Source organism: Platalea leucorodia (assembly GCF_965183815.1).
Source record: "Platalea leucorodia genome assembly, chromosome: 5".
Taxonomy (NCBI): Eukaryota; Metazoa; Chordata; class Aves; order Pelecaniformes; family Threskiornithidae; genus Platalea; species Platalea leucorodia.
In genome coordinates, this window is record NC_138827.1 from 81,337,096 (window position 1) to 81,470,931 (window position 133,836).

General features: G+C 36.5%; 2 protein-coding genes across 2 annotated transcripts; both read left to right on the forward strand.

The window, feature by feature from the left end:
- Positions 1-4,510: 4,510 nt before the first annotated feature.
- Positions 4,511-74,981, forward strand: LOC309590421 (sodium channel protein type 1 subunit alpha; the record flags this gene model as incomplete). Its single annotated transcript, XM_082311578.1, has 26 exons — positions 4,511-4,774; positions 13,355-13,465; positions 18,017-18,114; positions 18,907-19,035; positions 19,554-19,645; positions 20,752-21,024; positions 26,533-26,596; positions 27,216-27,357; positions 27,513-27,719; positions 28,289-28,594; positions 29,328-29,708; positions 30,897-31,029; positions 31,890-32,128; positions 34,430-34,603; positions 35,227-35,583; positions 36,291-36,773; positions 39,974-40,091; positions 41,578-41,732; positions 44,405-44,578; positions 47,115-47,237; positions 62,950-63,231; positions 70,470-70,523; positions 70,865-71,006; positions 72,711-72,808; positions 73,184-73,454; positions 73,813-74,981. The coding sequence occupies 26 exons, from the start codon at positions 4,511-4,513 to the stop codon at positions 74,979-74,981; spliced, it is 6,039 nt and encodes a 2,012-aa protein (XP_082167704.1).
- Positions 74,982-79,313: 4,332 nt separating this feature from the next.
- On the forward strand, positions 79,314-121,621 carry TTC21B (tetratricopeptide repeat domain 21B). The gene is made up of 29 exons (XM_082314696.1): positions 79,314-79,366; positions 79,581-79,710; positions 80,788-80,898; positions 82,622-82,788; positions 85,029-85,151; positions 86,354-86,511; positions 86,907-86,991; positions 88,547-88,645; positions 89,241-89,433; positions 90,468-90,565; positions 91,071-91,271; positions 93,155-93,284; positions 93,742-93,899; positions 95,237-95,461; positions 96,225-96,463; positions 96,772-96,844; positions 97,883-97,993; positions 101,027-101,165; positions 102,903-103,009; positions 105,408-105,596; positions 108,664-108,774; positions 109,880-109,961; positions 110,716-110,866; positions 111,392-111,553; positions 111,954-112,149; positions 114,088-114,312; positions 117,559-117,679; positions 120,009-120,076; positions 121,038-121,621. The coding sequence occupies exons 1-29, from the start codon at positions 79,346-79,348 to the stop codon at positions 121,113-121,115; spliced, it is 3,951 nt and encodes a 1,316-aa protein (XP_082170822.1). The 5' UTR covers positions 79,314-79,345; the 3' UTR covers positions 121,116-121,621.
- The last annotated feature ends 12,215 nt before the right edge of the window (positions 121,622-133,836 follow it).

A 133,836-nucleotide genomic window follows, 5' to 3' on the forward strand; every position in this document is an offset into this window, starting at 1 on the left:
TCTGTGGCAAATGGAAGTTAATTTTAATTCATGGGTGTTGTCACAGAAGATCAAACTTCAAAGCATGTTACAGTTTTAGATTTAAGCGTATGGATAATACAAAGAAATTAGCTTCCTAAAGTTTAGGTATTTGCAGTACTGTAGTTCTACATGTATGCTAAGGTCCTCCTGACCAAACTGTCCAGAAAACCTTGTCGCTAGTTGTTATGAAAGCATGATGAATATGAAAGCTAACAGTAAACCAGATGCTTATCAGGTTAGGAAATAATCTTCTTGTTCAAACCTGTCTTTTTTTCAGAGAGTTATGCATCATCTAATTGACTTCTTCAAAGGCTAGTGTGCAACTGGTTTTGAATCACTGCTAGACAAGGCACCATCTCTCCATCTATTTGCCAACATGGCCCTTTATTTTGCCTAGAAAATTTATTTAGGTGAAATTTGAAGACTCTAGAAATTTGCAGAAACTCTGTGGGTGTTTGACAGCCTGAGTTATTCTCTAAGTATGTGTGGATCTACAACTACACAAGGTGTACAGTAGATCACATCCGTCAGGGAAGTGCTGAACCAAATGCATGCGTATTGCCCAGATGGTCAGTGTGTGCATAGCTAATCCAGCGTAGTTCTGGATGCTTAGACTTAATATGCATGAGAAGATCAACTGTGCATTGTGCAATTACACAGATGCAGCTGAACAGCTTCAGACTTATTCTGCATGTGGTTTACGGATGGTCCATGCACACAGAGTATATTGAGTGTGCTCTGGAATTACCTGACTTACAACAATGTATACTACAAAGTATATATGAATATATTTTGCCTGGGAAATTTCAGAAGAAACAGAATGATTCTCTTCTCAAATGTTCTGAGTACCTTATTCTCCAAAATTTGAAATGTTTTGCCTACTGATACACTGCTCATAAGAAAGTCACTCAAACACAATTGGAGTTGAAGAAGGGAAAAAAATCTCGTTCACTCCAGGAGAGTAGGAAAGAACTGCTACACAAAACACATTTTGTGTATTCTTATATTCTTTCCTCTGTTGAATTACCAGTGCTATGCTAAAGAAAAAAAAGAAGTCCATTTGCATCGTGTAAGCAATCTGTAGTTATTCAATTAATATTTAATAAATCACTTGATAGAAATCAGAAGGATATCCGTTGATTAACTGGCCTGGTATCAATTGTTATCCATCCCCTATGCAGATAAGAGAGAATAAATTCACCGACTATAATAAAAGAAATACAAACCTTTCAGTTAACCACTGTGATATTACAGATGAAAGTGTTTTGGGATTAAGAGTGTATTGAATTCTGTATGTATTTAATGTTGACTTTTAAATTTGTAGAAGACTTCTATTTGCAATTCTGAAGACTTATGGAAATGCATGAAGAAGAGGAAAATGTATCTGGAATATCATCCTCTAATCTGTTAAGTAGAGGATAAAAAGTATTTAATTGTCATAAATTCTCCTGAAACATTTTGTTAGGTACTGCCTACATATGTTTAGACACATCTAAAGGTATATATCTGGCTAGCTGCGTGTACATTTGACAGACCTGAGAACATTCTAGGATTAGTTATAGAAAAATAATGTAATGTTCCTTTCCACAGAAAAAATACAGGTGGTATTAGAAAATCCCACAGCATTTGCTGCTTTTAAACTCAGTATGTAAACACAGTAGCTGAATCAAATGTTTTTGCAACGTAACTAATGGCTATGAAGTAGCTTGTTTCTGTGCACCTGCATGCAAATCTTGCAGGTTTACCTCCTTGTTCTGCGTGCCAGTTCAGGACACTCAGCTGAACTAAAAGATGATCCTGACAGAGCACCACAGGGTTTCAGAGCTCATCTTTGCTGACTGCTTGCTGGCTGTCCATTTCCTTCCTCTTCAAAACATGAGATTGTACTTGCTACTGTCCAGCACCTCCCCCCGCACTGCACCACGACTTGTTTGGCTTGCTGTGCCCTCGCTGGCCACCACGGCAGGGAACACCAAGTGCTGTGTACAGTGGGACTTTTGGGCAATGAAGAGAATTTTCAAAGGAAAAACAGCAAAGAGAAAAACCAGCCTCCTGGGTCTCACGGGGAGGAGGAGAGGGAAAGGTAGACATGGCTGTGTAGCCTCATTTGCTGGTGCCCATGGGGATTATATCTATGCTGAGAGAAGAGAAGAGGCCTTTATCCCTTCCTTTGTCAAATAAGCTGAGCAGAGAAGAGAGACCACCTCTCTCTCTTGAGTCTCTGCATCTCCCTGAAGCCCACAGCGCAAGTAGTATCTACCTACAGCTGTGGCTCCCATAATATTTGAATAGTGGCTTAGTATGAGATTTCTTTCCCACATTATGTTGCCACTTATGGGGATCAGTTTGGGAATCAGCAAGGACAGTGTTGTGGCTAGTATTTTTTTTTTCTTCTTTCCCAAGAAGGAATCACAAGGGATTCACAAGGTGTGATTGAACATTAAGAAATAATGTCAGAGTGTACAAACTGTGATTTTATAACTGTTCAGTAGTTAAGAGACTGAAGAGTCAATTCCCAGAAGTAAACAGAACCACAAAATAGGGAGCTGGGGGATGTCTGGAGGGTGATCTCTGTGTGGAGGAAGAGATTTAAAATCCTTGTTGGTTGAGGTACTTTCTTATATCCTTTTGCCCCCTAATGGAGAGAGAACAGGATGATTCCAACTCCTTTCAGGATTAGGAAGAAGGGAAAGCTTTAGAGAACTGTTTTTGGCATGAGTCTACACTCTGCATGGATCAATACTTTGTGTTTTGGTAGGTAGGAGATTAGCTCCCTTTAATTCTTTACAGTGACAAATCTGCCACCTCAATTCTTTAGAAGTCATTCCTCTGACTGTGGGTGATGATTCTATACATTCAGGTGAAATATGGTTTTTTAATTTTTCTGAGAAATCAAGAAAATTGGGGTTATAGACCCCATAAGCACTTTGACCCCTCTTTCTTATTTTATCCACTATATACCACTACTCAATACATACGTGTGATTAAGATGTTCGTGCTCACCCTGGCATTAATGATCTAGAGGATTTGGGGTTTATTACTTAATATATTTTAGTGACCTTCTCTTTCATTTCCCAGCTATGTTTTTCTTTCTTCTCCCTTTGTTTCTTATCTAATTTCTTATTCTCCTTATTGACTTTTCCTTAATAGAAAGTTTAACCCTCTCTATGTTTGCTTCCCTTCCTACTCCTTTCCCAGTATTCTGTTCTTCCACCTACTTTTCTATTTTTCTTTGTTTTCATCTCTGCATTTTTATACTGCTAATCTTCCAGTCTTTCTATTTTTTCTTTTCACATTCTTCACTTTCTCCCCTAATTCTTTCTACATTCATTTATGGTCTCCTCTTGTTTCCAATTTTTGCTCTATTTTCCTTATCTTTTTCAGCTTTCCATAATTCCTGGTTTCGTTTGTCACTTTTTCATTTGTTTTAACATGATGATTCCTCCCAACCATCTCTTGTATTCTTACTTCTCTGTAATTCCATATCTCTAGCTTATTTCATTGAGTACTGACTGGCATTGACCCTTAAATCTCCTGAAAGGCTGACTGATCATTTCCAAAGCAATGGGTGGAGACTGCAAATATCTCTTTACATTTAGGCATGAAGGATATATGTGCCATTGTGTGCCCAAATACACATTTCATCTGTATGTCTGATGTCATCAGAAAATTATTCAGCAGCATAGAAGATGCCAGATCCATAGTTTTAACAAGTCGTCTTTTTTTTTTTTTTTTTTTTTTTTGTCGGGTTTATTTTCTCAGTTGCGATATATACTTAAATATGTTATTAGAAGACTTTCAAAATTATCCAGTTACAGCTATTGAATAAAGAACCAGATATATAGTAACAGTTAAATTGAAATAAAAATAGGCAATTGTTCTTCTTATTTTCTAGAATAACTACCTATACAAAAACTTACTTGGAATCACAACTTTACTACCTCATAACATGCAGAGTTGATTTTTATTTGTTTAATAGAAATTCTGATTCTACAGTGCTCGTTTTCTGATACTCTTGCTGAACTCAGTGGAAATTTCTGCATTAGGTCTGATGAACTGTGCTATTTATAGTTACCAATATAATCCTGACTGATTCCAGAGGAATGTGAGGTGATTTTAAGATAATTAGAGTTATAAGGAAAGAATGTATCTGATTGTTCTTAAGTATCATGCTTTTGCTTATTTGGAGTAAAACACCATTATAGTCCTAGAGTTGAGAAATTATTGCAGTTTATATAACTGGCATAAGAACCATGCAAGTGCCTCTTACAAAGGTCAAATCACCAGCTAAACTTCTTACTTTATTTTATATATTTTTCAATATTTGTATTTGAACATCCCAACAGCATAAACAAAAGGATTTAAAAATAAATGTTATATCTTTCTTACTTGATGATTTTAACGTTTGTTTGAATTTTATTTTCTTCTTTCTTTTAGTATTTTCCTATGCAGAAGAATAAATGGTAATTAAAATGTGCAGGATGAAAAGATGGAGCAGTCAGTGCTTGTACCACCAGGACCAGACAGCTTCCAATACTTCACTAGAGAGTCTCTCGCAGCTATTGAACAACGCATTGCTGCAGAAAAAGCTAAGAATTCTAAACAAGATCGTAAAGATGATGATGAAAATGGGCCAAAGCCAAACAGTGATTTGGAGGCAGGAAAAACTCTTCCGTTTATATACGGCGACATACCTCCAGGAATGGTGTCTGAGCCCTTGGAAGACATGGACCCATATTACATCAATAAAAAAGTAAGTCTAATATCAATCCTGTTCATATGCCAGTGTTTGGCATGCTTTATCATGTTCATTTCACTTCTGTGCAGTGGGTAATATAGCATGTTACTTCAGTCTGTTAATTGGTAACTGAGTAGGAAAATGTCATTCTAATAATGTGGAAATGGTTGAGCATTGCTAAAAGGTCTAGGTATACAACAAGAGCAGAAAACATTTGATGCCAGTGATACATATACATTCTACCTTCCAGAAAGTTAATAAATAAATATTTAATATCTTCTACTTATAAAAAGTTAATTTAGCTAATGTTTGTTTTTAGAACACATTTACCCTTGTGTGCAATTGGCACACTGGTCCTCCTGCTTTACATATGGAGGAATTTTGCAGTAATATTATTTTTAACATTAAATTAATCAAATTGGCAATAAATGTAACATTATGACTGATTGTATAATACGGTTGTACAATGGATGTAGCAGGGTATAAATAGTGTGAAAATCTTGGCTTCTATTCACTGCTCTCTAAATCATTAGCAAAGTGCCCACTGTCCTCTATGGTACAGGACAGAATCCATCATCCTTAGTGGTTACTAACCTTTCATCCTTTTCTTTTAACTTACATCAACATTTATTCCTTTGATTGAATTTATTGAATTTATATCAAAGCAACATTTATATCAAAGCTGAAACATAGTATGTTGTCTTTGATTATAAGCAATATATAATCTCTATACAAATGTGTGTATACATAATAGATTACATACTTTGCAAACTTTAAAAAAGTGAAGATACATTGAATCTGAGTACACCACCACACCACGCTTTTTCAAAGGTTCTTCAGATTTAAAACTGACAGCACGAACCAATGCATATCACATTTTGTTCCCAGAAATCTGCTTTGATAGCAAATTCTTAGGAAATTTATGGAATCAATAGATGAACACATGGATAAGAAGAAAATATCATAAAGAGAGTGTAAAACTGATTTTAAATTTTCTGGTGGAACTGGCCTTGAACAGCTCTGCAATACTTTCAGGATGATTCTGTTCACAACCCATACAAAGCAGAAAAGGTTCACAGTTTATAGCTAGCTTGGGTGATACTTTAATTATTAGATACTGTGATTATGAAAACTCTATAAATATCAAGACAGGAGTTATTTTGATTCACACAAAGTGCAAATCATGTGATTTATGAGTCCTATTTTGACAAGAGAGAAAATACTATGTGAAAGAACAATATTTTTAGGTTTATTATTTGATGCCTCTGAAGGAGCCTTTATCTGCCATTCACAGTGTATGAAGATTTATCTTTAAATCACAGTTCTACTTTTACAAAGATAAAAGATGTGTTTCTATAAAAGCAGGCCTTGTAGAGTTCTGTACTAATTGTGTCTGTTTATCATACAAAATCACATGTAATTATACCCCTACCTGCCCACAGCTCATCCTGGACCTTTATAGTCAAATCAGTTGATCTTGTGTGTCTTACAATGAAAACAGATACATGCTAGGTATGACCCACAGGTACGCTTCTAGGGTCCTTAGAAATGGAAGATCCTTTCAGTCCCTTCACAGGTGGAGCTGAAAACTTACTCCATCAGCCAGGTCTGATGATAGAGTTGCAAGAAATGGAGTGAAACCAGCTGAACTATTCAACCAAGATTCTGTAGTATTTGAAAGAAAGAATCTTTTTATTTGCACACTAAATAACTTCTACAGGTGAGTGACATATCCGCTGGGATTCTCTTCTTTGTGCTGAAGTCCACACATCCTCTCTATGCACGTGCTTTAATCTTCTTAGCAAATGTGACACCCATCTACAAGAAGGGCCAGAAGGAGGATCTGGGAAACTACAGGCCTGTCAGCCTGACCTCGGTGCCAGGGAAGGTTATGGAGCAGATCATCCTGAGTGCCATCACACAGCATGTATGGGACAACCAGGGGATCAGGCCCAGTCAGCATGGGTTTATGAAAGGCAGATCCTGCTTTCCTAACCTGATCTCCTTCTATGACAAGGTGACCCGCTTAGTGGATGAGGGAAAGGCTGTGCATGTTGTCTACCTAGACTTTAGTAAGGCCTTTGACACTGTTTCCCACAGCATTCTCCTGGAGAAACTGGCTGCTCATGGCTTGGACAAGTATACTCTTTGCTGGGTAAAAAAGTGGCTGGACGGCCAGGCCCAAAGCGGGATGGTGAATGGAGTTAAATCCAGTTGGCAGCCGGTCACAAGTGATGTCCCCCAGGGCTCAGTACTGGGGCCAGGCCTGTTCCAATATCTTTATCAATGACCTGGACGAGGGGATCGAGTGCACTCTCTAGTAAGTTTGCAGATGACACCAAGTTGGGCAGGAGTGTTGATCTGCTGGAGGGTAGGAAGGCTCTACAGAGGGATCTGGACAGGCTGGATCTTTGGGCCAGGGCCAACTGTATGAAGTTCAACAAAGCTAAAGTGCCGGGTCCTGCACTTGGGTCACAACAACCCCATGCAATGCTACAGGCTTGGGGAGGAGTGGCTGGAGAGCTGCCTGGTGGAAAAGGACCTGGGGGTGTTGGTTGACAGCTGCCTGAACATGAGCCAGCAGTGTGCCCAGGTGGCCAAGAAGGCCAATGGCATCCTGGCTTGTGTCAGGAATAGTGTGGCCAGCAGGACCAGGGAGGTGATAGTGCCCCTGTACTCGGCACTGGTGAGGCCGCACCTCGAGCACTGTGTTCAGTTTTGGGCCCCTCCCTACAAGAAGGACATTGAGATGCTGGAGCGTGTCCAAAGAAGGGCAACGAAGTTGGTGAAGGGTCTAGAGCACAAGTTTTACGAGGAGCAGCTGAGGGAGCTGGGGTTGTTTAGCCTGGAGAAGAGGAGGCTGAGGGCAGACACTATTGCTCTCTACAACTACCTGAAAGGAGGTTGTAGCGAGGTGGGGGTCGGTCTCTTCTCCCAAATAACAAGCGATAAGATGAGAGGAAACGGCCTCAAGTTGCGCCAGGGCAGGTTTAGGTTGGATATTAGGAAAATTCCTTCATCAAAAGGGTTGACAAGCATTGGAACAGGCTGCCCAGGGAAGTGGTTGAGTCCCCACCCCTGGAGGTATTTAAAAGATGTGTAGATGTGGCGCTTAGGGACGTGGTTTAGTGGTGGACTTGGCAGTGCTAGGTTAATGGTTGGACTTGATGATCTTGAAGGTCTTTTCCAACCTAGACAATTCTATGATTCTATGATTCTACAGGACAGGAATAGAAACAGCCATGTCAGTCAAAGACAAGAAAAATTTCTCATCCACTACAGTTCTCTCCATTTTTTCTTCCTACAGTAGGATGAAAATAGACTTTCCTAACAGAAATCCAACATCTATTTCAATTTTACATCAGTAATTTGACTTTAAAATATCTAATTCCTAGATTTTCTTATGTAGCTGTATGTGAATTCTGGAAAGACTTCTATCTTATTTCACTTGTCTTTTGAGAATATTGGTAGCAGTTGATGCTCCTGCAAGTGTCAGAAAGAGAAACAGTTTGAGAAAAGCCTGAAGCAAAGTGAACATCTCCAGGAAGATGTGGAGGATTCTTAATGCTCAATGGATTTACCTCTGTACCATTTAACATTTTGGCTTTCTCTTTCTCCCTCTCTGAATTCTACCTTGTAAAGCCAAGGAGTCAATCAGCACACCCTATCCCAATGTCTGACATTCTGACAACTGCTGCACAATGGCTAGAGATTTTATATTTCTGCCTGGGGAAGCATCTATCTGAGATTGCTGCATACCTGATTTATCGACAGAAACTATATCAGTTTGGCTTACAAACTTTCAAATAGGGAATAGAAATGGTTACTTACAGCACTGATCAAACAATACTAATGAATGTGGTCACAGTGTTTATTCAGAAAACCTGTACAAGAATTTTAGGAATATCTTTTTTATTCCAAATTTGAGTCATGAATGAAATCATGCATCATTTGCCTCATATGCAAGTATTGCATTTCAGTTGCTGAGGCTTTTCTTCCTATTTTTGTAGCAAGATTGAACAAGTTCACTGTATTTTTGCATGCATTGAATGTTGAAACATCATGTAGAGTGTTTTACATTTCATCTTTGGGACTTTTTTTTGAAGCCATAAGTTTGTGCCTGCCATGATTTGATACAGTTTAATACAGAATAAGTTAGGAATAAATAAATTTGTAGAGCTGGTGTGAGAGCCTTAGCTTGTGGATAAGGTAGTCCTGAGATGAAAAGCTAAAAATGGGGAAAACCTGTTAAGAGAAACAAAACCAGAGAGGTGTGCTAGTTTTATGGTTTTGTAACTGGGCTTCTATGCAAAAGCTACACCCAAAGAGGACATATTCATGCCCAATATTAATCTGAAGTTGAAAGGAAAAGGGAAAAAATTGACAACCACTGTTTGACAAGAGAACAGCCCATTATGGCAAATTTACAGACCTAATAGTATTATTGATTTACACTGTATCACAGATAGCCTGAATACTAGCAACTGTACCCTTGGAACATAATTATTTTATTATAATATAATACAATATCTGTTTTTATATGCTTATGATTTTATTATAATACAATGCTGCTGACTGTGGTGGTCAATAATGCCGGTCTTTAGAACAGTGAAGTTTAGCATCCTAAATGGTTGCAATGCTCCTTTTTTTTTAATCCAAAATTGAGTAAAAATGAACTTGGACTTTACCCAGTTTTTGCGTTCCGCTTCTGTGTAAGTGCAAATCTGTGTGTTCCCAGTATAATAGTGACTGCCTGTTCGTGCTCAAGCTGCCATCACAAAGGATCAAGGAGGTTCACATCACTGTCTATAGAGAAAGGATCAGCTGGAATCCCGTAAGATCCTGACCTGCAGGCATGCATCAAAATCTGGTCCACTTGGTTTCATACTTTAAGGGCTGGCTATTTTCTCTTGAACCTAGGCTGTTACATTAAAGAGGAGGGAAAGAATAAGTGGAACTAAATGGGTCTTACTTCACTTTCCTCCTGCTATAATACAGATAAAGCATTGCTGGTTGCCACTCCATGCCCTGTCTCTTGCCAGAAGGATGTTGAACAGTGTCTGTCAGAAAAGGTGCCTCTTTTTGTCCTGGCACTTGGTAATATCAGTCCCTAATCTGATCAAACCACTAGCTCCTGGGATTTCCAGACTTGTCTTGGGTTGCAGAAACGAAAAGATTCTGTAAAATTGCTCTACTTAACTTCATTACATCAGAAAAGGTGAATGAACTAGTGATATTAGACATTTCTGATAGTTGTAAGTTAAAGAATTTTTAAGTGAAAAGTTCTAGCAAAGCAAAAAATTAAGGCCTTGCTAGAAAACATGGTTTCAAAAGATAACCACAAAAACAAGAGATGCCAACTTCCAATATGCCATGCGTCTCTTGTTCTAGCTGCCCAGGGGCTTTTGCCAAGAAGCTAAGGACCCAGCTCAACAATATGTCACCTCTTGCCTTTCAGAAGATCCTATGAGGTTGTAGATGGTGTTTATTTAACTGTAAGAAGTGGAAATGCAATGGAGTAGCAGTCAGCCTGCTAAATGTAGCCTTCCAGAAGCTATGTTTAAAGCTAACTGGGAGGAAGGAGGGGAGAAAAAAGGTTTTGGGAACTCTTTGTCCCAAGAGGTTCTTGGGAAAAAAAGAAACAGAAAATCTCTGTTTGGTGTGGACTCTTCTTCCCTCTTAGCTGCATCGTCTCAAAAAACTCCTTCTCCTTCTTTGCCCTGCTAAGAATGCAGCTTCTGGGTTTATATCAAATATGGCAGAAATTACAGAACTGGGATCCAGGTTACAGATGCAAAAGCGGCAAATCAGGGACTTCTTTTTAGGGATTTCTTTGTATTTATATTCACACTCAAATACTTTGGTTTCCTGCCTTTATAAAACAATTAAAGCACTTTATAACACCTAAGCCCTAAAAAGTATACAGAATCCTTCATATATGAACATTAATCTTACAATTTGTTTAGAATTTATTTAGCTTTTCTCAGTGTATGTCTTTGTCCTGACAGCTTTGGGTACAATACTTCATGTTCATCCACACTGCCTACACATTGGCTTGCATCTGGGTTGAGACTGGAGTGAGATATAGCAGGCTTACCAGGGAGGGAAGCTTACACAGGGATTGGATATCAGCTGTTATCTGTATTTTTTTATGAAAATTCTTCTTCAGAGATGAGATACAATTTTAGTTCATGTTTAAGGCAAGAAGTCAGAGGACCAACGAAGTCATTCTGAAGGCTCCAATCACAAAGAGGTTTGAGTGAAAAATTAAAACTGAGGTAGGGAATTTATGTCTTGTTGGTTCTGCTTATGCAGGGCAGCAGAAAGTAGAACAGCTAAAATAGCAGCAGCTTCCAACTGAAACTGGAGCTCTGCCAGCATGCTGTTATTTTCCATAAGGCATGTTAGAAAAGAGATGTATGTTTAATATGCTTGTATTCAAAGATTTTTAAAAAAATGTAGGTTGACTAAACATAGGTGGTGTAGACTTAGATACAAAGTTAGTAGGGAGTGATTTTTAATATATTTTTTCAACTACTTCATAGCTACAAAAGCCAAGAGGGTGAACTGGAGGCTTCTGAGCTGAGTCCTGGGAGCTGGGGACAGGCCTGGGAGGGGAAACTCACCTTCCCTCTTGTGGAGTGAGGCTTTAAAACATTGTGCCAAAAAATCATTCATCTGCTTGGTTGCTTCAGTATTTAAAATGAAATCTTCATTTAAGGTCAGGTTACCTGCAGTTACACTTTGAAGGTTGTTGCTATCTGTAATCCATAACTGGAAGTGTAATTTGGAAACATTAGCTCACGCTTTCTCCCACTGTCCTCAGTTTAATATGCAGTTTCTCCATTTCTGTGCAGAAGCAGGAAAATCAAATATGTATCTTATAGCATTCCTACACATCTTGAGTTTGTACTCAAGACAATATAAAGTCTCACTGTTATGTCCCTTACCCTTATGGGCTTTGGTCTGTATAGGAAGGTGTGCCATGCAGAGCTATGACAGAGAGACAGCTCAGGGAAGAAGCTAGCCAGTGAGCTGGGATTGGGACAGCTTTTCCTCAGGGCTTAATCCCCACTTCTCCTCTGCCTTCAGTACTTGGTATCTGTCGCAGACCGGTGGAAACCCTCATCTCCACATCTCTCTCCACCTCCTGGGTGCTCGTAGAGATTTGTATCTGTACTTCCTGGTCCATACATACTAAGCTTCCCATATCTAAGACGACTGAAGAATCGTCCTTCTTGAACCTTCTTGGCATATTTTCTCTGTCTGCCAGCCTTCCCAGAAATAGCCTTGTAGTCCACTTGCTTACAGTCTTGAAGCGGTGCTCGATGTCATGGACACCAGAAGAGACCAACATACCCTTTCCCACACTTCCACTGGCATTCTAGTTTACAGCTCACTTTGTCAGCAATGTAATGAAAACCAAGGAGGTTTTATCATAGCTTATTTACGAAATAGACAACTCTGACAAAGCAAAACAAAAAAAAAAAGCAATTTTGGACATTTCTCTTGGGCAGATTCTTCAATACCTTTAATTGAGTTTGAATTTAGGCTATAATCCTTGCATCATCCCTTCCACTGCATGCAGCTTTCTTCTGAATTACTGAGCCTTCCTTCTGCAGTGTTTTTCGGATTGATCTTGCAGCTGAAGAGCACCTTAGTGCCACAAAGAAATCTGACAGTCCACATTTCCCGTGCGCTGTTACAGCTATGATGGCCTAAGGTGGAAGCAAAGCAATGTTTGTATGGTTTGCTCTCATAACATTTATATTTGGCTTACAGATTTATTTGAGAAAAATAGACAAGCTTTCAGCCTACAGAGCTTTCTACAATTCTCTGAAGTAAGGTTTGCATGCCTTTAAGTTTCTCTAAATTTGCTAGGCTCTTTAGCTGTTAAAATTTAAATTTAACAAGTATGTATGTTCTGGGAAAGTTTCACACCTGCAAACCACATTTGTGCAGGGAGGTCATCTGGGATGTATCTCTTGTTCTCCTCTGTCAGATGCCCACAGTCCTCAGAGATCTACCTAATCATGGCTATATGTGTTACTGCTATTTCCCTCCCTCCTAAGCGCAAAGACCAAGAAACAGACTAGAACAAAAAAAAAAAAGAACAAATGGGTAGTCTATTAAATCAGTTTCTATAAGGTTTTCTCTTACTAACACATCATTAACATCCACAGGTAAGGTTTCCCTGCTTATGGTATTTCAACAGGAAGAGAGAGTTTTCTATGGGAAAACATAAATGAAATTATAATTTTAGTTAATCATTTCTGCACCTTCTTTTACAAGAAATGCATCATGTAAATGTACCATTACAATACTGAGGTTGTTTTATGAAGAAGTATTATAAAAACATTAATGAATTGAATGTTCTATATTTAAAATTATATTTTCATATGTCAAGTACATCAGGTAAGTACTGGAAGTAAGTTTTATTTCAAAAACTGAGTCATGTTTTTTGAGTATTAACTATTTAAAAAGCTAAAATTTGGTGATTGGTCACCAGGAACAGTTTAACGAAACAGTAAAGTTTAAAATGAGCATCCACAGTGAATACATACTTATAAAATGTCTTTTCTTTCTCTTTTTCAGACCTTTATAGTATTGAATAAAGGGAAGGCAATCTTCCGATTCAGTGCCACCTCTGCCCTGTACATTTTAACTCCCTTCAATCCTCTTAGAAAAATAGCTATTAAAATTTTGGTACATTCATATCCTTTTTCAATGGTGGTTCAAAGTGTTACACACTGAAATTAAGAAAACTCATAACTCTTTCTGTTTCATTGCAAATAAAGATTTTTGTAGGCTGTTAATTTTATTTTTATTTTACAGTGGAAGACTTATGGTAAGGTTTTATAAATACTAGAAAATATGTATATATCATATAGATGCATTTTAGCTATTCTGTTGAATTTCAATACTTCTGCTGTACAAATCTGCAGATGGATTTAAGAATCCATCTTGACCAATTTTCAGAAAAGTGTCTTCAGATTTATTTTAACATTGAAAGTTTTTGTGCCCCAGATTCTTTTTTTGTGCTATGAAGCCTATTCATAAAGTAATTACATCTTTTTAAAAAAAAAAAAAAAAAAAAAAAAAAAAAAGTAGTTTGCGCTCACAAATTCCAGAAGAGCTCTCAGTTTTGCAAACAATTAGGCAGATATGCAACTGCTCAGGAACAGCTAGCTCGAGGGTATATTGATATTGCCTTTTAGGGCTCCTTCTGAGGCCAGCTTCAAGACCAGCTTTATAGTCTGTTGCAGCAGTGTGCCTGGAAGCCTTGTTCACACATGCTGAATCTCACATTCCCAAACCTGCCCAGTTGCACCATAAGCCTCTGCCAAATTTAATATATTGCCAGAAAGCACAGGCAGCAGTCCTGCAGGCAGTTTGCAAAGCATCTGTATATGCAGATGGTGGACAGATTGGGGGACCATAGCTGATGGGATGGTGCACAAGGTAAAGTTTTAGACTGGCATGTGGGATTGGCGCCTGATGTTCATAACAGGTTGATGGGAATTTCTAGCTGGTGAGGTTTTGGTGCACTTTTCTTGCAAAACCCCAAGACTGGGAAAAGTAGTCACCAAATGAAAACTTCAGTGTGACATTAAGACCTTTAAAATTGAACAGTTAGTCAAAGGCAGAAGCCTTATTATTAGAGACTGTAGGCAGAATCTTCTAGGTCTTTGGAAAAAGGAAGAAACAAGACTGATTGCTGCTGACTGAGACGACCTTTTCCTCTGAGCTCCCTGGAAGTTAAAGCAGTGAGAGAAGGGGAGGAAGGCATCTGGAGAGGAGTCAGGGAGCATATGGGGACAGTAGCTAAGGGACCCGACAGAGACCTACAGACATGGTGGTGGTGATGGTGAGAAAATACAGCCAAATACTGTCAGATTGAAGCCTCTAATGAATGCTCATCCATTCAAGTTATAGACTGATTTACAATACCTTCCAACCCTGCATCTGTGCTAGCTGTGGGTAATGTTTTTTATTGGCATACTGATTACTGAGTTTGGTTTTGGTTTTAAGTTCCTCCTAATTGTGTTCAAAGAGTATCCAGCTGGTCTTGATGGCAGTCAGAACAAAAGCAATTCTAATAAACAATATGCAATTCCAATCTTTTTCCTTCTATCTATTAACTGATTATGTGATCATGTAATTTAGCTCTATTACAGGAAGAGGTTTCCTTTCACTATATGGACTGATTTCTTTTCCAACCAGCCAACTATGGGATGGGCTATTTTTATTTTAGATATAGACATAGGGTTTTTTATTTTTTTATCTTAAATGTAAGAATAGATGCATAGGTTCTTTTTTTCTTTTTTTTTTTTTTTTTAAATTCAGTATAGTACAAACACTGCAAATATGAATGTGCTTAACTAAGAACCATGTAATATGTTCCATAATGCAGTTTAGATTTCCGCTGCTTATACAAGGTTAGCCACCTATAGGAAAAAGATTAGGGATAATGTTGCTTATTATTTTTAATAATCTTCTGACTTTTATCAATAAGCTCTACTGTCCTCCTGTTTTGAGGTGGGTGTTTGGCATTTTGGCCTTTGAAACAGAATTGTGCCTTTCACTTTCATTGTGAATGATGTGCGTTGAGCACAATGAAATCGGCCCATTGGCTTGAAAACCTTCATCTGTACGTCCTCCAAATTCTCTGAACCTCTGCATAGAGCGCTCTGATCACATGTGCCCAGGCACGTGGTCAGATGTTTCTCCCCCTGCAAAGAAACAGAGTGCGTCTCTTCCCAGTGCTCAGAGACTTGCCCTGCAATTATTCTTCCTCGCTGCCAGTACCTACTGTAACACCAGATACAGGAGCTGGTAACAGCATGAATTACTATTCATACTGTTACTCTATATTACTCTATAGTAATTATATATTATATATATTATATTATTATATATAATATATATATTATATTATTAATTATATATTAAATATTATATATTACTCTATAGTGCCCCTAATCCTACCGCTTGCCTATATGGGAACAGCATGAAAAAGACAGTACATTTCCATGAAGAAGAAGTCATCATGTATCAGAATTGTTTACCTATGTGTATAGCCGAATTATTATAGAACATAAAACATTAAAAATTAAGGGAACATCAAGGTTGTAAATCAAATACTCAAAATGTGGGAGAAGGAAGAGAGGCACAGATGTTGAATGTGTCAGTTATGTTTGAGATTCCCATAAGGGAAAGCATGGCCAGAGTGTAGATTTCAAAGTATGTTAGCCCTTATTGAGCATCTGCTCCCCTTGAAAGTGAACAGCACTTTGGCCATCCAGCCCACAGATGTGGCAAGTTACGTACAGATTGAGCAGTGTGCAAGGATCCACCTGAGATCTTTGTTATGAATGATACCTAGCTGTAAACACATAATACACTGCATAGGGATAAAACCTCAGCTCTCCTAAGAGGATATTCCACTCCCCTAACTGTTTTATGAGACTACTGAAACTGCGGCCAGGCATCTCCAAGTTCTTCAACTCCCAAAATGGATTCTCTTTATTTAAAGGAATTTCCCCATTATATTAAGTCAGACCCTTTAGAGCTGTCTGTGGACTGAGAAGACAAGCATTGTAAGGCATTCCAATAATTTATTCTAAGCCACTGAACAACGATTTTTACTGTACAGATCTGGTATGACAACATGATCTTCAAAACGAGTTAAGTCACTTAATAAAAGGCATCACAATATTCACTACTTGGCCAGTCATTTAGACAAAGGTCACCCACCCATCTATGGGAATCAGGCAGATAAATCCTTCCCTGTGATTTGAATGTTTACTTGAAAAGATATGCTCAAGTTCTAATTGTTCAGCAGCTGTAAGCGATGATCTTTTAATGTTTGCACTAATTTTCTGCCAAGCTTAGGCTGAGATGTTACTTCTTCTATTCCTCCTTCACCTAGAGTGAAGGGTTGTTTTTTAGGGTTGGTTTTTTTTTTTTTTTTTTGTCCATGGCATAAAAATATACCCCCAAACCAAAATGCTATCTATCTACTTGATTAAAAAAAAAAAATTAAAAATCTTGGGCTCTTATATACAAGTTTATCTGTAAACGGATTTCTTCGGTTTAAGCTAGCTTGTTTGCCAGTTATGTTGATGCGACTAGAGGAAAGATTAGAGTTGAGTTAACCATTTCGCATGAAGGTGTAGTGGTTCTTATTTTTTACTGCCATCATGTGGCCATTGGGAGTCAGGTTTTGGTATAGTTTGGTTACTTCAGTATTTCCAAATCGAGTTTACTTGCTTGCCACGAAAAGGGAAGGACCACACTGTTTGTAGAGCCAGTGATCTTGTAAACCAAGAACATCGCATTGGGTGTAATGAAGCTGCAGTGGACAGTACCACCTCCCTACCACAAACCCCTTTGAGCTGTTAGTCTGTGTTTCATAGTCCCAGAATACCTAATTGTTCCTTGCTGGAACTCTAAAAAAAAATTATTTTTCATTCTAATCTTCCCCAGTTTTCCATGTTTTTCAAGCAATTGACCACAAGTTACTATTGAACCATTTTCAAATTACAGCATTGGTAGAACAAGAGATGCTTCTTTTGCTGCTAACGTGTTTTGAGAGAGCCCAAAAATAATACTGGAAAATTATTCACCTTAATCTGTGAGCTCTCTGTGGATTTCTATTTCACTGACTGAAGAATGTACTGCTAAGCTAGTGATACGGAAACATGGAATACAATCATTTCAGCAATTAGAAACAGTATTCTGTTTTGTTCTGTGTTCTTGACAGACTGGCTGTGCTGGGTGCTGGGGTGGTGTGTGCTTTCTCTACAGCTCTGACTCATGGTAAACAGCATAAACTTTTTTTACCTTGCATATGCCAGCTGTTGAGTTTAATACCAAAACTGTAGAAGTGAAAGACTAATGCTTATTCAGTCATGTCATGTATTTAAGTAAAACAGTATTCTTCTGCAAGTTATTTCAATTTTGGCTGTACTCAGCTCACATTACCTCCCAGGCATGTGAGAGCTGTTTCCTTCACCTTTCAGTATCAGCTGAAAACAAAACATGAGGACATCAGCAAATCAACATCAGAACATCAGCAAATCAAGACTAGTATTAAAGTTTAATGTGCTAAAGTGAAAACTACCAGGTTAATCAAAATTTATGTGCAATGGTTACCAAAGTCTAAAAGATTTGTGTAAGGGGCACTATTTTACTGTACTTAAGATATATGGCTGATGTGATATTGTATGAATTACTATTGTGTTTTCCTTAACTATATCTACATTATTCAGCATGCTTATCATGTGCACTATTTTGACCAACTGTGTATTTATGACCATGAGTAACCCTCCGGACTGGACAAAGAATGTAGAGTAAGTTGCGTATGTTACTTAAAGATATCTTTGACTGTTCCTCTAGGAGTCAGCATGCCGGTAACTGCAGTCACGTGTGCTGGCAGGAACTACCATGAGACACTACTACTATTTCCTCTCTAAACTATGTAGAAACATTGAATAATTATTTAAATCTCCTTCTAGTAGAATGGTCGGGTAGAAAAAATGAAAGTTATTTACAGATAGTATTCTACTGAGATTCCACTAGTTTTCTCTCATCTTCATGGCTTAGCATGTACTCAATGTTTCTACGCCCCCTTTACACCACTGCATTAATAGCAGAAGCATGGCCATCTATTTGTACACATCAGCTAAGGACAGCATATAAGCAAAAGTATTCCTAAAATGAGAATTCAGTGCATGCTTGCATTCTTTCCTTTTTAGCATCAATGCTAGATGTTTTAGATGTTAGTGATTAGACAGTATCCAGTAACTTATGCTCACAACTTTCTTCGTTAATAGTAATGGATCTTTTAAACTGAGTGTCACCAATAAATTTTTAATATATGTCATTTATTTGATGGATTTATCTATTTTGATTTATGTACAAGATAAGGACTACTGTACTTCAACAGCATGTCACAACTAATGCATGTAAGTACACAAGTATATATGATGAGTATAATGCATTTTAGAAGAAATTGTGTATTTACTGTATTTCTTTTCCAGTTTCAAAATAAAAAACTCTTTCATTTGATTATCGGGTTTCTATCAGAATACCAATGTAAAATGTTGCTACTTATTTTGATTAAATTTTCCTATATTTCCCAGGTATACGTTCACGGGAATTTACACATTTGAGTCACTCATAAAAATCATTGCAAGGGGCTTTTGCTTAGAAGATTTTACTTTTCTTCGAGATCCATGGAACTGGCTTGATTTCACTGTCATTACCTTTGCGTAAGTTTTTGTTTTTTGATTTTTCTTTGAAAGTGAAGGGCAAAAAGGGCATGAAATTAGTATCGATACATATCAATTTTGTTAAATGGAAATTCTCTTACAGATTTACTTTTGTCTAAAACAATTTTCACATTCTAATATGCATATTTTGATGTAAACATAAATACTGCAGAAGCCATTAGTACAGCTAGTATTAGAGAGGCTAATTTCATGTCCTGCATTTTTTTCTCTGAGCAGAAAAGGAGCATCCCTTTGACTTCATTCTCCAAACTTACCGATCTAGTCTAGATAAATTTTAGGCTTTCAAAGTTAAATCACTGCGATTCACTTCAGAGACATTTAATGTAACTGAAGGCTCTGAAAGCATATTAATGCAAGGCAAACTGCAGTGAAAGGTAAACCTCTGACTGTTGCTATTTAATTTTTTGCTAAAAACGCCAAAGCGGTCTTGATGAAAGACCCAAGTAAGTAGCATAAACTTTGCCTAAATTCTGAATAACTGTGATTTAATCCTACAGGTATGTAACAGAATTTGTAAACCTAGGCAATGTTTCAGCTCTTCGAACTTTCAGAGTATTGAGAGCTTTGAAAACTATTTCTGTAATCCCAGGTAAGAAGTAACTGGTGTAAGGTGTTAGGCCCCTTGTACCTCCCAACTGTTCCTTTTTATCCTGTCATTGTGTTTGTGTGTGAACTCCCCTATTACAGATATGTGACAGAGTTTGTGGACCTGGGCAATGTCTCAGCGTTGAGAACATTCAGAGTTCTCCGAGCTTTGAAAACAATATCAGTCATTCCAGGTGAGAGCTAGGTTAAACACTGAGGCTGACTTTAATTCACTGAAACAGAATTCATATTTTTTAAACATAAGTCTTATTTCTTTCCACAAAAAAGCAGGAATCAGAAGATATTAGAATTCTCTGAAATCTCTGATTCATTGCTTTTTAACATGAACTCTTTCCTTTTGAAATCAGCCTTTGAGTTTAACAGATTCTTGCATGAGACATTGCAGTACACAGCGTGTGTGGTTTGCATCGTATGATGTCAAGCTTTCTTCTCCACATTCAACGAGTATCAGTAACCCTGAAGTTTTCCTACCCATGTGTATCTTACCTACATGACGTTATGTGGTATTTGTTGTGAATATTTGTGTCTAAAAAATAGAACTGTTTGAAATGTTGACTTAAGAAGAAGATGAAGGAATAAGATAATAAAGAATAGCATGGGCATTGCATGGGGGATTTATTATCTTAAAATTCTACGATTTTCCAAACCATTTCCAGTTTTATAGCATTAAATTTTAATCCTATTTATTGTTGAACAGGCTTTTTACTACTGTCTTTTAAATCTAGTATGTTATAAAACTGATAGTAGCAAAGGTTTGGGGCAAGAGGTATTGACAAATAAAAAGAAAGAAGACTTTTATGTGAGATTCATGTACAGCATGAATTTAAAAAGTCACTTGTTTTAGCATTAAAACAAGTGTTTGGAAATATATGCAACTCATTCCATTCACAGTCTCAAATGAACATAAATTTCAGCTATTTATTCATTTTCACAAGTGAAAAAGCTCTTCACAAAAATGTTATTTCACAGACATTACAATCATTTATTTGGGCTTCTGCATGAAATCTATAACTTTACTGGGACACACTGTTAGTTTTATGCTTTAAAAAAGTTTTGAACATCAGAATAAAAATTCCTTTGCATTTGCAGGCTTGAAGACTATCGTGGGAGCCCTAATTCAATCTGTGAAGAAGCTCTCGGATGTTATGATCCTGACTGTGTTTTGTCTGAGTGTATTTGCACTAATAGGGCTGCAGCTGTTCATGGGCAACTTGAGGAATAAATGCCTGCAGTGGCCTCCAGAAAATTTTACTCTGGAAACAAATATTACTTCCCAGCTAAACAGCACCATAGGTGAAAATGGTACATTGGTTAATTCAACAGTGGCTCCATTTGACTGGAAGGGATACATTGAAGATGAAAGTAAGTATCATCAGCATAATTATTATTGAAGTGATTTGTGTCCAGTTCCCACAAATAAGAAGGGGAAAGGATGATACATTTAGTTAAGATGGAGCAGGAGAAGTGTTTTCTCTCTCTCATAGATCTGCTCCAAAGGTAGGCATGGAAGAGGGAACAAGGAATATGGACTCTCTACTTGATACAGCTCCTTTTCTCAGCTCCCTCTGCCAAATCCACATCTCCCCTGAGACAGAAAGAGGTCCAAAGGAGTTCTTAAAATTACTTACCAGTCTTAAACATTTTCCATTCCCATACTCCAAAGCAAGATCAGCAACAGACTGCTATGTCATTTCTGACAGATGTCAGAGACTTCTGACATTCAGTGAGGACTCCAGTGATGGAGTCCTCAGGATTTTCACCATCTACCCATTCCTGTCTTTCACTATCCTTATTATTAGACAGGGTTTTTTTAAGGTCTAACAAAATTTCCTGCTGCAATTTAAGCTCATTGTTCTTACCAACTTCACCCCAAGTGTCAAAACCAAATTATTCCCTATTATTAATCACTGTCTCTGAGGTATTTAGAGACTGTTCTTATGTTGCCATGCCCTGTCGTCTCCTCTTTCAGTCTTCTTTTTGTACGTTAAGCAACCCAGATCATTGAACATTTTCTCCTACAATTTATTTTCTAGATCTTGATCTCTCATCTGGATCCTTTCTTGTTCGTAAACATCCTTCTTAAAGTGCAGTACCCACATCTAGGCATTTCTCCTCCACATGAGGCATACTAAGGAGAGAAGGATTATGTGGTAGCATAGCAACTTATACTTCTGTTTTATATATCCTAGGCTCGAACTTGTTGTTGTTTACAATTGTAACATCGTTAAAGCCTGTTCAGCTTGTGGCCTATCTGCCTCCTGAACCTTTTACAGAATTTTACCTCATTGAGTTCCCACTTTGTATTTGCCCAGTTCATTGTTTCAGCCTGAACAGCACCCTACTTTTTCAGAGCATCTCTCCAACTGTCCTGGATCTTTTAAATTGTAATTGGTTCCTCAAACTCACCACCACCCTTATCAGATCAATATCATTTGCAAATTTGATAAGCGTTCTTCCATCATCTGGATTAATTAAAACCTTGAATAGCAGCAATCTCAGAGAAACCTCTTCAGAAATTGTTTTGATGCATCTTTCCATTTTGATAATTTCCTGAAGTATGATTTTCCAAACAGTTTTGCTGATACAGAGCAGTCTGGCAAACTGAAAATAGATAAAGAAATGTATTTCAGTACAGTTAAATGTGAGGTTACAAACCTAAGCTCCCTATCCTAAAAATCAATGCTGTACAATTCATGTTAAGACAGGTTAACAGGCATAAAGACTGTAGTTGATGGCATACATCATCTCTAACAGTGACAGTTACTTTTGGAGAAAAATAAGAACTAAAGCGGAGAGAGAGAAAGAATAGGGAAGGGGAAAGGGAAAACTGATCACAGTAGCCAGCTGTGAAGAGAAGTGGTGGGGTCCTCAGGTGACTTTCCTCCCCTGGGTATCCTTTCCAGTGCAGCAGTGATCACTGCATAATACTTTTCCCATAGCAACCATGTATTTTTCATTAGCATCTCCTCAAACTCCCTACAGGTTGTTCCTGCTTACAGTGCTACTAGCACTAATTGGAACGTGCTTTGATCAGGGTGGGTGCTGCATGGCTCGTTGGTTTTTAAGCTCATACATGCAAGTTATTAGGTTACCTAATATAAACCAAAAGCTACAAGCAAAGGGGGGAAAAGGGGGAGAAAGAGGGGTGAATCTCACACCAGAGACAATTGCTTCCCATGAGTACCTGCTGCAACGATAATGTGTTTGCAGGTGTAATGTCATGAGAATAACAGCAACATAAAAAACAGCATGAGAACAAAGGAAAAACAGTGCCACAGAGGCTCTGGAAAACACTGCCACAGCAGCTTATGTGAAAGGTTGCAGAGCTGCAACTGAGAGGCAGGACATAGAAATGCGATTGGAAAGCCCTTAGCAATAGAGAGGCTAAGGCACCTAAGGCACTGTGGAGCAGCTAGGAATCTGACAAATTAAGGCTAAAACTCTGCAGCCAAAAAGCTAAATAGTATCCTGTTCATATAAATAAATTATTGACCAGGAAGGCAGTGTTACCCCTGTATTTAGCACTACTGCAGTTGTTACTGGCATACTATATGAAGTTCAATTTAGACAGAATGTTGAAAAATTGGAGGATGTTCAGAAAAGAACAGAATGATTAAAGGGTTGGAAAACATGCTTTTTCCAAGATAGACCAGGCACTCAAGCTACTTAGCATATCAAAGAGAAGGATTAAGGGATGATTTGATCACAGTTGAGAAAAACCTCATGGGAACAGAAATTTCATCATAGACATATCTTTGATCTAGCAGGGAAAGGTTCAAAAGCTGCAAGTCAAAGCCAGACAAATTTCAAACAGAAGACAGCTTCTAACTGTGATCACACAGTTGATCAATGACTGTGATGGATTTCCATCTGAATTTCTTAAATCAAGATGCAATCTTTTTGTGAAACCCACTTTACTTGAACATGTGAATTCATGAAGATCCCATGTCACAGGGTATACAAAGTCTAAGCAAAGTCTCCTAATGAAGACCTAAACTTCAAGGTCAAACTTAATTTTCTGTCTTTTTAACTAAGAATCTATAAACTCAAGCTCTGATTTTATTTGATTTAAAGAAGATCTGAAGCCCCTTGAAAAACAAAGCTGAATTGAATTAGTTACAGAAAATACTTTATTGAATGGCTACTTGACCCTTTGGTATATTTACACAGGATTTTGTATGTATTATGAAATTTATAATGAAATTATGAGTCTTATTATGAAGTTAATAAGCTTGTCCTTGCTTACCAGCAGTTTCAAAGAGAAAAATTATCTTCTCACAGCTTCCTGCTCTCTTCTTCCAGGTGGGCAGACAGGATACAGAAATGGTTTTAAACCAGCTGTGTCACAGGGCAATAAGAAGGGACTTACCTGGAGCTCAGAGCAGTGCAATGGCACTGTCTTTTGTAGGGATTAAAAAAGTTTTAATGCCAACAGTTGTGTATACTATGCAAAAAAGGCATGTAAGCCCTAATTTTGCCACTGAGTTCATTTTTGGAAATACCATTTAGAGAAACTTTATGTAAGCACTCCTGGCATTAATGAGTCAAGCACTCTTTTTTTTCCTTTTTCTTTTTCCAACGTAGCAAATCGGATAAAATTAATGCTAGATAAATTTAAGTTTATCTTGGCAAGCTTGCCATAAGCAAATTTTTCTGGGAAATAACATCTCACAATCTATTTTGTGAAATAACAATTACTCTCAGTCATTACCCTAGGTTTACCTAGTTGTTTACCCAAACAACTGTAAATTCTTTGAAGTGCTCACCTACCAGGGATTTTTTCCCATTTCCCAATCAAATAAAGGGGAGCCAAACATATACCTTTGATGTAGTGAGAGTCTTTTCACATTACTTTGGTGAAATACAATTCAGAGTTTTGCATCTACTTAGGGTCACACGCTTATACCACTCAGTTTGTGTTGTTATAAAAATTTTCCTATCATGATAATATTTTGAGCATTTGTCATGGTTGTGTCAGTGCACTCAGAGAAAGCCTGGGTGGCTATTATTGCCTGTGGAGCTAGCAAGTACAGCGTGCTTACAGAGCACATCTTGTCTGAACCACAGAACTTGAATACAGACTCTATTTTAGCGGTTCAGCTCAGCTGATGCAGTACTGATCGTGACTGACTGCTCCATGTAAACTATATCAAGTCAGGTTTGCATTCTTCCCAACCAGCTGCTATGTTCCAGCATGTTTTAATCGTGATTAGCTGACATAATGCAAAATAAAATTTGCCTCACAGGGGTCAGCTGTGGTCAGCATCATGTCAGCTAACTTTACTATTTACTGCTGTGTTTCAGCACAGTGCAGTTCTGCAATGCATACCAGCCCAGAATGACAGCAGCCGCACACAGGGTTGTGCACTTACTCTGTAAGACGTAGGTATATCATTAGACACTGAAACTGAGTCCTTCACAGAGTGTCAGAACAAGGTCTACATACAGCTTAAAACCTAACTTTTCCAAATGGTGAATTTCGCTCACAGGATGGAGAGATGCAGCTGGCCGGGGTACCATGTCCCTCCTGCAGCAAATCAATGTGCTGAGCCAGTAGCTTGTGACACCTCCTCAGGCTCAGAATTCATTAGTTTCTGTAGTAACCCAGCTTGGGCAGCACAGCCGGCATAGCCACAGTCAAGTTTAAACTCAGCTGCGCTGGTAGCATTTCAAATGAGATCATTTTAAGGGAATCTAACAGGACAGTTCAATGGAAAAGAAATCCAATGGGGGGTTTAAATCTTCTCAGGAAGCAAAAAAGGTACCACCTTAACTCCGATGCTGCTGTGCTTCAGAAGTATTGGAAGCTGGGGAGGTGCTTAGGGAAGTGTCATCATGTCCCTGCCCTGTCCTTACACACATCCTGAGGCAACACTTTTGGTCTCCATCAGAAATAGGATCCTGGGCTACGTGGTCTGACCGTGTGTAAATTGTGCCCTTAAGCCTATGACCAAATGGGAGACGGTTACTACAGGAGGAAGCTCCTCCTGTGATAATTCTTCCAAAACCAAGAGCTTAGCAACTGTAGGCGTCTGCTTTGAGGGGAAGAAGAAAAGCACTTAAGGATATGGTCAAATTGAATCTTAATAAGCACATTTTGCGCATCATCTCTTTATTCTTCTAAGAATAGACAGGTCAATGTCTTTGTTGTTTAAACTGTCTAAAATGTCCTTTAAATACAGGATTACTATACAGATTATGGGATGGTTGGCTACAGGGCAATTTGGTGGAACTTACCCAATTTCTCTTTCCTAAGGTGATCAATAATTTCATCATATACTCTTAAAATCCTACCTACACAAGTCAGTGACTGTTGCAGTAATTCTGCCTGAGTTAAATTTAGATGTATACCAGGGCCTTCATACCAATCAGCGGGCTAATTGCAGTGTGCATGCACCTGTAACAGTTAGAGCCATTGGCAGCTGGGTGTTTTTTTGCAGAGCTCCCATATTAGTTAACTGTTGCTAGTGTTTGTAAAAGACAAACTGGAACCCTTGGCAATACTGATCAGAAAGTTTGAAATAAATTATCGGTGTATTTTTTTCAGATACAATTTAATTATTATAATAAATAACTGTACAATGTAATTTCACAAAGTGTGATTTAGTTCAGTGATCAGACTGAAGGGAGAGTTGTACATTTCATCTACATCCAGCAGCATTTGACAGGATTTTTAGTACATTTTGGCATTTTAATAGTAAGTGCTGTGAGTGATAGCATTTACTGCAATTCATAGTGTCATCTAGTCTAAAGTTATGGCATCTGAAATCACCATAACACTTTTAGAATGGGACTATTTATTTCATAGAGCTGTAAGAAAACTTTCATATTCAGAATTTTATAATTTTTTAAAAATTCTTTTCTAAACAGGTCATTTTTATTTTCTGGAAGGGCAAAATGATGCTCTGCTTTGCGGAAATAGTTCTGATGCTGGGTAAGACCAAATTTCATCATATTATTGCACCCTGTACAAATTAGATCCACGTTCTTTAGATGTACAGTTGGAGGGGGGGCTATATTTTGAGTGACCACTTTCTTTCACATAAGAAATACTAGGATTTTACACTGGACTGATGATTTGGGTTCCTGGTCAGAGCTCAGTGGATCAGTTAGATGAGCTTAGTCTTTGCATGAATGAATGAGTAATTTAGTATTAGTGTAGCTCCTGCCTGGATGAGAAGTAACAGACATAGCAGCTGGAAAATGCATGTTATTCTGCATTTGCAGCTGCACATCTGAGTACTAACAGGCTCAGACAGTAGAAAACACTGACATTGATGTTAATGTTACAACATTAATAATTAAAGAAATTATTTGGAATATTATGTTTTAGAAGCTTAGATTAAACTTTTGACACTAATTTTTATGTGCCTTTCCTGCTTAATTTTTCTAGTGTCCTTTAAAATAATTTTGTATTAGAAATCGCAACTGCTATTATTTCTAGTCTGATTAACTAAACAAATATCCATTTTTTAATCCTAATCTTCTCCTGGACATTCCAGGTGATATTACTAAAATAGCTATATGAGGTAACACCCAGTTTGTCTTTGTAGGCAGTGCCCAGAAGGATATACATGCGTGAAAGCTGGTAGAAACCCCAACTATGGCTACACAAGTTTTGATACCTTCAGCTGGGCTTTCTTGTCACTATTTCGCTTGATGACTCAAGACTTCTGGGAAAACCTTTATCAGTTGGTGAGAATTTTTTAATGCTAAATAGACTAAATATGTTTGTACCAATAATGCAAGAGGCCTACAATAAATTTTCTTATGTTATCTTAATCTTAACAATATGAAAAACAGAACTTTTGTTAACCCATTCTTGCTTATAAATGTATTCTTATTTCCAGACACTGCGTGCTGCTGGGAAAACATACATGATATTTTTTGTTCTGGTGATTTTTCTGGGTTCTTTCTACCTGATCAACTTGATCTTGGCTGTGGTTGCCATGGCCTATGAAGAACAGAATCAAGCGACCATAGAAGAAGCAGAACAGAAAGAGGCAGAATTTCAACAGATGCTGGAACAACTGAAGAAGCAACAAGAAGCAGCTCAGGTATGATTTATGCTGTAGTAATGCAGAAGGGTATGGAAGTAATTTTACTAGAGATAGTAGAATCATAGAATCATTAAGGTTGGAGAAGACCTCTGAGATCATCAGGTCCAACCATTAGGTCATCGAGTCCAACCGTTATATTCACCCTATGCTTTCTGAATTTGGAGTTATAAAACATCTGGTTGGGCTTTCAACAATTGAGCTACCTCAGAGATTTTCTATTCTGCACTAAAGACATTGTACTTTGAACCATCCAGCCATAATCAAGAAGGAATATTCAAAACTAGGTATACATTATTCATTATGTTTTTCTTAGTCTAGTGTCATTAATACAGTCTGTTAGACTTCTGCATTTAAAAACTACTCATGAAAGATGGAAGAAGGCTATGATCAACACATTTCTTGAGTCAACTGAGTAATAAAAATGAGAAAAAAACTAGGAAGAGGATAACCTATGGAAAGTGTTAAGATCCACGGCATTTGGACTAAAAATTCTGTATGAGTAAATTTAAAAAACCCACAATGTTGTGATTTGCTCAGTGACACAAATTCGTTCTGCAACATGGCAGGCAGCAGCGGTGGCAGCAGCAGCGGTAACAGCATCCGCGGAGTCCAGGGAGCCCAGTGCTGCGGGAGAAGCAGGAGGGGTCTCAGAAAGTTCCTCAGAGGCATCGAAATTGAGCTCAAAGAGTGCAAAAGAGAGGAGAAATAGAAGGAAAAAAAGAAAACAGAAAGAACAGTCTGGAGGAGAGGAAAAAGATGAAGAGGAATTTCACAAGTCTGAATCAGAAGAAAGCATCAGAAGGAAAGGTTTCCGATTATCTATTGAAGGCAACAGATTGACATATGAAAAGAAGTATTCTTCTCCACATCAGGTATTGCATATAGTTATTTTCAGCAGAAGCATACATTTAAAGCATCATAGGCTGTTACAAAACTACTTTAATCTTCCTGGTACTGTAATAAGACCCTACGGCCTAAAGAAAGGAAACACTGAGATTTTCATTAAACTATTGTTGCTAGCGCTTGAGAGAAAGTGCTGTAGCTGCTAGATTGTCTTGTATAAAAACACAGAAAATGAAATGTAACCTCATATCTCTATTCTTGTAACAGGATTGTTTAAAAATAATATTAAGATATTCTCTGATTGATTCTGTGGGGGTTTTTTAGAGTGATTATATATTATCTAGACTTATTAAAATACTACAGTATTTTTCCACTATGATAGCCTCATATTTTCCTCCTGCTTCAATGACGTTTGGATGTTGGTGCAAAATGTGCGGGATGCTGCACTCATGAAAGAATGCGCATGTATAGCCTCTCTTTTTTGCTTGATGGATATTGTGTAACTACTCTACTCAGCAACTCTAACTGACATTATGAGAAAGGTGTGCTCAACATTGGTTTTGTCTTAAGAATCCGTGAAGAGTGGTATTTCTATCTGTAAAATATAAATATAACGAAGTACATACAAAAAATTTCACAGCAGCATTTAGCTTCTGGGAAAAATGGTTACTCTCATATAAGAAAAAAACCCCTATGCTATCCTAATAAAAATGCTAAGTTTGAAGGTTTCAGCTAATAATTACGAATTTTGTTTACCTGCAGTCTTTGCTGAGCATTCGAGGCTCCCTGTTTTCTCCAAGACGCAACAGCAGAACAAGTCTTTTCAGCTTCAGAGGTAGAGCAAAGGATATAGGATCAGAAAATGACTTTGCTGATGATGAGCACAGCACTTTTGAAGACAATGATAGCAGAAGAGATTCTCTCTTTGTGCCGCGCAGACATGGTGAACGGCGCAACAGTAACATTAGTCAGGCCAGTAGGTCATCCAGGATGCTGGCAGTGTTTCCAGTGAATGGGAAGATGCACAGCACTGTGGATTGCAATGGGGTGGTTTCCCTGGTTGGTGGACCATCTGTTCCTACATCGCCTGTTGGACAGCTTCTGCCAGAGGTGATAATAGATAAACCAGCTACTGATGACAATGTAAGAAAGTTTTAAATAGCTTAGGCATCGTGGCCTTTTCTTACTGCACCAGCCAGTGTTTTCTACAGAATGGAACCCTTGGCAATGCTTCCTGGTTGGTCAAGCTGTGAATGCTCCTGCATCTTGTAAAATCTTTAATAAATAAAACAGCTAAGATAGGTTTGCAACCTAAGCATTTACTTACAAATATTCTCATAACTAACAACTGCAATTTGCAGTTTCCAAATAATAAAATATTAACTTACTTACACATTCGTAAAAGCACTATGCTTTACTGTATTATTGTGCTGTACTTTACTTTTGCTGATCTAAAGGTCTGGCTGGCTATGGGCTGCAAAATTGTAGTTACTATACAACTGAAAAGAGTATACAAAAATGTTATCATATAACTGCAATCAATATGACACTGCTATTACCACTTTATCAAAATTAGCGTTATTAGTTAATTTTGATAACATTCTTCTTTATCAGGCCCATTAAAAACATAAGGAAGTTGTCAACTTTTTATTGTCATTTATTTCTCATTCCTATATATTTTCCATCCGTTGCTGGTGGAGTTCTGTAGTGTAGATAACAAATAATTCATTGGAAGATCACATTTCAATACATACTTCCAAAAATACAAATGTCTGTATGAACATATGCGCAGCAAATATTGCTGCCATTCTCTTACCATATACAATGTAAGAGAAGATGCCTCAAAAAAATTTCTTGCTTAATTCAAAGTTGTCTACTCACATTACTAAAAAAATACTAGCATGAGGAAGCATGAGGAAGTCAGACTTTTCTTACTTGCTACAGTTCGCCTAGGGGAAAAGACTATTATGTTACAAAACCCAGAATATTCTGTCAGCAGGAGCAAGGAAAAAAATTACAGTTTGCCAAAATTTTATACAATATTTTGAACTCAATCCTTTTCCATTTGTTTAAATTATTTTTCATAGCTTGAAGGAAAAAAATGCAAAAGTTAAGTAAATAAACTCTCTCTCAGTCTTGAATAGTAGGTAACTATTGCCTATCTTTTAAAAATTATTTAAAAGATACTAAGAAGTAATAAAAGTCTGACATGATAAAAACTGAAGTGCACGAAGCACGTGTCTGAGCTAAGACATTAATAACAGGGTTCTATATAGTATTTGCTTATGTTATTACTCCAACATGGTCTCACCTATTCTTGTTCTCTTATAGGGCACCACTACAGAAACAGAAATGAGGAAGAGAATATCAAGCTCTTTCCACGTTTCTATGGACTTCCTAGAAGATCCAGCTTTAAGGGAAAGAGCCATGAGTATTGCTAGCATCCTCACAAACACTGTGGAAGGTGTGTGCTACACATAGCTTAATATTTAATACCTGATTTTTCAACGGACTTCTGAAAATTTGAGTTGAAACTTTAAAAATGATTTAAAATATCCTAATTAATAGATACCATCCCACAAACCAACACATATTTATCAGTAAAATCAAAGCTTTTTATTCATTAAGGCTATTACACAAGTAAGAATTAAAGTTACTACATAAGTAAGCATTTCTATCTCATTGTTTTGCCACCATCGACCTCATGTGGTCATCAGGACAACAGAGTTATGTTTGATGGTCATAACTGAGTGAATGCTTATGCATATTAATTAAAAATATATTATTTGGCACAAAAAGGCCACTGAACATTTTTCAATATATGCAACCATTGTTAAAATATATATGTGTTTTTAGCAGTTATATTTATTCAGTTAGTCTTTAAAGAAGTGTTATTCTAGGTGATAAAAATGTTCTTTCTTGAACTAGGAATGAAATTATATTGAAAATTTTTACCTAAACACCACAAATTTCAAAATAAAATTATTTACATAATAGAACAGTAAGTGGGAGGAACAGGTTGAAGTGTAATCAAGGAAAAATAAAAAACAATACAAATCAATGCATAAATTGATACTGATTGGAATAGTGATTGTAATACAAAGAAGTTGTGCTTGATAGATAAGCTTTGAACAAAATAAATACATTTGATAGCAATTTTTAAAAACTTTCTTGAAAAGCCCTGTGAAAAAGTATAAAGGGCATGCTTATAGGAGGTTAATCAGTACCAGTTTAGATTGACAACTTGGGTGGTACACTTCGTATAGGATTGAGGAACGTTAGAGCAATCACATAGTTACCTGTATGAACTTTCTTTTCCCGCAGAACTTGAAGAATCAAGACAGAAATGCCCACCATGTTGGTATAAATTTGCAAATATTTTCTTGATCTGGGACTGCAGTCCGCATTGGTTAAAAGTAAAACATATCGTCAACTTAGTGGTAATGGACCCGTTTGTTGACCTGGCTATTACAATTTGCATTGTTTTAAATACACTCTTTATGGCTATGGAACATTATCCAATGACTGATGAATTCAATAACGTACTTTCGGTTGGAAATCTGGTAAGTCTGTTGGGTTTTTATGTTCATGATTTGGAAGGAAGTATATCTGAAATATAGCTGAAAAAAGGAGTTTTAATGGCTTTTTTTAAATTATTCTTTAGAAAATAGATTTATTGGACATTTATTGGCCTACAGATATGACTCTATCAGAACATTTTTGGAAATTTCACTATCAACCCTGGCTCCTGTAACTTTGGATACTGTAAAATCAATATATTGCAGTGTTCAGCTAAGCCAAATTAAAAATTTAAAAAACGGCTCCAATGTTACATTAAGTAAAGTCCATCTTAAACAGAAGTTGATTTGTCTAACTACTAAACCAGGAAATGCATTACTTCCATAAAAAAGACACTATGCAAATAAGCGTAGTGTTATTTTTTCAATCAATACAATACATATCTTTAAATTATGAATGTGTCTTTAATTGCTCTGTTTCCTGAGCACAGGTTTACAGTACCTAAAAGAGACATCTAAACGCATTTCTAGAACTTTCTTCTGTAAAAGACTTTTTATGTGGATATGTGGATTATTTTCTTTATATACTTATGTAAAACTATGAAAAATATCCTGCAGTAGTTTTTCCTCTTATAGTTTTTATATTTTTTTATCATCAGGTAATTAGTAAGATATCTTTTCCTCGTGTTGTCAACTATATTTTCTCCCTTCTACTTCAAAAAGATAAATTATTAAAGAATTCAGGAGTTAATTTTTTGGAGTTCTGAAGCTTTTGAACTGACAGGTTTGATCACATAGAAGTATCTGCAGCTGCAGTCCTACTTTGTCTCTTATTTTAAGAATTGATTTCTTATAATGGGATTTTTAATAATCCTTGTTTTGTAATGAGGAAAAAATATCTCAGATCATGTAAATAACTACAGGATTTAAAAGGGAGAATTAATACATAAATGCATTGCTGGTTTTCATACACTTAAGAGAAACTATGAATCTGAGATTCCTAGTAAAATGTAAAATCTTGCACTGTAGCATTTTATAGGTTTGTTTTCCAACCAAGAAAATGCCATATAAAACTTGGTGTACATCAGACTACAAAGGGAGTGTGAGAGAACCTGGCTATAAGCACCATGCTCTTCCAGTCTTAGGCTCCCTGGCATAAATCCCTTCTGCAATACAGAGGCTTTCAGGGTTCGCCTGCTCCAGTAGTTCCACTTTAAAGCTCCTTGAGAACCTCATCATCCCGATCATTAGGAAACAAGTCAGTGTTTCAAACTGTACTTATTCATTCCTACCTCTTCCTCAGTTGTTCCAATCCTGTAGCTTAAAAAATAGTAACCTTTCCCTCTCCGGTGTTTATATCTAGATTGTATTTAAAGACTGTAATAAAATCTATCATCTTGAGCATTGGTGTTCCTAGGCAGAGCAAGTCAGACTCTTCTTGTCCGTCTCCTGATTATCCCAGTTATATTATTCTCTTTAGCTGTCCCATTTTCTGTTCAGCTTGCTTGAAAATGGGTTATCAAAACCAAAACAGAAAGCGTTTAAGACCAGGGCTCAGGCAGCCTTTAATGGTGGCTTTAGTACATTCATATCATACAGGAAATTCTTCTAAGACTTCTCAAAGCTACTCAGGGTCACTACCTTGGTGGCTCCTAAATATGATTCCTATGTCATTCAGCATAACATCCCATGATCATGTTTAAAATGCATTCTTAAATGCTCTTTCATTCCTGACATTAAAGTGATTGAGCCAATCAACTTCACTAAACTTACTGGCAGCACCCAGGTAGAAGTTCCTCAGCTTAAGCAAATTGTTGTATCTCAGTAGATCCCCATCTGCTATAAATAATCGTATCTCTGTTGAACTGAATGGGATTATGGCAGGTTATACCAGCAAAGGAGCTGTGCCTCTGGAGTCTTAGATTTGGCCTCATTCATGCTGCTGTATAATGTAATTAGTATACCAAGAAAGATGTTATACCATGTAATTTCTTGGAAAGCATTCTGGTTTATGTTGTGAAAATCAAATTTGGGTTATTGTTTGTACAGTACATGAGAAAGTCCATATCCTGATAGAGTTGAAATTGGATTATAAATGTTATAAAACAGAAGTTTATGTAATTTGTTTGGTATAAAATTTAATTAATTGAAAAAATTACTTGATTTGTATGGCACTTGTTAAGGGAAGGTGGGCATAATAAATCACTACAGTACACTGAACTATTTTTAAGTATCAGTTTTGGATAAGACATTGCATATATGTAGCTTGAATTAAAAACCTAGACAACAGCTAAATCTGTAATATTGTATTTAACAATGAAATAACAAACTGCCTTTTGAATTCAGGTCTTCACTGGAATCTTCACAGCAGAAATGTTTCTCAAGATAATTGCAATGGATCCTTACTATTATTTCCAGGAAGGCTGGAATATTTTTGATGGTTTTATTGTAACCCTTAGCTTGGTTGAGCTTGGTCTTGCAGATGTGGAAGGACTCTCAGTTCTTCGATCATTCAGATTGGTAAATACACATCAATTGCACTGATTTTTCAATGGGACTTCATTAAAATAATATTTTTTGCCTTAAAAATTTGCTTGATGTTTGACAGGATACTGATCCTGATGTCTCTTTCGTACGAATCCTTGTTACTTGTGGTACCTTCCTGTCTTCAATGGGACTTGATAGAGATCCAGACAAATAGATAGCAATGGGTGCCCTGGGCCTATTTTCAATGTATTTATTGTATATACACACTTTAAACATCCTGCTATGCAGCAACAAATCAACTCACTAGGTGTATTGTGCTCTGATTGGCATCACAGGAATAGATCTGCTCTACAAATACCAGCACAGAAGTAGCCCAGGTGACTTTAACAGATGAACCCTAGATTTTAAATTCCATCTAATATGACCATTAGCTTCTTTGGCCTTCAGTAAAAATTATGCTTTGAGGATATCAAGCTCTAACTTCACAAAATTTTTTTGACTGAACCTTCCATCTTCATGCTTTTAGACAAGAGGATACCCTCTGAAGAGTCATACTCAGGGCATATTTTGCAGTAATATCCTTACACAAATTAACTTTAAAATATCTTAGTGTCTTTCTTGCTGGTTGTCCTAACAATATTTTTCTTTTTTTCCAGTTACGAGTTTTCAAATTGGCAAAATCTTGGCCAACTCTAAATATGCTGATAAAAATTATTGGCAACTCAGTGGGAGCTCTGGGAAATCTGACCCTGGTGCTGGCCATCATTGTGTTCATTTTCGCTGTGGTTGGGATGCAGCTTTTTGGGAAAAACTACAAGGAATGTGTCTGCAAAATCGCAAGTGACTGTGTACTTCCACGCTGGCACATGCAAGATTTCTTTCACTCTTTCTTGATTGTGTTTCGAGTGTTGTGTGGAGAATGGATAGAAACGATGTGGGACTGCATGGAGGTTGCTGGCCAAGCCATGTGCCTTACTGTCTTCATGATGGTCATGGTGATTGGAAATCTAGTGGTATGTAATCAAAGCATTAGCAAAAAATTATTTGGCAATAGAGTGGGCTCAATCCTGAAGCAACTAAGTGCTCTGGCTCTGCTTCAACAAAGCACTTACGCAGGTGGTTTCAAGCGATGCTTAAAGTTAAGCTTAAGAGCTTTTTTGGATTGAGAACAAAGTATTCTGCAATAGCAAAATCCTAAGAATGTTAGAGTGAGCACTTAGTCACATTCTTAATTTGTCTTTTGGTTCTTCGTAAATATTTTGTGCTTCAAATAATTTTAGTTTATGGGCTCTTTATAAACCATTTGCTGTGGATTTTTTTATTATTTATCCCATATGATTAGTCACATAAATAATATAATTTCTGCTGTGTGATGGGATAAGTTAAACTTTTAAATGATGCTGAATAGCAAATCTGTTATCTCCATTTTTAGATTATAAGATTTTGTCCCAAAATATTTATATACTGTGGGGATTTAAAAATACATTTACATATATTAGTCAGTTGTAGGAATATTTTTGCATAGTGAACAGCACCTAAGCAAAATTAAAAAAGCTCAGGTTTTTATGGAGCAGAGAAAAAGTTTTGAGGGTGCTTTACTTTGGTTATGGTGAATTATTGGAATTTCAGTCTTCAATGTCACTAATATGACAATTTTTAATAAAATAAATGTTCTTTTTTGGGATAAAGTCTAGAATGTCCTTTTTTAATCTTTCTGCAGGTCCTGAACCTATTTTTGGCCTTGCTCTTGAGCTCATTTAGTGCAGACAACCTTGCTGTGACAGATGATGACAATGAAATGAATAATCTCCAAATTGCTGTAGCAAGAATGCAGAAGGGCATAGATTACATGAAAAGAAAAGCACGTGAATTCATCCAAAAAGCTTTTGTTAAAAAACAAAAAGCTTTAGACGAAATCAAACCACTTGAAGATTTGAACAACAAAAATAGCTGTATTTCTAACCATACAACTGTGGAACTAAGCAAGGACCATGACTATATTAAAGATGCAAATGGAACAACTAGTGGCATAGGCACAGGTAGCAGTGTGGAAAAATACATAATTGACGAAAGTGATTACATGTCATTCATAAACAACCCAAGCCTCACTGTGACAGTGCCCATTGCTGTGGGTGAATCCGACTTTGAAAATCTAAACACGGAGGAATTTAGTAGTGAATCAGACCTGGAAGAAAGCAAAGAGGTATTTAGATATTTTGTGCATGTCTCTCTGATCTTTTAAGTATTTTTTCTTTTTTTCAGCATAAGCCTGTGTATTCAGCTCTTGATCATTTATTTTGACACTTCTTTGTACATGGGCATAAAAGAGTGTATAAAGGAGGGTTTAATTCTTGATGAACAAAAGTGTGAGAAAGGGTTAAAAAATTACAGTCTCCAAGAGGAGATAAGAGGCCAGGCAATGGGAGACCAAACTAATCCGTAAGAACTGTTTATGGTCCATATTGTAGTTGCAAAAACTGGTAGAGCAGGGCAGTGCCTTAGCTACAGCCTTATTCCACCAGAAACTTTTTTTTGCCTCCTGTAACAAGGATCCCCTGAGAAGTGTCACACATCTCTTTGCCACTCAAGAAATCCCCCTCTACAGGATTTTTTTGTGAGCAGGTATAAACCAGAAAATATAGAGGTAGTTTATGTATTTCCTTTAGACACTGGAATTCTTTCGGATTTTAAAATTGTCAGCTCTTCTAGACCTAGATTCCCATAAAAAGAAGTTTTAACCATAGACTCTTCCATATACTTCAAATTCACTTAGTTGTTAAAACTGAAAAATAGTATCAACAGATAAAAATATCTCATGTTGCTAAGGGAATGCCAAAGCAGGCTATATATACAAAGTCTTTGTTGAGAACTGTATTTTAAAAAAACATATTAAGGCTATAACTGTTCCTTTACATTATGTTTTGCCTGTGCCTATTTTAACAAAATTATTTAAATTGATTTGATAACATAATTTGCAAAACAACTACATCCTCAGTGACTTTGTTGACATTTTAGTCAAATCAGAAAATTAGCTTTCCAGACACTTAACAAAATTAATTTTCTGACTTGAGGAACCCTCAACCTTAAACTAGCTAGTTTCCATTCCAGTAGCAATCCAGTTTCTTTGTGAGATAGCTCATCTTCCCCCGCCACTGTTGTATTGCTAACAGTACTTCAGACACCTAATTTTAGGCTAGCTGAATTCTGTACTGCCCTCACTTCAGTGTGCATAAGCCCTCTAGTGTTCTCAACAAAAACCCCGTGTTAAGCTAAGTGCAATCTTTGGATCCTCCCCCGAGAAAGGAGACCTGCACAAAACAGCCTCTCCCCATGGCAACCTATTTCAGAGACAGTGTTGTTCCCGTTTCCCAATTAATATCTGAAGCATTCATATGTCTTTTCCTGTTAAATATTAGCCAAAATGTCTTATAATTTGGCTTTGACTCAAGCTTCTGAACGCTGCCACAATAAAGGTTACAAGAATGTATTTGACCACATGATGAACTTACCCCAGCATGAAGAATTTCTAAATAAAACAACACTTAAATGAAGATCCATTGGAGAAAATCAATAACTGGTCATCTGCTCTCCCTACAACCACCCTAATGCTGGCCAGTCCAGTCCGTCTTCTAACGCATCATAGAGCAGGCAGGCAAATGGAGTGACTCAAGCTGGTTTATGACTGACCAAGGGGGAACAGATTCGGTTTAGGAAAGCTTTCTGTAAAGGTGTTGCTACCTGTAGGACCAGGGTATCCTTTTGTCCCATTGAGAAAGTACTACGACATTTCTGACTTCCTGCAGAAGCTTATGAAAGAACAGCTCTGTTATTGTATAGTTTTCCATGGAAAATCCATCCAGCAGTGCTGTTTTGGATTTGAGTCCAACTCCATATTTTATATTGACTGTAAGTATGATGGGACTGTAGAAAAGAAAACTATAAACACTAGAACAGCAGAGCCTTTGAATTAGCTGAGTTTTTGATGAGAGCCCACTTAGACAAGACCGTATGGATTCTCTGCTTCACAGTAGAAGTAACAAGAAGAAACAAGCGAGTAGAAACAAGCGAGTTCCAGCTGGCTCCAGACCATACTGAGTTTTTCAGCACCATTCCTGGAGTTTTACAGTGCTGGCCAGGATCCTTTTTTGCTGATTTGGTCAGCTCTAAAAGTGGGGGGTTTCATTGGGGCGTTTGTTTGTTCGCTTGGCTTGTTTGGTTTTGTTTTTCAGCTGAGTACTCTTTTCTCCCTTAGCAAAGTAAAAAATTAATCATCTTAAAATTATAAATTACACTGTTAATTTCAAAGTCCTTAATTTTAGTGTGCAAAAAGTAGCTGACAGTAATGTTACAGAAAATCTGCTTCTTAGAAGAAAATAGAGAAATAGAATTAAAAGGTTTTTTTCCAAAAATGAAAAAGCTTTGGAAAAGTTTTGAAAAGTATTTTCAAAATTATTTTGAAAAGAGGTAAATCATACTGCAAAGGATGACTTGTGAAAATTGGATTACTAGAAGTATACAATATTTTTGTAAAAACATCAGAGAGCCAACTCTGTCATGTAATTTGGAAAAAAAAACTCTATAAATTGGTTCTTGTGACAAATAATAACAGAGCCCGAAACTAGATACATCAACCCTTTTTCCTGATAAAGCTGAAACATTGTTCTTCCGATCTCTATAGTCACCACAAGATGAAATTAACTAAAAACTGGCTACTTAAAATATTACAAATTTTATTAAGCGCTATGCAACTCAATGTCAATGAGTCCTGGAATTGTTACTGAAAAATGAACTGGCTACTGCTTTAGTAAGAGTTTTGCTGTTAGGGTTTGGGGATTTTTTTTGTCCTCAATATCAAGCCTTATTGTATGCAGCTTCTACTTCACTCTGAGCTAGACTTTCAGCAATTTTAATCTGGACTTGCTGACCTCTAAAGTATAACCTTCTCTGCTGATCAGTGTTTTTTTCCCCTCATTCCTCTGAGCTCCCACCTCATTTATATAGTTATATTTAGGCTTTTACCTGCTTTTCAGTAGACACTACAGATTCCTGCATATATTTAAGTTTCATTATTTCTATGTAGGTCAAGAGATCATTGCCGCTTATGGCTAATGTGGTCATAAATCTTTGCAGGCTTAGAATCATCATTCGTATTTTTCAGTTTAAAAAATAATTTTGTTTAAAGCCTTATCTATCACTGATACACTCTCTAGTTAATTGATCCATACAATGGAAACCCAAAGATTGTACAAATTTCACATATGTTTATCAGCAATTTACTTATGTTGAATACTACAACATTCAAAAACATGGCAGAATTATTTACTTATTCTGAAAACAACTAATATTTGCCTAAAAAATATTTACTGTGCATGTGATGCTTTTTTTTTTTTTTTCCCTTTACAGAAGTTAAATTTGTCTAGTTCATCCGAAGGTAGCACAGTTGATATTGGACTTCCTGCAGAAGAGCAACCAGAAGCTGAACCTGAAGAAGCCCAGGAGCCAGAGGCCTGCTTCACAGAAGGTGTTTGGAACAAAAATACTAATAATACTTAGTCATGAGATATGGAATAATTATCTATTTAAACTAAGTATTAATATTTATGTATTGAATTATGCTTTTGTTAATATTTAAACTATGATTATTAGCGGTAGTACTTTTAGACCATCATTTACCATATGGATACTGATGCCACAAATATACTATGTATCAGATATAAACAATTAAGAAAACATTTTATCAGAAATTTATCATTATTTTTATAATAAGAAAAATTACTGAAAGCTTTATTTTAGTATGAACTGCTGTACTGAGTTTAGTTACAGTTTCCTAGATAATAAAATAACACACTATTTTCATACCACTCTTCATAGATACCTATCAAAGTGCTTTATAAAGTATACATTACTGAAACAGCTGTTGAGTGGTGAACAAAAACTGCACCTGGATGATTTTGTCCAAAATGTTAAATGAACCTTCTACAAATTGGCAAAAAGAGAAGGAAGAGCCTTTGTGTGCCACCTGGGGCAAGAACAGTCTCACCTGGTGGACTCATTCATCTTTCATTCTTCCTTCTATTGGCCCTTTTACACAACTCAATAAAACAAGAAACTGGTCATAAACTTTATTTGCAAAGGCATTTCCTTGTGAGAAACCTTATGGATGTGTGCATGTAAAGGAGGTGGAGAAAGGAATAGGTTTAAAACAGTAAGATAAGGATACAAATGCCATTTTTGGTATCTGTAAGCAAAAGTTAGATTTAGAGTTTGGAAAATAAATGCTACTGTCAGTGCTGAGGTTGGGTTATTTCTGGACATGATAACAGACATTTCTTTAGAAATTTACACTGAACTAGTAAGAAGTAGTACTGTAACAGACTTGGATTTGGCAAAGAAAATACCATTGCTGATTACTCGTATTTTTCTACCTAAATGAAAGAAGAAACAAAATCAAGTCAGCAGCTAAATCATAAAAGCTAAAATAAATTAAGGGCACAAGTTAGAGAAGTTAGCTTGTACTGAAAAGCTCAGAACTCAGATAGGAGGCTTAGAATTTTTTCATACAATAAATACAACATATTGTCTGAATTTAGTATCCCAAACAAAAGAAAGTACAATTTAATAACATTTGCCCATATCTTACTACATAAACCTACTATGCATTTGGATGAGTTTGTATATTTTTACTCAGGCTTTGTATTTTGTAATTTGGCTTCATGTTCCATGGACTTTCATCCTTTTGTGTGCACTGTACTGAGCACTTAGTTCTGGATAACTGAGAAATACTTTTTCTCACTTGTTCATTTAATTGTAAATTCCAGTTGTCCCAGTGTTAAATTTTTTCCTTCTTTGGAGAAAAAGGAGGTCATCTAGGTGAAAATCTGTTGGGTTTTTACTAAATAGCACAGCTTCTGGAAAGCTAGCATTGTATCATTAACAGAATGCATAACCAAAATTAATGCAATTCAACAAAATGTCTTCCCCCCCCCAATACATACACTGTTTTAAAGGCTGTGTACGAAGGTTCAAGTGCTGCCAAGTAAGTATAGAAGAAGGGAGAGGAAAGCAGTGGTGGAACCTTAGAAAAACCTGCTTCAAGATTGTCGAACACAACTGGTTTGAGACTTTCATTGTCTTTATGATTCTCCTCAGTAGTGGAGCTCTGGTAAGTAAAACATGAACAGAGTGTCACAATGTTGTCAAGAAACTTCTTAAAAGTTGGCTCTTCAAACATTGTTTTAACTTAGTTTTCTCCACCAGAAAGAACACATAATTCAAATGACAGGACTAAATTTTAGTCAGGCCTTTGAAAGAATGGTAGAAAAAGTCCCTTCTCAACAATGTGTCGGAAAAAAACCAGACATAATTGATTAGAGAGAGCTTAACTCCTTTGCTGAAAGTGGTAGTGATACACCTGAAGCAGGGAGAGGGACAACATGTGAAGAAGAGAACATATTTAACTTTGTTATTTGAGTTTGCTCTCTAGTTTTAGTGCTGTTTACTAATATAACTCAGGGAAAGGAACTGTAACTGATGAAAAAAAGAGTTTGGAAGTAACTGTAATGGCATAAACAGCTCACAATACCTTGCAAGATCCAGAAATGGCTTATACAGTCTTATAAATGCTACGTGCTAGAACAGCAAGAAAAATTAAGACTGTGTGTTTGTAATTATTCACTTCTACGAATAAGAATTTATTATTTATGCTTTTAATTCGGCTTCTACTGACTTACTTACACTCATGTAGACTAAAGGGATATCTGTAAAAACATGAATTTGCTTTAAGGTTAACAAGTATGTGAGGGCAGAATAAAAAGAAGCCAACCATAATATAAATCTCTAATAATAAAAGAAACAAAACATACCAATAATACTTTATTTCACAAATACAAATAATGACAAAGAATAAAGAAATTGGAGAGGAATTCTTAAATAAAGGTGAGCCTGGATACATACTGAGCTGAAGTTTCTTAGGCAAACTACTTGCCTTGAGATAATGTAGAGTATATCTAGCATCTGCTGCGGTAGATGCAATTATCCTTTGGTAAATTACTGAAGTTCCTATATCATAAAACAAAATTGTGTTGCAAAATTGTATTACAAACTCTTTAGACCACTCCCAACACTTTAAAATACTGTTAATGGTTAGGAGTTTATGATGATACCTATCATTAGTTTTGGTTAAATCTTTAAGAATCATTCTGCTTTTTTTTGGTCTAATAATAACATAACCATCAAATAAGCAGCTCTTACTCAACACCATGTGATACCTTCCCAATGATTTAAAACCCTCGAAATAACAAAAGACTCACATCTACACTATTGAATTTTGGTTCATGCTACCAAGTGGAGAAAACTGGCAAGAGATCTGATAAAGGTGAATTTCCATTGTATTTAGAGGAAGTTTGAGATGAGATCCAACAGTGTTAGCATCTCACGCTTGTGAAACTAAGGTGTGTGTCATCCACAGAACATTTATTTTGTGAAAACGTTTCAGAGACCAGGGATTAGCCCAAGCCTCTGGAGATGTGAGATTCTGCTCTGCCTTCATTTGCCTTTGCGATAGTGAAAAGGCCTCTTTGGACCTGCCAGTACTGTATCCCAATGTTCACCCCAAGGCCACGCTCCAGGCGGCGAGTCTCACTGCCCTTACAGCCAGGAAATCTGGCAGGCACAGGCACACTGCAGGCTGCCTGCAAACCCCCGCCCTGGGGGCAGCAGGCAGGGAGCAGACACACTTCTAGCTGCCAAGAGCATTGCTAGCTTAGCCTCTGGCATACTCCCACCTATAAAGAGGAAATTATATGTGTTAGCTCTTCCCAGTTTTGTGAGCTAAAGTTGTTAGTGATTACATATGAGTGTCAGGTACCATAGTGCCTGATCTAAGTATCCAAAATTACTGATACGCAGATGTTAATTCAATGATTGATAGACAAACACTAATCATTTGAACTGACAGATGTGAAGTGATTCAAAAGCAGGCTGAGTAAAAATGAATGTTAGTATCAATAAATATCCAAATCTTTGCAAGCTAGCAGATCATTCCAGTTCTTTCAATCCAATAAAATCAAGTGTTCTCAGCAAGAAATAATAGCATAATTAAAATTTAAAAGCAGTTAAAGGGAAAATTTCTTGGAGGACAGGAAGAATTTCTGAAAAGCATAAGCTATACTTTTTTCAAATGTCTAAAAATGAAAACACACAAAAAGTGTAAATAACATTGCAAGGATCTCAGAAATTTTATGCATCTCATAAAATGTGAATAATACAGTAAAGCAGGTATTTGATTTAGATAAATAAATATTTTTTTCAAGAAAGGAAGAACTTGTTTTATGATTTATTACTTAAAATTTTCAAAAAGCAACAGGACTTAAAAACATAAGATCAATTGTATTGTCATTGTCCTGAAAACTTTACAGCTATGGCTCTGGATTCTGAAAATGGATCTACCTACATGCAAACCAAATGATCTCAGTAGAATTCAGTTCAGGCACACCACTCTGCAGAATCAGTGCTCTTTGTGAGCACCGAAAATTATCTGAGAAGAATAATTCACCATCAGCAATAAACAAATAAATAAAAATCTCTGACCAATGAAGTGGTTGCTGTATAATATCTGTTTCTCCCTCCTGTGAGCTGGAAAATATAGTTCCATAGGGGAAAACTAGGTATATACCGTGTTAGCAGAAAAGGAGACATCTGATAGAAGTGATGCTCCCATACCTTTTCTTGAAGAAAGATTGTTTCCTTTTTTTGTTGCCTTTTTTTTGTTACAACATGAAGTATACACAGTAACAAAAGGGAACAACAAATGTCTTTGAATGTATTTATCCATAGGCTTTTGAAGACATATATATTGAACAGCGCAAAACTATCAAGACCATGCTGGAATATGCTGACAAGGTCTTCACTTACATCTTCATTCTGGAAATGCTGCTGAAGTGGGTGGCCTATGGCTATCAAACATACTTTACTAACGCCTGGTGCTGGCTGGACTTCCTGATTGTCGATGTATGTAGTATATTTCCTAGGTGCTACTTTTATATTTATCTGATTTTTTTAATTACTTGCTCTAGTTTTCAATTTAAAAAGTAAGGTAGATGGAAAAATTCCATATTTCTCTGTCTTTCACTTTACACTTAAAACACTGCTTTCCCATACCACAGAGTTAAGAAAGACTGGATGTTCTTCTGCTAACAAAAGAACCTCACATGGCAGCCCTGCAAGCACTCAAAGGGTTTATCCCAGCACTGTTGTTGAAAGAGGTAGTGCTGTCCTCTGTTCTGCCCCTGACAGCTCATTCCCACCTTCAGACCCGCTTCTCCCTCTGCTCTGGTCTAAGTTGAATGCAGCAGTTAGATAGGTGTCTGGTCCACCAGACATCAGACGCTCATCTGGATTAAAACTCCTCTGGCAAGAAAATTAACATCATGTCCACAAATTTCAGTATATGGCTGAATTAGGGTTCTACAAGGAATGCAAGATGTATCTGTAGCATTGGTGGTGTGGCTTACTTAGTATTAAAAGTCTAATGAATATTACTGAACTTGCAATCTTCACAGCTGTGTTTGAAATCAGGCTCAATCATCCTCCCTAATCTAATAGTTATAACTCTACTGTGCTGTGCTGTGAAATGGGGAAGACCGTTTCTTGATGTATTCATGCAATTATGAAGAATTTAAAGTAATGTCCTAAGTATGCCCCCTTGAGAAAACCTCCAGTGTGCAGAAACACATACTGTTTCTGCAGTCTATGAAATTCTGTGTGTGAAACTAAAATACTATGTTTTACATAGTTAGAAAACCACAACCAGTCACTACATTTTTAAGATAGAAATTTCTGGTAAAGCTTATACAAACCCCAAATATTAAACAAGCTCAGTTTTAAAATTAAGATGCATTTTGTCTTGGTTTCAATGACTTAGAAACAGACACTGAATAGGTAAAAGGTGAACTTCATAAGCAGTTATTGACGCAAAGAATTGCTAAAAATCCAACAGTTTCTGAATGCAGGCATACAAGGGCTAATCGAAGCAGTTCACCTTCTCGAGCTTTGTTTTGGAACTGGTGCCTACAACCGTGTTGATTGGTGTATCTTATGGATTAAATATATCTAGGATTCAACTTCACAGTTTCAGATAACCACATTCAAACACAGTACTCATACAAAGTACCCTCTCTTTGAAAAACACTTGTTCTTTACTATCTAAATTCTTCTCAAAATGGGTAGCCAAGTGGCACCTACAACAAAAAAGCTTGAAGAAGCATGCAAGCAGAAGCACTGGTTCCTTTTCTAAACTCATTTTCACTAATATTTGACCTTATTTAAATCATAATATCCCAAACAGCCATCTTCTGAATGTGAAAATTTGAATATTTCTTTGTGTGAAGCTATATTGCATATTCAAGTGTCTGAATAAGCTCATGAATAAATCCTGGATTTACACACCTGGATACTTTCTGTAATTTGTCATTAGATTATGGCAGCTGGCAAGCTTGAAAGTTTTCAGTAGTATGATGAATGTGCTGAAGAAAGAAATTCAGGTTTCAGAAGAACCTAGTTTTGCGGGTTGCTAGAGCTCAGGATTGACACTTACAGAAAAGCTATTAACTTTTAAAAGCTAAAAATTTCACATATAATGCTTGTTTTTAAATATGGTTCATAAAGAGCACTGTCCTAGAGTTCTCTTTACCTGATGCATTATTCTTTATAATGAAAGAGTACATCAGATCATTGTGCTATTTTTGGCCCAAAAAACAGGTAAGAAATTAGAACACAGTAATGAAGGAGAATTTAGGGGAAATGGGAAGAAAACAAAAGGTATTATTTTGGACAGGAGCCATAGCAAATGTAGAGAATATGGTATTTCTCACTGAGGTAATGTAGGGACACAGAATACATAAAGGCCTGTGGATATGAGACTTTATTATACCTGCTGCCTATGGAACTGTTCTTATAAGGTCTTTAAGAAACAGCATAATCCAGGTTAATGTCAACCTGTAGAGCATATAAATTCAGCAGTCAGGCAAAAGAATTAGTCAGTGTAACTGTATATAGAAAAAATAATCCTTTCTACCAATTTCCAGATGAGCAATGTTGCTCTGTGACCCATCTCTTAATTCAAAACAGGCTTCAATCATTTCCCTTTCAGTTGCGGGCAATCAAATGGGCATTATCAGCTATAATTACTGATCCCAACAGCATTGTAAAACAAAGAAAAGTGAGCGCAATACCTAAATTGGTAAAAAGGAGAGATTAATTTAATTTGTTTTTTGTAGTTTTAAATGCCCTCAAATCACTAGCAAAATACGAAATTCAGAAGTATTAATGTTTCCAGATATTGTTACCTTACGATATTTTTATTTGTTTATTCACCTATCCTACTCTTCTTTCATGTTACTACTTTTTTTTTTTATTTAAAAGATTTCCTATTCCTGAAGAAAGTGGTCCAAAATTAGATTCTTCCAAAGAAGCTTATATCTCACATCTATGGTATGTAAATTAGTATGTACGATATAATAATTCTTACTTTCCTGTTTTCATATAGGTCTCTTTGGTTAGCTTAACAGCAAATGCATTGGGTTACTCTGAACTTGGTGCCATTAAGTCCCTTAGGACACTAAGAGCTTTGAGACCTCTAAGAGCTTTGTCACGATTTGAAGGCATGAGGGTAAGACAACATGAAAGAATCTGAAACTATGCATGCATAGAAAGAATCCATGCATGCAGAATAAGGAATGACAAGTCCATGCAGAAAGGCTGCACTATCTTTTTATCTATTGCATATCTTTTACTAACAGATAAGCAAAAAGCTTCATCAATTCACCTAAACCCATATGCAGTATCACATAGAAATTACATTCATTAAGGTTACTTTACTTTCTAGCCAATCTCAGGAGTTTTCCCTATAAGGCTTTGAAATAACCAACTATGAACTCTCTTAACAGATGCTTAATAATGAATAAGATGTAACAAGTTTTTATTAATTTTTTACTGATAAATGTATCACAATATTTATACAGGAATCTAATTGAACATTAGTTAATAAAGATATTTTCTGTTACCAGTTGAAATCCTTCATTTTTCTTCATATTTGATAAACCACCTTTGGTCTAAACCCACTGAATTTTACTAGATGGTACTAGAGACATATTCATACCCGCTAGTGGTTTAAATCTAATGCTGAGTTTGGCTGACTTTAAAAACAAATCAAGTTATTTGTTTTCTTTATGAAATTATTCTTTTTGTAAGGTAAATGCTTTTCTTATTTCAACAAATCTCTAGTCAATATTCAATACAATGTATATAAGGTTATTTCTTACTTATTCTGAGTAACTTAGAGGCCCTGCTTACTATTCATCTCACTCAAGACAGCATTTTAACTTATTTTTTCCTTTGTTTATACCTTCCGTTCCTTAAAGCCACTGAATACAAACTAACTCTATATGCATGTCATTGAAATATGTTTTAAGAGAATGCTTTTTGCTACTTCATGGAAACATAAGAGGAAACAATGTGCTAATGAATTTCAAGTCAATTACAAACCAGTGGAATAGCCTGGAATATACTGTCTGAACAACCTTTAGATACAAATCTAAGCTTAATCAAGTCAAATTGAGGCTTAGAATTCTGTTCCTTAAATTGTATTCATCAGGCTACATATCTCTATTTCAGAATGCATCAGAAAAAAATATTGCTAACCAATGCTTACTAGATTAATAAATGTCAGTTTTACATAGCAAACTGACTTCACAGTTTTCTCTTCATTTGAAATTCATCAATTTATATTCAGCAGGGTAAGAGCTGGTCAAGTACTACAGAATGTACGAATTTTCATTTAAGTTTGGAATGACTATTTGATTTAGCCATTTTCTCTTTGTCTTTCTTTGTACTTACTGTTCATGAACATTCAGATAAATGTGGTTTTGTGCAGAGAAATGTTGGGAAATTGCTGTCAGCTTTACTTTTTAAATAATGTTCTGGTCAGCTGCAGGAGGACTGGGAGACCAGTCTAGAAGTTGCACAGGGACAAGAAATGCAGCTTTTTAGGTGACATTGGAAAAAACAGATAATTTCTAGAAAGATAATGTCAAAATTGATTGCCAAATGTTTTATTCCATTTTTCTGTATCCTTACATGATTGCCTTAGTAAATTTTCCACTTAAAAGATTTAGGATATTCATGCTTACAGAAAAGTACCTGTTATTTGAAATCTATTTACTGCTTTCCCTTATTTCTCAGTGAATAACTATGAAACTATGCCAGAAGCCCAATCATATGATAGAATTTGATACACAACATGAATAACTCATGAGCAACTGTGTAGGAATCACAGACAAGCCTGGGAAAGCAAAAAAGGTTTCAGCTCTGTCCTCCAATATTAATGACAATCAATGAAGTACCTGATTCCAGTCACTTAGCAAATTTGACTGGCCAACTGTACAGGCCTTTACTATTAGTTACATGTACTTCTGAAAACATTTTTTCAAAGAACTTGGCAAGTATTCACAACGGCTCACTGACAGATAGTAGCATTGCTTTATGAATGACTCACGAACAGTAAAAAGATTCAAATAACAAATAACTGACCAGCTCATGATAAGACTATAGTCAAATTACAGTCTTCTCAGAAACTGAGTTCATCTCATAAAAATCCATAAAAACAGATTGTTTTATCTGCCAACAGAAAGTAAAAATAAATCAACCCTCTTTGTTTTCTTATAATGCTTATACCTACACTGAGCTGTGACAAAACAAGCTGAGTTTTTATTCGGCATGTATTTGTAATTGTAATGATTACCCCCATGTTCAAAACTGTACAAATTTTGCCTTGAAAATATAAGAGATCATATGTATTCCACAGAAGTCTCTGCATGTAAAAAGCTCTGCATCATTTTGTAAAATAATCTGCTAAGTTCTCAGCTACTTTAAATCAACCTTTTTCTTAAGTAAGTTTACCATTCTGGTGAATTGGAAGAATACGTCATTTTACATAGTCAGTAAATACTAATAACTATTCTGTTATCCCTAAATATGAAACATACTTAACTTTTTAAGTGATATTCTTATAAGTCTACAGTTATACTCTGTAGTTAGAACTTAATTTTGTAATTACACTGTTTCATAAATGGGATAAATTCTCTTTCTAAAGTGAATATAAGATATATGAATCACCAAAATAGGGTACAAGTGGTCCATAGCCTATGCTTGCCTTGAGCAGAGAAGTGAGTTTTGCCATATTAAAGGCATTTAAAATATGCTAGTATACTGAATTCTGAGAAATTTTAATACTTTTTATAGTGAATCTGAAACCAACTCCACACTGTTGCTGGAAGGCAAAGTAAACAATTGCTTTAATTTAATTTAAATTTCTGTCTTAGGGTTTATATTCTCATCTCAATTAGTGTACATACTAAGCAGAAGTATCTGCAAACTGAGATTTGAATATACCCATTGCTTTTTGTTTAGCTTTTCAGTACTTGCAATATAATGCTTTTGCGCTAGTCCTGAATTGGTATGCTACTTGTAAATGTAGAATACTGAGTAGACATTGCTTTGCTGAGTTAGAGAATTAAGTGACAATAAAGCATGCATTTGTGTCTAATTTCACAAAATAAAGCATGTCATGCCGTGCTTGATTTATTTATTAGAGAAATAGTAGAAGGCAGCAAACAATCTGAAATCCACTTGCACTTTCAGTTTTGCATGCCTTATGCATATTTCTGGCTGATGGCTTTAAACATTTACTGTATTTCAAATTTCCAGTCCAATTTCATAACTTGTAAAACTAAATTAGAGTATTTGATGTCTTAAATATCCTCTAAAATTCAATGGCTATTCCTTAGATTCCCTTACCAGGAAAGCGATAATGAGGCATTTTCAAGAATGCGCCAAACTTCATTAGTAGGAAAGAAACATTTCTCATATGATTGAGCTATAAAATATAACATCAAGTGTCTGTCATTACAGATTCACAACTAATAACAGGCTATGTATTTCTATTTCATATAGGATAACCTTTCTTCAGATTGGATGGGGTGGACCACTGGTTCCTCCCCTTATCTGTATTATGGGTACAGTATTTCCCCCTTTTCTACCCTTAATGATTACAGTGTGACTAATCACTACATTGTGTGTTTAGGGTTAGAAGGAGAGACAATCTTATTTAAGAATCCCACTAGGAGCAAAAGTAGGTTATATGTATTCACCCTACACCCCCTTCTTAATTGCTTTAAATCTCTGGAAATAATCCTTTGACATTTCTGATGTTACAGAAATAACATGAAAACTTTTGAGAAAATCAGTATTGTTATTTAGAGTTATCTGAGGTTTTTTGCAGGAGAAAGGTACCTCAGCTATTTTTAGATTTTTGGATGCTTATTTAACTGAGATAAAAAATGGCTTTCTTTAAAAATTTGAATCGGGCTTTTGCATTGTTTTGCAAAGATCTGTGCTTTACTCTGTTACTCAGTTTATAGGTACATACATTCAAAAATATCCCATAGATAGTTTTGAACATTACTTGTAATACACTAAGCACACACCAAAACACTATGATCTAAATAGTCACAACTATAGATATTTATATAATTGCAGTTTAAATTTTTGCATAATTTTTAAACCCCTATATGTTACATTAAGTAAATCTCTCCAAGTGTATATAGATAACATGAGACACCATATAACATACATAATCCTTTCCTGGAATCTGAATTCAGTCTTCTTTGGCCTGTGTTGAAAACTAGCTTTTTCAATTTTTATAAAATGCCAATACCAGTATTATTTTTGTAGTATCTTTCTTGGAGTTTAGAAATGTCCTGCAGGAGACACGTCAGTGATATAAAAAAATTTTCATTCACTGTCAGATCCTTAGAAAAATCCAGTTCTTAGACTACAACCCTTGCAAGGGTTGTAGGAAGGTATCATTAGTGCAGGGTTTTTTATAGCTTCAGTGTAAATGATGTATCAACATAAACAGCATTCACTGTAAATTTAGCATCTTATCTCACAGTTAAGAATTATGTATTTGCTCTCAAGAAACAGTATTCATTACCTTCTACCACTTTCTCTTAAATATAGAGGAATATATTTTGTTGATCAAAAGATTATGCACTTTGAAGGATTTTTTGAAGACTGTGATCTTATTCATTACCTTTGAGTTTTAAGGAAAGTCTATTAGAAGTGTTATGTCTCCTGAAAGACAAATAAAAATTTACAAACTTCGATGTAAGAAGACTCTCTGTACACATGTTCATAAATCATACAGGAAATATCTTAGTGTTTTGAGATTTTTCTTAGACTGTAATTCCACAATTAGAAGAGAATTTTTGAAGGAATTTCTCATATAATTGAAATGGATATGATTTTTGTCTGGACTTGTGTTTCTTGTATCTGGAAGAAAATCCTTACTTTTAGGATCAAAATTTAATTAAATTTGAATGAGAGACATAATACAATTTACATTTTAATTAAAAATGTCAAAGAACACATGAAGGTCAATAACATTTCATTTACACAACAGGAAGAGCAAAAAGTTTTTTTATTTTCACTGCATCCAGTGAAATTCGAAGATATTGTTTCCATAGCAAATAATTACTCTGTATTCATTCTCTTGTGTATTTACAAACAAATGCATTAATTGCTTGGCAGATAACTATTTTATTTCATCACACACTATGTTAAATTATGTCTTTTCTTCTATGTTGTCTTCAAAAGTAGTTTGTCGTATTCTTGATTTCTTGATTTCTCCTGAGAAACAGAGTCAAAGCTGCTCCAGGAACTCCAATGTTTTGTTAAATCCAGCAGTGTAGCTTGCTTTTAATAGACTGTTATGTGAATAAGAAATGCTTCTGTTGCTACTTTAACCAAGTTAAATTTTCTTATAAAAGCTAGGACAGAACTGCAGAATCATGGAGGTTAGAAGGGACCTCCTGAGATCATCCAGTCGAACGTCCCTGCTAACAATTCTAGCATTCCAAGATATAAACTCACCACCCAATAGCATGAAATTTTTCCAGCACAAAGTGTTATAAAAACAGTTTGCGTGTTAAGTGTTTGAGGAAGTATTTTGCTTTCTTTGAAGATAAAATTCTCTATTGGAAGCATTCTTCAGTCAGCTGTACTTGTACAGTAACAATTAAGGAAAAGTTGAAAAGACTGCAATTGTTAAGGGAATGATTTTCTTTTCCTCTGAGATCTTTTATGTCTTGCTTCAACTTTAGTTGTTCATTACTGTTAAGATTAAGGTTTAGTTGTACCTCCTTGTCAGGTCTCTCTGATTCTTTCCATCTGCCTGTCTTCTCTTTGCATACTCTCAGTTAAATCCAAATTTTTCTTTACAATTGCTGCTTTAAATGGTAGTTTTCTAATAAGCTTCATCCTGTATTCCCAATACAGTCTTCATTTTACTCGAAAATTGAAAACCTTGTCATAAATCTTGTCATAAATACTCAAATTTTTTCAGTTGTTTCACATGAGGTGCTTCTCATGCCAGTTCTAACACTCTGACAAAATGCATTCATTTCTTTCATGAAATAACCTTTTGTGCTTTTTTCTTTATTTAAATAATATTCTCACTTTCATCATTTACTTTTACATACTTCCTATTTGCTACTTTGTAGTGATCCTGAATTAAGGATAAGCATTAGTTTGCTAGAATAAGATTTCACTTTTATTTTTTCCTCTCCTTCTAACTTTTCTAAACATTTTCTAAATGTTATTTAATTCTGGGCTTACATAATCTTAGGTCACGTAGTTAAGAATAAATTGTATCGTACATGGCATTAAAGCAAACTGTGTAGCAAAGGCGGCAATATTCTAGTTCTTTTACTATGCACTTCTTAATAGCAAAATCCATAAGGTACCTCTAATTTTGGTTGGAGGATAGAGAAAAGACAAAGCCAGACTCTTCTCAGATGTGCACAGTGATAACAAGAGACAACGGACACAAGCTGGGTTATGGGAAATTCTTATTTGATATAAGGGTTTTGGGGAGGTTTGTGGTTTTTCTTTTTGAGGTTTTTTGGGGGGAGGTGGGGGTATTTGATTTTTTTGTTTGTTTGTCTGTTTGTTTGGGTTGTTTTTTTTTTTTACAGTGAGGTAAATACTGGAACAGTGGAACATAATTAGTGGATTACAGATCACACATGCACATTAACATGGTGCAGCACCGTGATTTCTCTTTGTGGGACAAAGTTATGAGAGTTTCTCACAAGAAGTCCATTAAGATAAAATAGAGAGGAGTAATTAATTGAAAGTGAGGAGTTTTGAATAACTTGGATGAATCTGCATTTTTAGATTCACCATAGTTCCTCCCTGGAATCATTATTTGGATCATGACAAGTAGGTTGCACTTTCTCTCAGAGAAATATTTAATTCTCATCCTCTGTTGTCTCTAAAGCCAGTTCATAGCTGATCATCAAGCATATGCAGCATGCTTCTTCCCAGTGTACCCATTCCAAGCTACTCAATGAGAAAATATGTAGTTTTGAGGTGTACTGTTAAAGTATGTATTGGCAAGTAAAACTATTATCGCAATCTCTCTCTCTCCGTCTTCCTCCTCTGCCTTTCTCCCTCCCCCATTCTGTCGTCATCTGCTAGGTTGCATTGTTAGACGTTTTACTACCTGATATAAACATTGGAAAAATGTGATAAATTTTTTGTATTATCTTTGAATAAAAGTTCCCATTTACACTACTGCTATGGGAATGTACATATACTTTATCCCTTCAACATAAAGAATATAATAATAATAATATAATCTGTATAATATATATATTATCATAATAATAATATAATCCTTATATATCCTTATATATTCTTATATATCCATACCTGACATCCCTCTTCCATCAAACTCCATGGATACACTCAGATGAGACAGGGTATCTTGTGTGGGAATCACAAAATCATAGAATCATAGAAAGCTTTGGGATGGAAAGGACTTTTAAAGGTCATCTAGTCCATCCCCCCTGCAATTGGCAGGGACATCTACAACTAGATCAGGTTGCTCAGAACCCCATCTAGCCTGTCCTTGAATGTTTCCAAGGATGGGGCATCTATCACCCATCTCTGGGCAACCCATTCCAGTGTTTCACTACCCTCATTGTAAAAAATTTCTTCCTTATATCTAGTCTGAATCTACCCTCTTGTAGTTTAAAACCACTATCCCTTGTCCTATCACTATTGGCCCTGCTAAAATGTCTGTCCCCATCTTTCTTATAAGCCCCCTTTAAGTATTGAAAGGCTGCAATAAGGTCTCCCCGCAGCCTTCTCTTCTCCAGGCTGAACAGCCCCAGCTCTTTCAGCCTTTCCTCATAAGAGACGTGTTCCATCCCTCTAATCATTTTTGTGGCCCTCCTCTGGACCCGCTTCAACAGGTCCATGTCCTTCTTGTACTGAGGACCCCAGAGCTGGACGCAGGACTCCAGGTGGGGTCTCACCAGAGCAGAGTAGAGGGGCAGAATCACCTCCCTCGACCTGCTGGCCATGCTGCTTCTCATGCAGCCCAGGATACAGTCGGCTTTCTGGGCTGCGAGAGCACACTGCCAGCTTGAGTCCAGCTTTTCATCTATCAGTACTCCCAAGTCCTTCTCCTCAGGGCTGCTCTCAATCCCTTCATCCCCCAGCCTGTATTGATACCGGTGATTGCCCCGACCCATGTGCAGGACCTTGCACTTGTATTTTTCCTGTCCCGCATCATCAGTTATCTTCCTTCATGGGCACCTCCAAACCTCACACTAAGCAACTGCAGCAAAGATCCCAAAGCCGCCACTGAGGATCAGTCTTAATCCTCTGCACTGGGCAGTGTTTGTATACTGTCTGCTGGCCCACAGGTCTGGTACCTCCGTTGCCTTTGTGAGAGGAACATTTCCAACTGACGTAGCTTTTCCTAATTTAAGCCCCATACCAATTCCTCCGATCCCATTGACTTTCTGCTGTGTTATGACTTGTAGAAGTGGCTCCTCTAACTTCAGAGAAAGGCAGTTTTCATCATCTGTTTTTTAGTACCAGGGAGAACAGGAAGCCATTATTACAGCATTTTTGTTATTATTTTGTATGTTTGTCAGAACAAAGGGACTGCCCCAACCACTTCTGTCACACTGAGCCTCCTGCTGCCTTACAAACACTCGCAGGTCGCATGCGGGAAGGGACGACAGGACTGAAGGCGCTGGTCTCACATGACATTGCAGAAACAAAATGGTGCCTACTTTCCAGCAGGGACTGTAAACACACAGAGTGTGTACTACACTACTGGTACAAGATGTTTATATTACATGTATACTATGCCTTGAAAAAATCAGTGATTATTGATAAATTATTTCTCAGTGATTTTTTTTTTTTATTATTTCTTTTTCTATTTTAGGAAAACAAGTTGCTCCCAAGTGTCATGTTTACTGAGTAAGAAAATAATACTTTGAATTTTCAGGCTTTGGGGAATTTTAAAACAGCAGAAATTCAGATGAAATCCCTGTTTTGCCATTGAAGTGCTGGTCCCTTCAACTTTATAACTTGTTCTAAACCATTTAGGATGAAAAGGAATTACATGAGGTTTGATTTTTAGATGGTAGCTCATAGGTTTAAAAAGGGAAAAAAAAAATTTTCTTGTACATGCATGTGTATACTTATGTATAAATCATTGTATTTGGAGTAAAATATCAGCAGAAATCTTGACTTGATTTTAACAGCTATAATTCACTGTTTCACAAGTTCAAACCCATCTCCTACCCAGTTAAAAACCTCTGCCTATGAGAAAGAATTAGACTTATTTTGTTATAGATTGTTTACACTTTACTTAGGGATACCACATGGCTGATCATGATCTCGGTGATGTCTGTCACAAGATGCTCTCACGATGAAAATTAACTCAAATAGTTATCATCAGCTGGGCATCTTCCAACTGAATTATTTTAAGGATTTCACAATTTTAATCTGAATTATTTAAATGTTTAAGCTCACCTTCACCCTTGTTAATCTTTGCACAAACCCGGATAGTAGCAAATTTCATCACTGCACTGGTGGATGTTCTCATAATTGATGAAAATTGTATTTGCTGAGATTTTTTTCTGTTGATTTTGTTTGTTGATTAAGAGTTTATCACCACTGATTACCCTGCAGGTCCACGCATTTCCTCTTTTTACCTGACAAACCAAATGAGAAAATTGAAGGAATTGCACGTTTCTTAAGGTACTTCTCTTCTAGAAATCTAGTGCCATGTTTTACATCACACTGCATATCTACAAGGTTCCAGATTATCTTTATGTACACAGTTTTAGTAGTGAAATGCCAGAAACTGCCATCTCATAAACTCAAAGCCACCTATGATCCCCAAAGTGTGAAAAGCTCACCAAGAGATACTGTGCAATAATTTCCCCATTCTTCATAGCTACAATTATGAGATTAATTTCATCCCTGGGGACTGAGGAGCCATTCAAGTATTTTTTGGGGAAGGTACTCTAAAGAATTCTTGGGAACCTTTTGCTCTATACTACCTACCTTTGTATTTATAATTACCTTTCAAAAGGGTTTGTCAATAGGGCAGTTGATATTTTGGATTTGGTTTTGCTGTGCAATTAGCAAAATTCAGGGGTTTGGGGGGTTTGGGGTTGGTTTCTTTTTTTTTTTTTTTCTTTTTACTTCTTTGATGTACGGGTCTTCCTTCCTATCACATGGACATAAAAGAGCAGAATGGGTGCATATCTCTCTTAAATTTGGTTTGCATAACAAATTTTTTGATTGCATGTCACCTTATGAGCACCTGTCTATTTTTGTAAGCACCAGTCTTTGGAAAACACCATTATTTGCATATAGAGAAGTTCCTATTATATATTTCTGACTTGTCTGATAGGAACATGTGCCCATGCCTCATGATGGGTAAACTAGAAAATTCATAGTGTACCTACGATATAGAATCCAGTGATAGCGGAAAAGCTATCAGTTAAAAGTACGTGAAGGAGAGCCATACATTGAATTCAAGCTGCTGGACAGCTGATCTCACTGTGTTGGTGCTTGGCCTGTGAAGGTCCAGTGGTATGCTTATGCTGCCATAACACAAATAAATCAGCCGATGCACTGGTTCTCTTATAGCTGTTGATTCATGAATGCAAAGAGCAAGGGATGATAATTCTCAAGACAGAGGTTTGTTCCAATGATTCCTTGCCTTGGACTATCAGATAGTGCTAATCTTTTTGATTCAGGTATGGGCTTTCTTCATGGTCTCCCTCAGATGCTCTTTTGATCCCCTGACTGGGAAAGTTACCGTATTCCTTATGTCTTTTCCTTCCTTGCCTCAACTTGTCCACAATTTAAGAGAGAATACACCTGTCTGTTACCTGATATCCACCACCTGCTCAAGTCAGTGTGGTTTCAGCATCTTCTAGCCTTCCTTGTGTGATGTCCTCAAAGTCCTTCACTATGAGAAAATGCTAAACTCGGATCATGTGTGTCACCTGAGCCTCCATTCCTGTCCACTTATGGCATACCTACCTGCTCATTCCAGTAATCTTAGCTCTGTGGGGGACCAAGAATCTAAACCAATGGCTACTTGTTCACTTCTTCATCTTTCAGTGCAAATGCTCTCTCTGATCTTATAGCAGATGTTCTTAGCTCATACTTGTTCAAGACAAGGCAATAGTCATAGCTTACTCTCAAATCCTGCCCAAGGCAGTGTCAGTGTTTCATTTGAGTCAAGAACGAATTTTCCTGTTTTGCTCTAATGTGGCTTATGCTACGTATGTTATTGTCAAACTCCCTCTGCATGCTACTGTCTTTGAACAACTGGCTCTTCAATCTTTGTACTGCTAAGAGAGAGGCGAATGGCTTTTTGTAACAAGCACCATCTGAAGGCTACGACTGTGTGACTAGACAGATAGTCACTTAAAGAGAAAGAAACTATTCATTTTTTTGGACATATGTATTCAAGCCCACAATTTGTTCTTCTTCCTTGGAGTTCCTGAAGGCTTTCTCAGGCTTTCCCACCTATCAAGGAATAGAGTATAGGAGCAATATATCTTATGATTGTTACGGCCATATAGCATGCATAGAAGATAAGGTTTGATTTAACCCATAAAGGTCCTGGTGAAGTAAAAATTATTTGGCTTTCTGTGCTTGTGTACATGAATCTTACGTGAGCATGTACATGCAGAAAAAATTATGAGGTAACAGTTAAATAACCTCTATATCCTTTGATTGACTCCTTCAAAGGACTCTGATACGAGGTCTAGCACATGAAATCTTTGGGAAACTCTTCCTGTTTATGCCTAAAATTTTGAAGTTGACAACTTCCGAAGTGGAGACAAATAAAGTACTTTGTCATTTTAAGTAGGAAGAATGTTCCAGACATAATCCTATAATCTTCCTTTCCATCCCAAAGATGGTAACTTCCTCCTCATTTACACTAGGGACAGAGTTTGGAACTTCTTCACAGAAGCTGAAAAAGTTATGGAAAAAATGGATAAGTACTACTGAAGATCGTTCCTGGTTTGTTTACAGATTTCAGGAGGCCCTGAAATATCCATTAGTCAGGTCCAATGTAGGAACTCCTGGAAAGCCTGTGGCTGCTCAGGTGCCAGGATCTATTGAAACTATTTTGCTGTGGGAACTATAATACATTTATATCTCACTATGTGTTTCAGGTATGTGTCCCACAGCAAGACTGAATCTAGTAAAGCTTCCTTGTAATCTACTCATACAGCAGGAATAAGCTGGTATTTTGCACAATCCTCATTCTATACATATGCACAGCTCTGGTAGCAAAACTGATTTTTTTTTTTTTTTCAGTTCCATTTTGCTGTCTTCTTTGAACAGTTGTTCAAAAAAAGATATAAACAGCAACAACAAAAATAAGCTGGACTACTAATTTGTATTGACATAATGTCATGTCAGCCAGAAGATAAGACAATTAACATTGCAGTAATTCTTTTATCTTATATATATGATGTTGGAAGATAAATGTTATGAAAAGGTAAACTTGAAAAAATTGTGTATGTATATGAAATACTGCTTTCTTCTAGAGGAGACATTGTTTCCCACAATGATTTTTTCTTTCCTGGATGAATATCAACTAAGATATAAAATAGTCTAGAGCCCATTTGTCTATAGGTGTCAGGTGTTGCTTCTCACTTGCACTTATTGCTATTCCACCTACCTGAAGATATAGGAAGGTGAACAGGCAGAATCAGCTTGGGCTTTTGCAGCTTGCTCACCAGAGTCAGCCTGACCAACAACATCCCAACCTTGAGGAAACACATAGGTAATTTAAACAAGCAAACAACTCTGCAAACATCTTTTTCCAATTTATTGGCATTATATTCTGTATCAAGGAACAACAGAAAATAGGTCCAAAAGAACAGCCCCTTTTAAAATAAAAAATACATTTAGAATCACATACATCTGATCTAGATTTGAAGAACAAGGAAAAATAAGAGCTGTAGTTGCCAACATTCTTTTAACCCACTACAGACTCTTTTCAACAATACGAGATTGACAATTTTACTTTCTGCATTCAGTTCACTTTTCAATTGGTTCTCACTTTTTTTCTGTCCGTTTGCTGTAACTTATGTGCGTAGGTGTCATGTGTGTATGTATGAGTGCTATCTTGGATACATATTATGTAAAATAATGTCCTGGTTATCCTGATATACCTCAGCTATTCCCAAAGCAAATACGAAAAAAAGTAAATGGAAAAAACCACTGATAAAACAATTGCCTCCAACTATATGTGTTGAAGAAATTAAAGGCTTCCTCCTAAGGTGGACTTTAAAGTCAGCTGAGCATCTGACCACCATGTAAAAATGCAGTTTTACATTTTAAATATGATAGGGCAAAGGCTCAACACTGGTGGGGGAAAAAAAAAAATCAAAAATCAAACAAAAACAAAATGCAAACAGAAAACAACTTCTAAAAGTTTTAATTTTCTTTTCTTCTTTTCTTAAAAAACCTTCCAGGGGGACTGGATAGCTCAAGGGGTTGGTAATAGGATACAGAGCCTTTCATCTCTAGGTCACCAGTTCGCATCCAGGCCAGGTCAGTAGTGACCAAAAATTGTTACCATTTGATGGATTTTCAGTGACCTATATGAAATAAGTTGTTGGAACCGTTGTGGGAACAGTTGCTGGAAGCTGTTCACTTCTTATTCAAGAAGATGTGGCTGATCTTTTGGCAGTCTCAGTAGCAAGACTGCATTACCTGTTCATCTAAAGATGCGAGACATGCTGATGGCATTTTGTAGAAATCTTTCTTTCTACAACTATTATCAATTCATAATTGTTGTAACAATTACTGTAGCTGTTAGTATTCTGCTGCCTGTTCTGGATCTGTGCTGTGGTCCAATGGATCTCAGGGTTGTTAAAAAGGTAACTGCTACAGGCACTCAATTCATACAAAACCATTCTTCGTGTGAGCACCGGTAACCTTCATTTATTTAAGTTGCAGGACTAAATCCCCATCTTTCTTTCTTGACATCTTTATTTTCAGGTTTTTCACCAAGATTAAACAGAGGAATTCAATCACTATAACACATCCAGAACATTTTTATGGGTGAAGAAAAAAAAAAAAAGAAAAAGATAAGGCAAGCACTAGCTGGCCCAGAATTTCAAAGCAGCAATAGCATAATAGAGTGTCATAGATCAGGTCAGACTTGGAATAAATTCCAGAATCATTGCATTCCTAATTTTTATGTTATTCTCAGTTCCATCAAGCTAAGTAGCAATAGATTTCTTCTCCCCACAGGATAGTAAAAAAACATTTTCCTCACTCCTTTGAAAATGGTTTCTTATGTTCAGAATATTACTGGGACCTTGTTAGACTTTTTAAACTTTTTTTTTTAAATGGCTGGCTTATGCATACATCAGCTAGATACTTCACATTTTCTATAATAGAAATCTCAAGAAGCAGGCATGCTTCCTTTAAAGTTATCACCAAAAATAGAAGCCACCAAGAAAAGCTAAATTTGAAAAAAATCATGGTTTTATAAAAGATAGGGATAATTCTCAGTTACAAAAAGGTCCTGTTTCTACTGTCTGGCAATGGAGGAGGCCCTTAAAACGAGAAGAAAATATGCCCTGAAAATAACATTTCTACCTAAGATCTCTAAACAGGTCCTAATTCCTGGCCATAACATTTGGGAGGAGGAGGGTGCTGAGTGACGAGTAACACAACCACAATACTCCGCTTCCAAAGGCCTTCAAGAGGCTGTGAAATACAGGTAGTAAGATTGAGCAGCTCTAAGCTTGCTCAGAATCATATTGGTAGTGGGGAAGATCCCTCTAAGTTGCAGAAAGCAGGGAACAAAGATGGGCTAAGATACCTTAATACACCCCAAGTATCCATGCCAATCCTCTCCTGTCTTACCACAGGAATTGGATTACTGAGAATCAGAGCCCTACTATAAATTTTATTTTACTTTCCTACAAGGTCCTAAAAGTTTTACAGAGAAAAAAAGTAAAATTTAAAATAAAATATGCTTGTAAATAAGATCTGGTATTGGATACTTAAGGAGAAATGATTGCTCAGCTATTAGCCAAACAAATATCACAAAAGTTTTGATAGCTCTGACAGACACATGCGATTAATTGCTGTATATATCAGAAGAATACACTTTTTATCTACATAAGTAATTATTGACATTTTGCTGCAAGGGGCTGTGAAGGCAACTGGCCAAAAGTAATTTAAAATGCAAAATCAAAACCCCTAAATATGTGCTTGATATATGTCCTTCTTTAGATAAACGAAGGGTATTACTGACTTAAACTCAATACATGAAACAATAAGACTGGAGCTTGAAATAAATTATGTTGATTCAAGTAGACACATATTGCAAATTTGTCTTGCTTTTCTATACAAAGAAATTAATCTTTGTTATAATCTTGCATGGAACAATAAGGCAACAAAGATACGTATTTAATTCCTGCATAATCCTTTTAATGTAGAGCTTAGTTTCTAGATTCATGGCATTTGTGTTTTCAGCTTAAATTTCAAAGCTATGTTGATCAAAACTACAAGTTGTCATTTTTCTTTAAACATTTTTAAGCTATAATTTGATGCATTTTTAGAATTTTATTATGTCTGTATTTATATTTAACACGTTTGTCTTTTTTATGTAGAACACATCAGTGTCAGGCTTCATCTTACTACCACCAGGTCTTCTCTTTTGTTTTTCTTTTAATTATTTTAATTTTGTCACTTATTTTCCTTTCATTACATGTTCTAATGTTAAGTATTTAAAAGAACAATGCAATGCTACAGTTATTAATGTACTGCTTTAACATTCATAGTACTAGTTTCTGAACAAGCATTTCTTAAGCATTGGTAAAACGGTATACAAACCTTTATCGCTGTAAATATTCTTACACTCTTTTCTTTTTTCCCCTGTATTTGTGTACTAGGTGGTTGTGAATGCCCTTTTAGGAGCAATTCCATCCATCATGAACGTGCTTCTCGTTTGTCTTATATTCTGGCTAATTTTCAGCATCATGGGAGTAAATCTGTTTGCTGGGAAGTTCTACTACTGTGTTAACACCACAACTGATGAAAGGTTTGAAGTCGACCAAATCAACAATTTTAGTCAGTGCGAGGAACTCATAAAAAACAATCAAAGTGCCCGATGGAAAAACGTGAAAGTAAACTTTGATAATGTAGGATTTGGGTATCTATCTTTACTTCAAGTAGTAAGTGATCACTCTTTATATACCTCTTACTGTTTATATGTAATAGTGAAAAGCAATTCTAGCAACAAAGACAGAAAACATATTTACCTGATGATTTTTATCTGTGACTTAGTAATACCGCTAGCAACAAAGACAGAAAACATATTTACCTGATGATTTTTATCTGTGACTTAGTAATACCGCTGCACTGATTACGCTTTTCATAGTAAGCAGCAAGTAGAGCCTACTAAGATGAATAAAGAATTTTTACGACATCTGACAGAACAAGTGCTATTCTTCCTATCTATAACTCCCTGAGTCCTCCAACCCCTTCTGACTTTAAAAGTTTCTAGAAGTACCTAGGAATGGTATTCAGCTATCTGAATACTTGAAGTTTTACTGTTGCTGAAAAACCAAAATCTGCATTGGTGTGATTAAGTCACAGAGAAGAACTCCAGGTAGGAAATCCCATCTCAGTGATGTGGCTGCCACCAGTGCAGACTTATGTGATCTAAGAAGTAATTTCCCATTCAGAAGAGAAATAGGAAAAGAAAAATATCATTAGATACTATAATATCTGAAAAATTTTCCCTGCTATTTCTGTGCATAAGCACCTACTGGAGTTTATTTAGCAAAAACTGAGGGAAGAAAAGAAGGAAGAAAATATATGCAGAAAGATACTATAAGGTTATGCCTTCACTATCAAAAATTGTGTCCTCACAACACTCACTATCTTTGTATTTTGGAGTAACTAACAATCTGACACAGCTTTAGTCAAGAAAATGCTGGACTCTAACCTATATTGTGTGCATTCAGCAACCTCTATGTTTTTTTGAGGTTACTGTCTAATTCTGCAGAATCTTAGTTTTCATTTTTACAGTTTTTAAATAAGTTTCTAAATTTTATGTTGGCGTAAGAAATCTCAATAATACAAATCATTAACATGATGCTGTGGTATTGACATGGTCCTGTACAGGGTCTAAAAGAATAGCTCTGAGCATTGTGAACTGCCTCTCCCAGCTAATATAGTGTCTCACCTGTGTGACTGATAACTCTGACAATTTAAATTTCACTATGATTAATTATTTACTTTACTGTCACATCAGGAAAGAGCAGAGAGGAACCAGCAGTATAAACGAAACAAACTACTGAATACAATTCGATTTTAATAACAAAATTGGATTATAATAGAAAGACCTCAAATATTTATTTTCTCTGTCTTATTTTTGAAATCCACTGGCCTAGAGTCCCCTTTGGGGTCGGGGGGGCAGAATGCTTTATTAAAAATGTTCAGGAGAAACAAGACATCAACAAAACTCTTTCCAAGTGGTTTGCAACTCTTCTTCCAGTCGTAACCTAGTCTATTCTGGGACAGGGATAACACCAGGTACATTTTTTCCTGGCTTTGTGGCCACAGTAACCACCCCTCAGCTACTTGCTACATATTTCAGTGTCCCGGCTATGCGTAGCTTATTCCATATTCTCCTCATTGAAAAGCAACAAATATTTTTTACATGAAGACCTAGATTTTTAAATTATTGGATTGTTCTGGGAGGCAAATTGGGAGAAATTTTCCAGTTGTTCCCACGCTTCCAAAGGAAAAATTAATCTAGACCTACCACAGCAGGACCCAGGTCTCATGGGAGGACAAGCCAGTGGTTTTTGCAGTATCTACCGTATAGAGATTTTGCACTGATATCAAAGGCTTGCCTAATGGATGGATTTTTTCTGTGTGAGTAGAATGTCAGTGATGACACCACTTATTTTTTTCTGTATTACTAAAACGCTTGTAAAAGCATGAAGAGATTTTTTTGTTTGACATGCCAGAAAAAAATGGGGCACTTCTGTCATTCCGCAAAACAGACACTTGGCCCTGCGTCTTTTAGGGTTTGGTAGGTAAGCTGCTAGTAGTGATTTTGGAGTCATGGAACGATAAAAGCCCTAGGGCAGAGAAAGCAAAATATTGGCTTGATTTTCAGCTAATGCTTTAAAATATGCAGAATTTATGGGTTTTTTCACCTTCAAGAACACAAGAAAGGCCACAATTTATAAATGTTTGAGATTCTTACATCACTTTCTCAATCAAAGAAGATATTTATAAAGTGATTTTCTATTTGATATATAAAGTACTTCTGATGAGAATCTAGAACAGGATTCTAAAGCCATCGTGTTCAGAAGAAACATGAGAAGTGAATAGGTATGTCATAATCCTAGATTTCCCTACCCTTCCTAATCGGCTTGTAGTAATAGTAAAGATGAGTAACTACTAAGAATTAGAGTTATCCATTACTATGTTAGAAACAAAGATAAAGTTATTGAAACTTGAGTATTTGGCCCAAAATAAGGTATTAAGCCTGAAAAATTGGAATAAAAAATCATGGTGTAAGTGGATATGCTTTCTGTGCACCCAATGTGAACATTAATGGCCTTTTTAACATCTTAAAGATGAGTTGAAAAGTCTGCTGAAGTCATTTCGTTCTTCACTTTAACAACCTCAGGCACAGACTTTTGCTTAGGTTGTAATGGATCTGAGAAAATAACTCCATGGAGGTCAATGTCATTTTTCTAACGACAACCTCAGTGATAAGTACCAATGCATGAATTACAGATACAAGGTCCCTTTTTCAGGAAGCTAGAAACTAACTACAGAAAGCTGCCTCTTACAATCCAGTATTATTTCCATTCTCCATTCTACCCTCTGACTCCTGCCCTTTAAGCCAGTCAAAGAAGAATATTGTAAATCGCTTCAGCCTTTCTGGGTTATAGGTAATACAACATAAATCTTTATTTTCTGCATCACTGAAGTTTTCTGACTGGAGTGAATACTACTGGAAGTAGTACTATTTCCATGCCCCAAAAAATCCAAATGAAAACAAGCCAAAAGAACTCCAGACCCTGGCACTGAGGACCAGGAAATTCCCATTACTCTGGGAAAGACATAAATGAGTACCATGAACAATTTTTGTTTTGAAACATGAAAGGCCTTTTCTTGTAGTATATGAGTCTGTTCATTGCAGAAAAATACCCTCTTTTTTAAGAGTAATAAAGAAAAGAAACATAGATATTTCACACATAAATACTCAAAAGAAGTGGGATAATTTCAGAAAGAAATATTCTAGGCTCAAAAAATAGATTGGAAATGTGTGGCAGTGGCTCTTTAAGCAAAAAGAACTCTCTGAGAAGCTCTTTCTTGAGTTTCCTTGGTGGTGATGAGGAATGAATTTCTGGAATGAGGGACCTAAGAAAAGGACATAAACTAATTTTTGGTTTGCATATAGTATTTTTTTTATTTTGAGGGAGGGGTGTATGTGGAAAATCTTTAGTAGTGATAGCAACGTTATAATCCTTGCTGCCCAAAAAGCCAGGCTAACAATACGTGCCGTTGATATAACCAAGTTTTATAGACTTTGTTGATCAGAGACTATTTTCCGAAATTCTTACATAATTTGAAGTTGGAGTGTAAATATTCATGCTATCAGTCATATAAGTACACATTCTCTCTATAAGATTTTTTTTCTTCTATGATCCAGCGTAGCTCATGTTTGTCTATGTGGATCTGCGAACTTCTTTTTTCATTTCTCAGTCTGAACTTGTTTGAGTATTTCTCTGTCCCTAAAGAAAAGCATCAAAGCAGAGACAGATCTGCTGGAGAAATTCCTTTCACAATTTTCATGCATCAGTGAGTGAAGAGGAAGAGGTTGGTGTACACAAAGAGATATGGCATCTGCCCTGATAATTTTATGGCTTTATGCCTTTTTAGCTTGAACCTAGTGTTTGGATTCTTTGGTAAGTAAATCTCCTGAAGGCCTGGTTTTATCCTGCTGGTAAGCGTATACCCTGCTTACCAGGATAAAATGTGGCAAAGCAGTGGGTCTCAAAGCACAATGTTATGTTATTCTGCTGTTACTAATATAAATAAGAAAACACATCTTGTTACGTGTAGGGTAAAACACTCAGAAGCTGAATTCTAGGCCTGTAAGATTAGGATGGCTTCAAAGTTCCAGCAGATTAGTATTTTAAAAGCAAGATGCTATTGTATCTCCAAAAGGGAATGTGAATCTTCCTGGTGGTTATTTCTGGTAAAGAAATGGAGTGGTGAAATTCCAGCATTACTTATAACGTCATTAGACATTATTCATCAGGGAAAAAAGTCTACGTAGTTTTAACAATAGTAAAGTAGATTAGAGGATTTTTGGTTTGTTGTTTTTTCTAACTACATTTGAATCTGCATTTGAATATATGTCTTTCAGATTTCCTTGGGGAAAAAAACATTTGGAACAGATGCTCATTTCAGTTACACTGCTGTAATCTTTGAAATCAATGAATTACTCCTGATTTAGTGTCACTGGGAATATACAACATACTTTTATATTTGAATATACAAAAAGGAAACTAAGAATTTGATCTCTTAGTCATATTTCTGTGTTATTTTCTATTCAGTATGCACAAATGCCCCAATAATACCTTATTTCTATTACAGAAAATGTGTTGCAGATTAATTTAAGCCTAACCTAAGCAGGCCTAAGCTTCTAGTGAATGCAGTAAAATAACTCTTTTTCACTAAATGTGATGTCTTGAAGTAAACCTCCAGTTCCATTATTTGCTATTGTTCAGGCAACGTATTCAAAAATTACAAGTTCTCCTACTGACCTGATGCTTCTGCTTTGAGCATTAAGAATCCGTTTTCTAACAGCTAAGTTCTCAACTAGTGTAAATGGTTTTGCATAATGATGATTATATTCACTGATTCCTACTGATTTTCAGGAGGGATTTGGAATAAAACAAATAGTATGATGAGGGAGCATATTTTACTATTAAAATTACTTAATTTTAATTAGGTTTTTAGGGTTTTTTTTTTCCTTCATTTCTTCAATAATGGTAATATCTTATGGTTTTGTGAAACTCATTGTGGAAAATATACATTTTACTTCTGATATTTTGAACTGCAAGATAGTAATCTGTTATATTTATATTTTTCCACCCCCACACTCTTTTCAAGTTGCCTTTTTAATAATAGTAATAAGCATACAACTGCTCAGTTCTTCAGATCTTTTTCCTAGCACTAGCTGAAAGGTACTGTCCATTTACAATGGAGTACTTTACTGATGAGGGTGAAGCTTAATATTTTAAAATTAGTCTTTTTTTTTCCATTCACTCTAGTTAGTCTAGGCTACACCAATAAATTTACAAAAACCAGTAATTCCACTTTGCTTGGAGGATGATATGCAAGGATCATCATGTGTCTGAATCTGAGGCAACAGCACACACCGTAGAAGAGCCACTCCATAATTTGCATCATCTTTCTGATGTAAAAGTATGCTCATTATTTGCATTTAGTGCTTCAGGTTGAAGTGCTGATTTCAACCTAAGTTATGACATTCCAAAAAATGCAAATCATGTACCACGACAGAAACAAAAGTAGTGCCTGTATGGCGTGAAGTAATCATCCTGCCCTATTTAGGCCTTGTAAGACCTCAGCTGAAATACTGAGTCCAGTTTTGGTTACCATTTCAAGAGATGAAATGGTGGAAGAGAGCTCAGAGGAAAATAATGAGAATGATCAGAGTTCTGGAAAACAAGATCTACATTGAAACACTGAAGGAACAGTGATCACAGCCTAAAGAAGAAAGGCAGCACAAACAGTTTGCAAATAAGTAAAAGGTGCTGCACAAAGGATGATTAGTACTCTGTTCTCCAGATATGTAATGATTATGACAAGTGACGGTCTTAAATGGCAACAGAAGGATTTAGATATTAGGAAGCAATAAAGACAAGTGCCAGAATAAATGTTTTTTATGAGGTTGTGGAATGTCCATCATTAAAAGTCTTTGAGAACAAATTAAACATATATTAGGAATTAAATAAATACAGCTGATCCTACATGTCCTCATCCCTTGCAGTCCAAATATTCCACAATGACTTTAAATTCTTCAGCTGAGACTTCTCCTTGTTTCACATTTATTGTTGTTTTATTGGTCCTCTGATACTACATTTTGATTTCACCATCGTACTGTAAGTTACTTGAACTTCATATTTCCTGTGTTGGCCCCGAGACGTGAAAGTTGTTGCATAGTGGATTTGCATCTCAGGATAATCATGGTCTTTTTAGTATTGCACTGTTTCAAAAGTGTAAGGGACCTCTTTTCCTTTAAGGAAATAATTCCTTCTCATTTTAAGTTCACTTCAGGATGATGCCAGCTGCTTTGTATGCTGCATAAGCAAAGCCTTTTTGAAACCTCCACTAGAAATAAAACCTCAAGATGATGGAGACACAGCAATAACCATGGATGAAGAGTGTTCCACTCCTGACTTGTTTCTGCAACTGGTCTCTATGGCAAGGAATATGAAGGAACCGATGATCTGCAGCCTTGTTTAGCAAAATTATAACAGGGATTAAATGACAGAGAACTATCTAACTTCTTTGTTTTATTCTGGGCACAACTGGATTAAAAACCAAGTTATTTCTACTTGGAGATGTTGCTTAGTCAAAAGAGAAGTAATTGCTGCAACAGTAAAAATTACTTTCTGTTTTGAACGTTTGCATGAAGCATTCTACACCTCACTGTCAAATATAAAAATTTACAGATTTTGGGCTGAGGAAACAGCTATAAGAGTTCACTACAATGCTGCCATCTATGAGGCATATTAAATCTTCGATGCACATAAAACACATCCTCTTCTTACCAGTTTATCTGAGACCATATCTGAGGTATTTAGCCTCTGTAAAACACAATACAATATCTTTTAAGTGAAAATAGAATTACTAAATCAGGTAAAGTCTTTCAAAGTAGAGAAAAATCAAAATTCTGCTTGATAGGAAAATACCTTTTCCGAGCTGACCATATTTTTGGTTCCCTTTGGTTGCCACCTTTCTGACTGATTTGAGAGGGAGGGACTACACATCAGTCTTCATTGGTGGCAACTCAGGTACATAAGGCTATTTCTCAGCTGTACATAGCCTTTGCAGTTGACATGATTTGATGAACATTTGGTCCACTAAAATGATACTGCATTCTATCATTTGTGATAATTAGTTAGAAATCAGTTAATTAAGCTTACTGCTTAAAATGTTCATATAGAGACAAAATAGGGGGATACTCTGCAATGTATCCGACGAGCAGCTGTGAAGAAAGCTGAGACAAAATTATCTAGAAATCTTATGGTATACTAATTATTCCTCATGCTGTACTCAGTTGCTGGAAATAATTATATGAATTGTCTTCAAGCTTTATGCTTAAACAGGTGTGTACTGTTTACAGGCTACATTTAAAGGCTGGATGGATATTATGTATGCAGCTATTGACTCAAGAGATGTAAGTACTGCAAATATTTTAAATTATCTTTTTTCTTGAGGTCTGTCTATCACCAAGTGTGTATTTATATATCTTCCAAAAGCAATTAATACCCAAACAATAGAATGAAACAAAATTAAATTAACTAATATGAGATTCTGCTGAAACAAATTGTGGAAAACTGAATGCAAACTGCCAGATGCTGTCAGTAATAGATGGAATGGACAAAATACATTCATGTAAGTGACAGGAGTATTGTCCAAACACAAAATATTAAGGACATTTAGCCTAAGGTTGCCACTTGTTCAGTTGAAATTTTCACAAGAAATCTTAGGAATGATATTTCACATTTTTTTCCCTAGGTATTACAGCAACCCAAGTATGAAGACAACCTGTACATGTATTTGTATTTTGTCATCTTTATCATTTTTGGGTCTTTTTTCACCCTGAACCTGTTCATTGGTGTCATTATTGATAACTTCAATCAGCAAAAAAAGAAGATAAGTATTGTCTCATTTCTCCTCTAAATATGTTCTAAAATATTGGTTTTTTGCACGTGCATGATATATGGAATGTACACCCAAGGTTTGTTCAGAATTGAAGAAGCCGAAGTATATTAGGATATAAAATCTTACCAAGATGTAGTATGCATTGAGGTCATAAGATTTTACATTGTAGCGAATGGGACAGACCCTTCTGTTTTCAATGTCCAGTTTAGTATTCCTTAAGTCATCTGCTTTTCCATACCTAACCTTCATGAAATCTCCTTACATGATCAAACCCCTGATTTAGGCCTCTACATTAAAGCACTCATAATTTCTTGATTTTGTTCTTCTTGATTTGTAGTGCTTCTATCAGCACAAAAAAGAATAGCTACCTGGTTATGAAAAATAAAGCATTATTTCATCACACTACTACAGATGCTGTTTTAATGATCCCAAGTATTCAAGTTCTATGTTGTGGCACTGCACGATCTGAAACTATACAGAACAGGAGTGGTTTGTAACTATCTCAGGGCCTTTTTTTGTTGTTTCATAGTGCAGATGTAGGTAATCTCACTGATATAGATGGTCTGAGTATCAGATGCCCATCTTTAAAATTATTTTCTGTAAATAGATAAGGTAATGAAAGCTAAAGGACAAAAGCAGCTATGAATTACTAGTTTAATTTTTACCTTACTGGACTTAATCACTTTCTTTGGGTTTATGTTACTAATGAGAGAACGCTAAGTAAGATTTTTGGAAGCTGTAAATGCTAGGGGCCTGGAGGTATATGGTTAGGCAGCCTGTCCAGCATACAGTGCATGCATTCCCATGTTTTCAAGCTTCCCAAACACTTATCCACAAAAGGGCTGCATCCAGTCCTATGTGCTCATAGACATTCCTGGAATTAGATGTCTGCAAGTATCTTTTATCCAGGAAAAATTTACTTCAAGAGGTATGTGGAGTCTGATGGGTTTTCATTCAAGCTGTCTCTACAGGAAAGTTACTATGGGCAGTGGATTTTGGTTAGGTTGCCATGAAAGACCCATAATTCTCTCTTTGTCTTCACTGTCAGACTCCAAAGGTCAGTTCTGGCTTTTGCTAATCAGAACTTCATTGAACATGGAAGCTAATCAAGATAAAAGACTTAAAAGAGAGCATTTTGCTGTTAACAGCATCAAGAGTGCTTCAGCTCAGTTTCTCCAAAGTCTGATAATCCATCTTCTCAAAAACCTTGAAGACTTTGAGTCCCAATGCTAATGTTGTGATTGCTAAACTGGAGATATGTAAGGCACTAATACATTCATGTACTGAAAACCTGACTTTGTGTGCTTCCTTTGTTTCACTAAAGTTGCAGTTCAGAAGTGACAATACTGAGCAGCCCAGCCTACTTCAGCTTATCTCACATGCTGTTTACTGTATGTCTTCCTATAGAAGAAAAGAGGCACTGAAAAGGATTTCTTGGAGTGCAAGGAAAGTAACTGTAGAAAAATGCTGCAGTACCATTTCTTGTGAGATGCAGTACTGGATGTCCAGACAACATCTAGACTAAATACTTAGATTGCAGACAGCTGCATTTGATAACTAAGAGACCTTTCCCAATTCAGTCTTCTTGATTTTCATTAAATAAATAAATAAATAAATAAAATTTCTCTTTAAGAGTTTTTTCAACACTGCATATAAATGTGATTATAACCAATTTTGATTTCATGTTTTTACTTTGGAGGTCAAGACATATTTATGACAGAAGAGCAGAAGAAATACTACAATGCAATGAAAAAGCTGGGATCCAAAAAACCACAAAAACCTATACCAAGACCAGGGGTAAAATTATTTATATGCATCAGACCAATAGCTATTGCCAAACAGCTCAGTTTTAATTGATACATAGAGAGCAGAAATATGCCCATGTGAAAATTATCATTAACTAGTGTATCAGTCAGCAAAAATGGAAAATCAAAACACAGTAAAAAAAAATATTTTTCCCTTGCAACCATTTTATGTATGAATATACAAACAAAGGAGACTGAACTAAGCTGTTGCATTCACTTTAATTTGACTACATAAGATCACTAGTTACATTTTTATTGAAGTCTCATAGGCCTTACTGCATGTATTTTTCTACTTTCTTCTAACAGGAAAAGAAAAAAACCCCACCGTTTATATTGGATGTTTGTTTTTTCCTTTTTTTCTCCTCAGAACAAATTCCAAGGCATGGTCTTTGATTTTGTGACACAGCAAGTATTTGACATCAGCATCATGATTCTTATTTGTCTTAACATGGTTACCATGATGGTAGAAACTGATGACCAGAGTAAAGAAATGGAAAATATTTTATACTGGATAAACCTGGTGTTCATTGTCCTTTTCACTGGAGAATGTGTCCTGAAATTAATTTCACTTCGCCATTACTATTTCACTATAGGCTGGAACATTTTTGATTTTGTAGTTGTCATTCTCTCAATAGTAGGTAAGGCTCATTTATTAAACTAAAAAGAGGGTAAAATGATTATGAGGTGAACTTTTACTCGAATAGAGCTATATGGTTGGCTTTTGCCATTGCAAGGTTTACAAATAAGACATGCAACTTTTCATTTTATCTAGTAATTTACCTAATCCAACCATCAAAACTGTTATAATCATTCAACACATATTGCACCTGCAAATATTAAGTATAACTGGTATAACAGAAATTATGCAAGTGGAATCTACAGAATATCTTTAATTGTTACATGGAACCACCAATTTTAAAACTGCTTTTCTAAATTTTTACTATGATATGGAGATTAAGTGGTAATGTATCTTGGTTTTATTGTTTTCTGTTTTAGGCATGTTTTTAGCCGAGATGATTGAAAAGTATTTTGTGTCCCCCACACTATTCAGAGTCATCCGACTTGCCAGAATCGGTCGAATCCTGCGTCTCATTAAAGGCGCTAAGGGAATCCGCACTCTGCTTTTTGCGTTGATGATGTCTCTTCCGGCTTTGTTCAACATTGGCCTGCTGCTCTTCCTGGTCATGTTTATCTATGCGATATTTGGCATGTCCAACTTTGCCTACGTTAAGAGGGAAGCTGGTATAGACGACATGTTCAACTTTGAAACGTTTGGCAACAGCATGATCTGCCTGTTTCAAATTACCACATCTGCTGGCTGGGATGGTTTGCTAGCCCCAATTCTTAACAGTGGGGAGCCAGACTGTGACCCTAACAAAGCTCATCCGGGGAGCTCTGTGAAAGGCGACTGCGGCAACCCTTCCGTTGGGATTTTCTTCTTTGTCAGCTACATTATCATATCATTTCTGGTAGTGGTGAACATGTACATTGCTGTGATTTTGGAGAACTTTGGTGTTGCTACTGAAGAAAGCGCTGAACCCTTGAGTGAGGATGACTTTGAGATGTTCTATGAGGTTTGGGAGAAGTTTGATCCCGATGCAACACAATTCATGGAATTTGAGAAATTGTCTGATTTTGCAGCAGCACTTGAGCCTCCTCTTCATCTACCCAAACCGAACAAAGTCCAGCTTATTGCAATGGATCTGCCCATGGTAAGCGGTGACAGAATTCACTGCCTTGACATCTTGTTTGCTTTCACAAAGCGTGTTTTGGGGGAAAGTGGGGAGATGGATGCCCTCAGAATACAGATGGAAGATCGGTTTATGGCATCCAATCCTTCAAAAGCTTCCTATGAACCAATTACAACCACACTAAAAAGAAAACAGGAGGAAGTATCTGCTGTTATTATTCAACGGGCTTATAGACGTCATCTTTTAAAACGAACAGTAAAACAAGCTTCCTTTATCTATAACAAAAACAAAATCGAAGGAGGGGCTGGTCAGGGTATGAAAGACGAAATCCTTATTGACAAGTTAAATGAAAACTCATTTACAGAGAAAACCGATATAACCGCATCAACAGCAGTTTGTCCACCTTCTTATGATCGTGTAACAAGGCCAGTCAAAGAAAAGCATGAAAAGGAAGATAAAGATGTTCAGAAATAAAAGCAAATAGCAAGCAAAATCATCTATGTGCAAGATAGTTCATAGACTGTAAGGATCATGTGTTTGTGTCAACAGGACTCCTGCTGGAGGTCTATGCCAAACTGACAATTTTTACAAATATACTGTAAATTAAAGGTCAGTGCCTATTAAAAGACAGTGACCCCTCGTCAGTGACTCTGTCTGTGACATGGGGAAACAACCTTGACAGGAGGTTACTGTTCTCACTACCAGCTGACACTGCTGAAGAGGAGAGGAAAAATGGCTACTCAGACTGTAGGGACCAGTTAAAGGGGTGCAAACCAAGTATTTGTGTGTTTAGCATAAAACAATACAGTAACTGTATCCACTGTTTGCATTTCAACTGCCACATACGTCATATTTTTACAAAATCTGTGTTGGTGGATTCATCTTATTTTTATTCATATGTTGTTTATTATATGTGACTATTTTTGTAAATGGGGCTTCTGTTGGGGAAGGGGATGAAGTATACCTTTACAGGTACAAGGGCCAGGTGTTCTATTATACAACTACTATACACACAGAAATGATTTGCATGAAGGCATGCTGCACTTATAGATCATGCATGAAAATAACATTAAGTCACAAAGAACAACAGATTTTTTTAGCGCTGTGCTTCTGGAAAGGAATAACAGATTTTGAGGTGCTTAATTGATGTATTCATGTGGTATCACATCCAAACAAGTCTTGGTATGCCTGTAAAGTCCCCTATAACTCACAAGAACAGTAGAGATGGATTATTTTTTGCACAGACCATTAAGTTTCAGAAAGCGCAAACTTCTTTCTAGGTCTGGAGTCACAGAAGTTGTCTGTCAAATGTCTTTCTGCATACAAATACAAAATGAATCTGCCTCAGCCCTCCAAACTGATCAAAAAGAGCCCTTTATGAAGTTGTTCTGCTTTATCCTGCAGTATTGTTTAGCCATCTTCAGCTCTCAGTAAGGCTGATGTTGTTGTACATGTTAATGAAAAGCCCTCTGTGGTGTAAATAGTAATTTTTAACCTGTGGTGCATGTTTGAGCAAACAGATAATGACCTAAGCACATTTATTGCATCAAATATGTACCACAATAAGTGTAGTGTGCAAGCGTTCAACAGGTAAAATTACGTATTATCTACCATTATAGATAGTTTGGATGCTATCAGTGCATGTTTATATTGCCTATGCTGCTGTTCCTTTGACTGTCTGGGATTGTTAAATATGGGAAGCCATACATCAGAGCTAAATGAAATAAACTACTCAACAAGACCTCATTCCTCCATACCATTAAGCAATACTTTGCAGCTATTTAGGAGCTTGTTTTATGTTTTTGAATTTTCAGTGAAAAGCATATAGTGTATATCCAAACTGTACAGACATGTTGAAAACTACTAAACCTGTTGAAAATAACATTAGAATTTTATAAGCAAATATAAATACTGTAAAAATCATTTTATTTTATTTTTCAGCATTATGTACATAAAACAAGAACTGAATTTTATCTTCAGGTTGATGTCACGCCATTTTTGTTAATTTCTGTCCATAGCTCTTTTTCACAGAAGAACTCCAGAGAATGAGATATAACTAAAAGAATGGATAGCTGTAGGTTCTTATTTTTTACAATATTTGCAAACATGTCAATACTTTCTGTGAAATAAGTTCATAATTTGCTTCTAAAAATCTAAGTTTTTTTGCAGTTGGGAAATGGTGTAAAGTTCAAATTGAATGTCTAAGCAGTGCCTGCATCATAAGTTTTCACATACAACCTTTCTTTCACAGAATTCTTAGTCTTTTCTCATATTTACTCACAGATTGGTTTTGATTCATGCTGCACTAGAACAGTTCTAAACGTTATCTTGGGTCCACAATATTTTTTCACAAAGAGAAAGTAGCAAAATTGTATAATCCAACACATCAGGACATTTTATGTTTCTTACGCAGGAAAATTAAATATAGATTACTTTTATTAAAATTATTGACTAATACTGTATTAGTGAACTGCATGCAGGAAAATGCTACTATTACCCTAACTGATGCTAAAGAACATTATTAATGCGCCAAAATAATAAAGATTACATTTTTTATTGTATGTTCCTTTTGTCTTTATTGTCTGACATTAATATAAAAAGGGCATGCTTCTAAAACCGCAGAATGAGAGGATACTGAAAACCTTTACAGCCAGCTATACTGTTTTTCCATGTAAGCAAATCCTTAGGAGTTGCTTGTTAGTCACCAACTAGGAATTTCTAATTCAATGCATGTTAGACACTGAGCATGATGATTCTGCATGTATCGATAGTACTGCCCTGAGTAACTTCAGGAGTTCATGCAGCAGCTCCATGCAGTGGGGTACTCAACCATCAAATACCAGAGCTGTCCTGAGTGTGCCCCAGGTGGCTCAGAGCATTTACAGGAATGAGAACTGAGCATTCATGAGTTTACAAAGAGAAAGTGAGGACTGAAAACAGTACTAGATACATGAGAGTCCCCAGCTTGGATTATGAGAACCAGTTTATTCTTGCTAGTTACTATTCACAAATAGGCTACAGAACATCTCATATTCAAGTGCATTTCTGAAAAAGGTGAATCGGCATCAGAGTGAATAACCATTAGTCTTTTCCTCAGGAATTTTTAAGAATCTCTCTGGAAGCACCACGTTCTGAGAAGCTATCATTTGTGGATACTGATACGGAAAATTGCAAATGCAGCTGGAAAGTGGGCCTGACAACTATTCTTTACCAATTGCTTCAGTGAATTTCTGAAAATGTTCATTTTACATGCTTACATAATTTTATATTGCATTCCCCTACAATTTACAATGAAAACACTCAGAGGTGAATACTGAACCTAGTATAAAACCAGTTTATGAGCAATTGTATTCCGTATGCTTGCTCAGTTGCTAATGCAGAAATAAAATTTCATAGCATCTTCCCTGAAATTCATCACAAATCTTTCAAGGGAGGAAAATGTTTCTCCTTCAAATTGTTCTGAAATGCGTTATGAAAAAAAAGTCTAAAACTTTGATAGAAAAGTGTAAGTATCAAAATGAAAAGAGAAGTATTTTCAGATTAACATGTAGACAAAATATGTCTTAAAAGGTTACCTTAAAAAGTATGTAAATTATCCACAAACTGACAGGAAAAATAGACTACTTCAAAAACAAGGTAGTAAATTGAACAATATTTCTTAATATTCTATACACAGCTTTTTAAACTTTGCTTTTCTCAAGGAAATAGTTTTGCCACTGTCACTGCAGATTACTGGTCATGGCCACACAAAAATACTCGTTTCTCATACCTATTTTAGGTTTTCAATGTTACAGAAGCCGAAATGTTACTTCAGAACAAGTGGAGCATCGGTTAAACATAACAGGAAATTTTGAGGATCATCTTGGCCAACAAGGAAAAATGAATATGCCTACATACTACTTCTTTGGCACCTTCCTGATGCCGGGTACGAGAAGTGTGTAATGGAGTAGTGCCATGTGTGGTGAATTCGTTAGGAAAGCTTACTCTGAGCGCTCTCCGCTAGAAGAATCGGCTTCACCTACTAATTCAGTGCAAGATGGTTTCACCTTCTTGTATTAAACGGTATTATTGACGGTTTTCACGTTGGATCGGCACCACAACCGTTCTAAAGGAACGTTACTTAGCAATGGTTGCTTCTGGTGTCTAGAAACAACTGAGGATGCTTTCACCTCTAGGAGAAAACCTGAATTTTACTGGTCTTTGCAACTCTGTAATTCCCTAGGAGGAAAGAAAGAGAAAAAAAAGAAGAGAACTTTCTGTATTTGATTTTATCCCATTGCTATTTCATCTGTACAGAGAAGCCTCACATAACTTGAAGTGCTCAGTATTGAGATACATTATGAAACAGATGGAGTGTGGGACACTTAGTCGTATGTCCAGTCCCCAAAAAGCAAGAAAATAAACAAATTCTCAAAGCTTTCCATTCAGCGTTCAGGCAGTGACAGACCAACTGGTGTAAGCACTCCCGAGAGAGAGCCCGCGAGGCCGCCCGTCCCCGCCGACAGGGGGCGCCGCACACCCCCACCAGCACCGCCCGCCAAGGTGTGCTCAAACCCCTCCCCCTGCCCCTCGCACCCAATGGCACGGGACCTCCCTCCCGGGTGGTCCCGCCCCCATCTCCCCAGAGCCCAATGGGCCGCCAGACACGTTCCGGCGTTTTCCACAAGTTTTTCTTCCCGTGTCTTTCCCGCCTCCTTTCCCTCCTAGCCAATGGCAGCGGGCGCTCCTGCTAGCCAGCCAATGGCAGCGGGCGCTCCTGCTAGCCAGCCAATGGCAGCGTGCTGCCAGGCTCTCCTCGCCCTTCCGGAGGCCCCCCTCAGCGGCGCTGGGTAGCAACGATGGACGCTGAGGTGCAACAGGTGGGCGCTGCCGCCGGGCGCCGTCCCGCTCCGGGCCTCTCCGCGGGCGTGGGGCTGCGCAGGGGCTGAGGCCGGCGAGCCGCAGGAGGGGGGGTGGAGCCTGGGACAGGAGGGCGAGCGGCCAGACGGGGTCGGTCGGGGACGGTCAGCGCGGTCTGCTGGCGTCCCGGGGTGAAGCGTTTGCACGAGTGAACCGAGGTCGCCTCTCCCGCAGGCTCTGCTCAATTATTACTGCCAAGAAGGCTACTTCCACCACGTCCGGGCTGCGGCGGATGAGGCGCTGGGGCGGCTGGGCAGCGATCCGGTGTTCCTTTTCTATCGGGCCTACGGCGCCCTGAGGGCAGGTAATGTGGGGCTGGGGGGCTGGTTGCTGTTTTCCTGGCCTGCCGCCGCCCTGGTCTTCCGTGCGTCACAAAATTCAGTCATTAGTCTAGTACACAGAAAGAAAGCAATGTTGCAGAGTCTGAATAGAATGTTTTCCATGTTGGGAAGATTACCAGTGTTTCATGATCTATCACTGCCCCCTCCCAGACCCTCCCTCCAGTTTGAATGAAACTGATCTAGACCACATAGTGCTGAAGTGAGAAATAACGAGTATCTCTCTCTCTTTTTTTTTTTTTTTTTTTTAATGGTTACATGAATGTGGGTCAAGTAAATGGGTTCCTTGGAGAAAATTTGAGCTCTGCCCAAATGGCCCTTGCGTTGTATCACAAAGATAAATTTGCTTGTTCTGGCTAAGATTTCTCCCCTTCAGTGCAACTGTATCTCACTTAGTTGTATCCGTCTGCCCCAGAGGAGCTGACAGCTAATACCTACTGGGAGGATCTTTGTGTATGTTAAACTGTTTTGAGAAGTTTATTTAGCTAAATCAAGGATGTCACAGAATACTAACAAGTAATCCAAAGCAGGGGAGGGCTGTGGCAGGGGGCTAGGAAGGATTCAAAACATTTTGAGGTGGTGTATCTGTTCCCAAACTCCCTGACTTTTTTTGTTTGTTTTACAATCGTACGTTCCTATTTTTCAAGATGTTGTCTCTTCTGTTGATGTTCAAAAGATTGACACAAACAAGGCCAAAAATCCTGGCTATGTAAAGAAAGAAGAGCACAAAGCTCCTGCTCAATGCCCTGTATAAAACAAATAATAAATATGATTTTCATCTTTATGACAGTTGGCAGAACTAGCACATAACTCCTTTCATGTTCTCTGCATTGAGATGCTTTTTTCTTTCTTGTGTCTGTTGAAAAGACTTGCACAAACAAGTGAAAATGGATGTGTGAATAACGAAGGAAGTTATGAAGAAAGTGTTATAAAAAACACAGAAGAAAAAACTGAGGGAAAAATTTAAGTCAGATTGAGGTTTTGAGGCTGATATTCTCTGTCTTGAAAAATGTTATAGCCTATTGTGTTCTTGTTTTCACTAGGTGACATCCAAGAGGGTATTCGACAGCTGGAGTCTATTAAAAACAAGCAGGAGGTGTCACTTTGTACAATGATGGCTCTGATTTATGCCCATAAAAAGAGCCCTTATCCAGGTATGCTTATTAAGACAATACTGCTTCATATTTTAAACAGCTGTGTGTTAACATCTGAGAGTTGTAGGCTAATTCTGCCTAATTTAAAAAGGTATACTCCAGCTTTGCATTTGACATGGTATCTAGTACTGAATTGAGTGACACTTATCAAGATCGTAAACAAAAATACCAAAACACAAAACTGTGAAGAGTAAGACTGAATGTTAAAATAAAACACTAAAAAAAAAAAAATCTGACTTATCTACCATGACAAAAAATCTTTCATGGGGAAAAAAATATAAATCAAGCTTCCTGTGATTGTTGGGCCACAAAAATGGTCAGAGGGATGGAGCACCTCTCCTATGAGGAAAGGCTGGAAGAGCTGGGGTTGTTCAGCCTGGGGAAGAGAAGGCTGCGGGAAGACCTTATTGCAGTCTTTCAATAATGAAAGGGGGCCTACAAGAGAGATGGGGATAGTCTTTTTAGCAAGGCCTGCTGCAACAGGACAAGGGGTAATGGCTTTAAACTAAAGGAGGGTGGCTTCAGACTAGATATAAGGAAGAAATCTTTCACAATGAGGGCAGTGAAACACTGCAATGAGTTGCCCAGAGAAGTCGTAGATGCCCCATCCTTGGAAACATTCAAGGCCAGGCTGGATGGGGCTCTGAGCAACCTGATCTAGTTGTAGATGTCCCTGCCAGTTGCAGGGGGGTTGGACTAGATGGCCTTTAGAGGTTCCTTCCATCCCAAAGCATTCTATGATTCTATGATTGTTCTTCGCTCTTGCCTGATATTGGTTCTTTTGAGCAGAGCTGCAATTTAAGAAGTCATTAAAGCCATGCCATTTTTATCTTTCAAGTTACTCTGACCTTACAAATTGAGAAAAGAATTTTGTGAATGTTGGTATTCCTTTCTCTAATCTAAAAACTGGGATTATTTTGCTAAGAATTATATTCTCAAACACAGTTGGTTTATCAGGTAAACTGAGCTGTCATTAAACTATTGCCCTGGTATGTTCCTGACTGCAGATTTATAACTGTTACTGACAGCCTTGTTAAGCAGTATGATGTGAAACAGCTGTGACTAATGACATCACTCTTATTTGAGCCCCTGAGGATTAATACTGTAGGGCAGCAAAACTAACATGGATTTCAAGACTCTCTGAGAAAGTCATGGCAGTAAGAGTCAGACATCTGATTTTAATGGCTCCTAAAAAAGGACCAGAAATGAATGTGGGTAAAAGAAAATATTTGGCAGTAAGTCCCACACACTAAGTGAAATTTCTCTGTGGGATTAACCTGATGAGAGCAACTGACAATAACGAGGATGTAAGAAACTGAGCTTTAGTGTTAAGAAACACATCACACATTTTCCAGCAATTCTGGAGCTAAATCATCTTGTGTTCAGCATTTTAGGGCTGCTTTACAGTTAACTGTTTGGCAGACATTGTTATAAGCATAAACCTTACTGTCAAGTTTCCATTTATCTGGCAGGAGTCTCAGCTACAGATCTAAGGTTTAAGAAATAGCAGGGGTCTTGCACAAATGGCTATGTTGATGGGAAACCTCTTCTGTCTTTTACATCTATACCTGATTAATATTTTTAACTGGGAGGGATTGTCTGTGCAGTTATCAATATATAATACAGAAAACAACATTCACTTTGGAAGCCCTTGGCTTATGTGCTGCTCTGTTGTAATATCTTGAGATGCTATCAACAAAAGCTCTGAACCAAATCTTTTCAGATCGAGACGCTATTCTAGAGTTGGATGCAAAAATGAAGGAGCAACGTAAAACAGCAGGACAGCAAGCTCTGTACTTTGCTGGCTTATTTTTGTGGCATCTTGGTCGCGAGGACAAAGCCCGTGAATATGTTGATAGAATGATCAAAGTTTCTGGTGGCGGTAAAGAGGTAACTTTTTTTCCTATGTAAAATAGTAATACGACCATGTATACTGTGGACTTATTGCACCAATGCTATTTGGAAGTTTCCTTTAGTTATCTGTTTTGTGTTCTAATACTTGCTTTTCTTAATGTCATAAATTTGACAGGGCTGAGTAGAATTCCCATTATTACTTTTTTGTCTGCTAAGTATTCATTTTCACTTAATAAATGAAAGGTCTGCATTGACCAATGGAAATAATATGCAGTTATGCCAATTTTGCTACTCGATACTGAGCATCATAATTCCTAGCAAAAAACTAAGCGTGATAGTCTCACTAGAGGGAGACGTCTGTTTTCAATGTGACGATTCAAAAATACCCAGAGGACTGGGGATTTAAATTTTCAGTAGTTGTTAAAGGCAAAATTTGCCTAGGGTTTTACTGAATGTAATTTATTTTTAAATCTCTGTAAGTGTTGTATGTAGGAATGTCTTCTGCATTTATATAGAGATATCAAAATTCACTAGAATCTTTAAAGATTAAAGAAGTTTGTGAAAACTTACAGTGTTTTTTTTTTAAAGGAGGTATCGGCTTGAATTCAAGCACAGAAAAAACAAAAAAAGGTTGTTTTTTTTTTTTCTATAGTTAGATGTCTTCAAGGCAGAGCTGTTAAAATTGAATGCATAATTGTTCACTTACGACAGTAGTATTAAACACAAATGTTTCTGAATTGTTCCTCTGTGTGCTTCAGTACATTTATCAATCTGTAATCTACAGTTTTATGGTTTACGTGATATTATGTGAATTAGAAATCTGTAACTATTCTAAATATTAATTTCTGAAATTACATTATGGATTTAAGTAATGGCTTAGCTTTTGAAGTATCACTGATTATTAATTAAAATTGGTAGTTATTTTTAATTACTGGCTGATTTTTTACTAATGAAGAAATAATTAAGGACATCACAAAGCATTAATACATTAATTTCTAAAAAGACTGAGGATATGCCATTTTGGTAAAATAGCAGTGTTTGTGACGCTGCTTATTGAAACCGTAGTAGTGGGTTTTTGTTCGCTTATTTTTGTTTTTATGACATACTATTTGGGAATGTTGCTTAGTAGGAAACATTTCCAGCTGAAGTATTTAATGAGTTTGAAATAATTAATTTTCCTTTTTTACAGAGGGACATGTACATAAAAACATACATTAGCATTTAAATATATAGAAAATAAATAGTTTTCCCTTTTTCTAAGTTCACTTATACTTATCCATTTTCCTCGTTTGACAATACAAAGTTATGTGTACTTCAGATTTATTGGGAGGTGGTTAGGGATGCTTGAGCTCAGTGAAACATTATTTGCTTAGTATATGCAGTTCATTTTGATAAGATACTTTATGTACTCCTTATATGGAAGTAAAATACCTCCCATTTTCTTTAAAATGCTTGAGGATATGAATTTCAGCCAGTTTCTGTTGCATAACAAAATCATGACCCTGATTGTTAGCAATTACAAAATATGGCTCTTCTACTAACCTTTGAGTTCTAAATACATGACTCACTTATTTAATTTTGTACTTTAAATTTTTGTTTTGATGGCAATTATAATTTGGTTAAATAATCCAGGACTTGAAAATAGATTTAATTTACTTAAGCTATAAATGTCTGGAATACGTAAGAAAAATAGAATTTTTAAAAGGTGAAATGTGTCTTTTCATTGAAGGAATTATTACTTGTAATTAAGTAATTTTAAGTACTATATTTTTTTATAGTACTGTTGGGGATTTGGGAAATGTCATATCTTTGCCCTTCACACAGGTTTTTCTTTTTAATCTGACAGTAGAAGAAAAAAACCCAAGTTTCTCCTTTTTCAGCACCCCATAAGTTTCTCAGTGTCTGATACAAACAAAATCTTAAGAAAATATTCTGAAAAAATGTTTGCAGAAAATATTCTTATAGTCTTATGCGATCACTTCTGTGAGGTTTTGTTCTGTCTGCTTAGAATGTTAGACTAGTTCAATGCCATTGTTTTCTTTTAATCCTGTAAGTAAATATACTATTTGATTAATTTAATGCTGGAATGAATTACTAATATTTTAGGTTATGCTAAAGACTGGTTATATTTTAAATATATATTTTAAATAGTTAAAAATAGATATTTTCATTTTAAGTCCTGTTTTATTTTTAGGTTATTTCTACTTATTACTGTATCTAGTATACTTTTTTGCGACCTAGTTAGTGAAGAATTCCCATTTATATTTTGTTTACAGGGGTTGATTTTGAAAGCATGGCTTGATCTCACCTGTGGGAAAGAAACTCACATTAGAAAAGCTGTGAAATATTTTGATGAAGCACTGCAGGAAGGCAATGATGTTTTTGCTCTTCTTGGTAAAGTAAGTTTACTTCATGACTTTAACACTTCCTAAATGTCATATTGATCTTGTAAAGTGATTAGAGAGATGCTGAGAAGAGTTGTCGACAGAACTGCTGTGTGCCATGGCAAAAAAAGTAGTAGTTAAACATTGTAGTGTGATCATCTATTAACATTGCTAACACTCTTTTTTTAATCATCATTATTCTGTTTCAAGTGTTCATTTTGATTATATTTCATTAAGGGAGTGGCACAAATTGTTTTCTTTACACATTTTTCTGTTTCAGAGTTTACTACTTGTTTGTATCACAGACATTGTTACTCATTAATGTAATGTTTGTTTAATATTCTAAAGCTAAATGCAGAAAAAATCGTTCCATGAAAATCAGAAGACAAAAAGTTCAGGAGAGTGTGCAGAATGGTATTTGGTTAGGCGTGTGTGCTTGGCTATATGTGGACTGTTGAGTTCAATTACCAGTATATCTTAAATTTAGTTACTGCAATTAGATTTTAGACAGACAGCTATCTTGTTGTGGCTTAAGAAATTAACTCTCAGAAACTATTATGTTTGCACCATTTCTGTCTCAAAAATATGAAATAAAATGCCATGCACACAGTCACCTGGAACATGGTAAGTAAATTTTAAACATCAAAGCAAATAGAGAATTTAAGCCCTAAATTGTTTTCTACTCGAATTAATTTAAAACTGTGATACTTGATACTTCTGAAGTAGTTTTCTATTTGGAGTATCCTGTAAATTGCTTTATTAAAAAATTGTTAATTTTGGCAACAACAACAACAAGTGACCTACTGAGTGTGGGTTTTCGGATGGTACATACCTCGGGGCTTGAAAAACTGCTTAATCTGTGGGTTGTATTCAATATCCTAAAACTGTGAAATGCTTTATGCAAAATTATTTGACACCTAATAAGACAATTTTACTCTTCAGTTACATATCTCTTTCTTGCTTATAACTGACTAGTAACTTGTAAATGCTGCAATTACCTTTGTTATAGAGTGCTTACCACATACCAGCTTTTACACGTCATCTTTTGCTATTTGATTGTTGCAGTATCTCTAGTTGTGGTTGATGATAAAGTAAAAATATGACTTAAAGATTTTTCTCTCACTAGCTCTTTTTCCTGATTTCTGTATGAAAGAACTGAGTCTTCTCACCTATGTGAGTGTACAGGCTTGTGATGTGACTTCTCTCCCTTCCATTAGGCACAGTATTTTGAGGTCCGACAGAATTATTCAGGAGCTCTGGAAATTGTGAACCAGATAATTGCAAACTTCCCAAACTTCATTCCTGCTTTCATAAAGAAAATGAAGCTACAACTAGCCTTGCAGGACTGGGAGCAGGCAGTTGAAACGGCACATAGGTTGAGTATGAAGTAGCACACCGCTAATTGTGTTCTTGCCATGCTCACACTGTCAGAACGCTTTGAAACAAAAGTAGATAGGTTTCCATTAATTTTTAATGAATTTGCATTAGTTAAATGAGTTTTTTTTAAAAAAATTAAACTAAATTAAGTTTTATTAGAACCCAGCCTTGTAATTCTATGAGGATACTACATCAATACATGAATCCATTTTGGATGGAAGAGGACCTTTTTTGAGATAGGCATGAAGTAACAAAGCTGTGCTTTCAATTGAGAGCTATAATTTAAAGTGGCACTGCAATACAGGTTATTTTATTCCCCTTTTAGGATAAAACAGATGATTCAACAAAGGTTTTGGTTTTGTTTCTTTACATTCACCTTGTGTTTGTCTTTAGACTATTGCAGAAAGATGCCCTTAATTTAGAAGCCATAAGAATGGAGGCACTGCATTATCTGTGCAGGGAAGGAAATATATCTGAGGTGAGTCTTTTTATTAGCAGACTGAGCATAACACAGCCTTTGTAGGGACTAGGTGCTACATGCACTATCTTCTTTCTGTCTTCTCCTCGTATACTTTGTCTGGTCCTGTGCTACACTACTTATCTGCAGGAAGAGGTATATTCACCTATTCTGACTCAAAAGGCTGATCTAGCTTATTGTTGGGGTGTTTTCTGGATGTCAAGGGAAACATAATTTTGTACCTCTATCTTCCCAGAGAACAGGAATCAAGCCAAACGGAAGTCTCTTCTGGACAGTTAATTGAATCATGTTGTTTTAAATCATCAAAGCAATCTTTTATTGCTTAAATGCTCTTCTGATAATAAGTTATTGTAAACCTTCCATTAATTTTAAGTATTTTATTAATTGAAATAAGGGAAATAATGAGGTCTTGTAGTGATAATTCTTTGGAAAAGCGTCATAGTCAACAGTAGTCTGTGATGTTAGGTTGTATAACCTGTGCTTTGTTCACCTTTTTTTGATGATTACTGGGGGTTTTTTTAGCTCTAAGAATTCTCTAACTTTTCCTTCTACTCCCAAGATCCTTTTCTACACAGGGATATATGCATGTATTTTGTACATATAGTGCTTGTGCCACTTTTCAGGAAATATTTTGAAATACATTATCTAAATTGTCATGAAAAATCATTAAATATTTTAAAATATCTTTTTCTCATTATACAAAAAGGCTGGTATAATTTAAGTGGAGATTTAGCCCAAAAGGTAAAGTGTTTTCAGTGTCTTGTAGGTTTTTTTCAAGTTTTAGAGGAAAATAGGTTTTAGGTTGTTTAACACATTTTTAGTTATTGCAAAGAACTCTTTAGTCATTAGTGTATTTATAATCAAATTTAAGTCTTATTTATGCACATTCATAGGAAATATGGAGAAACAGTAACAATTGCAGACTCCAGTTCAGTAAAGCAGTCCAGGAATGAAACTTGCTGGATGTGGTAGGGTGTAAACAAAGGTTTCTGGGGTAGAATGTCACATGTGACTAAGACCCATGTCTAGGAAAATATTAAACCTGATGAGATTTAAACATCATTCAGGTGTCTGCATCTCAAACCATATTAAAAAACTCTGTGTAGCTTATTATTGTAACCCCAGAAATGTCTGAAGTACCTTAGGTGATTTGAGAAACTGCGATGTTAAAAGTCTGAGCATCTGGAAGTGCTTTGGTTTTGAGCACGTGTTTCTGTATCATGCTGAAGCCCGAACAAGATTGACAGATCGGATTCCTCAGACTATCTTGCTTTATGGGACTCTTCTGTTATATCAGATTCAGCTCAAGTCTTTCACTTTCTTTAGAGCGTGTGTAGAGGACACATGATCTACTTTATTGTTGCTTTCCTATTCCAAAGTATTTTTCTAGGAATTCCAAAATAAATCTAACTCCTAGCCCTGAAAACATCTGCGTTTAAATTTCAAGATATTATTGCATAGTAAAATATGTGACTAGTTTATAGTGAAAACTGTTCAAATGTCCTAATCTGTTCATTCTTTCTATTACTTGTTATGTTACCTCTTTTTCTCCAAGGCTTCAGTAAGATTGGGAGACCTAATTAAAGCACTGGACAGGTTAGAACCACATAATTCGCAGCTCTTCTATAAAATGGCTTTAGCTTTCAGTAGAACAGTGAGTATGCTTTTTTTTTCTGAAGCAGCATGCAACTATCTATATGTCCTGTTCTTTGTTTTATTTTCAGTAGACAGATGTTAAATGTCTACTAAAATGTAGAAGACTGCAGACAATTAAAATTGATTACCTTGTGTACCCTTTGGTAACTACATTTTTAAAGCTTTACATTCAGTATGAATTACAATACTTAAGCCATATCATTCCAAAAATGTTTTTACTGCTTGCTTTTAAATGAGAAACAGGTTTCCAATGAAAATATGCTCAAATGTCCACCAACCATATTCTTAATGTAGGAAAGTGACAAGGTTAATCACATAGCCTTGAAACTGAAGGTTTCTTTAATCTTTGTATTTGAGAATCATTTTAAGGAAGTATTCAAAGCAACTATCAACTATTCCTTATTGTATGGTATTTTATACTTATGTTTGAATCCAGCACACTTTAATGTCACAATTTTTATAGAATTACTACAGATTATATTAGTCTTATATGAGATGATGTCTCAACTGCTGCAGCAATATTCAGTGTGTTTTTCTAAGGGAATCTGAAAAATAAGAAAAACTTGAGGTTTAAAGATTATTCTTACAATTAGTGTGGCCGGAACCAACTCATCCTTCAACATGCACAAACCTTAGTTGAAAGAGCATCTGATTTGGCACCTGACAATGCAGAATTTGCTACTGAACTTGGCTACCAAATGATTTTACAAGGGAAAGTGAAAGAAGCTTTAAAATGGTACAAGACTGCTATGACACTTGATGAAACAAGCGTTTCTGCACTAACTGGTAAGGTCTTACACTTTCTTTTGGGTTTTACTGGTCTTAAGACACAGACGATGCTTTTTTGATCAAGTTTTCCTACTACTGCTAGTAGGAAAATCTAAAACTATTAGAACAGAAGCATTGGGCAGTACTTCCTGATTCATGTTATGCTGTCTTCCTTGTAGCAACAGTTTCTCCTTACTGGGTATGTCTTTTGGTCTTCCTTTTGAAAAGTGAAACTTTCTCTATTAGAACTCTCAAAGTAATGGTAATGACAGAGATGTAGCTGTATTTTTTTTTTTTTTAATTTCTGTAGTGCCTAAGAACTAGAAAACTCTTATGTGCTACAAAAATAAAAAATTCAAGGGCAGTTGATAGAACAAGACGTCCATGGCTACATACATGTCTGAATTAGATTGAAAAACATAATCAAGTCAAAACATCTGATACTTTTGATGTACATGTTATGTTCTTTAAAAAAAAATTACTTTTGATAAAGTCCGATTGCTGTCAAGAAAATGGAGAGTAAACATGGCATACTTGCTTCACAGATTTTCCCCTGCATTTTTTCTCCTTGACTATGCCATTGCCTTCTAATTTGAAACTTCAAACAGTACGAAATATTTAGAGGGTAGGAGTAGTTTGTGTGTGTGGTTGGGGGTGTGTGTGGTTTTGTTGTGGTTTTGGTTTTTTTTTTTCTTTAATTTCATCTTGCTTCTTGTACTTGTTCTGAAGTTAGAAGCCAAACTTTATGGTGCTTCTACTTAGTCTAGAACCAGTTGAAGATTTGCTGGTTTTAACTTTGTAGTATAAGGGATGAGGTCTTTCCATGAAACTACTTTATAGCATTGAATATATGAAGGTATCAATTGTGTATCATCTATCCTAGGTATTTCTAAGTACATAAAATCTGCATTACTATAAGACTTGCACTATTATTTCTTCTTGTATCACCACTTTATGAAGAGATTGAGGAGAGAAAAAATTAATTCTGGAAAACAAAGCATGTGCTTGACTAAGAAGATGAATCTGCAATAAAATGTTTAAATATGTTACAGGAATTATCCGTTGTCAGCTAATACAAGGACAATTAGAAGATGCAGAGCAGCAGTTGGAGTTTCTTAATGAAATTCAACAGTCCATTGGGAAATCTGGGGTAGGAGACATCTTCCTTCATTAAAATACTTCAATTACAATCTGAATTGTGGTCTACTAGCTACTTCATGTTCTATATTTCAGTCACTTGAGCAGAGCATTCTTAATGGAGTATTATTGAATCTAAATTTCAGTTTTTCTTCCTATCAATCTAAGTTAATGTCGTGCCTAACTTTGCAACACAACGCTGTTTGCTTGCAGAGCAAAAACATCATTGCCTTCCTGCAGTGCTTTATCTCTGAAAGTTTAAAATATCAGTAAGGGAAGGATATTAATTATTTTCAGGATGTTGTGCTCAGAAAAATGTAGAGCTGCTTGTACAAATTAAAGGAGTGCATTGATATAACAATCATCAGTGTCATTTACAGTGAACATACTAAATATCTTACAGTATCCCTAAATAGAAAGAAGAAATGGCTAACATTATTAATAATGTAGTATTGTGTGAGTAACAGATGAATGTATCTGGAATATGAAGAATGTTTTATTTCTTTCTTTTCCTATAGGAATTATCTTTCTTGCGTGCAGTCCTAGCTATGAAAAAACATAAAAGACAAGAAGAAGTTATTGCCTTGTTGAATGATGTTCTGGATACTCACTTTTCATCTTTGCATGGTTTTCCTCTTGGTGTGGAATATTTTGAAAAACTAAACCCCGATTTCTTGCTAGAAATCATTAGGGAATATCTTAATTTTTGCCCAGCACAGGTAAGCAGCTGTAGATCACATGTGTCTGAAACTGGAAATTATTCTTGGATTTCATTTCGAGATCATGAAGCAAAAACTTAAAAATTTTCCCTCTTAAAATGTCAATTTATTTGAAGTAAAAATATGTCTTAAGATATTACACCACTATTTAAACAAACTAACTATGAAAATACATCTTCTGTGAAGTGGGCAAACTGCAATAATGACACCTGAGAAAACTTGGGATATTTGTGTAATGCGCTGTGTGTGAGTACTTGTACTTTTTTAGTATCTCTTTTGATCAGGAAACTGTAACAAAGCAGTGAATAGAGCTATCTCAATATGAAACTAGGATGTTCACACTGACAATCCTATTCTTGAAATATTTTTGTCAGCTCAGGATATCTTTTCAATATACATATGTTCTTTCTTCATTTCAATGTCTTTTGTGTGTTGGTAAAAATCAATGGAATACTACTTTTTTATATTATTATTATTTTTATTATTATTACTAATTCCAAAGAAAAATATCACTTACTTAAATGGCTAATATTCTGTGACTGAATTTGCTTGTGCTAGTTTTGGCAACAAAGGCATGTAGAACTTAATAAATTGAACAGAGACCTGACACCTCTAAAGCTGAAGAAACACATTTAAAAGTTTCTTTAAATAGCGTCTTCCTTAAATAGATTATTCTTCTGAAATAGCTGGCAGCTGACTCTTGTTATCCTGTCATTAGCAGATTTCTAGTCTGATTATAGAACCTTCCCATAAATACTTGTTTGCCTGTTAGATTTTAAAACTGCACATAAACAAGTAGTTTTCCATTGTTATGATCTGTCCCACCATCTATAATGAAATGGTAACGTATGAAAGCCTAAAACATCAGTAGCAATGACAATTTCATGTCACAGATGGAGATAAATAAGAAGCATCTTGTCTTCTACGAGGTAGTGTCTTGTTTGAAGACTTCCCTGGGGTGTATTCCAGAAGTACCTAATAGCTATGATGGTTTTTAATTTGGAATGAAAACTGGTTTTCATGAACTATTGTCTGTAGAAAGATTTGTAAAAGAAAATATAGGCTTTTCCTGAAGTTTCATTATTTCTTTATTGCAAAAAAGAGTTTGTATTATTAGAAAGTGAGGAGTTTAGCCAGGTGGTGGAGGCTTCCAGTTTGATAGTGGAGGATTGCTGCTTCCCCAGGGCATGGGTCCTGTGGAAATGTTAGCTGTGAACAGAAGGATCTTTAGGTTGCCTTTTCCTTTTTTATATATAACAGTTGGCAATTAGCTAAAGTAATAGAGGGAAATGAACAATGTTTCTGATAATGAGCAACTAAAATCTGGTACATTGTACTAGCAATTTACATGAAAGTAGCTACTTCTCAGCTGCTATTTTCAGTTTGTTGCTAGCAGCATGGATATGTTCTGTGGCATGGAATGAGGGTAGGAGGGACAGGAGCAGAACCTTTTCTTCTCATCTTTCTGGTCATTCATTGCAACTTCAGCTCTCTTGAAGTTTAGTTCATGTTACTATTGCGTTGGATGAGTTGGCATGGTAATTCAGAGTATGTCGCCAAATGTTTATGGACTGACTCTTCAGCTTATGTCAGGTCTAAAGCGTTTTATCATCCTTGAAGTCCATGAGGCTGTCTTGTGTTCCTGCTGATATCAAGAAGTTGCCCTCTTAAATTTAAAACATTTTTGCTTCTTCTCAATGACAGCTTTCAGCTTTTTGGGCTGAAGAAAATAACAACGCTTTGCTGTTACTCATTTTGGTTTAAAGTGAAGCTCAGACTTAGAGTGAAATCTAAATCCAAAACCTGTCAACTGAAGTGTTGGTTTTTGTTTGTTTGGGTGGCTTTTATTTTTTTATTTTTTTATTTTTTTTTTTTACTCCTAGCCTGCAAGTCCTGGGCAGTCTCCTTCACCACTTCTTAAGCACTGTGCTTCTGTTCTTGAAACTGTGGTAAAAACTGTGCCTGGTCTTCAACAAGCTGTCTTTTTAATTGCAAAAGTGAAATACTTGTCAGGTAATAGTTATATAAATGGTTAGCTAGCCACCTCTTTAGTTTTTTTAATATAAAAAATTAATTTCATACTTTTAAATCATAATGAATGTTTTTCTTTCACTGCAGAACACTGCATTACAGCTAAATGAAGAACATTTGCGCTGCCTTTCTTTGCGATTTGTATGAGCGTATCTTAATTATACAGACACATAAATATGGTATTTTTTAATCTATTGCTTCCAAAAAACATCACTTATTGAGTGATTCACAGATGGAACAATGGGAAGATATCTTACCTTTGAGCTGATTTGATTTCTTTTCATAGCCACATAATACTTTGTATATGAGTTTATTCACTAAATGCTCATGTTTATTTTCAAAAAATTATAAAATTGGTGAATAATTAATAAATGCTGTATATTTAACCTCTGTATTTCATATCAACTACTTTTTCACTTTCCCTTTTTTAACTTCCTAGGGGATATTGAAGCAGCCCATAGTAATCTACATTACTGTCTTGAAAGGAATCCTTCGTACGCAGATGCACACTTACTGATGGCCCAGGTGTATTTGGCTCAAAACAATACTAAACTATGTTCTCAATCCTTGGAACTTTGTCTGAGCTACAATTTTGAGGTGAGTTGGACAAAAGAATGAAACCATTTTGTTCAGTCAATCCTCTGAAGTTGTATGCTTAATTTTTAAACTGAACTTTTTGACTCTTTCACTACAAATTTAGTATCTAAATGTTTATATGAACATGGTATCTGAATATTTATCAAAGAAATGACCACAACGACAAACTAATACCTTATTACAACATATCGGAATTGTTTTGAAATACAAAAGAAAGAAATGGTAGCTTTTTCTCAAATTCTTACATAAATATTAAAAACATGTTCTATAAACAGAATTTGTAATTCAGACTGACCTTGCAACAGTCTTTAAAAGACAGCATAGAAGGACATGAAGTGTGATCTAATGTTGTTTCTGGACTTTTTGCACAGATGTACAATTGCTAATGAAGATATGCACAGATGCATGAGGGTATAAGAAGGGGTCTGTAGTTACCCCTTGACAGTTCATGCTGCATTAAGCACTCTAAATGCTAAAAGAGTAGCCATATTCTGTGCGCTCTTCCATTAATGTCACATCTTTGTCCATCTTTTCTGACCCTTCAGAAGCAAATTTGGTAAATTAAGCACTGTATTTGAAAACTCACTCTTTTGCAGTGGTCCTCACCAGTTTTATTTCTTGAGGCTAATACATTGCAGTATGGGATTTTGTATTTGTTTACATCAGTGGAACCTTAAGTATGAATAACATTGAATTGGAAACACTCTACAGAACTCTTATTAGGCCTGAGTTGTGTGAAGTCTCTTGACAGAGCTTAGCTGAAAAGTGACAAACTACCATTGACATGCTCCCATCTTGGTTCCTTCCTCCAAGTGATGGAAGAAAGCTGAAGATTAACTACCTACTTAGGAGACACTGAGGTGCTTGCGACTTTGTACACAGTTACGTTTCCCTTATCGACATTTCCTTTTCATGTGAAGTATGTTTTAAGAAGGTGGAGAAACGGCAGGCAGGACTTGTGCCAAATAATAATTGTATACTACTTCTAATTAATAGCCTAATGAAGTGTGCATACAGCAGTGTGGGAGACGCTTAAAATCTGTTAGAATTCAGTCTAGTTTCAAATAATGCTGTAGCAAATGTTTTTCTATCCCAGTCCCATCTCATTTAATAGTTTTTCATTTTTAGTTAAAAACGTACTTAATTACTAGTTTGTATACTCTTTGAAAATTCTAATTTTTCATAAGTAAATTACTGAAATTGAAATTGGATATATTTGGAGGAAAGAAGGAACTGAAGTCTATATTTAAAAAAAAAAAACAAACTTCTTTCAAGGGGTTTGAATACTATGCATAAAGTAAAATTTGGAAACTCCTTATCTCATTATATTTTATTAGGTGAGAGAACATCCTGTTTATCACTTAATTAAGGCCCAAACCCAGAAGAAGATGGGAGAATTATCAGAAGCTATTAAGACCTTACAGATGGCAAAGAACTTACCTGGAATGAGAAAACCTGCAGCTTCCTCAAAAACTAAAGGAAAAAGAATTGAAATTGATGCAAGTGATCGTGTGTCTGTCTTCCTAGAGTTAGTAGAAGCTCATCGTTTGAATGGAGAACCGGTAAGATGGCAAACTTGTTAAGACGTAATACATACCTGAAAAAACTTCCTCTTCCCATTAGCAGAAGTATCTATCCTCATTAGCTCAGAATAGAAAACCATCACTTCGTTTACCAAGAGGATTTCCTTGGTAAAATTTCCACGATGTTAATATCTGACTTGACAGCTTGTACCTAAAATTGTGCGGGGGGGGGGGAACCTACTTTCAGGTGCTCAATTTTGAGTGTACAAAACCCCTTTTAATTTAGAGGAGGAGATACTGTTGATGTTCATGTGCTGGCATGTAGATTCTTGTTTTGCGGTCAGAATGCTATTAGAAGTATTTTTGGATCATGCCCTTTGTGTAGCAGCATCCTTACTATCAGCTGTATGTTATAAACAGTAGGACACTACATATGAATAAGAATATAAGAGAAGCTATACAATTGTGTAGTTGGACGCGACCTCTGGAGGTCATCCTGCTCAAAGCAAGACCTGTTAGAGCAAGGTGCTAAAGACATTGTCCAGTTGAATTTTGAGCTTCTCCTTGTATATATGCAATGCAAATGTTATTTTCTCAACTAAAACTTTTTCTGGTATTTCATATCACAAATTTTATTTACAAAATCAACAGGAAAAACAAAACAAAACGTTTTTAATGTTTTAGCAAAACAAATGGATACTATGGTTTGGGTTTTTTGTGGGTTTTGTTGCTTATGATGCCTTTATTTTTGACTGTTGAACAACAGGATATACATTAATTCTATTGGGTTTATTGTTTGCAGCATGAAGCTGCTATAATACTGCAAGACGCCATTAATGAATTTTCTGGAACTCCTGAGGAACTAAGAGTTGTGATTGCAAATGCAGATCTGGCAATTGCTCAAGGAGATGTTGAACAAGCCTTGACTATGCTCCGAAATATTACTCCTGAACAGCCTTACTTTGTACAAGCTAAAGAAAAAATGGCAGATATTTATCTTCACTACAGGAAAGATAAGAAGTTATATGCTGGCTGCTATAGGTAAAAGTTCGTGATGTGTGTACATATTTTCCTAGATGTTTAATGGTAACATGGTGAGCTCATTTTTTCCTGTTCTACTACTGTGAAATATTTAGTGACATAATGAATTCATTTGAGTAAGTGTTGTAACATTTAAAACAGTAATTGGCAGTCCTATTCTGGAAAGATATCTCAGATTCTTTTGTTTTATTTCCAGAAATAAAAACTAAAATCTGCAAAGGATAAAATTGTTGGGCCCTATTGGTTGTTGTTTAGATACCCGTATTGACATGTTAAATATTGAGCAAGGTTCTGTCTTCTGTTTGCAGAGACCTAGTAGAAAAACTGCCAAGTGCTCATACTTTTCTTCTTCTTGGTGATGCATACATGAATATTCAAGAGGTAAGTGCTTGCTAGAGATGAATAGAATGATTGAGTCACTTGTTGACTTTGGCAAGTTGAGACAATGTAGCATGCTGACTCTTATTGATTAGTAGTTGGCAAACAGAAACTGCTTTAGGATGTAAAAAAACATAATTACTGGCTACAAATGTAACTGTTCTAAGCTCAAAGAAAAAGCTGTTGAAAGTGTATTTCTTCAATAACTGACTGGGTGAAAGTCAAGGAGAGAATTTTCTCTAGAAGAACATTGACCCATAAGACTAACAAAAATCTAAAGTGAGAGTTAAATTAAATTCAGAAAGAAGTTGGAGATGTTTAGAGGAGTTCTGAAGCTTAGAATAATTCTAGGTAATTTAGTTCTCATACTGGAATTTTTATTTAAAAAATGTAAATTATTGAATTCCTATACATTTTTTATATCCTTTGCTTTCTTGATGAACTGGAAATGTTATTCAGTATTTGTAGAAGACAATGTAGTCAAGTGGACATAGGAATTTGAAGGATACACATTTAAATTCATATTTTGAAAGAATAGCTAGGGTTAGGACATACAACTAATAGTTTAGATTACTAGTTTGGAGATCTGTAGGTGATTAATGGTTGATTACTTATTAATGTTTGTGTGTAGTTTTCTCCTCAATGAAGAATTATAAAGCAAAAGGGAAATTGTTTAGATTTGCTATAATATGGCTAGAGGAGAGAAATGGATGATCGTCCAACACAGTAATAAGTTTGCATAAGTTTGTTAAATAGTGAAAATAGTAGTAGAGAAATTTCAGTAGAAAAAGAACCAGATTAATTCAAACTCATTTGTTTGCCAAGTTCTCTCCACATTCTGTTTTAGCACGGAAATGTAAATTCACGTGAGCTTTGCTCTTCCTGCAATTTCATAGTGACCATTTTTCTCTCAAAAGTCTTGTAGCTTGTGAACCAGTAGTACTTAGTGGTCATTCCTGGAGGTCTTATCAGATTTTGTTTTCTTCAAAAACTTTTTATCTTAATCCTTGACTTCTTTGTTTTTATCTCTTACTGTTGAAGCCTGATGAAGCCATAGAAGTCTACGAGCAGGCCTTGAAGAAAAATCCAAAAGATCCAGCTTTAGCAAGTAAAATTGGGAAAGCCCTCATCAAAACGCATAACTATTCAAAGGTATTCTATAAGTACTGTATTAGGCTAATTAAGTATTGTGTCCGTTATTGTCAATATGGGGGCTTTGCCTGATTTTGTTTTCAGGTTGGGTAGAAGAAGCACTTCACTTTAAGCGCTATACAGACTTCTTATCCTGAAAGTAACTTTATAGATCCCCTTGAAAATATCTGGTCAGTCGCTCTGTGGCCCTTGCACAGGCCAGGGAAGGGAAGAAAGTATTTTGGGACAGCCTGGGAAGGAAGCAAGCAGGGCTGTAATGCTGGGGAAATGGTGTGATTGTACCTTTAGTACTTACATACAGGAATCTTGAACTTGGGTTTTTTATGTTTTGTTTACATCTCACTGAGCCTTTTAATACAATGTTCTTAAATAGTCTCCGTGTTGCCAAAAAGACTTAACTGTTTTGTGCATACAGTATTCTGCATATGTGCTGTGAAAGAAGCTGAGAGTTTCTCATGTCTTTTTTGGAGGAAGCCAACATCTTCCCGAGCTGGCATGTCCCTTCTGTACAAGTGGCTTTGACATGGCTGATAAACAAGTTTAAATTCCAGAGGAATCAGTGCCAACTTCCTAATTTTCAGTATCTGCTCTTTTTTCTCATCCCTTGTATTGAAATAACAAACAGTAAACGGGTACACAAAGTGCCTGGGAGATCAAGTAAGAAAAATGGCTTTGTGCTTTGTTGTGGCAGCACGTCTTCCATAAATGCTTAGCACAATCTTCCTCTGTACTTATGGAAGTTATTTCAAATGATGGTGTATCTATCTGTCTTGGACCTGGAAGAACTTAAAAGGAGGGCTACAAATATGACCAGGGGGCTGGAGCACCTCCCCTATGAGGACAGGCTGAGAGGGTTGAGGTTGTTTAGCCTAGAGAAGTCAAGTCTCTGGGCAGACCTTATAGCAGCCTTCCAGTACTTAAAGGGAGCCTACAGGAAAGATGGGGAGGGATTCTTTGTCAGTGAGTGTAGTGATAAGACGAGGGGTAATGGTTTTAAACTGAAAGAGGGTAGATTTAGATTAGATATTAGGAAGAAATTCTTTACTGTGCGGGTGGTGAGATACTGGAACAGGTTGCCCGGAGAAGTTGTGGATGCCCCCTCCCTGGAAATGTTCGAGGCCAGGTTGGACGGGACTTTGAGCAACCTGATCTAGTGGAAGGGGTTCCTGCCTGTGGCAGGGGAGTTAGAACTGGGTGATCTTTAAAGTCCCTCCCAACCCAAGCCATTCTATGATTCTGTGAAATGCATTTTCTGCCTTGGATTCAGGACAGGTCTATTAGGACTCCCATCATCACCTGGGATGAGGGTCAGGCTTAATTCTGATTGAAGGTTCCAGTCTGAATTTGTGTATTACCAGCTTAGATAAGTGATACTGCATGGACTCTTTCAAGCAATGTACTAATATGCCATCATCTTACTTGTTTAAAGATGCATGTTTATTACCATTGTGCCAGGAGGTTGCCTAAGGATAAACATGGTGTTAGCTCCGTGGAATAAACCCAAAGGTTCTCCATCTTTTGGGAATGTCTATTCAGTAGATTTTTTTTTTTTTTTTTTTTTTTTTTTCTCCCCTCAGGAAGGCAATTAATGACCAAGCAAGTTACCAAGCAGTGACTGGGGAGTTCTATGGCATAGAAATGCCACTACAGATTTCTTTCTTATCACATTGAATGTGAAATATTCAGTGTGTTGTTCCAGGGAATATACAGTTTTTCTATTTGTGATGTATGGGCTGGTTCTTGCATATGTGCAACGTGATAAGTCAATGCTACTTTCACTGTTTTCAGGTCAGATAGAAAGAAGCCTTTCACTTTAAAGCACTAAACAGTTTTTTATCCCGAAAGTAAGTTTGTAGATCCCCTTCAAAATACCTGGCCGAAGGCACGGTTACACGTTGGTGGATACAAATCTGGTGAATTGTAGTTCTGGTGACTTGCAGTTTATATGGTTTTGGGCCTGCACTCAAAACTGTTTAATTACTTCTCCATTGACCCAGTCTTGTTACATCTCCTAGCTTTAACATTGGCTAGGAGAGCAGTAATGGAGACTTTAACTTACTGTAGGAAAAACAGAAGAAAATGTTTGGGGAAAACTTGCAGGAGCAAATTATTTTTTTCTTTGGGCAACCTCAAACTACTGGAGGGTGTCTCCAAATTGTGTTTTGTGTTTGCAGTGTTAGAATTTTCACTTGCTTCTGTTCAGGTCACTATTACAAGCAACTCAGTAACTGATTCCTATCTTGCTTCATGATACTTCAGACCTAATGTACTGTGAGGGTTCCTAGAGTTGCTATAGGAAAGCTTGTAATCTACATGGTGATGAGTGTTTTATGGGCTTTAATTTTTCATTTTGAGGCTTCAGCTATATTATCCTTAGAATCCTTAAGCCTAAACAGGTAAGCTGCCTGATATGTGCATTATTATGCATGTTTAAACATGTTCTATTTTAAAACAATACAAGTTATAAAACATCACACAGTAATTTTGGAAATGTAACTTTTCAATATAATTCCAGTTCTAACTTTTCCCTTTACTTGGAGAAGTAACATTCTATTTCAAGACTATTTAAGTTGGTATTTTGAAGTGGGTTTTTTTGGTAAACTTATGGAGTAATAGTTTATTGATCTAGAATATTGGGTTTTTTTTCCTTGAGTAAATATTTGACTTTTTTTAATTGATATGATTGTCAGTTTTTATGTATAAAAATGCAAAGAGAAAAGACTCCTTTCTATTAGATTATGCTTAGTTGATATTTTTAAACTTTTCCTTACTTCTTTTATCTTCATGTTTGGCAGGTAGACTTTGGAAAAATTTGTCCTTTGTATACAGTAAAACAGAACTTTATAACTCCAGTCTGGCTGGAATTGTACAACTTCAGTACCTAATGAAAATGTGGTTTAATTGGCAGTGATCCTGTCAAAAATAGAATGTGATAATGTGGTTAGGCTATGTAAATGCATGCTTATCAAGCGAGGGTGTTGTCTTTAAGATTTGTCTTCAAATAATACTCAGATTTTTGTTTCTTCCTTTTAGGCAATCAGTTACTATGAGGCTGCATTGAGAAGCGGTCAACAGAATTTCCTTTGCTATGATTTGGCTGAGCTCTTAATGAAGCTGAAGCAGTATGAAAAGGCAGAAAAAGTACTTCAGCAAGCTTTAGATCATGAGCCTGGTAGGAATGTTATTAATTTACAGCAAAACGTACAATTTCTACTGTTGTTTGTGGTTTCTGCGTGATTCTAAGGAATAAACAAGTTCCATATAAACTTCTTTTGAACTGTAAAACATAGGAAACTATTAAGTGATAAATGAGAAATGCACTCTGAAATAAATTTCACTTACATTCAAAGGTGCTTTTGTGAGGACTTTTAAACTTGGAACATCTGTGGTAGGCGAAGTCAGTAAATACAATAGCAGAGCTCCACACATGCAAGGTTGTTTCTCTTCTGAGCTAACAAATGTTCTGATTCTGAATTGATCAAGTATAGATGAGTCATTCCTGCTGTTAGGGAATGGTTGTTTAGGTGGTAAATGCTACCCACTATCCTTCAGAGCAAAGAGGTTGAACAGGTTGAAGGTGTCTCTTCGGACCCTCTTTTACATGTTAGGAATATGCACTTACAAAGCTAAAACTTCTGGATTTTTTCCTTGTTTTTGTTAAAAGGCAATTAAGAAGTTTTAAGGTGTTTAGTGTGAGCTATTAAGCTATACAATTAATTAAGGAAATATTTTTGCAGTGGTTTAATTATGTTTGTTAACTTTTGTGGCTATCTGAATACAGAAACAGTTAGTATTATCAAATTTTATTACGCGGCCATTCTGTAAGTTTTTCTTACGTCGCTATTTTACTGGTCTTTCATACTGTGCAGGGGAGTGCTGGTTTTCTGTCTTGTTTACTTCTTACTGAAAAAATCCTCTGATTTAATGTTATATTCCTGTCTTAGTTAAGCCTTTGAGGACCTGGCTAATTTAATAATCATGCTCAAGACAGCTTGATCTTCTAGTGTGGGAAGATAAATCAGCAGTAAATACAGTTTTTCTTTTTTTAGAAATGCTAAAATATGCTTCATTTGTGAAAGAAAAATGAAATGTGGGAAATGTACTGGAGGGAATGATCTTACATGGTTGGCTACATGGCCTAATCTCTGATTTAGAATAGCATGTCACAATTACAGCACTTTGAAGACAGTTTGCTAATAGAGCATAGCTCAATGTACTTTTTTTTTTTTTTTTTTATAAAACATGGAATTTGGTGGCTTTTATGTTTTAATGTGGAACTGTGCTCAAGATACCACTTTGTCAATAGATTAAAATGAATACAAGCCAGGGAGAAATTGTATTCTTCAAATATTATTTTATGTGTATATATTTTAACCATTATTCAAAAGTAGCTTGCTGCTTTTTGAGTAGATACTGAAATATTTAGTTAAATAACTGTTTGTATTCATGTCTGTTCCAGACTCTAGCAAAAGAAAGGTAGTTTGAGATCTGACTAGAAATTTTATCACGCAATTTAATTCTTTTTGGGTGTAACATGCATAGATTCAATTCGAACATTTTTCATTGACTTTGAAGAGGATTTAGATGAGAAATGTCAGGACGGACTTTATTTCCTGTCCACTTAAAAGCTTTTCTCTCATATTTCTGAGAATGCAAGTAAAAGAGTCAATTTTTTTATATTACTTTCTCATCTTTCAATGTCTTTGGCCTTAAGTCTCACTCTGTAGGTTGTAATGTTTACTCTGCCCACTACCAACATACTGAGTCAAATCACAATCCTAAATAAGGATCAAGCTGTGAACTTTTCACTTAAGCTCTTGCCTGGAGTATGTAGAGAGCTTCATCTTTCTTTGACTTTACCAGGATCAGTTCTTAAAAGAATCATGTATGTTTAATGTAATTCTTATAGTTAATGAATTGTCTTCTCTGATGGAAGATGGACGTTACCAAGTGCTTCTGGCAAAAATTTACAGCAAAATGGAAAAGATTGATGAAGCTATTGTTTCACTACAACAGGTAAAGGGGGGGAAAAACCCTACGAAAGCTTGCAATGTCCTCACTTTTATCCCTAGTTTCACTTTTATCCCAGATTCTAACCATATTATTTTTGTGAATGAGGAAAACGCATACATGGTAGGGATAAAGCACCAGTGACTGGTGTGAAATGTAACGAATATAAGTGCTTAGAAAGGCTAAGCTTTTTGTGAATTTTAGCTCAGCGTTGAACACCACTCATAGAACAATCTGGAACACCTTTCAATGGCTACCTGTCATTTTGTTGTACTGCTGTTTATTTTAAATGGCAATAATAAGATCTGTTCATTCTGGAGTTGAATATTATCACTCAGACTGAGGCTTGAAAGAACAAGGTTGGAAGCTAGAGATAATTTAAGATACTTTCTCAACACAAAGGTTGAGCAAGAGGTTAGGTCAGTACATTCTCTTCCATTATACCTCCATGCTGTTACAGAAACAGTAAGCCTTGGTAGCATCTTCTGACCAGCAAGGAAAGTAAATTATGTACATTGGTTAGAAAGATAATTGTACATAAGAGTTAAAATCCTACTTTTACTATTACTATTTAATTACTATTACTATTAATTACTAGTAATTACTATTGCTATTTAATCTTTTGTTAAATTCTTACTTCTTTTTTTCTTATGTACTTTTTCCCCCAGAGCAGTCTACTTCTCTTACTCTTTTCTGTACTACTTTAGTGAGAAACCTGAAAGAACTATATCACATTTCAAAAGCTTTGTGTTTGTCTCTCTCCCCTTTTTTTCTTTTGTTGTTGTTTTTGTTACTGCCCTCAAAACTGTCCTTCTTGTACCTGTTCTCTTTGAAATCTTTTCCTGCTCCTTCTTCTTTTGCTGCCGCATTCATTTACACAAAACCACCTGTATTTTGATTATTTCAGCAGGACTAACTGCTCTGTCATGTTATTGCCTCTTCTTAAACAGGTTTCTTCCCTTTGTTTTCAGAGTGATGTTAGAAGTTCCCCCCAGATTTTACTTTGTGTTTTAATTCTCCTTCCCTGCTAGGCAAAGTGGTAGGGGGGCAAGAAGAACCAGAATAATATTAGTGCTTCCTTCTCTTCAACTTGTGAACTTTTAAATGAGCAAAGCAGCTGTTCTGAGATTTTATTTCAATGTTAAGATAGTTACCAAACTGCTTGAGCACAAAGGGGGAATCTCTTGTGCGTTAATTGGCTAGAATTCCAGTTGAAATCAAAGAAAACTGATCAGGCGTGATCAGAATTGGGCATACCTATTTCCTTATCCGCCCTCTTTTGGGGCGTCTGCTGTTAACAAAGAGCTCTACCTCTGTGCTTCTGCTAGACTTTTCTTAATCACTGCCTAAATGAAGGACTTCAGAAAATAAAATTTGAAGGATTTGCTGAGTTTTCTATGCTTAATCAAGGAGTTAAGTACACCTTCTGAGTTTTGGCCTTGGAGGTCTTGTTTATAGACCTTATCAAAAGCTTAATTGTAAGGAGGAAAAAAAAAAAAGGAAAAAGGCATGTAATACTTCTATTGAATATTTTTGTTGTAGGAAGGTAGCTCGGACACTAAGGAAGTTCTTAACGGGAGCCCAGGGAGATGATGACAAAATTCTTCTAAGCCAGACTATAGGGCTTGTGTGCAAAAGCATTACGTTTCTCTTTAATAATGAGGCTTTGTTCAATGATATCCTACACCAACATTTTTTGTAATTACAACTCTGCTAGTAGTTATAAATTGGAACATAATCATTTGAATTGGGGAAGAGGTTAGTTATAAATAATGCAAGGCACAGAAATATGGGGGAAATTTAGACCAATAAAAATGAGTCATCTTTAGTCAAATGAATGTATTTGACCTAAATATTCCTTAGATGGTGTATTAAATAAGCTTGTTCATACCACCCTTTTCTTCAAGTACACAAGGGGTAAACTGGATCCCTCCCTGTCTTTTTGCTTTAATGTCCTGTTCCTTACGTTTCACAAAATACTGTATGTATGATTATCTCAAAATAATGTTCTATAAAGTGTGGGTTATACATTATTGGATTGGCATGCAGTTGTCATAAGCAGTATGTTAGGAAAAGTATGTTGGGATTCCATTTCCTTGAAAGTGTTGAACACTAGGTTGCTTTTCAGTATGTTTTTAATGTGAATTTTGGGTAAGTGAAGCAGTTTGAGACAAGTTGTTGAGGGAAAAATATTGGGGGGGGGGGGGGTTTGCTTGTTTGCATTGAAGTTTTTTATAGCCAAGACATTTTTACCTGCTTTTTTGTTATTTGGGGGTTATCATCTATAAAACACATAGTATGCTTATAGAACCTTTTAAAAATATAATTACATTATTTTAAAGTAGATAATATAAAATTCATTCCTTTGAAAATTTTTGACTCTTCACTCCTTTCCCCACACAAGGCTCGGGAATTACAAGCCAGAGTGCTTAAACGGACTCAAATAGAACAGCTGGATGCAGTTCCTGCACAGAAACAGTTAGCAGCTGAAATTTGTGCTGAGATTGCAAAACATTCTACAGCCCAGCGAAACTATGAAAAAGCAATTAAATTTTACAAAGAAGCTCTTGTTCACTGTGAAACAGATAACAAGGTCAGTTCTCCCTCTGACTGTTTTGCATTGTTTTTTCGTTCAGTTTTGCTATCTAGCAATACATTTTTCTATTATTCACAGTGTCAAAGTATATTTACAATTTTTTCTGCTTTGAGATACATAGAGCCTTGAACTTTCTCCCCTTCATCGCTTATCATGATAAAATAATTGCATGTACTGCTAATTTCTGTCTCTTACACAAACTCCTGATGGAAGTGGTGGTCTGCATGCACTCTGAGTTGTCCATTAGATCATACAGTGAGCCTGTCTTCATGTACCAGTGAGGATGTGTAAGGTACAGCATGGTAATAATGGTGATTGTTTCTATCTTGCTTGTTGCCTGTCCTCTGGAATGAAGTTCCAGTGATTTCAGTCAGTTCAGACAATTTCTGTCTCTTCTGTATCTGTTTTAGCAGTTTTAGACTTTTATCTGGACTTTGTAGGATTCTGATTTTAGTCATAAAATGTTGATGTTGTTTAGCAGTGATTATTGCACTGTTTCTCTCTTCCCTGCACTATATCTTTCCCACAAGTCTGCCTGTTGATAAATGCTGGTAAATTTGAGCTTATTTTTATCCCCCTCTTCCTTCTTCTACTTTCACAGCCCTGGGTTTTAAAGATAAGAGAGGGAGAAGTGAAAGGCTAAGAAATTTATAATGAGCACCAAAATTAAGTGTGAACTTTAGTGGGTTTTTTAGATTAAAAATTAATATTTTTTGTCAAATTTCCACGATTTTCTAGCATAAGTGTGTTGTATATTTAGGTGTATGTGAAGACTTCTTATTTTACTGCTTCTTTGCACAGCTGTCAGATTCACTAGCTGCTAAATTATCAGCATCTCACCTGGTTTTAATACTTGAACTTGTGTGTTGTGGTTTCAAGAATGTAGGTACTTCCTAAAGCTTACAACTTCAGCATCTTTGAGATAGGCTTTCCTCAAGGCATCTTGTAAGAATTATGAAGGAGAAGAAAAATAAACTGGGAGATGAATAAAAACACCCTTAAAATATTTAAAGGACGGTGACTTCCCCATTCTATCATTAAGAGCCAGGAGACTGCCTGTACAGGTACAGCTATGGCTTTTGTGGTATGCCATCCCAGTAATTCAGTATTAAAGCCTTAATATTTTTTTTTTTCCACACCAGTACTGAAATACCAGCATGGCATTTCCCTTCAATTGTTGCTAAAATCATACTATTGAGAGATTCCCATTGTTAGAAGATATGCTGTGCACTGACGTTTGTACTGAATATCTCTGTTAGATGCACTTACTGGAGATATTTGCTTTAATCTTATTTTGCTAGCAAGACAGAATGCAATGACATCTTAGAAAATTTAAGACTGAATTTCTGATTAAGAGCTTGTTCCCTGCTTAGTGTACTGAAAGCAAAATACTTTTGGTTACCCACAACTAGTATAAATGAGTCATTTCACTCTATTTCTACAGTTTCAGTAGATTTGAACTTGTTTTCTTCTCTTCATTTTAAAAAGCATTGCTAGTACAAGGTTGGAATTGAATTCTTTTAGATTACAAAATATAAATTTGAGCTGTTAAATACCCAAGCTCTGTGAAGACATCAAGAAATGGGTATTATTTTCCTTACAATTCTATATGGAAGTATTAGAAATTCCTTTGAAGCTATCTGTACCTTGTTTCATCAGAACAAAATCTCCTGTATTCTAGCCAAAGTAACCCAAAACAAATTTGAAATGTTGCATTAAACAAATAATTCGGCTAAATGTGAAGAGATTGCAGTATATGTCATAAGGGTTTTGTGTTGTGTTGTTTTGTTTTACATCGAAACTGGTTAAATCTGGTAGGTAATACCCTACCTCATTTCTCTGACCAGATAAGAGGTAATGCAGTTTCCAGATGCAGACTTGAAGTGGATCACAGACTGCATCAAGCAAATCATTTCACAGTATCAATGTTTTTTGGTTTGGGGTTGAAAATTTAGAGACCGTTTCCTGTCACTAGAATCTAGTATAGAAGTCCAGTTTAACTGGCGTTCTTCTCTGACATGCCCAAGGCAGGAAGTGTTCCTTGACTAGCAGAGTGCTTTTCGATCTTCCACTGTGTTACGCCCATAAGAACAGTGGCTTGAAGAAAGCTTTCATAATTAAAATTCTTACATGCGTCCTATCTCCATATCATTTCAATGCTTACCCACCTGCCTTTCTGTTTCAGAATTATATCGTATATGTTTGAATATGTAAATAACATGAAGTAGGAAGAAAACAGTTGTCAAATATTATGCAAGTAGCCTTCATATCCTGAACAGGATGTTCAAAACACTATTTTGATTCAGCAGTGCCTTTTGCAAGTGTAACCAGAGAGAGAATTGCAATGCAATTATAAATGCCTCCTTTTTAAAATCAAAACGCTATTTAAAATTAAGCAGGAGTGACATTGCTTACTGTTTGTCTACTGCTAATTTTACTTTGTGATTGGTTTCACTCCTGTTTGCTTCAATGGGAACTTGATTAAGTCTGTGGCAACTCTTGTGTTTATAAACTTTCCTGTGGCATTTTATTCAGAATAGTCTATGATGGGACTTCAGCCTTAAGGATGCATGCTTATGTACATTTTGGTTTGTTAATATTTATTCTGCAATTGCTTCCCAGAAATGGATCCGCACATGGTCTTAATGTGGTAGGTTTGGAAATGCAAATAAGAAAACTGTTTCTGCTGGAATTTGCTTATACTCCAAAACTAATTGGTGAATGTTAATGAGGTATTTGCTTCTGTCACTGAATTTAAAACTACTTGTGTTTACATTTTTCCCAAGAAAATTGTTCTTACCGAAATACTGTAGTCTTCAGAGCAATACTATCTAAGCAGCTATTTTCAATGTGCCTCCAGAATATCCCTCTGAAGAAGAAAAGTTTTATCTGTTTTAAAGGTGAGGGAATGGAAATAAATTAAATTACTTGATCAAGAGCCCACAGGAAACAACAGAGAAATAATTTTTTCCTGAGGCTCTGAAATCTCAGGTTAATACTCGTAGAACTGAACCAGCTTTCTTTAATCTTTGAATTACATATAGTTAAATATTTTAATCTACAGGCAATGTTGGAACTTGCACATTTATATCTTGCACAAGATGATACTGATGCCTGTCAACATCAGTGTTCCTTACTACTGAAGAATGACCAAGATAATGAAGCAGCAACGATGGTATGTGCTATTATGCTAATCCTGTATCAGAAGTTCTTTGAGGTTTGTGTCTGCAATGTGATGGATCCATAAAATACTACTCTTAAGAAAGCCTACAGCTTCCGATTTCAAAAAAACCGTGAAAAATCCATTGCAACAAAATGTTTTTCTGTTTATGCTGGATAATGATTCAATATGAAGTTTCTAGCAATCGTTGCCTTTGTTTTATCTAAATGCAAAAATGTGTCTTTAAAAGTACTAGTAGAGGAAAAAGTAGTAGTTGCAAGATTGACTAAAGCATGGCTTAATGCATGTTCTATTAACAGTTGACTAATGGTCAGGGAAGAAGTTATTTTTCCACCATAGTAATATTAAAGCAAGTACCTAAAAAAACTTCCAGAAGATAAGAAACCTGTGCTTAAGGTGGTTTCACATGCTTACACAATCATAGTTAATCATATTCCTACTTAACCATTTTTTTATTCACAGCTACAGATTCTCTGTACAGGATTTGTATACTACTTGGCTTAAAGGTCAACAGACTGAGCAGCTTTCACTTGAACACATTAGGAGCAAAATGATTTTAAGACGGGAATAATTTATTTTCTCACAGCAGTCTAACATCTGGAATTTATCCTAGTATGGTGCAAGGACAGGGGTAATAGCATTCTTAATGTATGTTATTAAATCTGCTCTTTGTTAGCTACCCCTCAGTGGAGAGAAACTGAAATGAAATAATTTGTTTTACTTCCACTTTAACTAACTTTGCTTTTCTCTATGCTTAATCTGCATTTATGGGAAATAAAATTAGGAGTAAAACTATACAAGTAAAAACAAATATATTTGAAAGGTACATGAGGTGTATCGTTTTTCTTTTAATATCTACCTTAAGCGAAAAATTGACATATGAGCCTGTACCTGCTCATTATTATTCTGTGTGTCTGTATATAGAGAGTGTTTACTTTCCTGAGAGTAATGAGAGACCCAACTTAGTTTACTACTTGTGCAATTCCTGTAGCAATTTAAAGCTATAGTTTCCACTCCCCACTTTAAAGAGCTGGAGTTCATTATAAACCACAATTTATAATATTTTGTTTTGTTTTCTCTAAATTGGTCAATATTGTAGATGATGGCTGATCTCATGTTCAGGAAGCAAGATTATGAACAAGCTGTCTTTCATTTCCAGCAGCTTCTAGAACGCAAGCCAGGTGAATATTCAGTAGTGATATTTTTAATTCTTTCTGGTACATAGCTCTAATGAGAGAGAGGCATAAATATCTAAGAAGTACTTTGTACGATTAAAAAGAAATGTGCTATTTGTAATGTAATGGATACTAAAACCAAAGACCACTACTGTATGTAAAATCATAGTTATTGTAAGGGAAGATGTGAAAATTATTTCTTGTAGATACAGTGATTTACTTTCCAATGTAATGTGCATTGTTTACCTCAAGCCAAATATAGCTAGGGCGTTATTTACTTGTAACTGTAAAGCACTTTCTCTTGTGTTTAAGATATCAAGTGCATGAACACAAAGCTAGCATTTTATTTCAAGATTAATAAAGGAAACTTGTCTCGGACAGGGCTAAGTTTCTTTTAGCAATTTAGAAATTACTAGAGAGAAAGCTACTAAAATCTGTTAAAAATAATAATATAATGAATGTAAAGCTTTTTAGTGGACTTTGTGAATGAAGTCATGAGAGTACAGCAAATGTTTTTGTTTGAATGCTTTTGGAAGTGAAGTGCAACTATACTTATCTTTATACAGGTTTTTTTAGAAGTATTGCACGTATCACTTGATACCTTCATTCTTGTATCTGTGGTTACTATGTAATATGACTTATGTATTACACCATATATCGTTTTTGTGTGTGAAAAAACAAGACAGGCTCTTAATTTTTTTTAAGATATTCGTTCAGCCAATAACTAGAATTACAATGTCCTAATTATTTGTGTGTTTAGATAACTATGTAACCCTCTCACGATTAATTGATCTCTTGAGAAGAGCTGGGAAGCTAGAAGAAGTCCCAAGATTTCTTTCAATGGCTGAAAAACATTCTTCCAGAACAAAGCTTGAACCAGGCTTTCACTACTGCAAAGGACTGTATCTTTGGTACTTGCAAATATAATAAGATAAGGTTTATTAGATTATGTAGTACGTAATTTAAATTAACTTTCTTGTCATCCATTATCATTCAAAGGTGCTACTTACAGTGTGATAAGTAATATAGCACTACTTTCCTAATTACTTAAGGTGCTGGGATTTAGGAAAGATCTCCTTTTCTCTTCTGAAATATTTCCCAATGAGCTTCTCTTGGAAATGAAGCTATTTTATCTGTCTCACATACATCTTTCATTTTTCCTGCTTGTTAAAAGGGATATTCTTGCTGGTTCAAATACATAATGTTATTTATTTTCAAATTTTAGAATTTATCAAACTGATCTTAGTCTGCAAAAACAAATTCCTTGCAATAGTATGTGTGCTGTTCAGACTTTGCATTATCAGTGTGTGCAAGTGTCATCTGTTTTTTGTTTGTTTGTTTGTTTTAAATGCTTGGGTTTCTTCTTCGGATTTGGGTGGGATTTGGGGCAGTGAATTTTACTTGCCTAGCTTTAAATATTTTAATTATCTGTCTAGGTATACAGGTGAACCAAATGATGCACTCAGGCATTTTAATAAAGCTCGAAAGGACAGTGACTGGGGACAGAATGCAGCCTACAACATGATTGAAATTTGTTTGAACCCAGATAATGAAACTGTGGGGGGTGAAGTCTTTGAAAATCTGGATGCTGACATAGGGTAAGTGAATGAAATAAATATTGTTTGGGTTCTTCTGTCATCCCCTTCCTCTGCCGCCCCTTAATAATGTGCCTTAATTTAAATTGCTAGAACTTTGAGCTCATCTAATGCTTTGAATATTCTACTTACTATATTGTGAGAGACCATCCTAGACTGTAATAAGTCAGTCTCAGGCAGAAAATATAGAAGATTTTATCTGGAATCTGGTCACTTGCAGTGTTAAAAACAGCTTGTTAGGTTGGAACTGGTGTTGTGACAGAAGAGAATCAATGTAGAATGCCAATATTATAGAGCTATCTTGTACAAAATGGCATGCCTTTAGCATGGAATCACTACTAACTTGTAATTACTTTGGTGTACGTTAAATAAGCTTTTACAAACTCTTTCTTTCTGATAACAGTAATTCAACAGAGAAGCAGGAGTCTGTGCAGTTGGCTGTAAGAACAGCAGAAAATCTTCTGAGGGAGCTCAAGCCTCAGACCATTCAGGGTCACATTCAACTGCGGATCATGGAAAATTATTGTCTCATGGCAACCAAACAAAAATCAAGTGTTGAACGAGCATTGAACACTTTCACTGAAATAGTAGTGGCTGAGGTTAGTAACCTGTCTCACTTCTTCAGTCTTCTCTTTCACACTTACTACATTTTTTTTCAACTAGTCTCACAGTTTACATTCAGGAATAGTGGCATGTGTTAGTGCTATTAGTTCTAAGGATTATTTTTTCTTCCTATTAAAGAATATTTTATAGAAAATCTGAAAAAGAAAAACATGCTGAAATAACAACATCTTTTAGAAGTTTTCAATTGGATTGCAAATTTATAACTCAACTATATGCTAATATTGCCAGTTACTGAAATGTGAATAGGCTATTTGGTTTGAGTTGCTGGATTTGCTTTTTAGTTCCCAGTCTTGCCAGCAGTGTCTGATGATATAACTCTATACAGTGCCTTCATTCTGTAAGCAAAACCAACTAAATATAAGCTGCCTTCATGTAGTTCATGGCAATTTGACAGAATTTAGATTCCAGAGCCAGATTATCCATTTGCTTAAAATTCATCCTTATGATGGAAATTTTTGTTACTTTATAGCTACTTGTAGTCATTAGCTTTATGATTAGTAACGGATACTCTTGTTACCAGCACCTTTCAACAGGTTTTATTTAAGCACATGTAGATGCATTTAGTCCATCAGAATGCCAAGTAATACTGAAGTTACTACTACCTATTACCCGAGTGCTATACTGCTTCTTGGTTGAGCTGGGTATACTGATGCTTATCTTGTGTGTAAGGCAGTTCTGAGAATCACAAGGTGTCCTTCTGCCTCCAGTACGGGCTTCCCAGTCCTGCTCAGAATTGATCTGGGGTCCTGTGAATATTGAATGTTTTTCACATGGTGACACAATTCCAGCAGGAAGAATGCTCCAGTCTAATTAGTCTTCTCTCCAGGGTCGCATAAAATATACAGTTTTAATCTCTTCAGACTAAGAGAACTGAGTCGATTCCCTCTTTGGGTAACTTCTAGGTACATGCTCTTGCCTTGGCTATTATAGGAAAAAGTGGTCACCTCCCTTCTCCTGAGCTCCGTTTTGAAAGACTGCAATGTGACAGAAGGTTAAAGTGCCTGAGGTTATTGATCCATGCTAGCTTGACTATTGAAGGAGAGGGGGGATGAGCTGATCATTATGTGGAAGAGCGGCTTTTGGTGGGGCCAATTTTTTTTTTTTTTTTTTAACCCACTATGGCAAGCCTATTTACAGCACAACCCTACAACAAGGTGTAGAGGCAGAATACGAATAGTGAGCCAGGAGCACTGAGAGGAAGAAAGAAGCTTTTAAGTTATTTGCTGATAGAACTACTCTCTGCATTTAGGAAGCAGTTTTGGGGTATGAGCCCCATTCTCATCTATATCCTGTGCTAATAAAGGCAGGATTTTTAAAAATCACACTTGCTCCTGCACTCCTTACTGCCTGCTTGAGGCTCTTGTATAAAATCATGGCTTTTAAGAATCCTGTTTGTTATACACAGCTTTTGGATACAGGCAGTTTAGACTTACATTTTTAGGAGCTGTACACCTAATAATAGGAATTGGTGTCCCTGTTGTTGACATTTGACAAACACTTGTAAAAGTAGAAAATACCACTTGTATTGTAACTTCAAGTGAGTTCAGTTTCTATCTGAAGTATTTATTTGTGTATCAAAAGGATAGATCTTGGTAGTACCAGAATGTTTCTTGTTGAGATGAAATACCTGCAGATACTTTCGACGTTTCCTGAGCCTGAAGAAGATTGTTTTGAGCCCAAACTTATATTCAGCCTCTTAATTATTTAACATGGGTGTTTATCATGATTAGTCTTACAGAAATGATCATATCACTAGATGGAAAACGTGTTTGTAAGATTGGATGTTCTATCTTTATTTCCTGAAATTTAGCTTTTGGTTTAGTTTTCAAATACCTGGTGAAAGTCTTATTTTAAGGAAACATTAAAAGAAAAATAAAAAAGCACCAAGCAGTCACTTATGCTTTTTATTGCAGAAGGATCATATACCAGCACTTTTGGGAATGGCCACAGCCTACATGATCTTGAAACAGACTCCACGAGCCAGAAATCAGTTAAAACGGATTTCAAAAATGAGCTGGAATCCCATTGATGCAGAGGAGTTTGAAAAGAGTTGGCTTCTGCTTGCAGATATATATATTCAATCTGCAAAATATGACATGGCGGGTGAATTATTAAAACGATGCCTTCGTCATAACAGGGTAAGTGACTGCACAGTAGAAGTAATCTTAGTAACCTTCTGTTTTAATTCATCTAAATGTTTAGTTTTCCTCTGAAACATGATTTCGAAATATATTTTTTCCAGTTGCCTGGTATTTCACTTATCAAGGAGAAGTAGACCAAAACAAGCCAGGAAACCAGTAACTTTACACTGGAGGGTAGTAAGCAAACCTGTGAATGCTGCTTAGTCATTTTTATTCATATTATAGAATAAGTTATGCAAGTTTTAGCTGTGGTGTTGCTGGGAGCTTAAGGTGTTTATGGAATGTCAGAGGTGCATTTTACTGAGTCTCGCAAACCTGATGAAGATGTAGCCGTATAAATTTTGGATATTTGCTCCATTTATTCAGAGATGTTATCTTCATATCTTAAAATATGTTTTTAAACATTTACGTTCATAAGCCTGCTACTATACAGGATTTTCTTTTTTAATGCTAGTATTAATCCTCTGCTGCGAAGATACTGTCTGGTAGATTGTCTGGGGACAAGCTCTAATGTTTTTACCTCAGGGTTTCTGAGCAGGCAAACTTCCCAATACTCTGCTTTGACTATAGGAACAGGCACAGATCTTAGCTCTTGTGCTTATTTTTCGCATTTTGTCCCTTTTTGCTGATCACATTTTTCCACGTATGCACTTCACTTTCCTTCGCGTGAGGCACATCCAATAGGTTAGTCTTCCATGGATACTATGCTGCAGGTTCAGGATACTGTTTATAGTGCACAGATTTGGCTTAGAAAAGGACCTGATGATGTGTATTTCTTTTTCTGAATTCATCAGTATAGAAGGTAAGGTTCATTATTCAGTCACATTCCTGCAACCTCCTTGAGAGGCAGACTCTTTTTGAACTTGTACTCTTTTTATTTGTAAATAGAAAATTAAGAAGCAGCTACAACAGTTCTTGGTATAATGGTATTATGTACTTCTGCAGAGATGCCCCTTAAAATAGGATCTGAATTCTCTCAGTGCCAGGAGGCACACAAGGCACGAACATCGTTCTTCCACTTCGATCGGTCTGCGGCTGTGTGCTCTGGAGTCACCCAAGGGCCACAGCACGGTCTTCTGTTGGTTTTTTCCTCAAGACATGACCGATCCAGTTCCATCTCCTCCTCCTCACTTCATTACTGATTTTCTCCATCTTCGCCATTTTGGTTTTTTTTTTTTTTTTTTTTGAAAGTTGATGCTCGTCGTTTCTGCAACTTTTTTTTTTTTCTTTTTTTTTTTTCTTTTCCCCCCGGGAGGAGGTAGTTGGCCTCCTGCCCAACCCCCATGACTTGGAGGGCCAGTGGTTTTTTTGTCAGGGTGGCCTTCCCTTAGGCTGCGTTGGTTCGCGGCACCTTCTTCAATTTTATCCAGTGCACCCTCCAGAGAGGGATCCCCTATCCACCACCCAGGGGACGCGCCTTCTAGCCGTGCAGCCCCAGCCGAAGGCTTAAAATAGGATGTACTCAATTTAATTTTTACAGAAAATGAGTTTGAATTTAGTTAAGAAAAAATTCTACCTTAAGGTCAGTTACACACTTGTCCAGATGGCCAAGGGAAGTTGCAAAATCCATACCCCTGGAGGATAAACGTGAGTCATCTCCTAAAATAAGACATATCTTGAAATAGATGGTCTGTTGAGCAGGTGCATACCACAAATGACACTTTGTTGCAGAAATTCCCAAGCATCTCTAAAAACATAGTCTACATTAGCCTGCCAAGTAATTTGTTTTTTTTCTAAAAAGTTGCAGACCCGTGAGGGACTTAGATAAACAAGCTCTGCTTGATAGGAAGGAGGATGGCAAATTAGACATCTGCAACTCCAGTTCCTTAACAAAACAGCACAGTAAAGATACTGACTTTTTTCCAACTTGCATGCAAAGTAGCTAAGCAGGAATTGTACTACACAAATAGATATTGAAAATCTTATATCTTAGAATATCTTATTAATTCACAAAACAATGTTTTGCCTGGTAATCTCCAATTTGGAAGATTTGATTAGATTAAGAAAACATGTTATTGTGATTAATTAGTTTTTAGGATTGTTTTTAGCAGTAAGAATTGAATGATGTGGATCTATATAAAAAATTTAAGTAAATATGTTGAGTGAAAACTTCATAAAAGCCTACTATCTTCTAATAGGTGTTTGTTTTGATTTTAAGTCTTAGGTTTGGTTAGCAAGATCCCAATGAACAGATTGTTCCTATGAAATTGGGGTTTCTTACTGATTACTCTTCTTGATTTTGAACTTTTTGTTTATCACAAATGAGAGGGGGAGTATATTTTTATCCTCATCTTCCAGGCATTCCTATACTGCTTATCCCAGTATGCTGTGATTTGAAAGCTTTTCATCAGCAGATTTTGGAAGCTTAATTGGAAATAGTGACATTAAAGATGGAATGTAACTTATGTATCAGCATTTCTTTGCTCTGCCTATGTAAACAAGGTGCACATTTTAGAAAAGCTTAATTTTTCTCTCAAATATGTGACCTATTGGCAGCATGATAATATAAGCTGTTCACAGTAAGTTAGTTTTGCTTATTTTCATAATTTTTTTCTGCTTTACATATGGAATGTAAGATTTCTGTATGAATTACTGTATCTTTAGTAATAACTTATTATGGCATTAAATTGACTTAAATGTATGTGTAACATAAGCAAGGCTAATACTTTCATCTAGTGCTTAATAGTTTTTGGAACCTGTTTTTCAGATGCTTGTAACTTGCCACTTGGAGTTATACAAAATGAAATATTTAATGGTTGGTGTTCTCTTCAGGATATTTGTGTCGCCTTTTAGCTTTAAGGGGAGAACTACAATGCAAAACGGTTTCCAAAAATAAGGCTGTGAAAATACCTTTTTAAGAAAAAGTGAAAGAAACGATATATGTGGAAGATGCAACATTTTCTGGCTGGACTTGAAATGCGGCTGACATAGGGTTATTATTAACTGAGGGAGGTATCTACAGGGTTCCTGGAGGCTCTAAACATTTTTGAAGTAGTTGCAGTGTCTGCTGTGATGAACTCTGTACTTGACTTGGAGTAACTTAGGAAGTCTCTGTGCAGAATTCCATATAACTAATATGTATTACAGATGTTTAAAATCAAGACTATCTTGTCATCAAAGTTAGTACAAGTATCACTTATGCTTTCCAGTTGTACAGATTTGAAGTATTTAAGCAATTAAGCTGTCAGTATTATATATAAGCTTACCTAAATAAAATTTTGAATGAGTATTTATATTTTGCAGTCATGCTGCAAGGCTTATGAATACATGGGATACATAATGGAAAAGGAACAAGCATATAAGGATGCAGCAATAAATTACGAGATGGCCTGGAAATACGGAAACCAAACGAATCCAACAATAGGCATGTATATATAACCTATATGTATGATTTCAGGCACTACAGTAGGAATGAAACAGCTACCCTTTGCTGGAAAGACTGCTTTTAATTTTCCACAGAGATAGAGTATCACTGGTTTTCCTCACATAAAAACCACAGATGTTTAAAGGTGTACTTAAGAGTTACTTGGAAAGCCCCAGTGGCAAGAGGTAGCAGCTTTATGATACTTCAGAAGTTCCTGCTTACTGTTTTAGTACAAGGTTTGGTCTGAAACCAGTTTTAGTTTGTTCTTTGTGAACAACTTTCTCTGTAAGTACAGCATTAATTTTTTATAATGTATTTATAGTAATGCAGTATGTACTGTCATTAGTAGAGAACCTTTTATAATACCCAGTATGTATCTGATGGTGGCAGATCATTGATTTAATTATTTCATTTTGATAATCAGATAAATTATCTATTTATATGGATAAGGGTTTATATACATGACTAAGGATTTTAAAAAACAAATTATTTAAATGTCTTTAAATATGTCTGTTTTAAAAAAGATGGTTAAATGAAAACTTGGGATACTGTTCAAGTTCTAGTTTGGGCGTTTAATTGAAGTCTACACTGAACTATCACATTTTTAGACTATTTTACTGTAGGAAACCCTTTATGAAATGGATACATAGGATAAAATGCTCTCTTACTCAACACCTAGAGCCTGTCTCTAGGTCCCAACGCTGGTGGCTTACACAAATTCTGTTCCAGGTTTTGGGCTGTGCTTTGGGCCCCTCAAAAATACGTACTTCTTTCAGTCTTTGATCTGTGGTCTTTTTTTGTGCCCTACGTTTTTTTAGCATTAGGGTGAGATAGCCTTTGGCATCAACTGGAAAAACAGTGTTGTTTTAACCAGATTGTAACTGTTATGCATATGAACTGCCATATATTTTGTTTCTTTAACTGTAACTCCGGGATGCTGCAATAGTTTGGTTCGTTATTTTATCTAATATGATCTGTAGGTTAAAGTAGTGTTTTATTAATGGAACTAAATGTTTTCTGGTTTAGCTCCTTCTTTTATAACACAGTTAAAGATACAAAAATGCATATGCATGGATGGATTACCAAAACTAGATGTTACCCTATGTACTGTGAGTCAAAAAACTAGGAGGGTTAAAGCAGAAGGAAGACTCAGATGTCAAAACAGAAATAAAAATGACTGATAGAAAACTGACTTAGGTTATATGGGAAAATCTCTAGATGTCAAAGTATGAATTTGGATGCAGTAATTTTACTAGTTGTTCCTGTTCCTGTAGACTGACCCATGAACGTCTTGGCTAAGATATTGCAGTCGTTGATCAAATAAAATGTATTAGAAAGAAGTTTTAATAGTAAAACGGTGTGTCAAAACATATGATTTCTTGAGTGTGTAGAGAATATAGATCGAGACTTTTATTTTGCTATTTTGAAACCCTCTGCAAGGTAGGAATTGAACAAATTACAAAATCATTTGGTGTCCAGACAGGCAAATGCTGTAGTGAAATTAAACTGTGGAACGATCTTGCATACAAAAAGTGAGAGTATGATATTGAAGGTACTATGTGCACCTTGTTTTCTAGTTTTGCATACAGCTGTCATGCATTAAAACTAAAACGATTCAAGCAGACAAATTGCATCTGGCAAGCCAAACTGTATAAACTGGTATCGGATCCCTCGTACTCATTTGCTAGTGAGGATAAGTTCATAAATGAAAGATTTAAAATTTTCAATTTTGGCAATTGCATGCTTATAAGCTTTTTTCATCAGTCCTGATCTCTGTCCAGGCTGATATACTTGAGCTATAGCTTTTATGTTGAAAGTATCAGCCTGACATGTTGCTATGCAACTTAGGTATTCCATGTGACCTTTTTTTTTTATCAGTGGTCTGCTGATAGTGGAACAGAATAGCATTTTAATTCCTTAGTTTGTTATTGCTATCCTGATTTTTTTTTTTCTTCTTTTGTCCTTTAATAATGGAATTGCCTTTACAAAGCAACAGTGTATTGTAGGTCACAGTGAGAAACTCTGAGGGGTACCATAGTAATTGAAAGAGGACAACCATTATTTATTCCCTGTAGTAACACATGCTGTCCAGAATAATGTTTCCTTTTGATTCAAACATAGATATCAGTGTGTAAAGAACTTTTATTTACTACTTGAAGTGACTTTCAGCAGAAATTTTGATCTCTATAGGCTTAGATGAGAGAATACTAGAAAACAAACATACTAACTTTAGAGACGTATGGTGACAAATTAATTTGAATGTGATATTTTCATTATTAAATACAGGAACTGAAATTGTCACCTTTTTTTTTTTCCCTTTTACTAACAGGATACAAGCTGGCTTTCAATTACCTGAAAGGAAAGAGATATGTTGATGCAATTGATGTTTGTCACAAGGTAGAATTTTTATATGTACTTAATATTCTGTCTATTGTAGCAACGTTCTTTTACATAATGATCCTTTTTTTTTTGAGTTTAAATTTCTAAAATATATGGCTCAATGTCAGAAAGATGCCCTAATTGATAAGTTTGATTAAATTAATTATCTTCTACATAATCTGCTTTATCCTGAGCTCCCTGGCAACCATATAAAGTGGCTGGCTATCATATGTGAAAGCATATTCGAATGGCAGCACCTTCTTTTGGCCCTGTGGTTGCAACTTGGTAAATCCATACAGAAGTATAGCTGAAGAAGTTAATCAAATGTTAATATCGGAAGACACTGTTGGAAAGTAACTTCCAGTATTATCTTTGTATGGTCCAAACATAAATAGAGCAGATGCAGAATAAGAGGAAGGGCTACTATTACAGAAGCAGAGTGAACATTATGAATTAATAATTGTTAGTAGTAATAAAGAAATAAATTAGATTTGCTCTTTTGGGGGGAATTAAAGATAACTAGAAAGGACAAATTGAATGGAAGGATAAGGGAGAGGAGGGAATTGGGAAGATGAAGAGGGTACAGTATAGTAAGAAAGAGCCTGAGGAGTGAAAACATAAGAGCAGTTTATCATTGCAGAAAAAGTATACTTAAAACCTCGGAAATGTCTCCAGAGGTCACTGTTCTGCGTGCATGCATTTCAAGCCACCCAGAGGCTTTAGCCCTTGACCCCTGTGTCTTTTGCACCAAGGTGACAGGGCAGCATGAAAGGGAAGCAAAGGTGTCTTTGATAAACTGTTCTTGATCTCCATACATGGTAGTTCTAGCCACAGTTAAATATTTATGCATTCTTAAAACAAACTTGTCATGTTTGTTGTTTTAGTTTTAGAATGTAAGCTCAGCGATGAGGGGGATAACCAAACACAGTATTCTTTCCTTTTAGACACAGAACTTTTGGGTTGTTTTGTCTTTTGACAGGTCCTTGAAGCACATCCAAACTATCCAAAGATCAGAAAGGAAATACTTGACAAGGCCCGTGCATCACTAAGAACGTGAATTTTTTTTTTGTATGGCTCATGGACTTGTTTGTTTAATTTGACTTTGGAAACTATGAATGAAATACTGCAGTGACAGAGACCATAGCAGCACAAATGTATTGTGAATATGATTAACTTAATTATACTAGAGATCTGGATTATTTTCAAGAAAAATGTGCAGCCCTGAAAGAAATTGTATTTACTCTCATTTAGGAGAGAATACTGCTTACACTTGTGCTATGTAAAGTGTCATCCAGCATCATAAAAAAGTGTCATCAGCATTGTAAAAATGTTTTAAAGCATATAACTCAGTATTTTGTTTTGTCCCTTTGAAATAGCACTTAAAACAACAGCCTATTCTATGTAGTGCAGGTGCATTGTTAAGATGCTGGATTTCAATTCATGTAAACCATTTATCCATAATTACAGTGTAATCTTTATTACTACAGGTGTATTTCTAAAGTATGGGGTTTTGTTTTTACATATATTATAAGCACACTTTATTTTTTTTAATCTTGAAAAACAAGTTATATACATTGTTCTCAATGAAATTTACATTTTTAATGAAAATCTAATATTTAAAATTAAGACCTTATGTAAATATTCAGTAAAGGCTTTTATAGATCATGCAAGGCTTGCACAGAATTTATTTTCTACTCATGCTCTCTATTATCCACCTGTCAGATTTCCATGAAGGGAAATGTTTGACATTTGTAATTGGGAGTGTTTAGTCTTTCAACATTGTATGTGTAGACAGTACAGTCATATGTGCAGAAGTTATCACTCATATTGTTTAATCCATATAAAACAGCTTTCTGAAGAAATCATTTTGATTACGGGGATTATGATCTTGTCTCGTACAGAATATACCTGTGGATCTTTAAGGGAGCAATAGCATGTCATGAATGAGAGGAAGGAGAAGGATCAGATTTTTTTCAGTGATGCAGAATTTTTGAAAGAGCAAATGCCTAATGAAAAACACTGTTAACACTGCTGTAGTTGATTTTCAAACAGCACTTGATGTTGTATGTATTTAACTAGAAAAGTAATGTTTTGGCATGAAAAGAGAATTCTTAGTACTAGTGATTAAGTTTCTTAAAATAACCAGTTTCAGTTTCCTCCTTAGGTAATTTTAGCTTTTCATGTTGACATTGTGTAAAGTCACTTTCACTTGATTTTTGGGTTTCTTTTTTACGACAACTGAATGTTAAGGCTACAAAAGGGAGCCTGTTTACAATCATATCTAATCTTACTTATCAATAAATGGGTTCTGTATCTTGGGTAACTTTATAGCCTTGTTTCCTGAATAGATTGACATGCATCACTTATGCAATGATGCTACCTGCTGGTGGTTTCCAGGCTCTGCATTCCAGTAATTTTTGAGCTGTTGGTCAGCTAAGTTAAAATTAATAGGTGTGTCTCAGGACTATAACACTTCTACAAGATTTGTGTGAATATTAGAATTGAGAGAAGATCCAAATAAGTGGCCTTTCCTTCCCTAGGGAAGGAACTTCCTTGGAACTTATGCTGTAGCCTTATCCCTTCTGTCTGAGCACTGGCAGGCAGTGGGTACATAACTGTACCAGGCACAGTACAGGCTCCCTGTTTTTTGCCTGCAAGTTGTGCAGCTCTGAGGAAGAAGATTTAGGAGATTGGGGGGAAAAAATGATGGTACGGGAGTGGAATGAGGAACATGGAAGGATCTGGAAAATGCTGAGGCTGGGGAGAACTATAAGGAAGCTGGGCTGTTGGGATCAGTAGACTATGAATTCCTAAACTATGCAGTTTTGGGTGTTTTCCCCACTGCTAAAAGAATAAGTACATAGGCCTTATCAAGGCAGTTTCTAGTAAAACAGCATTTCTTTGTACACAGCTCTATTCGTACAGGAACAATGTGGTTTTCCTTCCTCAATAGCATTGGAATAACATTTAGCTGAAGTTTAGAATAAAAATAGGTGGGTTTATATCAATACATGCAAGATGTTTTCAAAAAAGGCGAGACTAATGTGCATCTACATCTACTTTAGTTTGTTTTTACCATGAGCATAAGATGCACATTACCCTTTTGCAAGGTGAGTAACAGATCAGGTCATGACAATGATAAGATACAGAAATTAGTTGATCGAAACTGAACAGAGACTTTGAGCTTTTTGTGGCTAACTTTTGGTGAAGAGCTTTATTTATTTGTACACCACGCAGGTAAAAGATTTCTGAATTCCCTATTAGCCATCTTGAGCATATCTAGCCACTAGTGTCTTTTTGTGGATGAGGTCTTTAAAAGAAGAGTGCAAATGAGGCACATCTTGGGACTTCAGGTAAAAAAAAAATGGTGACTATAAATAGTCCTTTAGAGAAAATCTTGCTTTAATATAGTATTCCCAGAAGAAATAAATGGCCTTTCCATTTCCCTTTTGGCTTATATGGGGCAATTTAAGTTTTTCTGTCCTTACTAAATCTTTGTTTACTTTCTCTGTAGAAGGAAAGGTCTTGTTTCGTTTCTCTTTACTCCAACTAATTGAGTGTGTTAATTTCAGCTTTCCTTCTGCTTTTACAGTTTCTTATTTTAAAAATGCGTGTCCTGGTAGTGCTTTTTTAGCCCCTTTCTTAATAAATGGTTTTGAATGGAAGAGACTCCTGGGATGGAGGGGAGTCAGTAATGCTAATTTCAAAGAGCTGCAGTCTTTAGTGCAGTGTTGCTTAGCAACCCATCTTCCAGTTTTGCCTTTGGTGAATAAAAGAAGAGAGTGAAGCTGTGGTTTCTATTGATTCATTCATTGAAACTGGAAATCTAAGCATCTTGTGGCTATAGCAACAGAAGCCATAGGTGTCTTTTCCTCTCCTCTCTTGCCTCCCTTTCCCCTGCAGGTACAGAATGCCTAGAGTATCTTCTTGAAGATACGTAAACACTTTTGCTAACAGCGTACTAACTACTTTTGTTCTAATTCCCTACTGCTTTTTCAGATTTGTACCAATACTAGAAAGATGGCCTAGAAAGTCATTAGGTGAAATAATTAGTATAATTAGCTAAAATAACTAAACTAGCAAGACTCTTACAGAAAAATAGACTAGAAGTAAATTGCAGTTTTTACCCCTGGTTTTGGACTAGGTTTGACTATTGCAAGTCATTTCTCAAATGTGGCTACAGCAATTTTTAGAAAGGCACATGAATCAGGCAGCTGTGGTTTAGTAACCTAAGCCTTAATCTTACTAGACATTAGATGAGTGAGCAGCTTTACAAACATAATAGTTTAAACAGTTTATAGTGTTAGAGAATTTGTTGAAAGTTTTCTGAACGAATTATCTTTGAAAGTGGTCCAGGAGACATTTCTGGGAAGTCGTGATGGTGGGGGTGGATTCTGGCTCTTCAGAAGTTGATAATAAAGAACTCATTAGTGTGTACCCTATACAATACTGAACAGGAAAAAATAAGAAATTAAGGAAAAATGTCAGTAGTAAGTAATTCTCCATCAGCTAGTGACTATGACACTTTAAGATCACTGTTTTGTCAGTTTAGGCTCCTTACAACTGTGATTTTGATATCTGGCTTCATTTACTCTGGTTTACCTCTTGCTTCATCTTGCAATGAAATCAGAACTTTTTTTTTTTTTTTGAAACATTGACCTGCCTTAAAATGTTTAGAATTGGATCATTACTGCAAAAATCACATGCTTTTATCTCTGCTAAAACTTGGTTTGGTAATTATGTGACATGGTGCTTGCTAAAAGAGGAGCTAAGTGAATGGTCTAAATCTTGTTCTGAACTACTTTTTTGTTTTGTTTTGTTTTTAAGGAGTCAGTATGCCTATTAATGCAGGCTTTATTCTGGAAAACAGCAGCTTTTAAAATGTTCACACTAGAAATTTGCCTTAGTTAACTTTTCATAGCACAAAATTCTATTGTTGGCTATGCATGTCTCGGGTGATGTAGTACTTGCTACAGTTCAGGCCTCAACTTTAAAGGCATAAGGAAGGATTTTAACATGCTAGAAATATAGTACATATTAATTGTGATTAATTCTGGTCTAAATCTTCATTAAGTTATCCTGGGGAAGATGAATTCAATCGTAAAATACTGGTATTAACATTTTTGTCACTGCTGTAGAATCAATATACCTGCTGCCAACTTGCCGTGTATTTGCTGAGCAACCTGCAGTTCAGCAACCTGAGAGAAATCAACTTTGAAGTGGGGGGCTGAGACTGGGATTGTGCTACTTTTATTTGAAAGGAGGAGGAAAGGGAGAGTCTATGCTGTATTAAGGGAAGATAGGAGCAAAGTTTGTGGATTATTACTTTTGTTTTTTCGCCAAATTAAACCCTGCTTTTATAAAAAAAAGTGATTTTTATATCTATCCCTCCGGGCAACTTTGCGTTGTAAAGGAAGGGAACTCAGTGTGATACCTCTGATCTCACCTCTAAGGGATTTTGTGTTCTGTTTCCCAGCAACGTGAGCTGGGAGTGCTTGGTCAACCACATCTGACACGACATAACGCTTAGGTGATTGAAGAAAAAAATCACAGCCCCCTGCGGTGATGCTTAAAATGCAGTTTGTAATTTGGATGTTAAAGCATGCATCGAGGGCCGTGCCCCGCTGCGGTGTGCATTATGTAATTGTCTAAAAATCACATTTTCCTTCGGGTACAGGAGGCGAAGAGGGATGAGCAAAGCCGCCCGCTCCAAAAGCGGCCGTGCTCGTGGCTCTCCTCCAGGCCCCTCTCCGCCTTCCCGCCGCCGCCGCGGGTCTCTCGCCTCCCCCTTCCCCCGGGCCAGCGCAGGGCCCCGGCCGGCGCGCGCGCATATCCTGCCCCCCCACACACACACCCCCCGCCGCGCGCGGCCTCCGCAGCCCGCCGCCGGCAGCTGCCTCGCGCACCTGGGCGCCAGGTGAGGGCGGGGCCGTGCGCAGGCGCAGGGCCGCCCGCCCGCCCGCCCGCGCGCACCTGGCGGCCGCTGAGCGGAAACCGTAGCAGCCGGCCCGGCTTCAGCCTCCTCGCGCCGTGGGCGGGCGGCGGGCGGCCTCCCGGCCGGGGCGGGCGCGGCGGAGGGCGTCGGGCTCTCCCGCTGCCTGCGCGGCTGCTCGCGCGTCGTCTTCCTCCCGCCGGACGAGGTGAGTGGGGGAGCCGCGGGGCGGGGGGAGCTCGCTGGCCTCAAGACCCCCCGCGCAGCGCCGCTCCTCCTTGGAGAGGGGCTGCGGCCGGCGGCGGGGCAGCGCCCGGTGCCGCTTCTCCTCCGTTGCCCGGCAGCTGTCCGGGTGCGCCCGGCGCGGCGCGGGGTACGACAGGCGGGAGGGAGTCGTGACATGAAGAAGAGGTCCTGGCGCAGACGTGGGGCTGGGGCCTGCCCGGAGGCTCCCCCTCAGGCACTCCCTCGCACGCGCTCCCCCCAGCCACGCACGTTCTCACACGCACACGCCCCACGCGCGGTCCCCTCACATCCCCCCAGCGCAGCCAGCCCCGGCGGCCTTCCAGGGGGCCGGGGACAGCCCGGCCCTGCGTGTCCCCCTCTGGGCAAACGTGAAACGGGGCGAGGAGCTCCGGCTGCGGAGAAGGGCGCTGCTGCCTGGCAGCTGGGCAAACAGGTCTCCGGGAAGTGCTGGCCACCAGCCGGATGCACTGTCCAAACCGAAGTATTGACTGAGGGAGGTGTCTCTCTTGGCACGTACTGATCCCGCCCAAGTGTTTGTCCACAGTACCGCATTGATTTGATAACAGCAGGGCGATAGTTTCTTTGTGCCAGCTTCCTCTGGTATATTTCATCCTATATGAAGTGCTTTTAAGTTACTACATTGTCTCTTTTCTCTGGCAGTTAGTCTTATGTCCACACAGCAGGCGATGGTACTTACAAATATTTTCTTGACTCTGGAGAACTGATAGGAAAAATGAATTGTAACATAGATAACCTTAGTTTCATGGATTTTTTTTTTTTTTAACTTTGTGTAAAATATGCTTGTATAAGAAGTATTTATTAATAAATGTTTCTATTAGTTAAATAAAAAATATCTTACTGGAAATACGAATTTTATGTAAGTATTCAGCAGTGCTTTGCATGTTAGTTATCTGTTACAAACAACATCTTTTGTTTAAAACATTATAAATTATATTGATCTAGTCAGTCTTGACTAAAACCAGTGCCATGCTACTGAGCCAAGCGACCGAGTTCAAGACTGAGACAGAGCAACCAACTTATGGCTTTTGGTTTCTTTTTTTAACTTGGTTTGCACAGTGGCCTGGTCAGTTTGGCATCTTCTACTATCATCTCAAGGCTTCTCAACAACATAGCAAAGTAAAAATTAAGTTAGTTACAGAGAGCCCAAATTACTATTTTTGTTGCACTGTGGGAAGGAGCAGAAAACTAGTTTTCCTCCTCCTCGTAACTGCTATTGCCATTTAACTTTGCTCCTTTTTTTGGGTGGGGCAATACCAGTGGCAGCCTGGATATCTTGCCTTCTGTCAAAGTAGGAACAAGGTATAGTTACCTTCTGTGTGACATTTCCCCAAAGTCTGTGGTTCTAGGTGACAAACAGCATTGCTTTGAGACATTTCTTTTTGCTTTGTATAGATTTGCTGCCTGGTCTGTTTGTTCTGAGAGCTGATATCTACTGCAGGGCTTCCCCTTTCTTTGGAATCAACGTAGAGAATCATGTTCATAATATGAACTGCTGATCAGGTGCCTGTCAGCACTGATGAGTTTCTCCTAATCTGCTCATTTCTGTGCTTATCTTCTAGAAGATTTGAAAGTGCCTCAAGTTTCTAGAACATGAAGTGCTAGATTTTGTCCACTCCTGTAAAGCATGACTTTATTCACTTGCTGTCTGTCTTACTATTGTCTGATTTTTCCTAAGATTTGCAGATATCATGTGCTATAGGAAATAGTTCTGCTTATGAACAGAGAAATCATGTCGCAAAACTACTGACAGTGACGTAGCAATTAAATTCTATAGTCAAATGACCATTTGTTGTTAGGTGAGATTATTCAGCAGTGAAATGTAGCTGGAAAAGAACCAGTCAAGTGGGGAGAGGAGGAAAGTGAAGACACCTTTGGGAGATTCTGACAAAGATTAATTTAGCAGTCACTGACCCAATAAACCTCAGTAAATCTCAAAAAATCCATGAGGAGACTTGCTTTGCTTTACACTCATCATTTAAACAACTTAAAAGCTCAAGGCTAATTAGGGTGTAAAACAGTGATTTCAAGCCCTGCACTTGATACTCAGATGCTTTTGTTATCTTAGAAACATTACTACAATCAGTAAAACAAACAAAAAACCCCCTTGGTTATGATCCAGAGATTATTTTCTGGTGCTTAAGTGAAAATCAGACACTAATCCTTCTAAGTTAAAACAGCACTTTACAGCTGCTATGGTGCTCACTTGTCATTATGGCATTTTTAGGGACAGTCTAAATGATTTTAACGGAGGTCCAAACCAACCTGGCCAAGAAAAAAAGGAAGCTGCAGAGTTGAGTGAAATTTAAATTTAAGTTGATTTCAGTGCATGTTTATAGTCCCAGGACTGTAAAAATAAGCCATAAATATTTTTTTGTAATATATGGTTACTATGTACTTTTAATATAGTATCTGTTGTTACAGGGAACTATATCTCTGCCTATCATGTACAGCGCTTTGCTGTAGAAAAATAGTAGTGCTAATTTTGAGAGAGTTTTTGGAAGCACTTCCATTAGAATACATAGAAGGAGTTTTGTTGTGGTTGTATTTATTTTTTTTTATCTCAGAGAAACTGCTGAAGAAGATACTTTACAAAGTTGTATTTCAGCCAGGTGTTCTGGGCTGCTGCTGCTCTGAATTTCTTCAGCCTATTGTGTTATCACCCAGTTACATCATCTGATTTTCTGTAATCATCACTGGGGCAGATTAAGTCCAGTCTTTGCTAGAATAATCTATGCCCTTAGTGTTTCTAAAACTAAGACCCAGGAACTGAATACATTCAGTATTCCTCTTACAACTTACTTTTTTCCAGGAGTAGAACCACATTTCCACTGGCTGCGCTTCAAAGAATGTACCTAGAGGAACAGTATCTGGGGTTTGTGAATCTCTTTCTTTTAGGTATGTGTGCCCTATCTATGAGTGTATTCAGTAGGAATTCTTAGTGGAACAGATAGGCAAGTATCTTTCGTTGCAAGTGTAGAGATAGAAACTGGCCAGCTGATTCTGTTTCTCCTTTTCATGTGAAGCCTTGATCTTTAACTTCTGTACATTTAATTTTATAATTTGTTCCTTTATTTAAGCCAAGTGCTAATATTCTTGTAAACAGCAGCACAGTTTGGTAAACTTAAGCAACTGTTTTCATTTTCCCCAAGTTCTGAAGTGCTTTTGAATCTTCTTGATTGTGTGGAGAGCCTTTGTATTCCATATTCAGCTAAACCTGTATGAAAAGTTCACTTTTCTTAGTCTGTCACAAGAAGTGGCAATGCAAGTAGATGTTCTTCTGGGATGTACTTCTAGGAAGTGGAAATGGTTTTGTTCAGTGATTCCTGGTAGAAAAAACCTCAATTTCCATGGTGGTAGAAGACTAGAATATCACTTACCAAAATGATTATTTCAGTAGCTAATGTTTTAGTAACATCTATATTGGTATTCATGCAAAGAAAACAAAAAGCCTGCCTAGAATCTTAGATTCAGAAATAGCAGTGGTGAAAGTACCACTTCTTACAGGTAAAGTATCCCAATGTATGTAAACATGTATCTTTGGCAGACTTTTGCTAATTTGGTAAGAACAATTGATCATGAGCATGAGGTCTTTTTTTTTTTAAAGAATTTGTTCAGTGTTTGTATTCACACACCCACTTTCTGATTAAGGGAACATTAAGGTCTTGATGAAGGGATTGTATACTTAGATAATAAGAAAAAATAGGCAAGCTTTTTAATGAGACTGTATTCTGGAGTTACAGAAGAAATGAGATTAAGGGTGAAGCAAAGTTGTGTAGTTAAATAGCTGTAATTAGAATCATTCTTAAGGTTACTTTTTCCTATTTTTCTTTTTAAATTTTTTTCCTTAAGTATTTTTTATTTAATGTTTAGTATTTCTTAATGTTCCATAAGCAACATTCTCAAGAAATATTAGAATCCTCTTTATCATTCAGATAAAACAAAAGTTGATTTTAAAACAGATTTATTGAAAAAACTGAGATCAAGTATATTGTTGATACTAATACCAAGAAATTTCCGCCAATGGCATGATCTGAAAGAATTTCTGCTGGTTTGGCTTATCTTGACATTTTAATATTTTTTTTTAAATTATTGTCTACAGTCTTGTTCAGACCAAGCTAACAAAAAGTCAGAGTTGTCGACATGTTGGCTACTGTAGTGAGGCTTTCTTGTAAGCCAGAGTTTTTGCAGACAGTCTGACATCAGAGTTAGTGGGTGGCATAATGTAACATAGACTGTGTATTGCATTTGCACACTCCCCATGTGATGTGGTTTGAAGTAGTGTGGCAGCTGCCTTTTGGCACTTTTTAGAAGACTTTTGTAGTACATACTAGTTTTCTGGTTTTCTTCTTCTTAAAAAAAAAAATCCCTAAAATCCAACTTCTGATATTTAGGGCTAATTAATTCAAAGTGCTGTAAGAATCCAGACTACTATTAGTGGAAATAACACTAATGAATGGAACAGTCACCTCAGGGAGTTTAATCATGCCACATATTTCTTCAGCATATCCTGGAGGATGGAACAGTAGCTTGGTCTGTGCTTACTGACATTGCTATGCCATAAAAATGTGTGAGGTATTTGTGAGGAATAAAGATTTTATTTCTGACTACAAAATTATCCTGGTAAAAACCCTAAGGAAGATACAGCTTTCATGACAAAAGTTCTTTGGACAATGTAGTCTGTGTTCTCAAATTTAAGCATAATTTCAGTGTAAAACAGTCAATGCTGCTATATAGAATTAACTTTAACCTCTCTTTTCATGGCATATTTTATACTATCGTGTTCATTAATGCTTAACCTTTCTCTTGTCATGGACAAATTTAAGTCTCTTTACCAAGAGGAAGAGGCCTGAAGGAAGCTGGAGAACTTTGTTGCTTGTTTAGTGATATAAAAGAAATTTGAAGGCAACAATGTTTGGAAACAAATCAACCAGCCAACCAGTGCTAGTGCCCCAGGTGTTTGCCTGATTGACTATGCTTCATGACTGCTTGTGAGATAAAGAAGTTGCCAGACCTCTCTCATAATATTAAGTACCTCAAATATAAAAAAGATGTGTTTTCGTTTTTCTATTTGAGGAAGATATATTTATATTGCTTATTGATTCCTAAGCTTTAAGGTTTACTAATATCATATGTGTTTGTGCATGGTGCAGTGAGAAATAGTAATGTGATTTTCTTTTTTATGGTGTTACAAAAACATTTCTGGTTAAGAAGTTGCAGAGGCTGTAGACTCAGGCAGAGCCCTTGCAGATTAAGCAATGGTAGTTTTATAAGTTACAGTTTCTTTGCTGGGTGCTGATCTGTGTATATGCTTAGTGTCTTAGATTGTGTACCGCATTTGCATGGCAAGGTTGGGAGGCGGGTATGACTCCAGGGGTGGCCTCTGTCAGAAGAGACCAGGAGCTGCCCCTGTTGTCCCCAAAATCGGGGTTCTTCACCCGGTGTGCAAAGAGCCGACTAACACACAGAGTCAAGATTATTTCATGTCTGCGCGGAGACGGGCGCTCGGTGGTAACTCCACAAAGTTAGCACACCTTGCCTAACACGTGGTCAACGTTTATACATTCGGAGCAACAGTTATCAGTACTTTTACAGTTACACTTAGTCACCCTCGTTCCCGTTGGTTCTTGCGATGCCTCGTCTCTGCTTAAAGTAACAGCGTCCTCCCTTTTTACTGTGCATGTTCCGTGAAGAAGGGGCTTTGTTGGTAGGGGGCTTTCCTTACCCGAGGGCAGTTTTTTTACTATGTTAATTAGGATAGTTCACTCGTAGTTCAAGTGATTCTCCTTGGTCTTATCAGCGGTTTTGTCCCCTTTATGCTTATCTTGGTATTTCCTAGTCTGGCTGTTCTGTGGTGCCGTCCTTTTCCTTTTCCCAGGGCCATGTCTTATTAACTATCTACAGAGGTTGAGTAATATCCTTTGTTTTGTTTCTCGCATGTCTCCAACACGCCCGTGCTGGACACAGCCGTTTCCAGCCAGCTCTAAATCAGACCCACTGCTGGCCAAAGCTGAGCCGCGCAGTGTAGCAGGTGGTGCCTCTGTGATAACATATTTAAGAAAGGGTAAAAAATGCAGCACAGCAGCTGTGAGAGAGAGGAGTGAGAAAAATGTGAGAGAAACAACCCTGCAGACACCAAGGTTAGTGAACAAGGAGGGAAGGAGGTGTTCCAGGCACGGGAGCAGAGATTCCCATGCAGCCCGTGGAGAAGACCACAGTGAAGAAGGTATTTCTCTGCAGCCCATGGAGCACCATGCCAGATCAGATATCCCCACTGCAGCCCATGGAGGACCCCATGCTGGAGCAGGTGGATATGCCCTGAAGGAAGCTGTAGCCCATGGAGAGCCCATGCAGGAGCAAGATCCTGGCAGGAACTGCGACCTGTGGGTGACCAGGCTGGAGCAGTTTTTGCTGAAGTACTGTACCCCGCAGAGAGGATTCATGTTGGAGGAGGGGAAAGGTGTGAAGAGGAAAGAGGAGCAGAGTTGTGTTATGAGCTGACCACAACCCCTCTACAGCACTTGGGAGAAAGGAGATAGAAGAGTTGAAGGAGTGAATTTGAGCCTGGGGAGGTGGTTTTAGTTTCATCTTTGTCTTTCACCATCCTACTCTGTTTTTAATTGGCAATAAATTAAATTCATCATCCCTGAGTCTGTTTTCCCCATGACAGTAATTGGTAAGTGATCACACTGTCCTTATCTTGAGCCCTGTGCTTTTCCATCTTATTTTCTCCCTGCTGACATGTGGAGGAGGGGGAGTGCGAGAGTGGCTGGGTGGGTGTCTGGCAGCCAGCCAAGACCAACCCACCAGACATTGTGAGAAAACAAGGCATGTTTTTAATCTGTCAGTTTGGTAAATTGGTTGCAATCCTTTCACCAGGAAAGAAAGTTTTTATTCTTAGTTTTGTGATGTATAGGTATCGGTATTGTAGTACAAATTTTTCAGCACTAAAGAAAAATGGGAAAATAATGTGTGAGACAGAAGTGGACTGGATTTTTTTTTTTTTTTAATGGGTTTTCTTGGAAATTTTGTGAGCCTTGTGATGCACGTTTTTGGCACCTTTTAGTATCTGTATGGCAATGCTGTAATGAGCTTTCCCTCTGCATTCTTGTAACAATAACTCTATGACAAAACTACTGTGGTTTGAATGTATAAGTTTGTTAAAAACAGCTGACATAAGCTTTGAAATAAACTATAATAGGAACAAGTCTGGATGCTTAACTTATCCTGCAAATTCTTGAAGGAAACCAGGTGAGGTTTTTTTCTGTTTTTTATAACGTATAACTCTTCCTGAGTATATGGTATTCCAATTAAGAAATGTAGAATCTATTTGTATTTCAAAGGATGAAATAGAAAAGTAGGTTTTTTGCAATTCTGTGGTCAGTAGTTAGCAAGTGGGAATTAACTGTGACTTTTATCTAGGTGCTGCTTATTTCTTTTTGCAGTTCACATATATGCAACTTACACAGAAATAAAGCTGTGTTTTGAATTCAGGCTGCTTGCTATTTTTCCCCTTCTTGTAAACTGCTAATTTTGCAGAGAGACTTTAATTCAAATCACTTGGATTCTGGTAGTCCTCAAA

Bases quoted from the DNA above. Each gene is read 5' to 3' on its own strand.
- TTC21B (XM_082314696.1), top strand. From the start codon at position 79,346: ATGGACGCTGAGGTGCAACAG. The intron at 101,166-102,902 runs GTAGGAATGTTA...TAATTCTTATAG, and splicing joins AGCTTTAGATCATGAGCCTG to TTAATGAATTGTCTTCTCTG. The intron at 108,775-109,879 runs GTATGTGCTATT...TCAATATTGTAG, and splicing joins ATAATGAAGCAGCAACGATG to ATGATGGCTGATCTCATGTT.